Below are 120,804 nucleotides of genomic sequence, written 5' to 3'. Positions count from 1 at the left end.
AGCACGCTAGGGAATTCAGCTCTTCAATAGACGTACTTGGTGTCTGATATATATTTTTTAAAATGTTACCATGAAAGTAGGTCAAGTAAACATGGTTATGTGGATAGTACATTGACCCACTATCTGAGTTCTTTAGGCATTTCACCTATTGAAAAGCTGTTTTAAGATTTTCATACATTTAGACCTGTCTGAAGCTCTTTATTCCAGCATACTGCAAGGTTCTTTGTTATTGTCAAGAAGTTTACGTTTATGTTTGCCAATTTGGACCCTGTGGCCTTGAAAACAAAGGGAAAACGTTAAGGTCATTCATCTTGAAGAAACAGCATTGTAGCCCCTTTATTCAAGAATAGTAATACGTAAGGTCTAACATCATGTTCCGATGCCTTTCAGTTATTGAGAAATTCGTTTGGTCAAATGAAAAGTGTACCCGCATGACGGACGGGGGGTCAGAGCAAAGTACGATCAAGTATCTGTCACCCTGACCTATCGGGCAAGATGATTTAAGAACATTTGCCCTTCAGGTGTTGCAACATGCTACATGTTGGGAAGGTCTCTAGTCCTCTTAATTATTCACAGGAACTCGTTTAAAAAGATTTTAGTCTATTTGACCCATGTAACCATAATATAGGTCAAGGTCATTCATTTGATGACAAAACTTGGTAGTCCTTCATGCTAGCATTCTACATCTGTCCCAATATCAGATTCCAATGCCTCTTAGTTATTCACAATAAGTCGCTTAAAGTTCAGATTAGCCTATTTGACTATTTACTTGTGCAAAACTTTAAATGAACTTGGTAGCCTATCATGCCAGCATACTACAAATGCCTTATCAGGTATCTAGGGCATCTTAGTTATTCACAAGAAAATTGTTTAAAATGATTTAGCTTTTTTGACCCCCTGTGACCTTGAATGAATGGGTCGGGAATTCATTTCCAAAAACTTGGTAGTCAATTTGGCATTTTACATATAATATCAATTTTCTTTGGGCAGTACTAAGCTTTCGGATATTGCACCAAGAAGTCGTTTGGATGACATGACTTTTACGGGACGAAATGGGCGCATTCGAAAATGGATGAAAATGATGGTGACTATAAGTCATCCTGACCCTGGGGTTGTCAGATGACCTCAAAGGGACATTAAAATCAAAATGGGCGTTAGAATTGGCTATTTCCATATAAACTGTCTTATTGTATGAAATAAGGTGACCAAATTATCAAGTAAGAATCGTATCTTAGCATCTTTTCTTCCTAACGTTTAGGGTGGGATTCAAAATTGTCACCCGTGACACCCCCACGTTATGTCTTCGGTGAGGTAGGCTCTGGGGTCTGTGGCTCCTTGCCGAGGCACAAACGACTTAGCGTTCTCAGCAAACTAAGCAGTAGGACGAATAGCACCCCTAATGTCAATGTATAATTGTACTGGGTGGGATGATTTGCTTGGTGTCTTCGGGGCTGTTTCAGTGATATAGCACTATGAAAAGGACAAGAGTGCACTATAAAGAAGACACAAAAAAAAAGCGATATTTAGAGTCAAGAATGCAACGAATTCGTCTCCACGAAAGCAAACTGGTTGATTCGCTGATTTTTTACTGCAATGGTACAGCTATAGTCCTTTAGGGCATCCGGGGATTCCATAATTTTGATAATTCTACGGTGGCTGACCCCCCAAAGGACAGAACCAAGAGATTTTTCCCCAGAATTAATTTAGAACTAAAATATTTTTTATTTCCATATAAACAACATTACTTCTCTAAATACAATTTATTATATTTAAACTAATTGATATGCGTATTACGGTCTCCCTTTGTAGGCTATAGAAGTTTTAGAAAGTACAAAATCTCTAGCAAAATGAAGCTGCTAGAAAGCAATGGCCATTGAAGGATGCACTTTCATGAAGGATGTTGGATGAAAAAAGCTTACATTATGTAATATTACATACCTGGTAAACTTTTTTTAGTATTATTTTTGCGATACCTATAGGCTACTAAATGTAAACTAGATCCATAGAGCCTCGTCTGATGTCTGATTGACGCCAAAAAAAGGTACCAATTTTTGTCGCCTTTTACGATCATGGTCAAAAGTATTGTCAGCAGGTGCAATTACTAACCCCTGTAAGCATAAACGATGGCAAAAACAATTTGTTCCCTTTATTACCTTAATGCTTATACAGTTTCAGAATGCAATGTCATTGTGTATGGATGTTAATCACCATAGGGTATTTATGTCAAACTCTTTCAAATGATTAAAGATAAGTAGGTCTTTCCGAAAAAAAATATTAAAACATGAGTTTTTGATGATAAAGGGGTCAAGGTTTGGTCGAAATAGCACACCTCATCATCGACGTTTGCTTCTCTTACAGTAATTCAGTCTATCAATAAAGTATCTAATAAATCTGACTCTCATAATGATATTATGGAAATCCTAATAGGGTTGGGGTTACAAAACTTGAATCTAAAACAAAAATAGGGCCTGTACGCTTTTCACTCATTTTAATGCCAATGAAGCAATAGATATTTCTGAATATAAAGGTCATTGGCTACATAAGTTTCATATAAATTTGTTTTACCTCTAAAATGGGACCCTATTGGATAACTCTGATTTCATCCATGGTATCAAAATTTCTGCCAAGAAATTTATACGAATTGTTAACCAACGAATGTTTCTGGGAAAATTTGGGAGTCAATCCATGCTTATTTTTCTAAGACAAGTAGAATTTTTTAGGATTTACCACCATTCTGATTACCCTTTTGGGGGCCCCCCCCTTTTGTCAATCACATGTGGTTTACCCCTCTTTAAAGGTAATATTTTTGCCAAACATACATATAAAAGTCTGTTCCCCTAATACAAAGGAACAGTTTTGGCCAAATTTGATTAAATCTTGCAGAACTCTTAGGACAAGTAGCAATTTATAAGTTTTACCCTCTATTTCCCCAATTGGGCCCCATCCCTCCATATGCCTCTTACGGGGGATACAGAGCCAAAATTTATAAGTTCTGTTCCCCTTTCCCCCAAGCATTTTCTGTAAATTTGGTTACAATCCATGCAGTAATCTTCAAGTAGCATAAATTTTATTAAAATATTTTACTTGACTATTTCCCCTGTTTTGGCTCTTATTTTGACCACATTGGGAATTGTTCACATGTCCAAAATAGAGCAATTTCTATTGCCATGACATTCAGTTCATTAGGTCACATTTAATTAAACCTTATGTCATCCAAGAATTCATCAAATTGAGAACCCGAGTACCCCCAAAATTTTATCAATTCCAATGGATAATTTAAATAAAATTTCCCTATATGTCAGTCCCCGCCCCTTGCCCGATTATGATCATCAAACTCTTAAAATAAAAAACTTACAAAATCATTTACATTCTGTCCTTCTTATGAATACTGATGATTGAAATAGGGATGACAAGGAGACCATTTTTTATTCATCTAGGCCAAATTTGGTTACAATCCATGCAGAAGTACTACTTAGACAAGTAGCGATTTATAAAATTTTTAAAACTCTATTTACCCCTATTGGGCCCCCCCCTCTCTTACCAGTGTCTAAGCCAGAGGGGTCAGAGTTCAATGCATTTCATACAAGTAAAAATATTCCCTAAAAGGATGTATAGTTGGGTACCACAAATTTGGTCTAACAATTTATTGAATTAATCAGTTACTCTGGACCTAGTTTTAAGTATATATTTATAGGACACTCATTATTGGGTAATGGGGAACGAAGTTCCTCCTTATCAATAAGCCAAAATTTATACAAGTTTCTGTCCCCCTTCCAAACTAAGGATGAGTTTTCATACTGGCCAAATTTGGTTACACCCATGTCAGAAGTATTTCCTAGGACAAGTAACGATTTTATAGGATTTACCTCTATTTCCCCTATTGGGCCCCAGTGATCAGCAATCCTGCCCCACCCCCCTTCAGAGCAAAATTTGATTGTTTTATACAAGTTCTGTAATTTATATGTTTCTGGCCAAATTAGAATACAATTCATCATTAAGAGAATATACTCTATTCAAAACGACTAAGTAGCTTTGTTAAAATGAAATGTGACGATAAACAAGGTTAGGGACGAAAGGTCTAAATACACACCTGATCATACGGATCTTACATAAAGTCTTAAGACATTGTACACCTCATTACTGACTATTATTCACCCTAAAACAAGACATGGTCAAAACTATATACCCAGTGAAAAAAACGAGGGCAAATCCCGTGATTAATCAACTTGTAGCCTGTTTATGGTTGAAACGATGTATAATCTGAATTATAATTTTTAACACTATCAAAATTTTTGGGTACTACCGAGAGTAGTTCCTTACTTATACTGTCGCTCAAACGGAAAAATAAAAAAAACTTCAAATAGTCATATTTTCTGTCATATTTTGATATAAACGATCGACTTTAGAGATAGATTGTTTATTGGATATCAACCAGAAGTTGTAGAGAAATTATTGTCGTTAAAAAGGCCGTAAATATGTGGTATATCTTCAAATACACAACGAAATCGCTAGTCATATAATAGTCCAATCAGGTTTTAAGTATTATTAACCCAACGATGTTTCTGGCCAAATTTGGTTACAATCCATGCAGAACTCTAAGACAAGTAGAATTTTTAGGATTTACCACTATTTCCCCTATTGGGCCCCCCCCTTCCTGCCCCCGGGGTAGTCAATGCCAAAATTTATACAAGTTCTGTTCCCCTTCCCCCAAGGATGTTTCTGGCCAAATTTGGTTACAATCCATGCAGAACTCTAGGACAAGTAGCAATTTATAGGATTTACCTCTATTTCCCCAATTGGGCCCCATCCCTCCTGCCCACGGGGGATCAGAGCCAAAATTTATACAGTTCTGTTCCCCTTCCCCCAAGGATGTTTCTGGCCAAATTTGGTTACAATCCATGCAGAACTCTAGGACAAGTAGCAATTTATACGATTTACCTCTATTACCCCTATTGGGCCCCGCCCCTCCTGCCCCCGAGGGGTCAGAGCCAAAATTTATACAAGTTCTGTTCCCCTTCCCCCAAGGATGTTTCTGGCCAAATTTGGTTACAATCCATGCAGAACTCTAGGACAAGTAGCGATTTATAGGATTTACCTCTATTACCCCTATTGGGCCCCACCCCTCCTGCCCCCGAGGGGTCAGAGCCAAAATTTATACAAGTTCTGTTCCCCTTCCCCCAAGGATGTTTCTGGCCAAATTTGGTTACAATCCATGCAGAACTCTAGGACAAGTAGCGATTTATAGGATTTACCTCTATTACCCCTATTGGGCCCCGCTCCTCCTGCCCCCAGGGGGTCAGAGCCAAAATTTATACAAGTTCTGTTCCCCCTTCCCCCAAGGATGTTTCTGGCCAAATTTGGTTACAATCCATGCAGAACTCTAGGACAAGTAGCGATTTAAATTTACCTCTAAACCCCGCCCCTCCTGCCCCCTGGGGGTCATAGCCAAAATCAAGTTCTGTTCCCCTTCCCCCAAGGATGTTTCATTTGGTTACAATCCATTGAGAACTGTAGTTTTAAAGGAAATGTTGACGACGGACGAACGATGATAATCACCGGCCCTTCGGGCCAGGTGAATAACTAATTTTAAACAATCAAAATTTTAGGGTACTCGAGTAGTGCCTTACTTATTCTGTCGCTCAAACGAAAAATAAAAAACTTCAAAAAGTCATATTTTCTGTCATATTTGATATTTACGTTCGATTTGTGATAGAATGATATTGGATACAACCAAGTGTGATATGTCGTTAAAAAGGCATTTTTATGTGGTATTTTCAATCACAACGAAAACGCGATTTTAATTTTTTTACTATGACTTATGCCAGGTAAAAGGCCCAATAGGCTTTAAATTTACCAGTGTTAATGTAGGGGGCGCTGTAGTCATAATAATAGTCCAATCAGGTTTTAAGTATTATAGACATATGTGTATTAATGCAATTAACTAATTTAAATTCAAAAATCAAAAATTTATCGTGGGCGGATTTTCACCCTATATGCAACACCTCCTTTGGTTACAATCCATATAGAACTCTAGGACAGGTAGCCATTTATAGGATTTACCTCTATTTCCCCTATTGGGCCCTGCCCCTCCTGCCCCTGGGAGGTCAGAGCCAAAATTTATACAGTTCCGTTCCCCTTCCCCCAAGGATGTTTGTGGCCAAATTTGGTTACAATCCATGTAGAACTCTAGGACAAGTAGCCATTTATAGGATTTACCTCTATTACCCCTATTGGGCCCCGCGCCTCCTGCCCCCGGGGGGTCAGAGCCAAAATTTATACAAGGTCTGTTCCCCTTCCCCCAAGGATGTTTGTGGCCAAATTTGGTTACAATCCATGCAGAACTCTAGGACAAGTAGCCATTTATAGGGTTTACCTCAATTTCCCTCTATTGGGCCCCGCCCCTCCTGCCTCCGTGGGGTCAAAGCCGAAATCTATACAGTTCTGTTTCCCTTCCCCCAAGGATGTTTGTGGCCAAATTTGGTTACAATCCATGTAGAACTCTAGGACAAGTAGCCATTTATAGGATTTACCTCTATTACCCCTATTGGGCCCCGCCCCTCCTGCCCCTGGGGGGTCAGAGCCAAAATTTATACACGTTCTATTCCCCTTCCCCCAAGGATGTTTGTGGCCAAATTTGGTTACAATCCATATAGAACTCTAGGACAAGTAGCGATTTATAGGATTTACCTCTATTACCCCCATTGGGCCCTGCCCCTCCTGCCCCAGGGGGGTCAGAGCCAAAACTTATACAAGTTCTGTTCCCCTTCCCCCAAGGATGTTTGTGGCCAAATTTGGTTAAAATCCATGCAGAACTCTAGGACAAGTAGCGATTTATAGGATTTACCTCTATTTCCCCTATTGGGCCCCGCCCCTCCTGCCCCGGGGGGTCAGAGCCAAAATTTATACAAGTTCTGTTCCCCTTCCCCCAAGGATGTTTGTGGCCAAATTTGGTTACAATCCATGTAGAACTCTAGGACAAGTAGCGATTTATAGGATTTACCTCTATTACCCCTATTGGGCCCCGCCCCTCCTGCCCCTGGGTGGTCAGAGCCAAAATTTATACAAATTCTGTTCCCTTCTACCCAAGGATATTTGTGGCCAAATTTGGTCACAATCCATGCTGAACTCTATGACTAGTAGCAATTTAAATTAAATGCTGACGGACGAACGACGGACGCCGCACCATGACATAAGCTCACCGGCCCTTCGGGCCAGGTGAGCTAAACCAGAGGGCCTGTATCGCTCACCTGGTTTGTAATGCCAAGTAATGTTCTGAATATAAGTTCATTGTTCTTTTCTGAAGAAATTTGGATATTTACCTCTAATTCCCCTATTGGGCCCCACCTTTCTCCTCCAGGGGGGTCAAAGCCAAAATTTATACAAGTCTGTTCCCCCCCAAGGATGTTTCTGGCCAAATTTGGTTACATTCCATTCACAACTCTAAGACAAGTAGCATTTTTAGGATTTACCTCTATTACCCCTATTGGGCCCCTGCCCCTCCTGCCCCCGAGGGGTCAGAGCCAAAATTTATACAAGTTCTGTTCCCCTTCCCCCAAGGATGTTTGTGGCCAAATTTGGTTACAATCCATGCAGAACTCTAGGACAAGTAGCGATTTATAGGATTTACCTCTATTTCCCCTATTGGGCCCCGCCCCTCCTGCCCCTGGGGGGTCAGAGCCAAAATTTATACAAGTTCTGTTCCCCTTCCCCCAAGGATGTTTGTGGCCAAATTTGGTTACAATCCATGCAGAACTCTAGGACAAGTAGCGATTTATAGGATTTACCTCTATTTCCCCTATTGGGCCCCGCCCCTCCTGCCCCAGGGGGGTCAGAGCCAAAACTTATACAAGTTCTGTTCCCCTTCCCCCAAGGATGTTTGTGGCCAAATTTGGTTACAATCCATGCAGAACTCTAGGACAAGTAGCGATTTATAGGATTTACCTCTATTTCCCCTATTGGGCCCCGCCCCTCCTGCCCCCTGGGGGTCAGAGCCAAAATTTATACAAGTTCTGTTCCCCTTCCCCCAAGGATGTTTGTGGCCAAATTTGGTTACAATCCATGCAGAACTCTAGGACAAGTAGCGATTTATAGGATTTACCTCTATTACCCCTATTGGGCCCCGCCCCTCCTGCCCCCAGGGGGTCAGAGCCAAAATTTATACAAGTTCTGTTCCTCTTCCCCCAAGGATGTTTCTGGCCAAATTTGGTTACAATCCATCCAGAACTCTATGACTAGTAGCGATTTAAAGGAAATGTTGACGGACGGACGACGGACGGACGGACGGACGGACGGACGACGGACGCCGCGCCATGACATAAGCTCACCGGCCCTTTGGGCCAGGTGAGCTAAAAACTGAAACACACCAAGCAACAAATGTCATATAAGAGAAATCTGTGTGTATTGGTATCAATTTGGGTACAATGACGTTACACCTCGGTCAACATCTCAACATGAGGTCAGGCATAACTGTTAGGCATTGAGGCCAGGAAGCTTGATATCATGTGTTAATTTCAACAAATATTAATCTGACAGGTTTTTTTTATGAACATATTTATAATTCATATCTGTGTGGAATAAGTCACGTATGCCACATTTAGAAAGCATACTTGCCAACTTTACCCATGGGGGTAATTTCATGTGTTTAAACTTTTAACCTCAAGTTAGTCTACTTTGTAACCTATGAAGAAATTAAAGTTTGATTTTTGCATATTTTTACCTGTTCTTTCTGATGGTATAGTCAAATTTTTGACATTTTGAATATCAAAGAATTTAGACTTGCTAAAATGGCCTAAAATGGGGGTTCAAAGTCGGGAGTCTTCCTCCAAAATAGGGAGGGTTGGCAAGTATGTTGAAATCACAATATTGACTTAGATTTTACTCATAGATAATGTCATTTGTATATTTGGTGGAGTTTAAATATGGCGTTTTCATATGCTCTGTAAATTTTTGGCAGATAAATTGATATGAACAAAAGATAAAAATTCTGAAGAGTTACGTGTGCTGTAAAAAGCATGCAGCTGCCCTTTTGCGAGTTGACAGAACATACCTCAAATAAATAGTAAATAGCATGTAGATGCATTGATCTTCATATAATATACTAACAGATAAATACAAAATGTGGTGTTTCAAATTTTGGGTCTTTCTTGCCAATGTCAAATAATAAGCCAAAATATGACCATATCCAAAATATACCAAATTATGGTATTCTGTGATCTAACATGACCTTTGACGTGGAAACAAAGAGCTCTAAATATGGAGTTTGTCTGAAAACCAAAAAACGACCAAGAAGTCACAGGATTGTCGTGATCAATATTGGTGTTAATTGTTGAACAGTCTCATGACACAAGTTGTGAAAGGGAACATGATTTAACAGTTTGGTTCAAGCTAAGACTGATATTCAAACTGGCATTTCCTGTGTACTGCCTACACCAGGGTATTGCCCGCGGTTTCCAGGATTTTGTTAAATATTTTGTAGATAGACCACTTTATTTTTACGTATACTTATTTCACGTCTTTGTCAACATATTCGCAAATACATAAAGTCGATCAAAGACTTGCTGACAATCATACATTCATTCTTGTAACATTTTAATTCACATTAGAACTCTTGTGAATACAGCAGTTATTCAGTAACCAGCACTGACAGATAAGCTCATATTGATTTTAACCTTCCGAGCACAATGTAATATGGAATGGGGTTGCAAGGCATTATACGTTGTATAATTGAGTGTTCATTTGAAAATATATATATTTAGTACGTCACGTGACAGAATACTTGATTTTGATCATCATATAGCTGAATCCCGTTTTATAGAAACACAGTTTTCTGTGACAATTCATATGTTGTACTTTTAATTACGTGGTGTGGAAATGAAGCTAGCCGAGGTGTCGCTTGACGTTTTTCTGTTACAATGACATGAAAACAGGTCGCATGTGAGGGTGATGTACTTGTGATGGGATAGTGCCCGAGCCGAAGGCCTCGGGCACTATTCCATCCCTCAACAATAGTATGAGGTAATAATGTACTCTCAACCAGGCTATATTAATAATTATATAAACACTGTACATGCGTACACATGTCTTTAAAGACAAAAACCTACCAATGAGACATTTTGTTTCCAAGATACAAGACAAGTTCAAGAATATCTGTGTATCAAAAAACAAATTGAAACTGAATACGAATATTAAAAGTTTTTATCTACTATTACAAAGTACAACCTATATTTTTAGTTGGTTAAACCTTAGCATATTTGACCCCTGTGACCTTGAATGAAGGTCAATGTCATTCATATGAACAAACATGGCCTTTCATATCTGTATGTTACAACCCAAATATCATGTCCCTAGGCCTCTTATGTATTGACAAGAAGTCATTTAAAGGTTTAAGCCAATTTGACCGCTGTGACCTTGAATGAAGGTCCAAGTCATTCATTTGAACATCCTTCATCCCAGCATGCTACAGGCCAAATATCAGTAACCTGGTTTTTTTTCGATTATTAAGAAGTTGTTTGATTGAAATGTTTACGCATAATGGACGATGATGGACATCCACAAGATGAAGTCATCAACCATTTATTGATTTTACAGTCAGTTGAAAATGTTTGCAACTACCAAATTCTGGTTACCCGTCTTTAGTAGACTAAAATAGTACTTTAAAGTCCATAGAATTTTCAAGTTTTATTCAAGTTTGAATCAACAAATTTCGAATGTAAAAGGATTTCCCAGAATTTAATGCTTACTTGGAATGCATCAGTATCACAAATACTCTTCAAAGTGTTTAGTAATTGAATGTATAACAAACAAAACAAAATTAATTTCAATTTTTATTGGTCATTTTCGCCCCAAACAATTACTGCTTGGAGACAATCATATTGACATTATCAGTAATGTATGTACACCTCCTGTACACAATACACAAGACTAGACTTCTACAAAATCAACTATAAATAGAGCACTAAATTAAACAGGTCACATGACTCATGTACCATAAATAGCAAACAAAAACTGACTGAAAATCTCGCATGATCATGATTCCCTGCTCAAAATGGAAGTTGCTTTTTGGAAAAGCAGTATTGCATGAAAAACTCTTGACCATGGCAAGACGATATGAATAGATGTCTTCTAAAGTTTTTAAATACTTTGCATATTGTAATATTTTTGTGATTAAAGCAATTACCATGCTAGCAATTCATCAAATCCGAAGTACTAACAACTTCAATACTAACTGGTAATGAATTCATTAATGATAATCAAATTGTTCAATTATCTTGATACAATTCAAAATTTTGACAGGATATTTCTATGCTACTGTGATAACAATTATTGATGTGGTACGTTGATGAGACAATAAGAAAAAACACAAAGATCCTAGTAAAGATACGAAACAAGGAACCGAGGTGTACAACACGGAACACCTGAGGCAGCTACTATAGAACACCTGTAGACCAGATCAACTTCATCAGAACACTTCAGGATCAGACCAGATCAACTTCATCAGAACACTTCAGGATCAGATCAGATCACCAGAACACTTCAGGATCAGATCATTACCTTTGTTACACTGTGCTTCTAAATCTTCTGCAGTTCATTACTGGAGAATAATTAACCATAGTACATAAATTATCTGTAAAAATTTTAACATTTAAAGACAAAAATAATAGAGAAAACATTTAAATAAGCTCATAATAATTTCTATTCCCACCACACATTAAAGAAATGTCAATTATTACAACTTAATAGCAATTATGGTTTTACAGGAAAGCCATAACAGCAAATTGTTGTTTGCAAGAACTGTCCAACAAAACACACAGTAGATCGTAAGAATTACACGTGTTTGAGTTAATAAGGTTCACATGTACCTGGATTATAATATCATCATTGGAGACCCACAGTTGATAACATCATGCTACGCTGCATTGATAAAAAATGTAGCTTATTAGCGTTGTGTGATAAACCGTGGATCTCCGACAATAGCATTGGATATAATAAATGACTTAAGCTTGTAAGTTTATTTTTAGCTTTTTAGTACATAAAAAAATAAAGTGTTAACATTATAAGATCTGAAATATACTTATTTCCTTGCACAAAAATGATCAGGCTGATTGTTTTTAAGAATAAATTGACATTTGTTTAATAAGTGATATGCACATTAAGCCCTGTGTAAACTTGGGCTGCGTGTACACTAGATGGCAGTAGCTAGAATTGTTTGAGGAAAGTACAAAGAGAAGAAAGCCTCTGGCTTTTACATATCTAGAGCATATATAAGTTAGGTAATAAAATATACCATACAATAATCATTATTCAGTGTATATAATGCAGCGAGCTGCTGTCGTAACCGAGTACGATTGCCGTACAGTCAGACTTCCCATACACATTTAAATAGACATTTTGAAATTTTCTCTCATATAAAACGTTAAAAAAAATGTAAAAATTAATGAAATGAGGTAGTCTGTTTCAGCTGTGATACTTAAGCTGTCGTTTTAAGGCCAAACTCTTCAGTTATAGATAATTTCTAATGCTATTATATATGTATATGTACACATCAGTATTTGTAAGTGTATTTTCATTTAAACAAATTTCTACACTGGTGTTGGGCAATGTCTTATAAGGCAAAGTGTTATTGGTTTATAGTAGGGGAAAAGAAAGATAGGTGCTGTGTCGACCGATATTGAGTCTAACCATATAGCTACTTTACATAGAAAATTACTCACCCATTTACCCCTAATGACACATTTAAACTCTTCCAGCTCTCAGACTGGAACATTTCAATATGAAATTTCAAGGGTAAAAGAGTTAAAACCAGTTGGATAAGTATGGCTTATGGTTTCTATGACATTCAAGTACATTTTGTATAACACAAGAAATTAATTGTTTCCATTTCATGGACGAACATTGAAGACCGACAAATATAGTTACAACTCTTTGTCAGTTTGTCGTGTAATTTCAATACATAAATCATAAATATGGAAACCTATAGCTACAGTCCATTGTAAATGGAGTAGATTCCCTTTCTTATATAAACTTCTCATAAGAACGGCTAATAATTAAGTAAATATAAATAATATTCACAAAAGCCAGGGATAATAAGGTGGCTAATACACTCTATCATGATTGTATTCAATAAATAACTGTTTTACACTTTACAATTCAGTAAGGTGGCATATGTCGCAGGTTTGTGTGCAGTTCAGTTGGTTCTGTTAAATCTTTCTCATTATCAAACTGAGGACAAAAACCAAATACACTGAAAATAATACCTTTCTCCAGAAATTATTGCACAAAATCAACGTTGTTATTGCTACTTTGTCGTCAGACAAACAAGAGGTGTACCAAGGAAAAGAAATGAAAATTTTAAAGTTTACAACAAATGGAATGAACCAGTACATTTGAATGAACATGGTGACAACTGATTAAAAATGATGTGTGAAATAGAAATGTCAGCGAGGCTTAATGATGGCACCAGTATGATCAGTTTTAATTAACCATACATGATGATAACAGGAAAAAAATATACAAAACATCCGTCAACATGGTCAGGAAGAGAACTATATGTATATGACAATCATTTCTAACAAAAGCCCTGAATGACAAAATATTGCAAACAAACTTGATAAAGTTTTGAAGAAAAAACAAAGTATACCGGTATGTAGATTTCTCTATTGATCTCACAAACAAAACGGGCTGATTCAGATTTCCTGATCTCTTTCAAAACAACAGGTATACATTTTCATTTTTTCATTTTTTCTATATATATACCTATATATCTAATCTCAACCAGAAGTGGTCCATGTGTGCTAATATATAATTAGTTACCTTGGTAACACAACATGTACAGCAAAATGGTGATCATGAACTCAGCAATTTGACAACAAACACCAATTATAAAAGGTCAGGGGAGCATTCATGTATCAAAATATTTATATCTATTATAATTCTAATTTGATAAATTATTTCTCTAGTATACTCTTCCAACACAACAATTACGCCCTCACATATCCATTAACAGTGCATTCCTACCCGACATATAAAAACATTCAAACCTATATATCATACTCCCTTAAATCAAAATTTATCAATAACTATATACCATATCAACATATGGCAAAACTTTGATTTTCTCCCCAGTCGTATAATATACCTGCATTCACAAACACTTTTAAGACTTTTTACTGTAGGTATGAGAGAATAAGCTACTGTTCCACAGTTTTAGTAAAGTTTATAAGGATACAAACTGACATAAACCACACATAGCACCTCCTGATAAAGAACAACATCTTATAAAACAAGGCTACACCAAAACACATGCATAGTCACACAATTCACCTAAAGGAAAGTTGGGGGCAACTTTACTTCCATCATAATCTATTCAATATTTATAACTTGATAAATTAAAAGGAAAATACAAAAGAGAACATTTAAACTTTCTATCGCATGTTTATCAAAATGAGTTTAAACCAATGAAATAATGCTACTTCCACTGACTTCTGATTTCTCCTTACTGCTGAGGTCTTAACTCTTCAGCATACAAGGTAGAAATGTATTCACATAAGAACTCTTTAGTACGAGAAGGAAAAATATGTCCTTTATATGAAAGAGTCAAATAAAGAAGACATTTATAGGAAGAATAATCATAATAAATAAATTCTAATGTAAACGAACGAATTAACAAATTAGGAATAGGAGAAATCCTGGGCAAATTGATCACATACAATAAAGTTTCCTATGTGTCCACAAATTGATGCCAAGATAATAAACACCAAGATAACAAAACCAAGATTATTGGTGGAGTTTCATCTGAATAGTGATATTTTCAATAGTATACATGCAATGAATTTGGTCATGGTACATTTTGTAAGCTTTGTGTAAATTAAAGAGATTAGCAGGCAGACGACACTAAATTTTTGTCCACTCGCAGACGACACCAAATCATCCACTGGCAGATCTAGACGACACTGAATCTTCGTCTACAGGCAGACGACACTGAATCTTTGTAAAGTGGCAGACGACACTAAAGCTTCGTCCACTGCCAGACGACACTAAAGCTTCGCCCACAGGCAGATGACACCAAATCTTTGTCCAATCACAGACTGATGAGGTAATATAGGAAAAGAATGATTAGAAAGTCTTGGTCCCATGTAAACTTGGGATTGGCATTTTGCTGGTTGCCTTCCATTTCTACTTCTCCTCACCCTTCATTTCACATATGTGTACACACATATATTTCTCATCACATATGTGTACATGTAAATGACACTTATCACATGTGTACACATATGTGCTGCCCATCACCTGTGTGTGATATCCACACACCACTTCCCACTTAGTCTGGCGCCAATTTAATTTCCACAGACCTGGTCTTCTGTATGTTGCTAACACAGCTTTAGTAAATACAATGGAATCAAATTCACTTAGAGATCTCAACACATACTGGAATACAATGTGTCCCCTAAAGGTCATCTCCTTGTATGTGGATGTGACTAGCACCAAAGATAGGTATAACTTAATATGTTCTTAAAGCCAGCATGGGGACATCTCGGTATGTATGCGGGGACAAACCTCAGTGCATCCCAGGGCCATGCTCAGCACCAATTAGGCAGTGTAACACCGCCCACAGAACACTCGCGGAATGATCAGCTACGTACCGCAAACTTACATCATAATCCAAACCTTTCCTTAATCAGGTACATGAGTTTCTTTTTACCTTTGTAAACAAGTTTCATATTTTCGATTAACTGTGCAAACTTGATGAGTCCATCCTGAGACAATAGAAATGTCTCACGGGCCTTACTGAGAAACTCAATAAAGTCGCCGTAATGACGCGGGCTGATATGTGTAAGCTTTGAGTGTGTTGTACTGATGTAGGCATGTATCGTTGCATCCATGAGCTGGCGAAGTGGAAGCTTGTCGTACGACAAATGTTTGATTGCACGCCGCTTACCATCCTGACTGGCTAAGCCAGGAGCAGACAATGTACACCTGCGGAGAATGTCAGACAGAACAGTCGCACACTGTACGTTTTTTACCAGGACGGGTATAACAGTGGCTAGTTCATTCTTTCCGAGTGAATGACTCAACGCACACGCCCAGTGAATGTCATTAATGGCGGGATGGGTGTCCTGATTGTAGGCGAGATGAAGATTTTTCATGGCGAGAAGGGCAAGTTTGTAAGCACGATTAGGATAGCCGCGGTGCTCCATATACCGGGCTATCGTGAATAACTGGCTCGAGTTCATTATGTGTGAAGCAGCCTCTATGACTATTTGGTAGGCTGTTTCAAACGCTACCGGGTCTTTTTCACACAGGGTGAGAGCACACAGTGCACAGTTTTGCGGATCTTTGGTGGCACACTGGAGAGCTAACGTCCGTGCACAGTTAGCCAACTCCTCCTGATGGTGGTAGTTCACATTCAACTGCATCATCGTCGTATGAGACATTATCGTCGTGGCAACCATTCCTGTAGCCTCAATTGGCTGGAATAAAGCGTACCAGTTCTGCATGATTGACACTAAAGCTTGAACTCCGACCTCTGTAGCACAGGTCACTAACCAGCGAACCATCTCACGTCGACGCCAATTCATCGTCATCAACGTCATCTTCATAACCTGGAAAACACAACAACAGTCAGTATCAAATAGATAAGTACATCATTATTGTAGCCTCATTATATTTATACAAATGTCAACAAATACTTGTAACTAACATTTACCTTCAAAAAACAATAAACTCCAGAAATTAATATAAACCCGTTTAAGAATAAGTTAGATAACTTCAATGGAAAAATCAGGATTTTTTTTTCAATTACGAAGCAACAATATCATAGAAAACCAACTACCTGTACTTATTATGTTTGTCACAAAATCATCATAGAATTTTTAAATTTACTTTCCAGAAGCGACAACCCTTTTACAAACTAAACCCAGCTTAAGCATTGTCATAGTACAAAATCAACCCATCTTTCTTTAACTTTGTCAACTCTGGAGTTAATTTATAATGATATAGTGACCATACCTGTAGGCCTAGTTCAAATGCTGCGTTCAGCGCGCCCATATGTTTAGGCGAATCTGGTGGTGTAGCTATCTTAAACACATCCTGGGCGAGTTTGAAGAGCTGTGACGAGCTATGAATGTGTTTGTGAGCTACTTCCAACACTGTCCGTAGCCGTCTGATGTCTCCCTTGGCTGCTGCCAGCAGCGTACACGATAGCTCACACTGTTTGCTCTCAATATGTCCCAGGATAAACCAACGCGGGAAACGACTAAGCATGGCTGATCCAATGTTATTTAAACCATCGTCAATATCTTCTGTATCCTCTAAAACTGGTAACCTGTGGACAAAAACACTGTTGTTTATTGTAACAATTGATACTTCTGTTTATTTCATCCTGACATTTTGTTTATGATGCATACAATGTATTGAGATAATGTCAAATAAGTGTTCTCATTGTTGTACTTAATACCTTAAAGAAAATCTTATCCAAGAACATAAATGGTCAAAAAAGTTTCATTCAAAAAGATTCTAAAATGATATCAGTATGGTGTCTGTAGTATTCGGTTGAAGTAAAATTAATCATATTTATGCACAATAGCTCAAAAGTCCTAAACGAAGCTGTTTTAGATTGTATACATTTTTAAAAGACAATTTTTACCTCATGGCCCGAAGGCCGATCCTGTAAGCCAGATCCTGGTCGTGGGGTAGGAGGCTGTTGAAGAGAAACTTGGCAAATGTATGCATAGGATAGCTCTCTGAGTGTATTCCTATTCCTAGGCCACTGTGACTGCCTCCTGAAAAATCACCAAAATATCTTAATTGTACACACAAATAATCAAGGATATTCCTTCAAATTATCTTCCTAACCTCAAAACTCTTCACCTTACAAGTTTTATGAACTTCATTCATTGCATTATATGAGTGATGTCTTTGGACTTCATTTACTTGAAGACCCGATACATGTCAGATGCAAATTCAGAAGAGGAAATAGCAAGTCCCTTTTTTCAGATTACATTTTATATTAATATTTGGAGATATTAAGGTTTATTTTAGAATTATGAGACATTAAGGGGTAATGTACCTTCCAACATTAGGATTGCCTGTTTACTGAACACCGACACCAGTGTAGGGTCGAGCTCCACACTCTGTAGTTTGGCGATGAGCTTCTCCTCTTGTTTACAGGCCTTCTCCTGGGCGTAAAGACCTGTCGGCATCTGTCTCTGTTGACTCAGACCAATCAATGCCACTTCCAGGGCAAAGGTCAGGTACGATTCGTGGCGGTCATTGTTACCTGGAATGGCTACATGGTGGTATCGTGGCGGAAGACAACTCGGCGTCTCTCCAGCAAAGAGGCGACTACTCAGTGGATCTGTACAAAACATATAGATGATATTGGTAAAAACATGTTTTAAACAGGAGTTCTTCTGTCAACATTTTATTTATTGTCATTTCATTGCCTTCACAATTTAAATGTAGTAAAATAGCTAAAAATTTACAAAATTTAAGTTAGATTAATAGTGGGATAGTTTCAGAGGACTAAAGTAGCTTTGTGTTAAACATTTTATACAGATATCAAACATATCACAAATAACTGTACATCTCTAATATGATATCTGTCATGGTTATATTCGCAGATTAAAATTTTCAGAAATTTTGACATAAACGGGTAAAATTAAATCTAATAAATCAAAATTTCATGGTCAGGTTAAAATAACATCTATGACTAACCTAACACTTATTATTTTGCTGATAAAACTGATCTGACAACTTCAGTGTAAAGCAATTAAAATTAATGACTATACACTACAAACTCATTTGCCACTTATGACACATTGGAATATTTAGGATTCCAAGACTAGAACAGTTCATTATATAATTTGAGGGGTGAATGGGCAATGACAACCCAGATCAACCAATCACCTGTAGGGGTGGGGTCTTCTGTGTTGATTGATGCTTCCATTAGAGTATCAAAAAGGACGCCCAAGGGATCGAGGGCGTGGCCTATCCACCCCTCCGTGTTATTGGTCTGTGGAGGCTTCTTCCACGACCCCCGACTAGTACTAGGTGTGTCCTCACTGTGACTCTTGTACACCTGCTGATTGTGTTTCTGTTTCATCTTTAATGACCGTACTATACTGACAGCCAATCGTAAAGACTCTTTTATGTAACCATGGGAACGTAATGCATCTACTCTAGCACAGGCAGTCGGGAAATGTTCTGAAAAATATTGAAAATCTGGAAATTAGAAGGCAATCAGAGTGACTTTATTTTCAATGTTCATAAAGTAAGGTTCATAAAGTTTTCTATGTGAGTAAGCAAACTTGGTTTCATTTCAAAAATAATTTTTTTATATAAAAGTTTTCTATAAAATGTCTTACAAAGACTATAGGCCATAGAATACAAATAAATGTCAACTTTATGATGTTTGTCATGCATTTGAAAACAATCGAGAAACAAGTTGAATAAGGACCATGACAATGAGGCCTTGACCAACTTGGTTAGCGGTGAATGTGTCGCCACTGCTCTACTGTCAGGACACTTACCATTCCAGAGGGGGAACCCCTGCTGGTTAAAGAGATCAAACTGGTAGTTATGGAGACAGTGACAGACGTCCTCCCTCAGGACGAGTTGGAGATGTTTATCCTCCCATGTAAGCTTACTGGCCGTCAGGGCTCGGTGGAAAATCTTACGTGGCTTATTGGAGTACGGACCTAAGGAGAAATACAGAGAATGTGTAAGTCATGTATCATAATGACTATGTCAGTCATTCACAGATGTATATAGGAGTTAAAACTTGCTAATGCAAAAGATAAAATAACGCCAGTTATCTGGTTAGTTCACACGAGTGAACACAGAAGCTGGAGTCTACAACTATCTGTAGTGAAGACCTACCAGAGTTACCAAGTCCTATGTTGGTCTACAACTATCTGTAGTGAAGACCTACCAGAGTTACCAAGTCCTATGTTGGTCTACAACTATCTGTAGTGAAGACCTACCAGAGTTACCAAGTCCTATGCTGGTCTACAACTATCTGTAGTGAAGACCTACCAGAGTTACCAAGTCCTATGTTGGTCTACAACTATCTGTAGTGAAGACCTACCAGAGTTACCAAGTCCTATGCTGGTCTACAACTATCTGTAGTGAAGACCTACCAGAGTTACCAAGTCCTATGCTGGTCTACAACTATCTGTAGTGAAGACCTACCAGAGTTACCAAGTCCTATGTTGGTCTACAACTATCTGTAGTGAAGACCTACCAGAGTTACCAAGTCCTATGCTGGTCTACAACTATCTGTAGTGAAGACCTACCAGAGTTACCAAGTCCTATGTTGGTCTACAACTATCTGTAGTGAAGACCTACCAGAGTTACCAAGTCCTATGTTGGTCTACAACTATCTGTAGTGAAGACCTACCAGAGTTACCAAGTCCTATGCTGGTCTACAACTATCTGTAGTGAAGACCTACCAGAGTTACCAAGTCCTATGTTGGTCTACAACTATCTGTAGTGAAGACCTACCAGAGTTACCAAGTCCTATGTTGGTCTACAACTATCTGTAGTGAAGACCTACCAGAGTTACCAAGTCCTATGTTGGTCTACAACTATCTGTAGTGAAGACCTACCAGAGTTACCAAGTCCTATGTTGGTAAGTGTTAGATCCCCCGCATGACGGACATCTGCATCCTCCAGTGGACAGACTGGACATAATGACCACTCGTCCAGCAGCTTTTGCCAGTGTTCTTTGTCCTGCATGGTGGAGTTTGGGTTGAGGACGACACATACCCAGAGAGCACCTGTTGTGGAAACATTTTAACAGATTTGAATCAAGTTTACAGGAATTGAAAAAAACATGTTAGTTAATACCTGACAACAAGCACCATATGTTACATTGTTGTAGGAAACATGAACTGGACATATTGATTATAAATGCATTTTTCTTTCTATATATTAGTAATAATAAACATATTTTCTCCAAAAGTGTTATGATATGTCTTGAACATCAATATGTTGCTCACTGTTTAAACGTCGAGTAACATGCACAATTCCATTTTTTTTATATCACAGAGTTAACTCCCTTGCAAGTAGGTATCCATTGTGACTTCATTATTTTGTGAGAGAAATTCACGCCGATTTCTCTGAAAAGTATGACATTACACATGCAAATGCAGGACGCCATAATCAATACCTTTCCACAAGGTCAGATAACTCTGTAATGTGCAAAAGAATAGCTTTTGATGTTGTTGAAACCTTACCAAGTTCATCCCAGAGTTGTCTACACTTGTCGGTCATGGGTTGGCCCTGGGATTTCCAGACTAGGAGCCGGGGATCAGCCAGGAACTGTTCTGTTATTAGTGTCAACATTCTAGCACCATTGGAGTCTCTGGCTCGCAACATTTCTCGTACCTGTTACAAAAAGTGCATACAGTTAAAACTGGGCTCAAACTTGACACCCTCCCAACTCTAGATGGAGGCTCTAACCAATTGCCTAAATGTGTGGAACCAATTGCTCAAAAGTCAATTAAGGCTAATCATAGTTTAATGACAATTTTAAAATCAATATGAAATAATTTCTTGTAAAACTAACTTGATAAAATTGCTAAAATTTCTCAAGTACTCCATTTGTGACATACATGCCAAACTCAATGAAGATATAACCGCAGGTTTTAAGGCAAATCAAAAACGAAAATTTAACTAATCATGTGATTAAACTAATAATCTTTTGAACGAATGGGCTCTGATTTGATATATATATAGCCATGCACCTTGTCCGCACTTGCACAAATTCATATCAAAATATGATTTTTGAACATACATAGCATGAACAGTACAAAATGCAAATTCACATCCGATATGAGTAATATGGACAGGGGGCCCATCTAAACCTGGCCAGATGATCATATTTTACATTTCTATTCATTGAAATATGCAAGGAAAACCTCCCCGAACCAATGAGATGTATTCTGTATACAAACAGTAGAATATTTAGTAAACAGAAATAACATGACTTCTTTTATCAAACAGAATAAGATCTGTGTTTTGTGTTATGTATTTGTCGTTATTCAGTATATGGACCACAATATGCCAAATTTCCTGTTTTAGAAGTGTATTGCGTGCGGAACTAGAGCCAAAAAGTCATTTTTGCGACCAGGAAAACCAACACTCATTAAATTCTTTCCGCATTCTTAACTCAAAGAATTTCTGTTGCTTTATAGAGCCTCAATAACCCTTCCACACTAAGATCAAACTCGTCGACTTTCTCAACATCAAATATTTCTAATCATGATGACAGCCCATCATCACATGCGAGATCAATATCTGATCGAATCGTGTAACGAACCATCACGCTACTACAAATACTGTTCACTACACAAAATCAATAAATGATTAATTCAAAATCACAATTGAATCCATAACTATACTGCCAATTAAGTTCCAACATCAACTACAGCCTGTTCTCCTACAGCTGAGCTATGGAGTCTGTTCTATCACCAGGAGCATGTGCTGCTGGACTGCCATAGCCAACACAAAGGATACACACAATACCAGGGTAATTTTCACAATTAGGCTTTACTAATCACTCTAGTTTTTGCATGTGAGAATTTCCGCCTGACAGACAGTATTGATTAACAGTAGGACAGAATGATGGTGTATGTCCCAGGTATACAGGTGAATTATCTACCTGTCAGATGGTGGGGGCACATCAAAGTTTGTAGCCGACCACCAACTGGGGACAACGCTTCCCTTTACAAAATTAGCAGACGGTCATACATTTCTAAACGAGAATAGGCAGACTCAGAAACATACATATGGGAATTCAAGACTACCTTATTTCAAAGTTGCAACGGCAAAATTCATCAAAATTTATTTTCACAAGTCAGAGAAGGCAAGTTTAATATTCTGAACATATGAACGTTAGATAATTTTTTTGGCAATTGAAAAGTTTCACCTGAAAGGCTGCATGCTCTCTCTACATCATATTAAAAGGATTTTTAAGACCATGAAGCATCTAAGTTAAGATGTCTTACAAAGACCTAAGAGACTAAATAGGGTTTGATTAACAAATAAAGAACAAATATGCTAATTTTGCTATTTTAACCTCAACATAAATGTGTAACACTTTAATGGCATTACAAAGTACAAACAGACAATGTGTACTTTTACCAAATAAGGAGGTGGTACTATTACAAGTATGGTGTACCTTAGCAAACATAAACGTGAGTTGATTAGACACAGTAATGTAGCCATCTTGGGACAGGTAGGATCGCACTGTTTCCCGTACTTGTTCTTCGTCTAAATGCCAGCTATTGTCATCATCTACTGAAGCCCCGGCAGTCGGGTCAGGAGCACCTGTAAAATACAAACCAAAGGGGGGTAATTAGAATAGCCTACGGTGGTCTAACCTGAAACATTAACGATGCCATAGACTAATTAGGATCAATAATTAATCTCTATCACATCCAGGAGGTCTGAAATACCATGTGAGGTGTCCAAATATTCACTTCGAGACTCTTGCCATGAGTTCTCTTTAAGTTTCCTTATCCACGTGATTAGGGTCAAGAAAATAATGACCTATCTGTGTCCATAAAATACTTAAGTACAAATTAAAGCTAGCCTACCCATGTTAAGTTCTCATTACTAAAATAGCAGTATAGGTTTTTTGAAGCCTTACATCATTTTTTCCACTTTTCACCGAAACATTTGTTCATAGTTAAGTTCAAGTCAGCCATGTACCAGTAACAGTACTTTGAAATTATGATGTTTCTTCATTTTAAAACATTTCAAACCAGTCAGAGGTCTGTGGATAATTCTATCTGTCAACATACATGAGAACAGGTATAAATTGAAATGTACACATTATTGATTTTTGTTGTTATCAGGTCTAGGATTTTGTCTTGTTCTGACCAGCTACACATCTAAGGTGTTAAGAGTAGCTACGGGTCAAGGGGAAACCTCTGGTCACCTGGAGGCTACCTAGTAATGCTTTGTGCTGTTGACATTCTGAATTGGTGCCCAACTCATTTTCTACTCCATTACCCGACCAAATTACCTCCCCCTTTCATCGCCATCCATTCACTAACTTTATCTATGCTCCATCATGTTTTTTGCTGGGATTAAAAAAACCTAGAGAATGTGGAGTAAAATCACCTGTATATACTACTGGGTGTATAGGGACACTACTGGGTTTGTAGGGAGATCTAGATTTATAGTTCTTAATCAGTGAGGTGTTTACCATAATGACTCATCAAACAAGCACCGATTTCACTAAATATAAAAAATAAAATGTAGTCAATGATTTCATAGGATAATTGTATATCCGAGTTGAATGTGATGAACTTTTCCAGGAAATACCAACGCTCATCTTTCCCACACCTCATCATGTCTGTCAGTGTCTAACCATCACTTGACGAACAACCAAGGTCAAAGGTCAGTTAAAGGTCATCTCATGCTTGCAATTAAAGGTCATTTGAGGTTTGGAGTTACCATGGTCACAGAGTGAATTTGGTACAAGTCTCAGTCCCGTATTAGCATTCACACCACAGAGATAATCTATTTTAACAAACTGGAAAATTTAATTAGATGCTATTCAGTGAATTTGAATATTTTGCTCAAGTTTTACAAAATTGTACACAATAGCAATTCTGTTACTACTTTTTAGCTCAATGAAACACATTATTTGCTTTCAATACGTGTTCTGGCAGCTGAAACATCCAATTAACTGTTAACATTAAGATTTCACCTCGGTCTAGTTCGAACACTTTAATGAAATCCTGCATACCTCATGGACAAATTTTCAATGGCCTTGCCTAAAATAAACTAATGAATGTTGACGAAACATTCAACTCATGTGTACAAAGCGTGTGAGCCACCAAAAATCATGGTACAATACAAATCGCATTTCCAAACAATTCATAAATGTCTTCTTTGAAAGAAAAAGAATTTACAAAGACGGTCTAGCCCTGAATGTAAAGCTAATGCCAGAGTTGATAGCTTTGCACTCTGATAAAGCCAGATTTAGGTTGTAATCTGTATTACCATACTAAGCAGTTTTCTCCCCTAACAATAAACTGTGACTGTTTTTCTACTATTGTACAGTTGATGGAATCTAATACCCCTACAAGAACAAAGCATCAAATCTTGTTCAGTAAGACAAATCAATCAGCTAACCAACAGTGACCAGAACAGAAGTCTTGACAGAAATAGGATTTTATTCTGTTACACAAGATTTAACAGGCCAATGACCAAACCATATGCACAAGTTGAGTAATTCCTTCAGACATTTTAGCATGGTTTATCACAATGTATAGGCTCAATCAAATCCTACATTTAAAACAGATTTGCATTTTATCCTGAACAGGATTTGTTTTGTGTAACAAAATTAAATGTAAACAGGCCCATAATCTCTGTGTGAACCATATTTATTGTTTATCTCTAACAATTATGGGACATCTACCCCATGTTATAACCAGAATGGACCCTGGCATAGAAGTCTGTCTTATCTACAGGACACTACACAACTCCAGACATATACCAGTCTGTCTTATCTACAGGACACTACACAACTCCAGACATATACCACAACACTTATATCTCAGCTAACATATCAAAGCTGACTCAATCCAGAAACCTGCAAGTCATCCATCCTTAAATATCTACTGTTTGAACAAAATTTATTCTTATCCAATCAGTCTGATCATTTGTCTTTTCTTTATCGTGGTGAATAGCAAGAAACTTTATTATTTTCTCTTGGGGTTAGATTTTTATACATACGATTTTGAATACATATATAAAAAAATGTGAATATATACACAATTCTATAAATATTTTCCTCTATTTTTGATGTTTGTGTCTACAAAGAAATCTTATCCTGTCTTCAGCTACCTAATAAAGTCCTTGATAATGTTTTATTTACCAGCACTTATTTTAAATACTATAAGTACTGTTAACTATTTTATTTTCGCAAGATAGCTCCAACGTGAATTGTAAAGATTTGCAAGTAATTGTAAAAACGTAAAATTAATGCATGGTTGGCAGTAAATGCCCCTGTCACAAATTCATGTATTTGATAAATATGTTGAAAATAACGATGATGCAAAATATTCAATAAAGCAATGAGCTTTATGGAATTTGCCTCTGTCCAGTTGGCATTCTTATTGGCTATGAATGCCTACTGAAAGATGTTTAATGCTTATATCTATATTTGGTTAAAATTTTGAGATGAAATACCACGAGATTTTGCATCTATAATGATTTAATCATTTTTTACAGTCAAGGATGGAACAGCAATTTGAACGGCCATTTTCCGTGATCGCTGGCACGACAACTGTGACGTCACAATGATAATGATGTCAATAAAAAGCAAAGTTCATTGTCTATATGACTGCAAACTGCACTTGGTAAGGTTACAAAGTGGGACTGCAGTGAAAATGTAAATATTGTATACACGATAATCTGTATACATATACAATGATAATCTTTATACATATACAAAACTATTGTATACATGATAATCTGTATACATATACAATGATAATCTTTATACATATACAAAACTATTGTATACACGATAATCTGTATACATATACAAAACAATCATATCCATGATAATCTGTATACATATATACCATTGTATCAGTGACTGGTGTTATCAGTGAATTTGTAGAAAACAAAAGTTATTACTCACTCTAACATACATATACCTACCAGTAAAAATTCTGATGGTCTAACCCACATTCTATCTCGTTCTATTACCTCACAAACAAAAATCTTCAGTTTCAATACTATTTTTTTCTGAACCATACACATTTTTCCTATCATTAGGTGGATCATCTTCCAAAGTCCACTTGACCTCTGACCTTCAATTATCACCCTAATGCGGTGAACCATGCTGACGTCAATGAACCACGTCAATGCTGTCAAGTGTTTCTATACTTAAACTTTCTATTACAGATAAATAATCAGACAAAGGGTCCTAAAAGTGATAATTAATATCATAAACTTAGTAATTGTTGATAATAATTCTGTTCAAAGTCATGTGAACGTGTAAATTAGGTAACTCATGACATTATTATTACATAAACAAGACATTTAAATGTCTTTTTTGCAAAGTTTTTTTTTAGTTTTTTGAGGGTTTTGTTTTGTGTTTTACAACAAAATTGATATTTTTCACCTGTCCAAGCCTTATCATTGCTGAAGATAAAATAAAAATCAATATTAATTATAAGTTATGAAAAAATAATGCATTTTTTCGAGTTGTTTTTTATTATTTTTTTTATTTTTACAGTCATATGTGTTAATTCAATGGGATTATCAAATTCACAATTATAAAAAACAGTAGTAGCAAAATTTATCACAAATCCTTTCATTTATTCAATATCATTTTTAAAGCCAGAAATTGGATAGTTTGATTGAGTGAAATGAATTTGAACCCTAATGAATACAAGGGATCACATGGTCTGCATACTTCCTATATTAAAACTCTCCACTTTTCAAATAAGTTGTTCAGCACTCGTTTTACACAAGAACCGTGTATATCATACAGTGGCCAGGTTGTACTGTAAGCCTATAGCTTAATGTACTTATAACAGACAGAAAAAATATATCTCAAGCTCACTAGCAATCAAAATCAATGGTCACAAGAACCCTGTGGTTCAAGCCTGACTTGTTGGGGCTGTGTGGTACTGAATAGGTCTAGCAGCAGGCGGTGTGCATGGTGTGTGACACTTAGAGGAGGGAGAAACCAAATATAATCACTGGTATAGACCTACACATACATATGGCTGACTGAGGACATAAGCCACAATGCCATTGAGTACAGCCTCAAGTGCCCAGCACTTAAACCACATACAGATCCAAACCAACAGGACCCTTTACACAAACATATCGGAACACAGGACACCAGGCATTCGGGACCGGAAACATCAGTCGCCCTCAACAACCTGGCACCATGGGGCCAAAGTGATTGACCCGCCGTCAGGATGATAACAGGCCATGACGATGAGCTATGACCTCACCGGGCCACTTACCACAAGCTAAATTCTCCACTTATTCTATTTTAGTTTTTTTTTAAAGAAAGTTGTGGAGACTGGTGGTGCTCATGGTGGGAAATGGACTTGCCAGGGCTAGTAGATTTTGACGTAAACCCCCTCTGGGATTTCTGATGCAGTTACATTTCCATATGTCTGTCTAATGTAAACTAGGGAGAGTGTTTTAGGTCTGGAGTTTGGTGAAATCTGCAGGCTAGCACGTCTAATGCCATGGTTTAGGTATTGGAAGTTGCTGAGAACAGGACTTGACCTGGACTTGATGATACACAAAATTCTGCGGGCATTCGCCAATTAAAGACGAGGCATTAGGTACAGTTAGCTTATAACATAGGGATACACACTAATTCTGCTGTCTAGTGTTGTTGATATTAAAGTATTTCGAGTTAAAACGAACAAGATGTGTGGAGTTTGTACCAGCAGATCCAATCAACATTATAGACTATGTGCCTGCATGATCTTGAACCCGTTGATTTTTTCACAAAGTTCTGGGGATAGCCAGGCCCCTATAGATCTATTTGATGTGGTCTTCTAGCCTTGCCTGTACATGTGTTAGTGAGGCTATGGACTGATCAGAACTACCCTAGACTTGTGACCGGGATCAGTGCAGGCCTGTAAAGTACAGAGACATTAAAAGCTTCTGTGAACTGTCTACATAAACACTGTAATTACTAACCAATTACAGCTTTGTTACTTCAGTGTCTGCAGTCATCATACATATATATAGCAACTAACTAAATATAGCCAAATCTAACAAAATATACATCAGCAGTAAAATTATTTAAACTTCCCAATTCATTTGCTCAAATTTCTTACCCAATATCTAACCATAAATCAAATTTCTTACCCAGTTATCAATAAACTTGATGTTAGCTAGAACCACAAACTCAAAGCCCTTAACATCAACTCAAATATTTTTAATCAGTAATCAATATGTTATACATACAAGATATAAAAGCTCAAGTCTCCAAACAAAAATCCCAACGTCTTTTAAAGAACTTTGAATTTAAGCAATAACTCAAATATCTTGTCAAATATCAAGCTCATTGCTAAAATCCCTTACAAAGAACTCAAAACATTGAAAAAGAACTCAAATATCTGATCCAGTGGTCAAATCTCTTTAACAAGACCTTTACACCTAATCTATAACTCAAAAGAATTTGCTAAGAACTTGTACACTTAATATAACCTTTAACTCAAATCTCTTACGAAGAACTCTTACACATGAAACCTAGTGCTCAAATCTCTTATCAAGAAATCGTAGACTTACCTACAACTCAAATCTCTTAACAAGAGCTCTTGCACATGGAACCTAGTGCTTAAGTCTCTTATCAACTGCTTCAGTGCCTTTAAAAACTCCAATCTCTCACCGATCACTAAAATGTCTACCCAAGTACTTCATTCTGGTATCACAGTAATCTATCTCAAACAACTCAACTGATGTTTTCATTCTTTGTAATAAAATGTAAAGCCAAAATAAATGATCTCCATATACATTAGATGCAAAAATATAAAGAAATTTCTTAATTGATGATTAAGGTTCATATCAGATTACAATATTGGTGAAAACACTGTGCATCATTTAGATTTTCAATCTTAATTCTCACCTTTGTTTAATTACCCGTTCATATTTTTGATCTTTTTGTAAACTGTTCACTTATAACCAAATTTAACCTTTGGGACTAAGTATATCTAAATAAATTAGCATGACTAGTCACCTTTAAAGCTTGCCAATTGTTTTTCATTAATTACTACTCAAAGATTATTTTAAATTCAATTTCTCTAATAACATTTTAAACAGTTCAATGACTGTTAATTCTAACCCTTTTACTGTTCATTTTTTATTTTCATCATTGCTTCTTAAAGTCAATTATTGTATAATTCCTCCAAATTTCTTCTCAAAAAGTTCAACCACTTTACAAATTGTTATAATCTGCAGTTATCAAACAAACAAATTAACAACAGATTTAAGCAAATTGAACGTTTAATAAATCGCCTACTTCTGATCTCTTTTTCACATCAACATTTTCACTTCAAAGCAATGTGTTCCTGTACAATACACACAACAGAGCAATTGTAAACTATTACATTTTTAACCCTTAACCAAGAAAATTTCCTTTATCAATGACAAATGTGGCCTGTGTTAGGATTGAACATACCTCTATAACTTCCATCTGTTGCCGGCTAATGTAGTCTGTATATTATAACATTTTATAAAGAAGTTTATCTGCACGAATGACTATATTGTATACGTTTAACACAAATAAAAGTTAAAATGTATAGCAGTCGGTCTTTCTTTTATGATAAAGAATATTTTCATTACTTAGATTTTATCAAAGAGTCCGATATTCTTGACTAAGTTTATAGAAGTAGCCTGACTACAAGGCATTAGTACGCCCCAACTACCAGGCACCAAAGTCACCAATTTACGCACTCATTGTCGATTTTAATTTACCTCAAATGATTGCCTTTCTACTGTATTTGTTTGGCTGTTTTTGTTCGGTACAGGAGTAACTTTCATCGTCAGATTCTTAGATCTCCATCTAAAGGTGTTTGGTTTACCTTACACAATAAGTGACTTTGAAAAGCGTAAAATGAGTTAGGCAATTGGTGTGTTCAGATAAGGATTTTACCAAACAATCAAAGGTATACAATCCCACCACTCAGGAAAAAATTCACATTTAGATCTCAAAATATCACAAAATTGATGCATTTTCAACCTGATCACCTTCATTCAAGCACATCTTGGACCACAAATAAAAGAATAGTAACGTCCACTGTAATTTAAAGGTATAATTATCTATCAAGACTTAATGTGTAAAAAGCATGACTCTACTATTTAGGATTTGTCTTTAGAAAGTCTTGAGACCATTACGGGCATTTGGCAGACATTCTATAGAAGTTTGGAGACAGTGCCTAGACTGATTTTCTGTGCTTTATTTGTTGGGCCCATCAAGTATATATGATCACTCTACTGTAACACGGCCAACACCAAACGTTATGACCATATAGTCCGAACTTGTATACAATTTCTCTATAACCTGATCCTTCATATCAAATTCACAATGAATGAATAAACGTTTCTCATAAGGACTTTCGAGGCCACTGATTTGTTTGAAAATGGATACTACAAGAAAACTTAACTGGTCGAGACATAACAAGGTATAAGTGTAAAACGTATTCCATATCCGAGTTATTCACAATGATGCTATCACTTTCATACTCATGTCTGCAACATCTACTTTATATAGCCAACGCACAATGGCTTTCTGCCCTGAATTTTCTGGACTCAATAAGCAAAATATATCTGAATCCCTAGAAGAATTTAGGTACACCTTCCAACGTCAATGGTTTTCTTTTGTAAGTTTCAGTACAATTTTGTGTCTGAAATATCCTTTTCACATTATATATGTTATCTTTATATGGTTCTAGATCTAGACCAGCTTTCAAAACAATCAAATTCTATAAGTTCCAAAATTATATACATTGCAAAAAAAAATTTGTCTAGTCACTTTTTTTAAAAACTGATGCTAATAAGCATAAAAGCTTTTCATGTGATCGCCTTAGTTTAATGAAACTAAGGCTGGGAGACAGTAATCCAGTGACAGGTACATGTTGTGTGGGTAAAATTTCCCAAAAACTATACCTGGAAGGAGATTGATCTCTGATTTTGCACAAAGAATTTCGTCGGCTATTTTCTGTGCTGTTGGAAGGACCTCTGAGTGATGCTCTGCTATTAGGTACTGGGCAAACTTCTGTAGCTGTTCTCGACTCATTTGTAAAAGTGTTTCTGGAAAGGAAAAACCACACCATCAATATTTGGCACATTGGTTCATCGAATGTTTATTTTTGACAATTATTGGGTTGAATAAGGCTACTATTCCTGACCTCGGAGTCTAGCCTAAAACATTGTACTGATAACACATTCAATGAATTTTGAAATTTACAGCCAAAATTCAAATTCACTAATCTCAGATACTTTGAGATAAATTTCACCAGGGCCTATAAAAAGATCTGGTATACTACAAAATGCAAATTGACAATAAACGTTTTTAGACATGCACATACTGAATCATGAGCTGGTGATTTATTTATGATTGTTCCTTATACACAGATGATTATCATATTTTATAGCATGTCAATGGCTGCTGTACCTATTACCTGCCAGAACATTTCTGCGAAACTCATTAAAATCAATATCCGATTAGTAGAGTGTAAAGCCCGGGTCCCAATGGGCCTTTAATTTTTCTAAACAACAGCAATTAACAATCGAAACAAAACAACGATGTCCTAACGACTAATGCAGGGAATTTATTGCACACATATCAAAAAGACAAACTACTCAAGGGTCAAAACATTCTATCATTATCTTTCCTTTCAGCTAATTTTTCCTTTCAATTTTTCTATGGAGGGTCATTCGTGGCCTTTCATGAGTTGTATTGTATTGATCCGATTCAGTGAAGCGTGAACATGGACGTGGTTTACATCTCATATCGGAGAGACGGAATGTCAATGAGGCTGGATGGATCAATGCGTCCCTACATGACAAGACACCATTGGTTTACAAACGATATTAGAAGCTAAAGACGTGAAGAAAATATACAGAAATATTATCATATACTGAATACTAATTACTTTTGTTATGAATATCGTTCTACCTTAATTGTCACACCGTAAAATTGTTTTAGAAATTGTTAAATTGGACAACAATTCTTAACTTTTGTAATTTTTAGCATTATCAAGTCTTTTTATGTATCTTAAATCTATACCTAACTTGTTATGTTCATGCAAACATGAGCATCATCAGTGAATTGATAAAAGGGTGCTATCAAGTGTGATATGCCAGTGCATGTAATCTATATATAGTAAGGCATTCAATTTCTTCTTTGAAGATCTTAAATATTGATTTACCAATAAAAAAATGTATGTCTTCATAAATAATTAACCTTTAATGAGGACTCTATGGTATTATATTACCCTGGTAGAATCAAATATTGACCAAGGGCGAAGCTGATAGATTTACATGGGATATTTCAAAGTCACAAGTACAATATTGACTTGGCATGTCTGAAAATAGAAACATCAGGCAGATGAAAGGACAAAATGAGTGTGTTACTGTGTTTGAACAAAAGCATCCTCACAGGCTTTCGTATTCAATATTACGATAATGTTTATACCAATACCTACCTGATATAGGGACCCTGAGTTGTACACTTTCGGCCTTCCGTATCCGATATAACGACAATGCTACCACATGTTTGCACCAAAATATATCTTTGTCGCCACAGCCACATTTTACTGAGGTAATTTTACACCTACAAAGGAAAACAAAGATGGGTTTAATATCTTGATTCAATATTCATTAATAAGGAGTAACATAAAGATAAGAAACATAATGTTGTACGCTGTAAACCAACTTGTTTCTGTGAGAGATTCAATTTCCCATATTTTGATCAGAATTACAAAATGACGAAATCTCATTCAGTCATAGTGTCGAAAAATTTGTTTAGGCATATATAATTTAATTAAGTCATTGAAACAGTATGTAGGTTTGCAGTATACAAGACCATTGTTGTAAACACATTTGTTTCTGTTATGAATTTAGTTCAAATCTTTCTTATTACATGTACATGGAATTTCAGTCTAACAAAGTCTCCTCAATGTCCCTCCCTAAAGGGCACTTCGATCACTTTATATTTTAACTGAATGCATGCAACGAAAACAGCAGCATGTCATCTGTTCTAAAACCATAATTATTTCTGTTTGATTACAAATGGTGGTAATTAATCAAAGATCTAGAATACACCTTTCATAAACCTGTTGGTAAATTATCAAAAAATTGTGTCACTATTGTCAAAGGAAGTGATCAAGTTATAGTATCCTACATATGTTGTATGCAGGAAGGAACAATTTGCGCTCTTCTAAATGAATGAAAGTGTCAAAGACAGGGTGATAAATAAGATATCAAGTACACCGTCACTGGCATTTTTTGTATGTCAAATGAAAATAAATTATTCATTTCCGGAACAGAAGAGTTCTAAAAGAGTACATGACTCCGGCTCTGTGGAGTCGCTCTTTGAAAACATGACTTCAAAACGACAAGCAGACTCCAAGAATTAGTCCAAAATCCCCAAGCTATTCCTACACAACCTTTCTAGTGTATGGTGGTGTTTCTAGAGAGAGTCAACCCCAGACAACCCAATGATCCATAGTAGACTGAACTCCAGCTTTGATTTAGACAAGTCCAATAGTGTAATAGAGGGTTGAATGGTTTCGAGTACCTCCAGATGACAAGATGGCTATCAGAAAACAGCTGGTTATAAGGTCTGGATTTGAAGAGTGCATGTGGACTGCATGTTGTGCAATATGAACCCCTACCTACACTTCTATCACTTAGAACTAATGCTAGAACAAAATTTTAAAAGCTTCTGTTTACAATATGATCAGGAAACTTTACTTTCATCTGTCGATGCAACAATATAAACAAATCTTATACACATGTTATGACATCCTGGTAGTACAAGATAACCAATTTATCGTTTCAAATTTTCTTTCAGATATTTTCATTTTTCAAACTTTAACATGCAAATGCTATGCAGAACTGGTATATCAAATCTATCATTCTGTGTACAGTATCTAATATTTTCTGCCTATTCAGAGTGCATAATGGTTTTGGATTGATACATTAATTGATAGAACAAATTACTATCGCATTCAATTTAGGTACATTTTGTCATTCAAAACTACTAGCTAGGTTTTTATATATTTAAAACTTTATTTCCTACAAAAACTGAAATATGACTTTAGTCAGACTTCTGCTCGTTCATCAAATGAAAATAACTGAACATACGTCTGAATAACATGTGTATCTTTGATTAAACTGTAAAGATGTGATTTATAAGTTAGTACAGGTAGGTAAAGACCCACATATATATAGATTTAGGGACATCTGTGGTATATGCTGTTTTATCATTATGACTCGTTTGATGATAATTATTCCTTTTGTTCTCCTCGTTAATTTGTATGCTGCCCTATTACCATATTTGAACAAATGACAGGTGTGATATTCTCCTTGCCTTTCTAACTTTGTAATCTTTGGTGATATGTATAAATGATAGATGCCTTTGATATCACGTTGCTTACCATGTATAAAGCAATAGACATTAATCATAAGGCTAATACTTAATGTTATACAGTATATATTTTTTTTACGTTTATTTGACCTCTTCTGTAAAACAACCACCTGCTTATACTAGAAGGCCACTTGTTCATTTTAATTGAAGTTTAGCAAAGTCTCTTGTAATTGGTTAACAATTGGTTATTTTCTTACACCATGTAAATTCTGTCCTCAACAAAAATTAAATGTATGATGTAAATACTGTCCTTAACAAGCATTAATTGTGTGTGATGTTAATTCTGTCCTCATGGATCAACAAGTATTAATTGCATTATGTATACCTCGACTTCAGATGACACTTATCATATGTCCCAAGTGATTTTGCAAATTTCCATAATTTAATTCATTTTCAACTCATCAGTATATCAAAGGACTAGTATGACATTTGCCAAACCATCAAAGAAAATATGACACAGTGTCAAGTACACAACCTATATATAGTATATATATTGAAGCATTGGTTTAGCAGCTAATTGTCATATGCACCAAAGTTTTCTTTGGTTAATTCATTTTGTAATACATGTGATTAAATTTACAATCATTTAGGACTCCATGAGTCAGATTTTTGTGGCCGTATTTCCCAATCACCATGGTCATCATGCACCCTATCTTGACCTTGATCAGCCTAGCCAATATAAACTTGTGTACTGCCAACCAAAGAAATAACGATGATGGGTAGTTTGGACATCTTTTCCAATAAGCCTCCATGCCTTTAAATCACTGCAATGAATTAACGCAGTTCTTCACACTGTCTTTGATGAATGTCAAATGGAAAATTATATATGAACTTGTATATGAGAATTTATTTGTGGTTTTTCAAGAATAGTTCACAAGTTCATCTATACATAATTGATGTGTCATTGTGATCATGTAAGGATATATGGGTCTGCTCATCACAGTCCCATTAAAACATCCCTTTTTATGAAGTCGACATGGGTATGGTACAGTGTTGTAAGCCACAGGTATGTTTGGCTAGGTGATTGGGTGCTGTAGATCATAAGTTCTAAGTGCAGATTGGGCACAAGTCATAAAATTAATTTTCCTTCATTCATCAACTATGTTTCTGTTTTATTATATAATGCATCAAACATAAATTGATTCAAGTGAATTTTGACGTTTAGAGAATCTGTTACAGATGGCCCCTATCTGTGTTTAAGTGACTGTACCGTGACCTACAGCAGATGTACAAATGTCACACCTGGTCAAGTACATCTCGTGATGTATGGTATTAGTTCATATGTCCTATAAATAATTACCATTAACATGCTGGAGGGTGTGGAGTCGTAAAAAGCCGCGCGAGAAGTGCATGTGGATTACATGTCACATGCAGGCATGTCTGTGATAATGAACCACACAGATGTACCTTTCTTACAGGCGTACTTTGATACCGTCAATAAATCATCACTAATTGAATAAATCTTCTGATTTATTGATGATCTTTTTTTTAAAAAAGATGAATAGTAAGTATCATAGGGTGCATCAAATATTAAAATGTAATCAGCTTACATCATACACGTAATGCTATTGACGTAGAACTGCACTTGTTTCAGTCTTGACATATTGTATATTACAAAGTTCCTGGTCTCTGTACCTGATAATGGGAGTTACAGTGACAGCTAACTCACCAACATTTCAGAAATTACAAATACATCAAACTAAATGGTGAGTCACATTATAATTAATATATCTAATTCAGGTACATACAGGTGAAACTAAGCTCAGGTACGTACAGGCGAAACTATGTGATATGTGCATGTCTAGGTATTTTTAAGTTGTCATTATATTCTAGTCCTTTTGTCATGCATCCTGCTTCAGTCAGAGAGTAGCAAATATAGAGTTCTGAATGTAGTTATCTCCCTTGCAAAAGTACATTTTACTGCATAGTTATCTCCCTTTAACATAATCATATGATTTTGCAATTATTTCCCCTGAATATTATTTTCTTTAAGCCATTAGAAGCTCATTTTACTGTATAGTTACCTCCCTTGTGATACTGTTCAGGTTTTACAAAAATTCTATTTCAATAGCAAAGATAAAAGACTTGTTTCATTAATGAAAAGTCCGGTATTGATGAATACCAAATGAGTTTCCAAAGAAAAGTCAATTCTTGCATAAATAATCTGTTAGGTGGTTAGTGTGCTCAAATATTGTTTGTATGGACAGAATAACTGCAGGATTATAGACCACCTTTCATGTAGCAGTCTAAATAAAAGGACTGTGAGCCTAAATAAACCTGCAGTCTTATTTATTGGGGATTACAGAAAATTTGATATGAAGCTTTACATCACTCCAAATGCATCTGAGCACAAAGTTCACAATGGCCATACAATTGATTCTGCGGATCTTGTAGGCAAGCAATAGATTTCCAGCTCAGAAATGTCTCCGATTCACTGAACTCAGTTTACTTTAACTCTGTCATGTCAAGTCAGAAGCCAATTACAGAGCCAGTGCATTCCTCTGTTAATTCATCAAACAGCTTGGATTTAACGATCATTTCCAAGGACCCCAGATCAATAGGAAACACTAGATTTATATAATCTGTGTTCAGAGCCCATACATTTGGCTCCCACTCTTTTGTACTGCAAAGCATCTCAGTGGCCCAGTCAACTAAATAACAAGTGCCTGACCGACATTGATCAGATCCTGTTCTCCACCATGATTTATTATAAATCTTGACGACTGTAATGTGCTCCGATTCACATATTCATTATAGTGTATAAAAAAGAGGGCAACTGCGAGATCCTTTCAGACGCCAGCCTGAAAGAAATTCATTTCTTATACACACTGTAACTACATCCAAGTTGAAGAATCTGTAATGATAGTTCTCGTGATCAAAAGATGTCGTGTATCCTTGGATTTGTATTTTATGGTTTTCAAAAGGTCTTATGTTATCCAGTTTCATATGATTATCCTTTACCGAGACTTGCATAACGTCTTTCAAACTAAATGGACAGGACTTAATGGTACACGAAGGCCTCACAAAAAGCTTGCCTGACATTGCATACACAGTGCAGAAAATCTTCCACACCCATTCAGTTTTGCCAGATGCTATGAAATTCTGCCCTGATGGTAATCAAAGGTTTTTTAAGCTGCAGTGTTAAGCTGTATGGGATTGTTGTAGCAGGTATTCCAAGGTGTAATCTCCATACTGATTACGGTTTGTCGACCAATTACAGTGTAACCAACATTTTTCATTGAAATTTTTCCGTGTCAAAGAAACTACTGAGCTGTAAAGATGCGTTTCCTCGCATCATTAGACTACTAAAGAGTCTGGCCGCTGGACAATCATACCAAAATCCATGGTAACGTGTGGCCTAGCAGACTAACATGGGGGTCAGACGACCTACTGACATACGATAGCTATAATCATACATGTAAAGTGCACCGTTGCATCATGTCCCGCATATACGCAGCAAAATTGATACAGACCAAGGCAGACGGACAACATTGAAAGGCACTCTATCTTATGTGCATTTAATATACATGTTTTATACATTTGATATCACTGATTGGACTCGTTCCTGAATAAATTGATAGAATTGCCAGAAATTGGATCTACACACAACATAGAATAAAACACAGATCACCATTCATTGCCAGCCATGCCGCAGCACGGCCCCTCTCGTGTGCTTCTGATGCCATGAAACACAATATTAATTGGCTCAAATTCAGAAGCCATCAAGAAAATTATTAATATCTGCAATATTTACAGTGAATTGGAAGCAGCCAACATGAAATGCGTTTATACTGCAGACAATGTGCCATAGTAAAAGACTTGCCAAGGACGTGGCAAGGTCACAGGAGCTTACCTATCAAAGCTGATAGAGACTTGATATGTTGTATCTGGCTCTGTGGTGTACAAAGGATTGGCAGGCTCTGTTACTGTTCCACTAAGGTGAAATCCTGAAATTACAAAAAACTAAATATTTTAATTGCTTAGACAATACCAAGAGTAAATTCATTCAACATAACCATTCAATAAGGAATTCCCCCCTCACAACCACAACCTATCCCTAAATATGCTGCATATTGTATCATTTAACATTGCCCGACCTGTTTTATTATAACCTGACTGTGGAATTAATACATGATGCATTTGTACCAATTAGAAAATACATAATTAATATCTAGGTCACAGTGTACTTGGGTCACATACATGTATAGCACATGGATATATTTATAGAAATAAACACATATTTAGGTCACTCTATGTGGGTCACACATAGGTAGCACAATTGACATAAATCAATTTTTAGAAATAATAACCAGGTAGGATCATTGTTGATAACACTGTAAATAAGACATGTTTTGTCCCCATGGCTCACACATTTACACAAAACAGGTGTTTGATTGTAATGTATTAATTAAGGAAATGATCATCCCACCTGTCCAACATTTGTTGTGTGTTACCCTCAACTTACCTGTAGCACAGGTGTCTACTAATAAGGGTTATTCATCCAACATTAATAAAATATATGGAATAATTCTGTTAATTAACTCTATTTTCAATACAGGAAATAAATATATCTATGGCTGAATCTATGAGAGACAGATAACAAGCTGTAATTTGAACGTTGACACAACAATTTACATTACTTCAGGAGTAATTAAGCAAGTTTCCAAAAACAGCTTATACATATAATATCCCCAATACATTGGAATGTTTAACTCCTTAATCCCTGAAATTTCATAATGGACTTCTCAATCCTCTGAATAAGAAGAGTTCAAATGTGTATCCAGGGGTGAATAAGTTATAAGCTGTACCAGATGTCATCCATAGTTAGGTGACTTTCCAGTGATCAATCATAATCAAAACTTTATCAAATTTTACAATGTCTTTCCAACTAAATATAACCCCCGTTTTTATTTGGTAGTCAGGTTGACCCCAGTGTACCCTGTGACAAGAGACTGCCTCAAGAGACTGCCTCAGTATACTATCATATTAACCTATGTCTACTTGACTTGTGTTACTGTCATATAATGACATTTTTACAATTACTACAAAGTACATGTACTGACGCTTTAATGTTTACCTTCCGAGGGCGTTTGAGTGCATGTGGCTGAGAGACCTGCTTTACAAGTACAGTGCATGAACCGATATGTGTTTAGTGAGGTGTATCACATATAGATAAAGTACCAGTACGTGTGTTCATGAGAAACTCTTTATATATATAACTTATAGCACGTCACTTTTCAATGTGTCATACATCCGAAAACTAGAAAGACAGAACTGGAATCTGGTATCATCACCCTCATTTGATGTTTAAGGCTTACAAATTGAGTGTCCATCCATTGAACAGAGTTCAGTGGGTCTGGGTTCAAACCCAGCTCTAGCCACTCTCATGATCAGCTGTTCAGGCAAATATTCCAGATTCTATTTCACCCTATCTGGCAATCATATACCAGGGCTTACTCTCACTCAATTATGAAGGGGTCTTTTTAACCTAATTTGGGAAATAAATTGGAGAATTTAGAAGGAATACTTCATAAGTAAACTTTGTTTTTTGGGAATGTAACAGTAAGGCTAAAATTAGAAATAATATCTATCAGAAATAAAGCCAATTCAGGCCCCAGAAAGCCAGCCCTCCATAAAAACTGGAAGTCATTGATGTATAATTAAATGTATTCAAGTAATTATAATCCCTCTATACCTCCCAGCATGTTCTCGGCAGGTTGTGATGCAACAAAGTAGTACCACATATTTATACATCAACTTATTCTAAAATTCTTAACTGCAGACCCATTGCGCTCTAGCTGACAGTTCTTTGTCATAAAAGCCTAATTTTCCGGGTAATTCTGACATAAAGTGATCGACAGTTAGGAAGAGTCGGTGATTTGAGAAGCACCTTTACCTGGAAGTCAACCCACACAATAACACTGTAAAACAGAGAATGGAAGTCACCAAGAGCAATACAACTGGGCCTTGCACTACTCGGTACGTAAAACACAATGTTGGTCTGTGTGTGTGTACCTCCGGTTACCTGTTCAGCCAGGTATGTTATAATGACAGGTATGTGACAGGGGTCAGAGGTCAGAGGTTATACACTGATTGATGATGTAATTTACGGCTAGATACACTAATGGTGCATGACTCCCAATCAAGTTCACCCAAAATGTCACTCTTTTACATTTAACTATACATAACTTGATCAGGATCTTAGATATGTTTTACGGTCCAGATAGGCTAGCTAACCTAACCCTCACAATTCATAGTGTCCGTGACCACCTCTTAATTACTTTAATAACGGGTTACACATATGTCTAAGTCCCTGAATGGTCACTGACCCGTGAACAAGGATAGGATGTCCGATGTGTAATGAACCGTGAAAACGACTTCCCTGAATAAGCCCACACCTATACATATGTATCACTTGAATGACCATTTGATATAATTCATCACATACAGCCCACATACTCCTTGGTGGTTTCTCCAACACGGAACACTCATCAATGCCTGAAACGTTTGCTAAACTATGAAATTTCAGACAATGAATTGCCATGTTTGTACAATGATTTGAAAGAGATATTTTGTTATTTCCTACAGAACATTCACTGAATTCAATTAGGCAAACACTTTAATGGGCTCTCCTGTTCAGCGAGGAATGAACAAAATAGAAATATCACGTTTACTTCATAACAATCTCAGTGATGTCTTTCTTGAATGTAAATTTAAAAATCAGATCCGTATTGCACTCATGCATGTGTGAAATAGATGGAATTTCTGGAAAACAAATTCCTTATGAATGAAGACTTTAAAACTTAACATGACGTGAATAGGTTTTGTCATGAAATTAAAGTATATTACGTGTTTATACAAACAAGAAAAGCTAGTTCTCTATTCACCAGCTGATCACAATCTTAGATACTGTTATACTGTTACACAAATAATCTACATCCGTCAATTCTTGTACTTCTAGGGAAAGAAAAAGACCAACATTCCTGGGCCTCAATGCCTAATGTTTTGTTACTGTTTTTGGCCACAAATTATTAATAAGATTGACCGACTAGGGAAAAAAGGATAAATCTCCCTAGATAACCAACCTCAGTAATGTTGATTTTGTCCACCTCTGGTCAGTTGCTGTAGCCAGATTTCTGGCTCATCCATCATCACATGCACCAGTGTCTAATTGTTCTCAGGACAATAGGGTGAGAAAATACATTGTTGGTAATATCATCATTGATCATTGTTCGGGTCAGTCTGTGGGTCAGTCTGTCAGTCGGTGTGGTCACTGTGTAAGGGGTCAGTATATATGTTAGAGGTCAGTATGTAAGAGGACAGAATAATGAGCCACACAATGTAATATCGTATTGAACCTAATGACCACCCAGGGCAATTAAAAAATTTAAAAATGAAAGAGTAGCTACTAAAAGGACAAAATTTTTACCATTTCACAAAATTATTGCAGTGTGTAGGCCATTGTTTCAGTCTGCATTGAAGTCAACATAAGTGAAAATGAGGCCTGTAAGTGACAAGGGAATTAAGAAATGTTGACTTGTCTATAAACATTATAATTCCAATTATATACAGTAACAACAAATACTATAGTACTCAGGTAAATAAGATTTCAAAGCAGATCAATCATAAGACAAATGGTCGTAAATCGTAAAACGTAGTCCCCTCTCCAATATTTAGTGTACACATCTATGATATTATAACACATATATTTTGATGTTTCTGTATATATATACATGATATATGTATGTTGAACAAGCCTGATGCTATAAAAGTACACTCGCTCCACGATTGGTGGATATAATTTTACTAAAATGTTCAGGTCGTGCAAGTATCCTAGCTTATGATTGTTCTCTTAAACATCCAATAGTCTATATTTAAGCATTGATGTCACTATTTTCTAATTTTATCGGGGTATGAAAAAAATTTTTTTTGCAAACTGTGTGAATCCGTGCAGTGGATTCTCACAAAAGTTTGCAAACATTTTTTTTTCATAACCGATAAAATTAAAAAATAGTGACATCAATACTTATAATTAACTTTATACTCTATTTGATAAAATGAAGTATGTTTAAATATAACATTATAGTGGTTTTTCAAGGATTCTTTTTTCCGAATCGTGACGTACGATAACGTCGGGGTTTCGCGCCATTCACAGATTTTTTTTCATAGTAGCATGCAAAAAAAATATTGGCCAATCAGAAAGCCAGATTTGGTATGAAAACAAAGAAAAATTAATTATATAGCTATCAGATATTTTCCCAAAAGAACCTTTCCACGGCTTCTCAAGCCTTTTAAGCTTGATCATCTATAGTGAAATTGAAAAATAATGTATTGAAATTTTCTCTGAGCTTTATATCTATTTGCATAAGATAAAAGGAAAAATTATGAAAATGTTCTTTTGAGTATAGATATACATATTTCAATCACCAAAATGAATAAATTGAAAGTTTAATTGAATCTACTGGTAAAAGCCTCCATAATCACATCCTGAAATAAGTTATATCAATTTGAGGCAGTGCAATGTCAAATTCAAATAAGTAACAGGCCTGTAGAAATATATAGGTAGTGATTCACATTACACCAGGAGAGTTGGACAATACAGCAATTAATGCCTCGGGTCTAAATATAACAGTTATAAATGAGTCACGTTATAAACTCCTAATCGCTGGACAATTATCTTTTAAAACTATTTTCCATGATATATCACAGAATACAATTGAAAACAAAAGACCATGAATGTGAAGACTTAGGTGTCAGAATCAAGATTAAATAATTAATGGGCCTTTTTAAGTTTTGAAACTTATATACATGTACACATCAAAAGAAGAGAGAAGCTAGTGGCCCATGAATGTGATGTTAAAATAGCAAGTAAAGAATAAAGCAAATACCTTGAAGGTTCTGTTGAGAATTTTACCAACTAATTACAATAGTGTTTCAAAACTGTAAATGTGTTGCACATATTTTTCCTTCTCTCATTTATATGTTAACCCTAAATATATGATACTGCATATGGTATCTATTATGTGAATGATATTGTTTAAGAGAAGAATCATGTGTACAATACCACTAGTGTATGCACACCAAGGCACTCGTCTCTCACTGTTTCTGGGTCACTGTCTCCAAGAAATATTGTCACAATGCTTCGGAACAGAAACAAAGCTGGTCGCTTGCATTTCTTAGAGGTCATTGTCCCACCATTGTTCCCCGATTTTTTTTTTTTAATAATGGAGAAACATTATACTCCATAACGAAAAATGATAGCTTGACTTAGTTATGGGAATAGGCGATACACACAGCATGCAGTCAGCCTCTGTAACCTATAGCTCAATCCCAGAATGAACAGCAGGATTCTTGCTACTGGTCCATTCACAATGAATTATAGATAGTGCTCCACTAGAGTTGCTCTAGTCAACAGCCTTCATCAATTATACATCTAGTGCAAACATTGACATTTCACCTCACAACACCAACATTTTGTAACATTGAAATTTAATTCAATAATTTAATCAGATCCCATTATTCTCTTTGGTATATAGACAGTGAACAAGAGTTTGACATACACCCAGTACAAGAGGCCATTGTGACAAAATCAATAAGACTTGATTATCAGTGAAATTGTCCTGCCCATGACAGAATAAGATTAATGCGGACTTTGTTCTGAAATCCTCCAATCCCCTCCTCATACATCACATAATTATACACTCTCCGCATTCAACTTTGACCCCAATCCTTTATTGACACACTCTCTGCAGCGAACTTTGACCCCAAACCTATAGTTAAATTATCACAGCAACTAGATCTTTACACAGTCTCTGCATAGAAATATAATCTGAATACCAAACAGAAATATGATCCTAATACCAACAGAAATATCCCCCTTAAGGAGAGTTTATCTCTAAAGTCTTCTCCAGGTTTGTCTTGCCGATTGCCCTTGTCCACTAACAAAGTGTGAAATATCTGCCTTATAAAGATTCTCCACCAAGTGTCATAGATTAGTTAAAGTACATTATATACAGGATGTATCATTTCGTGTATGTAAATAATTTATAAATACAATATACTTCATGTCTGATGGGAGTGTCTTCATAGCTGATTTTATATGGATATAAACATTGTAATGAAATTAAAATAATGAGTCATTTTTATTTATTTACTCTTATTTTCTTCACCAATAGATCAAGATTTAATTTATATAGACATAATAGTTGCGATTATATAAATATTTCTTGTTAAACATAATTAATGATAATAAAATCAGGCTTATAACTAATATTTGAATAACTTTTTAAATTTTTAACACAATAAATTAATGACTCTGGATTTGAACTTGACCCTCTAACTCAGGATTCTTGAATCACAGACTTGAAATTTTGATGCTACCGGAAAATATACTTAAAATTCAAAGTTTGCTCTATTTAAGTGCTTACTTTAAATATGCACTTTTTTTCATAATTAAGCAATTGCATTGGATGCACATTAAATCATTACTACACTGACATTATACAATTATCATCAAAAAAAAATCTTTTAAACAATTTGAAAAAAAAATTTCATACCAATCTTTAAAGTACATTTTAAATTTTCTAAGGTACTTTAGGTACACGACCACTTAATTGTGTCATCAGGTATAGCATTTATCTGAAAAGGAAATTTAACTTCAGAGAGTGAAATGTTCATTTTAAGAATTTTACCTGTTCTAGGTTCTGGAGTCAACAAAATTTATATAATTAATAAACTGCAATATTTCACTGTCCCCACGAGGAAATTACAATACTTCCTTCTGACATACAAGCTTGTTACCTCAGTAATAATTAGAATCCTGATAAAAAAATTAAAACCAGGACCTAATCCAAAATGAGGCAGGATGTTAAACATTAGTGCAAATGTCATTGCATGTACAAGCACATTCTAAACTGATTAGCAGGACTGTAGGGCTTTTTGTACATAAGAATGTTTATCTAAAAGGAGACCCATTCATTCTGGAATTACAAGTACAGTACAAAGATATTAAAGTACACCAAAAAACTTATAAGGGCAGTATAAAGAGATTCCATGAGTTTATCCACTCTATACCTCTGGCAGATAAAAGGAATGGTTGACTGAAAAACACATCAACTCATTACATAAGAAGTATGTGTATTACTTATAGTACAGTAAATACTGAACAATGGACTGGATTTGTTTGTACCACCAGGTATGTATAGGTAAGGTTAGGACAATCCCAGGTCACTTATTTATAGCCCTGCCTTGTAGTGGGAAATACCTGACTGACCTAGATACAATATAGCTGGTCTCTCTGGGTCACAGGTAAGTTGGTAATGCCTAGTAGTGAATACCTGTAGATATTGTTTTCTAGTAAACAGGTCATCTTTTATTTACCTATCTCTACAATTGCCAAGGTATCCCCCAATACCTGTCTATATAACATAAGTCTCCCTTTAGTACACAAGGGAGTCTCCAGTATATATACCTTGTACAGTTGAATCTCATTAACTTGTTTCACTCCAAGACACTGTTAATTCCAAGATTTGTTTTTGTTTTAGTAATTATAGGGAACACTAAATTTGATTTTGTAAAAGTTAAGGCATACATAGTATATTAAGTATTTATGTGTAGATTTTGTATTTCATTTGTATAATGCATTATTGTACAAAACTGATAGGCTGTAAAGCTAAAAGTAATAAAAGAATTTGAATTTGAGTTAATCACATTTCCAAAACTTTTCCTTTTTATATTCCAGAAAACTTGAATACAGATATCTATATATTCATGATCAGATGACTTATATTGACCTTCCAAGGGAGATAGCAAAAAAGGTCACATATGACAGTGGGTCTCTTAATTGAATCATTACTCATCGGCGAAAAAAGGCAAATAAGACACATCATGTACATTTGGACTTTTTTATTGCACTATATATTGTTATTAAAATAGTACAAGATATAAGAAACATTTACATTTCAAAATAATAAAACACAAGTACATGAAATTATCTCTATTGATAAATTTAAATAATTTATTTAAAATAATTAAAAAAAAATATTTATCAAAATTTGGATACATGTGATTTAAAATTTGGATAAGTTCAAATGATACAAATGTACAACCCTTCAAATTATAAAAAATAATAATAATAATTAAAATACAATGTATGTTAGTAAAATCAATTTACTGACTAGAACAATATTAATTATTATTTACATGTACCCTATGATAGACACAGTCAAATATACAGAATCAATGTTCAGACATTGTGTAACTGGAAGTTGTAAAAGTTAAGCTTGATCCCTAGTTACACTTCCGAAATAGTCATCGATCTTCACTTGCTTACATTTTGTCACTGTTTCTAAAGTTAAAAACTCTTCCATTTTAACCAAATCTAGAAGCATGGCTGCATGTCCTTTGTTAGCACTAAACAGTTTCAATTTTTCAACCATGCTGAGTGCATCTTCCAGCGATATGGATGCATTTTCACAAAGGCCTTGTTCCTCAATGTCACTTTCACTGTCACTAGTGTCAGATCGATGGTCATCATGGCTGAAATCTTTCAGCAATTCTGAAGCAGGCTTTGACCAATCAGTTGTTTCGGTGTCACATGTACAAAGTTCATTATCGATATGAACAAGTTCACGAAACTCGCAGTCAAATAACTCTCGCGAAAGTTTCATGGCTGCCAATGGCACATCGTCGTCGGCATCATCATCATCATCACTGTGGTTTTCGATGTTTTCATTTTCACACGATTCCATAGAAGGTCTAATTTTGAACCCGGCCTTTGCAAAACACTTAACAATTGTCTGACTTTCTACTTCATTCCATGAATTGCTGAACCAGAGGATGGCGTCAAGGATGGTGATTTTTTTCAGAATGTCTGACCCACAGATTGTCGAACACTTATCAACTTCCTTCACCATATGGACCATCTGTAAAATATCCAAAAAAAATTATAAAGATGATTAGGCTATTATAATTTACATGATTTATAAAGGCTAAATGTGTGACAATATATTCCGTAGAATTCAATAATAAAAAAATATCAATGGATTACCTGGCGTTTCCTGAATTTCAATTTGGTCGCCTGAATGATTCCTTGGTCCATTGGCTGAGTTAAGGAAGTTGTATTCGGAGGCAGAAATTTTACTTCAACATTGCTCAAATCTATAGATGGGTGGGATGGTGCATTGTCTATAAATAACAGAATCTTCCTTTTCTGTGCTTTCATCTTTCTGTTCAATTTTTTAAGAAAGTCCTCAAAAATGGCACTGGTCATCCAAGCCTTTGAGTTGAAGTAATAGTCCACAGGTAATGACTCCGTTTTAATTTTGTTAAAACACCTAGGCTTCCTGGATTTCCCGATTACTAAAGGTCTTATCTTTTCACCAGTCATTGATGCACACAACGCCACGGTGATACGTTCCTTTGAACGTTTACCTCCCGCACAATCCTCACCTTTTGTGTAGAAAGTTTTCTTTGTGGTGTCTTTAAAAAAAAGGCCGGTTTCATCCATGTTAAAAATGTCACTTGGATTGTACGATTCACAGATTTCTGACAGTTTATTAGTCCATTCAGCTACAGTTTGTTTGTTTACATCACCCCTTTCTCCGCTCATGGATCCAAAAACGATGTTGAATCTCTTAGTAAAACTTTGTAGCCATCCTTGTGATGCCTTGAAATCCGTTTTCCCCAAATCCTCCGCAAAGTTAAGAGCCTTTGTTTTCAGTAGCGGACCTGAGATATTGATCCTTCTTGCCGAAGCGTCTTTGAACCACTCGTATGTTAGGCTGTTAATTTCTTCATTTCCAGTTAGATAACGCCGTCTCTTCGATTCTCCCGGAACATTGTTTTCAAAGTCATTTATCAATTCTAATTTTCGTTTACGTAGATTCTGAATCTGAGTTTTTTCCAACTCCAAAATCCTGTGCTACCTTGTAGGCCGGTTTCCCCGCATCTAGTAATTTGATTGCTTCGATCTTGTCGTTTAAAGTTAAAACTTTTCGTTTAGGCGAAGCCATACTACGTACGTACGTCTGAACTGTACGCTTAAAAAACAACAATAATGGCGCAGAAAGCGTCCCTAGTGAGCTGTGTTCATTTCATCTCGTACAGACGTGAATTCGCGAGAGGTCAAGAGTGTATCGACTATAACTTCCGGTTTAGGTAAGGTCGCTTAATACATAGCGAAATCGATGGTCGGGAGTACCTTGATCACGGTCGCTTGTCGCGTAAGACAGACAGTCGCTTAATTGGAGTGATTCATATAGGTAATTACGTCGGGAGGAAAAATTATGGTCGTTTAAAACAGGCGGTCGCTTAATTCAGAGGGTCGCTAAGGCAATTTTGACTGTATTCATGATCAGATGACTTATATATTATCATATTGATTTCAGTGGTCCAGCATAGTACAGGTTTCATATATAGCTTTCCGTGGCTTTTCTAAAGCTTTAATTAGGGCTATATAATAATGTATTATAGCTGAATTTTAATATTTCCGTGGTTTTTTTTTTATATCTTCCAATATCATATATATATATATATATATATACAAAAGAAATTGTCATGTATTACATAAACCGTATTACATAAACGTATTCAACCCAATAAGCACCCATGCCCCTATAAGCGCCCCTCCCACTTTTAAGGCCTCCTATAAGCGCCCCTCCCACTTTTAAGGCCTCCTATAAGCGCCCCTCCCACTTTTAAGGCCTCCTATAAGCGCCCCTCCCACTTTTAAGGCCTCCTATAAGCGCCCCTCCCACTTTTAAGGCCTCCTATAAGCGCCCCTCCCCCACTTTTAAGGCCTCCCTATAAGCGCCCCTCCCACTTTTAAGGCCTCCTATAAGCGCCCCTCCCACTTTTAAGGCCTCCTATAAGCGCCCCTCCCACTTTTAAGGCCTCCTATAAGCGCCCCTCCCACTTTTAAGGCCTCCTATAAGCGCCCCTCCCACTTTTAAGGCCTCCTATAAGCGCCCCTCCCACTTTTAAGGCCTCCTATAAGCGCCCCTCCCACTTTTAAGGCCTCACTTTCAATTGCCCATAGCTATAGGCATATAAAAATAAAGACCAAAACTATCAAAACTAATAAGCTTAAGGTTTGGAATAATTTTGTCTTGATAAGCATCTTTTCATTTTTCCAATTTTCTAAACGCCCTGGGCACTTATTTGGTAGAATATGATAATAATTAAATGTCAAATCATATGAATGGGATAAGATTTGGTGAATATTGTACTTGTATATCATGTATTAAAACTTCAAATCATTGATCTTATTACTGACGAAAATAAGAAATGAGATACATAGAGCTAGACTGATGTTATTATATATGAGTTCACTGAGGAAGTCTTGTAGTTTGTGGTCTAATCAGAAGTTACTATAATTACATATTATATCACTGCACATACATCAGGTAAATAGTGATTCGTATGACTCCAACAAGGAACCAATTATTCTAAACTTTAATTAAAAAATGTGGTTAAACTAAAAGCCACCAGTAATTATATTGACAAACGTAAAATTTACAATTTTTGTCATTCTCATAAATCCACAGAAGATTTATGATTCACGAGAAGATAAAAAAAAATCCAGTATAATCTCAGAGCTTGACGAGCCACTGAGAGGCTTGATCATAACAGTAATCGGACAGGTATGCAATAAATACAAGTATAGCCAATTGTCAATTTGAAATGAATTAATCACTCAGTCAGTGTCCAGCTTAAGTGTCCACAGCCCTCCTCTATATTTAAACATTTCTGATGGGTTGTCCACTCCTTGAATGCCAGTAATTATGGGGAACCATTGAATCAACAGGGCAGGGTACTGTTTCCTGTAGGGACTGACCAGTATAGACTCTGCTCTGACCACAGGTATTAAAGGCATAAAAAGAAAGTGACAAGTGGTCAGAAGAAAACATTTACACAGAGCTGACCATCGGTTGATCAGGCCTTAGATGGTATTAACTATTCATGCAATGTATGACCAATGTTCTCTGTTTGAGCCCTATTTTAAATGGCAATATAAATTGTTTTATCAATAGCCACAGACAACAGGCCTTCAAGCCTACTTTACACACAATGTCCACACCTGGCTGGGACAGTGCCATGGAAATACCCTCAGAACTGAAAATTCAAACCATACACAAATCACCTTTTCTAAACTACCAATTGTATCTGGTTCTTTTAAAAGATAAAACCTGGTTCATTTGGCCATTGAGCAGTCCAAGTGTTATACCTTTGGACTGATTCAGGCAGAGAGAATGTGACTATAAAAGTAACACTTGACTAAAGCAAACTTTCATTGAGCACACACACACACACACCTTTATCACAAACCTTGGAACAGCCAGCCATTGGCAACTCGAGGATATTCACAACAGATTATCTCACTTGATAGCTGGGTGCAGCCATTTCCCCCTGAAATGGCCTGTATGTAATATCCCACTTGGTTACCCGGTATTATGTGTACAAGAAGATCCAGACAGAATGTTTATCGACCATGATAAAAAAAGTTTTAAACTTGCTGGCCAATTTCACCTCACAATATATACATCACACTGTAGAAGGACAAATGGAGATAAAATGGGAGAGTTGTTACTAGGGCCTCTCGTTTCAGGCAGTACTGCTATCCTTAAAGACAAATTTGACCCAATAAGCATCCAGGGCTCTTAGAAATTGGATAAAAAATGAAGGGGTGCTTATAGGACCAATTTTGGACTAATTACCTTTCACAGAATTATTGCAAAAATAAAACAATAATCAATTTGTAAAAAAATAAAATTAGAGAAACTTAAATGTTTTTGTTTTGTTTTTGTTAGTTTCAGACTTTAATTAATTAGTTGTAAGTGAAATTAATTGTAGCCTCAAAAATGCCTTGGTAGGGGCACTATATAGCTAGCTTACAGGGACAGGGTCACTTTTTAGGTTGTATGGTAAATCGAAATATTTAAAGACCTATATCCTGTGCACAAACCTTTCAGATAAGTAATAAACAATGACCTTTCCTGAGAGTTTATCAATTAAATTATTCAGACATCTGTGATTAAACACTGAATTTAAAATGAATCAGCTGTTACCGATGGATATGTACCTGTTGGCTACAGACAGGCCCGTCATAAGGTGTCCATAAATATACACCATACATACCTTGTTATTTCTAATCAAACTTCAAATCTTACAATTTAATTCAACTTGTACACATACAATACCATTGGTACTTTAACTTGCTTACAGAACATGTACAATATACATGCTTGAAACCTGTTAGGATTTCATGGAGCTGTGTGTCAATTAATTATTCCTCAATAATCCCTTATTTGTAACATTTACAATCTGAAATATGATGTCATTTGAAAACAGAAAAACAAGAAATAATTCCTGCAAGACATAATATTCTCTAATTGTAAAGTACATGTCTTAAACTTGAATGTCAAGCCACCTCGCACTGACAGGAGAAGGAAGGAGGGAGAGAGCTCCAGAAAAGGAGCATAAAAATCAGTAAAGGTAATTATATATATATATATATAATACATGCTGCACATTTGCCTTACACCCTGGAGATTAACCATTATTTACAGGCTATTACACCAAAATCTCTATGTGCCTGCAGCAATCGGCTTTGTATAATGTGACTCCAAAATATTAATCTCCAGGAAAATGATCAGAAATCTATAAAAGCTGTCATTTGTATATAGTATATATAATAGCCTAGCAGCATTGTGCCCATGGCCTCCATATACAACACACTGGCTTCAAGTGAAACCAAATTAAGCTAAATGATAAACTCCACCAGTGGGCACAACAAGACCAGGAACTGGGTACAAGCGTCCAGCAATTACAACTTACATGGAATTTACCCTGCTAATTGAGGTACTTGTGTTGAAACAGCAACACTATTGTAGTTTTTTTATTGTCCATATTAAATATTTACATATATACCTAGCCGTTGGCTAGGCCTAAGGGAATCCTATAGAGCTCTCCATATATTAATAGCTAGAACATGATAAAATACCTTTGTTCATATACAGTATGACTATGTACTATATATCTCTGTGTATCACATCAAGAATACAAAGAATTTACATGGGAGATATATCCATCACACACTTAATGTTCCCATAAGGATTTATGGAAGATGGGAATAATTCCAGTACAACTACATTATATGTATTTGTATACAGCTATAATCATTCACTAGATGTGAATTGCTTGTACAATGCCTGGAAAGCCAATTCAACATGGGTTTAGCCTAAGTTTCCAACATATTGGTTATATCATTTGTCCATGGGTTTAGCCTCAAGTTTCCAACGTACTATACGTAGTGGTTATATTATTTATCCATGGTTTTAGCCTCGAGTTTCCAACGTAGTGTTTATATTATTTGTCCATGACAAACATTTCCTGGAGGTCCAGATCTCCAGGGTGACTATAAAATGTCGGAACCTGGACATCCATCAGTGTCAGTCCTCGCCAGCAACACATACCCTGGTAGGCATATGCTGTAACACAATGTGACATATGCATGTAGTCAACGCTGATCATTTATGCCCTAGACCAATTTGGAGCATAAACATCAGTCATAATTCCTTGATTTTATCACAGAACATGTCATAAAACCACCTATCTCACACAAGTCTATTCTCTTCTTAGCTTCTCATGGCAGTAGAAGGCTAGAAGCCACAACAAGGATTAATTCCACATAACCACATGCATGAAACAGTAGAGAAATATATAGTAGGGACTCCATATATATATGATGATCAAATATGGCCAACATATCATATAATGTTAATATATTGTAGGTCCTGACACAATCTGGTACAACTTGGTCAAGTTGTAATCACAATAATATCATGCATATATACATCCCAGCCTAACGATATTCATGTCCACTGATTTGCAAATTCAAATTCTACAGGCTGTATAGTGTGTAACTGTTTATATTTCGGTTACTTTGGCTTTCCATCTCAGCTTGGCACATCCTCAAATGCCCCTGGCTGTTAAAATCATAATCAAATGTTTCTAAAGCAAGTACCCCCAGACTCACAACATCTGACTGATATCCATGTTTTACTGGATGATCTACCCCAGATCCCAGTTATATTCCTTCAGGGCAGGGCTCAGGGCCTTAAGAGAAAATTATCAAAAAGTCAAATATAACATCAGTCAACTTGATTCTTTGTAATTATAGAAATGCGTTGACATTTGTGCAAAAGAATTTGTTTTCTTACCTTTATGAAATTCTTTGCTTTTTCTTTTGATTTTTTGTTTTACACAAAAGCAATTGTGAAAATTAACTTTATCAATTGTGAAAAAAAATCATAGTATAGGGAATGTGCCCAATTTCAGTCCCAAAAACAGCCTAGTGAGAGCCCTGCAGGGTCACATACATGTACATGCTCCTTTAACCCAACAGATAGTCCTGAAGCACTAGCTGTCACTAAAGGTAACTGACTATGCCACCGCCATATCCCACCAACAGGTAGTCATGAAGCACTGTTCTCCATCATGAAGCATTGTTCTCCATCAATCCCACCAACAGGTAATTAACTGACTATGCCACAGCCATATCCCACCAACAGGTAGTCCTGAAGCACTGTCCTCCATCAATCCCACCAACAGGTAATTAACTGACTATGCCACAGCCATATCCCACCAACAGGTAGTCCTGAAGCACTGTCCTCCATCAATCCCACCAACAGGTAATTAACTGACTATGCCACACATACACACAGCCATATCCCACCAAACAGGTATTAATGACTATGCATCCCACTGTCCTTCACTCACAATCCCACCAACAGGTAATTAACTGACTATGCCACAGCCATATCCCACCAACAGGTAGTCATGAAGCACTGTCCACCATCAATCCCACAAACAGGTAATTAACTGACTATGCCACAGCCATATCCTACCAACAGGTAGTCCTGAAGCACTTTCCTCCATCAATCCCACCAACAGGTAATTAACTGACTATGCCATGTCCATCCCACCAACAACAGTAGTCCTGAAGCACTGTCCTCCATCAATCCCACCAGCAGGTAATTAACTGACTATATCTATGCCACATCCATCCCCACCAACAGGTATCTGATCATGAATGCACTCTATATGCCAGAGTGTCAATCACTCCTTAGCTACATAAATTAAGGTGACTGTCATGACTCTAGATCTTATATGACATCCTCCCAAACTTATCCCCTCTGACCATAGCCACCACCCAAGCCCATCCTTTATATAATACATGACAAACCCAATCCTGATCTGCCCCTCCTTCCTACCCATTACAATAGGTACACAACAATTAAAAATAATTTTTATTAGCATTACACCCATGGTGAAGTGAATGTGTTTTGTACATTGTTTTTAAATGAATGATGTCTGAAGTACAAATTGTACCTAATGACTGAATACAAGGTTAATATATATATCTGCACCAACTGACTTATAACTTATACTTGAGCTCTACAAGGGACCTTGCATGACATCTTCTTTCCTTCTCTATTTCATAAACCACATGACGAAATACAGAGAAAATCAGTATAATTATTACCTTCTATTATTATGATCTAATGTAATCAATAGTCTATTGTATACTGTTACATCATAGAATAAATGGAAGATTTTATATGACATCATTCTACTATACATATAATTAAGTCATGAGCATGTCCATATGTCAAACTTAATTTGTTTGCCAAATATCTGTACCGTATTCGACCCAATAAGTGCCCAGGGCGCTTAAAAAATTGATAAAAATGAAAAGGTGCTAATAAGTTGAAATTATTGCAAATCTATACCGTTTTATGTAATTTTGGTCCTTATTCATGCATGGGCAATTGAAATTGAGGCCTCAAAAAGGGGGAGGGGGCTTATAGGGACATGGGCGCTTATTGGGTCGAATACGGTATATGTACCAATAAACATCAAAATAAGACAGATGATTGTTATGTACACAAGATCTTCTTGTTGATATTTTCACTAAATTCATACCTAATAATATATGATGTCATCATTGCACTATATACTGAAAATAATTTTGAAATTAATGAAGATAGAGACCAGATGAAGATATATATATGTTGATGGCTTTTTCCCAAAATAACAAGAAATCAAGTGTTGGAGAACATTTTATAAAATCATTAATTATATATAGTTATTGGGTTCAGTGTTAAATTTTTATCTCAAACATAATTAAAACAAAAGATAAATTATCAGATCAACCCTACACAATTACCTATCACTGTAATATCGGGTCCCCTGATAACAAGTTGGCTGGGACCTAGCTGAATTTAGGGTGATACAATGTTATCTGGATGCCTGACAGAGTTTGTAAATTGTATATTACATCGGTGGTGTATGTCTATATCATGTACACATGATCCTTGCAGCAATTATCAAGAACTGGAATGATATTGCAATCATTTCATCAGCTGTTTATAATTTAAGTAAAATATATCTTTTTATAAAACTATTATCCTTTTCAAAATGGATACAATGACAATGATAATACACAATATTGTTGATATCATTATTATTAATTGAAGCCTCTAATGACCGGCCTACTATATATCAATACATGTGTAAATAGGCCTGGGAGGCAGAGAAGGGTTTTATCCAGCCAAGTGGGGTATAAAAATGCACAAGTATCCACGGTATGCCTGCTTACTCCATTCACAATGAACAATCTACTGCCCCTGTTCTGTCCGTACTGGAAACTTTATCTCCCCTCCTCCATTTTATGTACATTGATTTTTACTAAGTTGGCCAGTAAACTGGTGGAATAAATTGACATACAGACCTAAGGCAATATTTAGTTTCATGTCGACAACACTGTGTGTACAGGAGAATTTATACCCAGGTTACAATGTGTATTCAAATGAGTCCCAGTCTGGTGTAGATTAAAATTGAGCCGAGCTGTGCCTTTATGTACAAACAGTTAGCATTACCCTACTTAAACTCTCTTGATAAGAACGACAATTCATTAATGTCTGCTTACGGACACTAAACACACCTAGCTTACTTAGAAGTAGGACTAACTTTAAGCAGGGTTAACGTTAGAAGGCGAAATATCTTTTGTGTCCCTAGAATGTTTGTAGAGGCCATGGGAATGTGTTTTAATCGTTAAAATATTATACCGATGAATGAAAATTTGTCAAAAGAAGCATAAATAATCTTAACAAAGTATCATATTTACGTTTGAATTGCAAAAATATCACTCTTTAAAACACACTGTTTTTTTCTATTTTTAAGCTCAGGGTAGGTTAAACAAATCCAAACATAATAATCACGTTTTGGCCTACTGTGTGTTTCACTATTGTTATTGTGGAATTTGGGGTATGTAAACGAGTGTTGGTATGAAAACCAACCTTTGTGCAGTATCAGGCAATGCTGAATTACACAGTCGATACATCACGGCCTGCTTCACACATAAAATAAAGACAAATGACAGAAAGGAAATCAAATATTCATTGAACAATGTATCGACCTGTTTCGCTCAGCTGTCATTTCTGAAGCAACGTCACAGTACCGATCGACCCCTTGTTTCTAACATCAAACTTTCATCGATACTTACCAATTTGTAAAACACTATCAACAGCACCATTTTCTAGAAGTCTTACTCCCTGATGAAAGGGTAATTTTTGATTTTCTGCGCCATCCTTCCCACAGTTTGCGAAGGATGAGTACATACAAATATCCTTTTCGTTTCGAGGGAAGGACCAGAACACGATTCGCCCCTGAACAGGCTCGGGGATCCGATCGAAACGTTGTTCTACGGTCTGAAATGGGATGTTTTCCGCCACAATTTTAGCACAAATATCCAATAGAGATTCCACTTTATCACCGTGTCCACTTTTACCATCCTTAAATCCCGAATTCCCAGCATTTTGGGATATCCAACTTGGAGCAAAATTCGTACACAGCCTTTTCGGAGCTGCCATGAGGAAACATCTGATGGATCGCACAAACCGGTGTGCGCATGTGCAGTAATTCTTGTGGGAGGTCTACGCTTGCGTATCGTTTACAAACATTAGCCTATGCTAGGTTGGGGCCGCTAACTTTACCTATGGGAAAATCCCTCGGAATGAATGAAAGGTCAATAAGCCCTACGTCAAGCATATGTGAGATAAAACACTTCAATGGATTTCCGTGATTAAGCGATTTGGTTTGTGTCAACAGAAAGCTTGGAATCATTTCCGTTTTCACTAGAAAGAAAAGAATTGACAATCTGTATCAGAAAAGACACCATTTACTTCCGTTTATGTATAAGTATAAATATATTTTGCTCACAACATATGCCACATGCTTCCACGACAAACAATCGATGGGCCCCGCCCACAAAAACATAAAATACTATCAAGAGCTCATTACTACGTTATCACGTCACAAGACTGGTAGAGTCAGCTAGGTACAGGGGAGTGTGGCCAAGTGGAACAAAGTACACTCTGTTGTACACGCGCGTACACGCAGCATAATGCACTAGCTTAACTTATTTAGTTTTCTATATATATTCTATAAATAGTTTGTGTATGATGAAATTAAATTACCATACGGACATTAATTAACGACGCGCTTCTTAGAATTTACAAAAGGCTTATGTGATCTAATGTTATTTGTATCTGATATGCGACTCTACAGTGTAAATAAAAATATTATATTATATTATGCATTCGATTTAACGGACATAATAATTATAATTGATAAACAAACCATACATATTGTACTATTAAAAAATATTGTCATAATTTTTCAGGAAATAGTCTACATTTTTCACATTTTTTTTTTTATAATTTAGAGTATCACTGACGGAATTTATCGATCATTCGATTTCCCAGTTTTACTTTTAAAATGTTGTTCTCGTTTTTAACTTGGATTATGATGCAAACACATTTACCATATTTAGCGATATAATTACAGATAATGATTATTTGATTTTAAGCTAAACTGACATTTGAAAAAAAAACCAATATTTATATGTATATATAATATGACACACAAAAATCCTATAAAGTATTACATGACCAAATTATTTGAAGTGAATCTTTTTTCGCTCATTTATGGTGCATTTGAAGAGGCGCAAATAATGGGAATGTATATCAATTTAGATTAATTATATAAATACAAAATGTTCATGTACCAGTATAATTTAATTTCTGATCAATATGCCAATTGGCTCAGCTTGGCGACATCTGCGTTACTTATTATTTAAACAGTGAGATATTTAGTCGAATTTATAATAAACCTCACCGTAAAATCTTCCGGATATTCTTAACTATACTAATTAACCATACTAATTTATTGTAGAATATTGAAAAATAACCAAAAAATACAAAAATATATATATATGTTGTAAGGGACTGCACCAGTATCAAAGATATTCGACGATCGTTTACACGTGTGCTTGATATGCTTGGGAAGAGGGGAAATGCACATAAACTATCGTACAAAATATGTTTAGATACTAAGAATACATATCGATGTATTGACACCGACATTACAAACCGATTTATCGATATTTATGTAGAGAATACGAATCAATGTATCGATACAGAAGTAGAGAGACGTATCAATGTATCGATACAGAAGTAGAGAATACGTATCGATATGTAGATACAGGTGTAAAGAATATGTATCGATGTATAGATACAGATGTAGAGAATACGTATCGATATGTAGATACAGGTGTAAAGAATATGTATCGATGTATAGATACAGATGTAGAGAATACGTATCGATATGTAGATACAGGTGTAAAGAATATGTATCGATGTATAGATACAGATGTAGAGAATACGTATCGATATGTAGATACAGGTGTAAAGAATATGTATCGATGTATAGATACAGATGTAGAGAATACGTATCGATATGTAGATACAGGTGTAAAGAATATGTATCGATGTATAGATACAGATGTAGAGAATACGTATCGATATGTAGATACAGGTGTAAAGAATATGTATCGATGTATAGATACAGATGTAGAGAATACGTATCGATATGTAGATACAGGTGTAAAGAATATGTATCGATGTATAGATACAGATGTAGAGAATACGTATCGATATGTAGATACAGGTGTAAAGAATATGTATCGATGTATAGATACAGATGTAGAGAATACGTATCGATATGTAGATACAGGTGTAAAGAATATGTATCGATGTATAGATACAGATGTAGAGAATACGTATCGATATGTAGATACAGGTGTAAAGAATATGTATCGATGTATAGATACAGATGTAGAGAATACGTATCGATATGTAGATACAGGTGTAAAGAATATGTATCAATGTATAGATACAGATGTAAAAATACGTTATGTATAGATACAGATGTAAAAATACGTAATGTATAGATACAGATGTAAAAATACGTAATGTATAGATACAGATGTAGAGAATACGTAATGTATAGATACAGATGTAGAAATACGTAATGTATAGATACAGATGTAAAAATACGTAATGTATAGATACAGATGTAGAAATACGTAATGTATAGATACAGATGTAGAAATACGTAATGTATAGATACAGATGTAGAAATACGTAATGTATAGATACAGATGTAGAAATACGTAATGTATAGATACAGATGTAGAAATACGTAATGTATAGATACAGATGTAGAAATACTTAATGTATAGATACAGATGTAGAGAATACGTAATGTATAGATACAGATGTAGAGAATACGTAATGTATAGATACAGATGTAGAGAATACGTAATGTATAGATACAGATGTAGAGAATACGTAATGTATAGATACAGATGTAGAGAATACGTTTCGATGTATCGATACAGATATAGAAAATAAGTATGTATTGACGAATTCGTGACGATATTTCTCCACATCGATCTGTAATTTCGATCACTGAAGTGCGTAATAAAAAGTGGGAAGTCGATATCGACAGATTCGCTGGCGTGAACACGTGTACAACTCTGTCGGGAAATGAACGTGCATTTTAGAATAGCGTCATATTTAATCACCCTTACACGACAAGATGTCGGTTTGAGTGACGTGTCTCCAGCCGGGACGGATATATATATAAACCAGACCCGGAGTGTTTCCTTGTGGGACACACCCGAGAACTCTATACATGGCGCCATCTGATGGCGGCGGAGAAATATGCGAATTTAATGCTATACACGGACCTTCTTAATTATGTACATGAAAGGTATAGCACCCTAAAGGGATTTGGCGTGGAAGCAAACATCGATATCAAATCCATATCCTCACAGGAAAATGGAGATGGCCTATTTAACTGACTTTTTTCAATGTAATAAAATTGGGATCCTGATTAAGGAAAGATCCAAGCAAATAATAATAGCAAAGACAAGTATTAAATATCTCATTTACATTGTATAAATTAACATTTTTATCGATAACAGGGAGAACATGGTATATGAAAGGAGAGGCAGGAATTCGATATCCGTGTTATTCGAACCACATGTCACGAGATGGCATCAACGACATCGGTACGTATACAATGAGATACCACATATGGTGGGTCTATACATAATATATTAAATACATAAGCTTATAGGGGAATGGAGCAAAAGGATTGACGCATTAGTAACTTTACGTGCGGATCCGATAAGACATTTTGTGTCAAGTTCAAGTTCTGCATGGAGATCATTAGATGAAATTGGCCTCTTGATTTTAAGCAGACAAATCCTTTGGAATAGCTGACTAAGAGTGTTTCTGGTAAAATCAATGGCTCCAGTGGACTACGGCTACTTCAGGCCAGTCTATCGATTCATGCGACATCTAAAAGGTATATATATTCCCTTAAACCGCACTCGTGCCAAAATCGAATCTGAAATAGTTAAAATATCGTAAGTTGACATCCAGAGTTGAGAAACTTGGTTACAATACCATCCATAGACCGCTTGTCTCGCCGTGGAGTCGCTGCTTGCACTAATGTATTGAATTTAAGTCACAATGCTGCAATTAATACAAAATGAGTCCTCACTTTCCGCCCAAGCTGAATAAAAGCTCTGCAATAATTCAGTCAAAATCATATTTTGTAATAGAGGAAAAATTATTTTTGTAGCAGTTCCTGGCTGTGTTCGCTGATCAATAAGCACGCGCGCCGCTCGCGCGTCTCCAGGGAAACAACATCGGCGATTAATTAACAAATTTACAGATCGGTATCTGTTCTCTATCCCGACGGATGCTTTCTGTTAAAAAAAATGTTCTCTATCCCGACGGATGCTTTCTGTTAAAAAAAATGACGGATATTTTTTGACGTCAAGTCTGGAGGGAGGTAATTATCCCCCCTACCCGGCAAAACACTCCCCTAAAAGGACGGCGCATGCGAACTTGCGACAAGATAGGATTGGCCTAAATGACAACACACGCGCCCTTTGACAACACATACGTTTGCACGTCAGGCTCCTGGGAGCAGAAGGCTGCAGAATATATTTAATGGAAGTAAGTTTAATATTCACCAAAGGAATTTGAGAGACACATATATCCAAAAATAAATAATGAACACAGGGATGACAATTTTGTCAGGGTCTTTTGGTATTGATCTTTGTCTACATGTAAATGATTGCAGAAGAAACTTGCTATGGCATGCGTGTCCATGCAAAATAAACCTACTTGTAGTGATAATCGTGAAAATAGAGACCAAAAATTAGCATATTTCTCCGGGCTGTTAAGTGTGGAACAGAAACCGCCCAAAAACTATGGTAAACAAAACTTTTCAAGAGAAGCGATTGTTGAATTAGTATTCCCAACAAAACATACAGAAACCGATTATTCACATGTTAATTAATTCTGTTAAGCTCAGAGTCATGTACGTGACAGAGGTGTATGGAAAACTGAACTTCATGTATTTCTAACCACAAAAGTACAAGTCTTATTGAAATGTCTCATTCTGTAGACCCATAGGTCGTCCTGTTGTTCGGAAAGTGTGCATTGTTATTTGTTGTTTACGTGTAAAGAAAGACAAACATCCTCTAGTGAGGCTTCTGCTCCGTTTAAGAAAGCTACACGAGCTAGTTTGTGACATATATACAATGAACAGGGAATTATTATTTTGTGACATATACAAATTCGCGGATTACATTGTTCTGATATGCACTTTGAAATGGTTGACCCTCAAGAACCGATAATTCCGAAATAAATCGGGATTACTTAAACTTGAGATGCCAAATGTGGAAATTTCACAACACGTACAAGACAGTTCTATGGAAAGTCTCTAATATTGCGAGATATTTTTACAACAAACAAATAATAAACATGTTTTCCTGTGAAAAGAGACACCTAAAATCACGAGTCTTCCGCCAAAAGTCGTGAGTCTCCCCTCCCACCGAAAACGTGAGTCTCCCACCAAAAGTCGTGAGTCTCCCCTCTCACCAAAATGGCGAGTCTCCCACCAAAAGCCGTGAGTCTCCAACCAAACACGTGAGTCCCTACCTAAAACGTGAGTCGTCCACCAAAAGTCCTGAGACTTCCACTAAAAGTCGCGAGTCTCCTACCAATTCGTGAGTCTTCTACCAAAAGTCGCGCGTCTTCCACTAGAAGTCGTGAGTTTCCCATCAAAAGTCGTGAGTCTCCCAATAAAAACGTGATTTTCCACCAAAAACTAAGATCGAACTATCAAAACCCGATATTGCGCCGCATTTTGTTAAAATGTATTGCGATTTAATATACTGGTACACGTTTTTAGTGACTATTTATGTTATAACAGAAACAAACATATTGGCAGGATTAAAACCTTTTAAGTAACATTTATATAAGAAACATATATACATGACCTCTTAATTAAATTTGTAACTTCATACTCTCTTGTACATATATATTATTCTATTCATATATACAAAGCCATTAATTATGAATAGTTTTACTTTCAAAGTCGAGGGTATTTTAAAACCACTAGTTTTGACAAAACCTTATTCATAAGCATGTGGTTTTTGTTTTTGCATACCTATGATAGTGTCAAAAGATAACGTAAAAATGGTATCATTAACTAATTATACCGAATCCTCATCTTGCTGAGTTAGCACATCAGCTGTTTCGGTTACGTCACGCGTGTGAATATTATGTTGTATTTTTCGTATATCACCGTAACTTTTGGACACATACGAATGACGGGTCAGTAGTACCATCAAGGGCAGATAACTATGTTATATGCACACACAAAACCCCCAGTTTATTCATTATATAAATGATACTGTATTTAACCAATGGCCCTGCGTTCTACTCTTTCTTCATTTGAACCAAAAATTCCGAAGAGGGACGTTTCCAGATACCCAGCACCATTTGTAAATGGAGCACAGATGTCGCACCAAACGACAGATACAATATGGTCAAACATATTGACCAACATCTCATCAAAATATACTAATATGAATGTGACACCGAGTACTGGACCGGATTGTACCATCATTATACATGGCGTAACCGATCATAGCTTTATCACGGCGATAAGTTGATAACACAACAAAGAATTAGTTAGATGTTATATAACCAAATCAATAACCACCTGGTCTATCATGTGGTGTCTGTAAAATGACATCTTAGTAATTCGGATTGGGGAAAAATAGTATATTTAACAACAGCATCAACTTAAAACAGTCAAAACGGAAGAAGGAAAAAGTAAATTGACATTTGTATGCATATGATAGTGTCAATATCCACATGGCACCATAGAGATCATCAATATTATATTACTTCATGGCATAACCTTATTTCACCCACATGAACCCGAGAATAAGGTATATAATATACATGCATTATACTCGCATGTTGATAAATCATTTTCATCTATCAAGGTTCATAAAAAACGTTTGCAAACTTTTGATACAGTAACCTTTTTGCACTTCTTCTACGGGTTAATGGGAACACCGTTGTATAAAACGGTTCGTTATTTACACCTGTACCTATGGAGACAATACATGCGTTTCTATGGGGACATTTTATGTGTGAGAACATATAAAGAGAACAGTACCCAGAGTATGTTACCATCACGATCTAAACGATCGACTGGTGATAGTTTGTGTCTGCTTCGTTTTTATCTCTGTAATTTTCTGTGTTCATGTCTTTTGGTTAGGGTGTAGACGTGACTTGATGCATGGTATCTAACAGAGAACCCATGTTCATTGACGCGGACTTTGACTAAGCAATGTTTTCCCTGGTAGATACAATGTCACTGTGTGGTCCAAAGCCCCCAGGTTTTTACCAGGTTTGTCCTTTTCAAAGAACCATATTCTCAACTATAATGACAGCTATCTTGTACGGAAATAATTTCAAATTGTAAGCAGTGTCATAATTCTGTCCAATTTCTAATTTGAGATTGAACATGCTGTAGTTAATGATTTGTCGACATCCATATACCATTTTGCCTCAGTGTCTCCTTTTATCGCCCGACATGAACACAGTTTCACTTGCGTGGTTCGCTCAGCCTCCATGCCACGGGAGATATTCAGAGACTGGAATCGTAATAAGATTTTCCAAATGAAATTCGCACATAACATGGCCACTTAACATTTTGTATGAAATCCTGTGTACGCCCAGACGCCTGCTCAACTCGACATGGAGCGCATGGCCTTGCAGTTCCCGCCACTTATCCGATAGACAAGTCTCCGTAATAACATTCGAAAGGCCGATATTTCCCACTACGCACGTGCTTGGTACCAGCATGCAATCTTTCCAAGGCCCAGTCGGCTCAGAGACCATTAAGAGGTTGGCAGGTCTGTCAGCTCCGACAGCAGGAAGAGCTTATCCTTTGGCTATCGGGCGCTAAGATCTACATCCTGCGGCTAAAGCTATCGATTGGAAGAAAAAAAACTGTCGTCAAAATTGGCACTGGACAAAAATGTCCGTAAGGCTACCAGCTATCGTCTGCGTAAATATTTCACTTCCGAGCCGTCTTTATCGGACCGCTGGGTCTAAGCGGATTCGAACAAAATAATTGCCATGGTATTGTGCGCGTGACGTCACTAATTTATATGTACGGGTAATACTAAAGCTATTACGAACTGATTTTCTCATAAAACAGCAGTGGTGCACAAAATGGCCATACGAATGTTAGTAGAACACCTTCCAGCATTCACCGGTGCACCAAGCCACTAAAGAGAAGGTAATATTACCAAAAGAACATCTCGCGGGAATTTTCTTGGGGATGCCAAACTATTTTAACGATTGAATGAATAGATCACAAAAGGAAGGATATTGTCTGTAGAGGGCATTTGTTCTTCATTATAGACGTACAGACAGCCGGTAGAGGACTCCCCACACCTATAACGTTATACAAGAACATCGATAATGTCCTAAACTAACGCTGTAGGAATTCCGGGGGGTCTTTGGTCGAGTCCGGACCGAGTGTTAATGACGACACATTCGAATGTCTTCTAGAAAGATACGACTCTTTCGTCTGGAGAGAAATCGATTTCTACAGAAGACAAATATATGACAATACCACGGTGGTGACAAAGCAAACTGAAATATTTTTTCTCGGTAACACGCAGTAACGCCATTCACGCATTCATTTATAGCGTGACATTTCTTACTTGTGTGACTCATGGCTTTATATGACATATTTTGTAGTTCAACATGATCCAAAAGGACGATGAAAAGTTTGACCATTGGAGTAATAAGAAGAGTTTAATTAAAACTCGTAAGGACCTCCAAATCCGTCTTTATATAATCTTGTCCGTTGTCTCACACGAAAATCACTCGCGTCCACTTTGGTGACACAAATGACCAATATATTTGATTGAGAAAAGACGTAATATTTCCGGTCGGTTGTTTAAACTGTCTGGTTTGCGAGAATTTCAAAGCCAAAACACGAGAATTTCAAAACCAAAACACGAGAATTTCAAAGCCAACACAATCGAAACATAAATGCTATATGTTGACGCAGGTGTGTTTTACTTCATGGAACTGGCATCCTCCAGTTGCTATTGGATTAGGGTGCAGGTATTGTGTTGTCTATTGGATCTTGGTTCGCCGCATTATTCCCTACATCCAGGTAAACGTGAGGCCAAGGGGATGTGAATATATTCGGTGGGAACGGCCATTAAACTCCCTCTTGTGACAGGACCTTGAACCCGTGAAAACATTGGGTTTTTTTCTTTTAAGGTATCTGCCGTTCTCTCTAAAACGTGACGTTTCGCTCACAATTTTAAATACCTATACATTTATTACGTGGTTTTCTCGTAAACTATGACGTTACGCTCACTGACAAATGACGTCACACTACCTAATACTTTGTAGTATATAGAGTGTATGTCGACTAGTCTTTGTAACTAAGGTCGATTTTTTTTCTGTTATGTCGGGTATACACCTGTGGGACGACAACAGAGCACCAGAAAACATTTCTAAATTATCAAATGTACTTTGGTCGACAAGGCCACGGAAACAACACCAAGTCATTCAGAAACCGAAAATTATTCTTAAACCCCACAGGTGTGCGACAGGTATATGCAAATTTCCAATTGACAGGATTCCAGTAGAGCAAGGCAAATCGGTTCACAGACGCGAGTGTTTTAAACAAAATGTCTTAGAGTCTGACGTACCGAGTCAGTGTCCAGTGCACTTCCGGGCCCAGGTGAATGTAATATAATTCGTCGTGCATTGGAGTCTGTGTCATGTTACATGAGACTTCTTTTCTTTTTATTCAACAGAGAAAGCACGACTATACGATCCATGGACTGATCTCATATGAATTGTGTGGCCATCGATTGTTGTGTTAAGTTTCTTGAATAAATACAGAATTTTCATTGTACAAGTTTTTCCCTTGGCGGTTCTTTGACGGAACATGTTTGACTATAAAAATAAATGTGCACTAATTTGCACCCAGTTTCACTAATTTGCACCCAGTTTCACTAATTTGCACACAGTTTCACTAATTTGCACACAGTTTCACTAATTTGCACACAGTTTCACTAATTTGCACACTGGACTGTATTAATACACTAATAAATATCAAGAACGCAAATGTGAGATTTCATTGAAATGATTTTGATTGTAACCTTATTAGAACCGTTTGGGGCTATTGCTATAGAAACATCGTTTTACCATGGTAACCTACATCATATTTGTAACCATGGTAATTTCTATCACAATTGTTACCATGGCTACGTTATATACCGCAATCGTTTTTAGTTGTTACCATGGTCACCTTACGTACTTACATCGTTTTGAATTGTTGAAGTACGGTTACTGTAACGAGCAATCGTAACCATGGTAATCTCAATCACAATCGTTTTGGGTTAGGTACATGGTAACCTTACCTGTTGCAATTATTTTAACTGTTACTATAGAAACATTATCTATGCCATGATTATCAACACCAACATTCGTTTTGAGTTGTTACCATGGTTACCTACACCACCATTCGTTTTGAGTTGTTGCCATGGTTACCTACACCACCAGTTGTTTTCAGCTGTTACCATGTTTTCAGCTGTTGCCATGGTTACCTACACCACCAGTTGTTTTCAGCTGTTACCATGGTTACCTACATGCACCAATTGTTTTCAGCTGTTACCATGGCTACCTTCTCAATGACAGCTGTTTCAATCTACCATGGATAACTATAATATCAGTTTTTCTTTACCATAGGTCTCTATTTAGATTTAGATTCAATGATGAACTATTTGAATTTTTTCTTTTGTTCCATTTACCTGATACTTTGGTTAAGGGAAATGACAAATCTATTCTGGAAATGTCCATCCACAGATTAGATATACAATGTACACCAGGCATAGGCTCTGCAATGTTTTTGTTGTAAAATCTTGATATGAATAGCATGAGATGACAATCTAGGATGATAACAGGGATCTACATACCCTGATAAACTCACACTAAGTCTCTCGAGTCATTGAAATGTCAAACTCAGAAGATCAATAAAAACTTGTAATTCTTACTTATAACCAGGGCTTTGTTTACATGTAAAAACACAGGGTGGTTATTCCAGGTAATCAATTGTTGTGTGTCGTTTTCTGATTACGCTCCTCCCATAGATTACACAGCGATTTGTTAAAGTAACAAGATAACAAATAAAGCCAGTATGACCTTCACACCCTATTCTCCCCACAAATTTACACCTGTCTTCACCAGGATCAAAGGATTAGACAGACTAATCAGGGAACTGACCTCTGTAATTAACAGGTATTCACTCAGGTGAGCTGGTGAAATGTGGCGTAACAATGGACTATTAGATACAGGTAATGTTCCACTGTCAGGTGTCAAACACAGGTGTAGCACAGGTACATATTGTAGTAACAGATAGATGTATAGAACGATTTCTTTATATACTGAAGTAACTTATCATTCCAAACTTCAGTAAGGTTTTGCTGGCTCCTTGAAGCCCTCCAACATCAGTCTTTTGTACAAAATATAGGGCATTGACCATAAAGCTGAAAATTCAAATGAAAAGAACTGAAACATTTCTCTGTGTTTTGTTTTTATTGTTCAGAGCAAAAAGTATAACATTGTAACAACGGACCAATCATCATCAATTTAAATACATATTTCTAAGGACATTAAAATGTGATAAAGACGACAGATGAACTATCGTATTGACCCTTACGCTATACTGTAAATTAATAGAATCTTACAAATGGAACTTTTAAACAAATCAATCCTAGATCAATATCTGACATACAAGTAACCTGACCTTATCTGTTCAGATAAACCAAATAGACTGATTTCCGCTGGTCAAACATTCCTGATTTTGACTGTATTTAGTCAAAAAAAAAATCACGAATCAAAATATATTTTCTCAACCTCAACAATATCCTATGAAATATTGAAAATATTATTCTTGCAGAAATTTCTGGTTGTAAGGTATTTGCTATTACAAAATTTTGACGGTATAATAATACACATTTTCTGGAAATGATGATGTTTACAAGCCTAAAAAGGTTGCTCAGGGCTTTATCAAAATACTACATGTAAATTCGTTGGTCATTTTTGTGACGTCACTCTAGCGTAAAACTGATTTCAAATTAGAGCGTTCACAATATTTATATTGTTAATGATACAAAATGTACAATAACATTTTAGCACAAATTTTCTGACACAAAACCCACTAAAATAAGATACCTGCTAAATGTGTTTAAAGTTTAACAAGAAGCTGGTAATGAAATGGGTATCTGAATTTGCAATGAAAACAATACATGTAAAAGTACAATGAAAAATGGGATAATTTTCCAGTAGTTCTTTCAGTTAACCGCACCAGATTTAGCTGTGCAGTCATGTAACTTATCTGATGGATAAAATAAATGAACAAATGGAGTTACTGGGGTGATACCATAGTCACACAAGTCATGATTACAATGGTCAACAACTTCTTTGCAATGCAATGAATAATACATTTTTACATGTTTTGACAATGTATGATTAAAATGACCAATTCTTTCTCTCACATACTCACATGCACAAATCAATTCTCACACATCCATCAACACAATACAAGCTCTCATCTCTTCTCATGTCCATGTTCCTCACATACATGTACGCCCTCTTCCTTGTGTCCTGTCCCGCCTCCTTGCCTAAGTCCTTGTCCTCTACATCACACCACTAGTCGGTAGCTCACATATCTTCCTGCAGTTTCTGAGTTCCTGATGATCTTTACAACCTGAAAACCCAATCAAAAAGTCAAAAGTCATAAACCCCAATCAAAAAGTCAAAAGACTTATTTCTACATAATTAGGTATAACATGTGTATAACAAACCATATTCAAAGAAATGTTTGTACAAATATTTTTTCAATTTCGAGAGCCTTAGAAGTTGTCATGAAAATTGAATCAAGAGTAGGAAAATTTTGACCTACAAAAATGAGCACATGTTTGAGATCTTATATATAACCCATCCTCAGTTCTATATAGCTTCCAGCAGTGGCTCTATAACGAGTACAGCAGGCTCCATGAATTTAAATCGTTGTTAAATACAGAATTAATATAGGAATACGTACCATAGGTTTATTTTTATTGAATTCAATTTTAAATATTTGAAGATTCTGTGGTAGAATTTGTGCAATGATTCTGCAAAATGTTTGTTTAACATGGTTTCATTAAATGTTCTCAATTTTAAGCACTTATTGTGTTGAATACATTATCATACATATCAATGAATTGTATAACTTTCAATTCTGGGCTGTTCCACGCCCTTTGGACCATAGTAAAATCTTTATGAAATAAACACAGACTTAGTGAATTTGGGTAATGTTGATTTTGAATAGTTTTTTTTTTAATATCTATAGTCTGTCTTTTTACAAGAAAATCTCCAGGGGTTAGAGATATCCATACTGCTTGGATGGGTTTGAGATTTGCCTTTAATACGTCCTGAACAGAGATGGTTCATCTCAAGACAAATAAGATTTGGAAAGTGCAGGAAGGCCTATCAACGGACAGGGTTCATTTCAGATCAAACCAAATTTGGAAAGTGCAGGAAAGCCAGATCACCAGGAGAAAATCCATAGACCAATGGTCAGTACCCTATTTGGTAACTGCACCACATTGACAGGTCCTCATGACACACGACCTATAGGTGAGTATAACCAGAAACCACTTAAGCAAAACATGTCCACCTACGCAGAAAGGTCCATCACTTTTACGCCACATCTATCCATCAACAAAAAGCTCTTTTTTTTTTCACCGATCAAAATCTCACAAATACGATACAGATGGACTGTTTAACAAAGGGAGGTAACTACTGGAGGAAATCCTTAACCCAGAAAGAAAAAGCCTTGACCCAGAAAGAAATAAAAAAGCCATTTTTTATAGAGGAGACCAGATGTTATCCATGAGGGTAGCGCCCTTATCACAGAGAGTTATCCTCAAGTTTTGCTTTCTTTAAATATACCTGTATATTAATACAAAACTGGCCGTGATGTCTATGGTAACATAGAGCACTTATCAACACATACTAAAGGAAATATTGTGTAGGTATGGCTGTATACAAAATCACATTCTAAAGAATTCCTACTCTCATCTAAAGCTGAAAATGTCGATTCATGGCAACGCCATTTAGAATATTTTTCTTTTTATAAAATGCGGCCATAAAATTATCACTACATGTAAAACATTTTCTCTATGGTATCATTATAATAGTACATTTTATCAGCTATCCCAGAAACCTACATTAAACCTTCATACCACATAAAGAGATCTTACTCCATTTTATTTTCTATCATCTTCTTGACTCTATGTTTTCTGTCTAGTATTGAGTCACAGAATTGGTAAAATCTTTGATGTGTACCGAATTAATTCTCAATCTTCTGGCATAAGTCTTTGCTCTATGGATAACAATGCATTCAAGATGAAATAACTTTTTGAAAGCATTTGAGAACAATAATTCTCAATCTCCTATCATAAGCTCCACAGCCAATAATTGATCCAGAATGAAATAATGTTTTGAAAGCGTTTGAGAATAAGAATGTTAAAACTATTTGCCAATCACCTGAATAAGTGTCGAGTGCAATGGGATAACTAGTGGTCATTATTAGTACAATGGCTGAATGGCCCGAGGAGCGTGGGCAGATCAATGTGGGTTAAAGAATAACTGACCATTCCTTTCTCTATTATACAGATCTGGTAGAGCATACACAGCTCTTGTCTACTGCAAACCAGAGGACTTTATGTGGATACAATACCACAGATTTAGACTTAGTAGTACAATGTCTGTCGGTCCATACAGGGCCTGAGGAATATTTCCAACATTGTCAAGTACCACACACCTTTTACATTTTTATTGGGTGTGCTGGTTGTTGGGATCATTGTCGAGAGGCGGTCTTTCTACATCGCCAGATCACCACCAGCTTTGTCCTGTGTCATGACTTTATCACAGCAGGATCAATCAGCTGTGTTCAAATAGACCTATTTAAAATCTTGTTCAATATTTATGCACTGACTTTACATTCCAGTTGGGTATAACAGACGCTAAAGTTACAAAGCCATGGATGTTGATTTTGTCGTCGGTATAAAGACGGTCTGCACTCGGTTTACTATGGCCATGGAGTGCATGTATACCTGATCTGTTTCATTACGCCGGGCAACAAACATTTTTTATAGGAAATAATGATTTCTGAATTAAAGACCAGCTCAATTAGTCTGCCTATGAACAGACAGAAGCATTTTTATACCAGAGAAAAATACACCCATATGCTTTGTTACAGACATAAAGCTATTGAAATCTGTGGCTGTATATATGCATATAGAGTTGTCCAACTTGAAAGGCAACATAGCTATCCATCTCATATAGATTGTAAGCTTAGTTTACTGATGGATATACAAGAACTTTAAGCCAGAGATAGAAACATGCTCTGTGACTTGGATTAGTTCAGGTTTTATTGTATACCCTATTTACAGACTAGGTTAATTTAGGGGCCCTATATATAACCAAAAGTCCTCCACCTCTGAGTCATCAGTTTGAATCCCATGTGGGGCAGCTGCCAGGTACTGATCACTGGTCGCTGGTTTTTCTCTGCGTACACCAGTTTTCCTCCCCATCAAACCTGGCATATCGTTACATGACCCTGGCTCTTAACGGAATGTAAAACTAAACAAACCAAATATTTAAGGACTTTCCAGGTTTTGTTGGTGGAGATAGAATGGAGTACTCTGAGTAAAACCAACGGGCTATGGCCAGTACCTATGCAACCATCTGGTACCCTACATTGAGTTAGAACTCACAACACCAAGGCTGAGGGCTGTCACTTCCATACAACTTTACCCCTAGGCCAAAGAATACTGTAAACCAACTTTCACGTTTGAGATTTGCCTTTAATACGTCCTGAACAGAGATGGTTCATCTCAAGACAAATAAGATTTGGAAAGTGCAGGAAGGCCTATCAAACAGGGTTCATTTCAGATCAAACCAAATTTGGAAAGTGCAGGAAAGCCAGATCACCAGGAGAAAATCCATAGACCAATGGTCAGTACCCTATTTGGTAACTGCACCACATTGACAGGTCCTCATGACACACGACCTATAGGTGAGTATAACCAGAAACCACTTAAGCAAAACATGTCCACCTACGCAGAAAGGTCCATCACTTTTACGCCACATCTATCCATCAACAAAAAGCTCATTTTTTTTTCACCGATCAAAATCTCACAAATACGATACAGATGGACTGTTTAACAAAGGGAGGTAACTACTGGAGGAAATCCTTAACCCAGAAAGAGAAAAGCCTTGACCCAGAAAGAAATAAAAAAGCCATTTTTTATAGAGGAGACCAGATGTTATCCATGAGGGTAGCGCCCTTATCACAGAGAGTTATCCTCAAGTTTTGCTTTCTTTAAATATACCTGTATATTAATACAAAACTGGCCGTGATGTCTATGGTAACACAGAGCACTTATCAACACATACTAAAGGAAATATTGTGTAGGTATGGCTGTATACAAAATCACATTCTAAAGAATTCCTACTCTCATCTAAAGCTGAAAATGTCGATTCATGGCAACGCCATTTAGAATATTTTTCTTTTTATAAAATGCGGCCATAAAATTATCACTACATGTAAAACATTTTCTCTATGGTATCATTATAATAGTACATTTTATCAGCTATCCCAGAAACCTACATTAAACCTTCATACCACATAAAGAGATCTTACTCCATTTTATTTTCTATCATCTTCTTGACTCTATGTTTTCTGTCTAGTATTGAGTCACAGAATTGGTAAAATCTTTGATGTGTACCGAATTAATTCTCAATCTTCTGGCATAAGTCTTTGCTCTATGGATAACAATGCATTCAAGATGAAATAACTTTTTGAAAGCATTTGAGAACAATAATTCTCAATCTCCTATCATAAGCTCCACAGCCAATAATTGATCCAGAATGAAATAATGTTTTGAAAGCGTTTGAGAATAAGAATGTTAAAACTATTTGCCAATCACCTGAATAAGTGTCGAGTGCAATGGGATAACTAGTGGTCATTATTAGTACAATGGCTGAATGGCCCGAGGAGCGTGGGCAGATCAATGTGGGTTAAAGAATAACTGACCATTCCTTTCTCTATTATACAGATCTGGTAGAGCATACACAGCTCTTGTCTACTGCAAACCAGAGGACTTTATGTGGATACAATACCACAGATTTAGACTTAGTAGTACAATGTCTGTCGGTCCATACAGGGCCTGAGGAATATTTCCAACATTGTCAAGTACCACACACCTTTTACATTTTTATTGGGTGTGCTGGTTGTTGGGATCATTGTCGAGAGGCGGTCTTTCTACATCGCCAGATCACCACCAGCTTTGTCCTGTGTCATGACTTTATCACAGCCGGATCAATCAGCTGTGTTCAAATAGACCTATTTAAAATCTTGTTCAATATTTATGCACTGACTTTACATTCCAGTTGGGTATAACAGACGCTAAAGTTACAAAGCCATGGATGTTGATTTTGTCGTCGGTATAAAGACGGTCTGCACTCGGTTTACTATGGCCATGGAGTGCATGTATACCTGATCTGTTTCATTACGCCGGGCAACAAACATTTTTTATAGGAAATAATGATTTCTGAATTAAAGACCAGCTCAATTAGTCTGCCTGTGAACAGACAGAAGCATTTTTATACCAGAGAAAAATACACCCATATGCTTTGTTACAGACATAAAGCTATTGAAATCTGTGGCTGTATATATGCATATAGAGTTGTCCAACTTGAAAGGCAACATAGCTATCCATCTCATATAGATTGTAAGCTTAGTTTACTGATGGATATACAAGAACTTTAAGCCAGAGATAGAAACATGCTCTGTGACTTGGATTAGTTCAGGTTTTATTGTATACCCTATTTACAGACTAGGTTAATTTAGGGGCCCTATATATAACCAAAAGTCCTCCACCTCTGAGTCATCAGTTTGAATCCCATGTGGGGCAGCTGCCAGGTACTGATCACTGGTCGCTGGTTTTTCTCTGCGTACACCAGTTTTCCTCCCCATCAAACCTGGCATATCGTTACATGACCCTGGCTCTTAACGGAATGTAAAACTAAACAAACCAAATATTTAAGGACTTTCCAGGTTTTGTTGGTGGAGATAGAATGGAGTACTCTGAGTAAAACCAACAGGCTATGGCCAGTACCTATGCAACCATCTGGTACCCTACATTGAGTTAGAACTCACAACACCAAGGCTGAGGGCTGTCACTTCCATACAACTTTACCCCTAGGCCAAAGAATACTGTAAACCAACTTTCGTTCACGACTACTAAATTTCCCGGTGTCCTTTTCAAACCATTTTCACACAGATTAAGTTTCGCAGATTTAAAATTGAATTCAGATATCTTTGAATTTAATTATGAAAGAATGGTCTAAGATAATATTTATAGGAGGTCAACTTTTGCGAATTTAACTTGATCATGAAATTCATGAAAATAAATCGCAAGCGAGGGAAGTTGGTTTATAATATATATTGTTTTACATCCTATTAACACCAGGGTCATGTAAGAAGATGAAGCCAGAGACATACACATCGACCTTCACTGAGTACCTGGCAACAGCCCCGTGAAGGTTTTGAACTCGTGACCCAGAGGTAGGGGACAAGTGGACTATAATGTCACAACACCTTACAGATGCTCCACCGCAGACAGAGCATAAACGATTCTTATCATTTGAACAATAATTGGTCTTAAATCCTGTATATGTATGTCTTATTGACAAAGAAAATATATATATCAAATTATATGTTTTGCTTTTAGTTCATACGCAATCAGTACTTCATTCCATATGCGACATAGTGCCACGGAATAATTTAACGGACACTATTAACTATTTTTTGATATTTTTATCTTGAAGTAAAATCAGAAGCTCAAACTTTTCAATGCTGGTAATGGTGTAAACTAAGTAACTTTTGTAACTGAAGAAAAATACTTATTTGTTTGCTCCTGTTTTTTATTGAGAAAAAATACTATTTGTCAGAGGTGGAGCATCTTTAACCACTTGACAGCATATTAAACCTACCCCAGTATATGACTTAAATAAGTACAATATCATTGGATAAAAGCTGATACTGCCTGAATAATAGATATTGTAGAAAATTAACCTAGACTTATTTTGATGTGCAGTTAATTTTGGTATTTTCTACTAACAAGATCTCAGATCTTAGTGGAATAATTTTACATACTAGTTAGTACCTTAAATGAAAGTTACAGGCTATATGTTATCACATTTCATATCAAAGTTGTTGGTTGGGGTCAAAATTGGAAATTTCAATGAGTTGTGCCACATTACACTCAAACAAGACCACAATCTCAATATTAAAGGTCCGTATTGTTGGAAATATTTACCATCTCCCTTGTATCCTGTGTAACTAACATCAAATAATTGAGAAATTCTTTAATGTTCACAAAATATCTTGACTTGCACCATTTGATCTTGAAAGTGCACTGTATTTAAAGCCAGTACAGCCATTGATCTGTGCAAAAGATAATTACCTTATCCAACCCAATTAAAAAGTAAGACAAGAATTCCACGGAAGTCGATGTGTCACCTGCACAGCATCACAAAAAATAATTATTTACAGTTGAAAAAATTGGTAATATTTATTAGGTAATGTTTTCAAATCCCGCAAATATTGATGGATTTTGACCAGTATCAAACCACTCCGAGATCTCATTTATATAAAGCAACCACTCCGAGCAATTTACCAAATTTGGTTGAAATTGGACAATAAATACTAAAGTTATCGAGCGGAAACCATGGATATTCTGTTTTGACAATTTCAAAGTCCCATACCTCTTGCATATATATTGACAGATTTTGACCATTATCGAACTCATCAGAGATCTCATTGATATAAAACTATATACAAAATTTGGTTGAAATCGGACAATAAATAGTTCAGTTATCGAGCGGAAACCATGGATTTATCTGTTTTGACAATTTTTAAGTCCCATATCTCTTTCAAATATCGAAGGGTTTTGACCATTATCGAACTCATCAGAGATCTCATTGATATAAAACTATAAACCAAATTTGGTTGAAATCGGACAATAAATAGTTCAGTTATCGAGCGCAAACCATGGATTTATCTGTTTTGATGATTTTAAAGTCCTGTAACTCTTGCAAGTATTGACCGATTTTGACCATTGTCGAATCCATCCCAGATCACATGAATATAAAGCAATATACCAAATTTGGTTGAAATCGGACAATAAATGCTTAAGTTATCAAGCCGAAACCATGGATTTATCTGTTTTAACAATTTTAAAGTCCCTTAACTCTTGCAAATATCAAAGGGTTTTGACCATTATCATACTCATAAGAGATCTCATTAATATAAAATCATATACCAAATTTGATTGAAATCAGACAAAAAAAATTTCAGTTATCACACGAAAACCATTTCCCAGACCCGGATGCTGACATAGTGATACCGAAGTGTTGCCCTTGTGTTGCAGGTGAAACAAAAATTGAGAGGGCATTAAGTGGTTCCACATTTTTACCATTACTAAATTTTAAATTATTTGCACAAACAAAGACACAAATCAATTGGCAAAAGAAACGAAATAATGAACCTACATGTACTGGTATATAATATATGTATTTTTAGTCTGCTTTTAATTGTAATAAAGAAATAAATTCAAGCTAATTATAAACTTGAGGCCTCGAAAGGAGAAGGGGCTCTAATACACAGTAGATTAGATTAACTTTATGTTGGGCAATATATTCTATACATTTAAATAGCTGAAATTGAATAGTACTGACTATATGATTATATCTGATATATGTAATAAATATTCATGGATTAAACAGAATAACAGTACTAATATTTTCAGTCTCCGTAAAAAACCATGAATGGCAATTATTCCCCTATTCAAGAAGGATTTTTCATTCTAGGATCACTATATTCTACAAAGACTATAATTCTTGTAAAGCTACTGCAGTACTTCATACATTTGTCTTGTCACATGATTCGATCCTATTCTCCTTTCATATCAGGAACTTCAGAAAATATTTTACAATGAACGTTTGTTGTGAATCAGATAATATCATTTAAGCTGAAGTCAGCGTGATTACATGTAAAACGACATCCTCATAATCAGATTCCTTCGGCCAGTAAATTAAGTCATCCCATCCAAGCATCATTAATATTCATGTGGAAATTCCAATATCATACGTTCACAGAGAAATCATGTGCATTAATTCTGACAAGCCTTTGTGCTGGTGAGCCATGATGGAATACATGGGTCGCAGACCCCTTGTTGTCGTAGCAATTATTCCTCAGAATATAGTTCGCCTTGGCCAAATGGGAGCCATTTTGTGTTATTATTTTGTCACAATTCATCTCAGCCTGTACAGATATTACCAAACATCATTACAACACAAACTTATAATCTCAATGAATGACAGATAACATGAATTCAATTCTGTATAAACCATTTTCCCTTGAGTTTATCCAGACATATTCAGGCCTTATTCTCCAGGGTGCATCCAGACATGTCCAGGCCTTATTCTCCAGAGTACATCCAGACATGTCCAGACCTTATTCACCAGGGTGCATCCGGAAATGTCTATGCCTAATTCTCCAGGGTGCATCCAGACATGTCTAGGCCTTATTCTCCAGGGTACATCCAGACATGTCTAGACCTTATTCCCCAGGGTACATCCAGACATGTCTAGACCTTATTCCCCAGGGTACATCCAGACATGTCTAGGCCTTATTCTCCAGGGTACATCAAGACATGTCTAGACCTTATTCCCCAGGGTACATCCAGACATGTCTAGGCCTTATTCCCCAGGGTACATCCAGACATGTCTAGGCCTTATTTTCCAGGGTACATCCAGACATGTCTAGGCCTTATTCTCCAGGGTACATACGGACATGTCTATGCCTTATTCTCCAGGGTGCATCCAGACATGTCTAGGCCTTATTCTCCAGGGTACATCCAGACATGTCTAGGCCTTATTCTCCAGGGTACATCCAGACATGTCTAGACCTTATTCCCCAGGGTACATCCAGACATGTCCAGGCCTTATTCCCCAGGGTACATCCAGACATGTCTAGGCCTTATTCTCCAGGGTACATCCAGACATGTCTAGGCCTTATTCCCCAGGGTACATCCAGACATGTCTAGGCCTTATTCTCCAGGGTACATCCAGACATGTCTAGGCCTTATTCCCCAGGGTACATCCAGACATATCTAGGCCTTATTCCCCAGGGTACATCCAGACATGTCTAAGTCTTATCTCCCAGGGTACATCCAGACATGTCTAAGTCTTATCTCCCAGGGTACATCCAGACATGTCTAGGCCTTATTTCCCAGGGTACATCCAGACATGTTCAGGCCTTATTCCCCAGGGTATATCCATGTCAGTGTAATGTGAGTGGGTGGAGTGTCCTGTTCGGTATCTTTGCTTATTGAGATAACACTAACACAAGGAGACAATATACAAACACAACACACAGCACATGGCATACAGGGATGGCCATATATAAATCTTAACTGTAGATAAGACATTAAGTGAAGCATATCAACCTAAACCCAGTCAGCATTAAAGTGTTATACCTCATCAATGGTCTTCATCTACTTATTCTGTACACATTTCTCTTTTAATTATTTTCAACATTCAATCAAATCCATGATCATCTAAAGATATACCAGAATTTAGCAAAGGAAAGGCTGAGTTCTCAAAGAAAAATCATTGTGTGGTCTGTGTAGTAGCTAGAAAACTACCCAAAGTACACTTCAAACTTCCAGAGGTGGGGAGTTACTATCTATAGAATTCCAGACACCTTAACCATTGAGCAGCTCTGACCCGTCTCACACTATAAGCAGATTTGAGAATTTGTTAAGAAATTAAACCACTTAGGTCTGTAGTGTTCTAAGAACTTATAAAACAACGAGAGGGGTCAACTTGGCAGATTCTCTAGGCATATGTAGTAATAGCATTAGCAGCCACACTCCACAGAGCCTATTATCACGTATTTAGATCCTTGAACAAGAGGCCCATGGGCGTTAACAGTCACCTGGTATATGACATAAATTAATGTGCCATGCCTTTTAGAGTGACTTTAACACTTTCCAACTCCTCTGAGACCTTACTGATGTTAGGCTGTATACAAAGTATTATTCTGTTTGTTGAATAATCTAGTTGTCGTGTTATAAATGAGGTCCAGTAATAATATTATTACAAAGGGCAATAACTCCATACCTCAACATCCAATACTTCAGATTTTCAAATTTGTTCAAGATGTTACGGATGGTAATCTTTTATATAGAGGTATTCACTTCAGTGAATATTTAATAAAGTTATCCAATAAGGATATTGTTGCAAAGGGCAATAACTCTGTCTGTTACTGTCAGATAAATCCACTTTTTGAATGCATCTAACATCTTACTAAGGTTATACTGTGTGCAAAATTTTATTACGTTCAATGATGTTTACTCAAGTTATCATGTTTAAAAAAGTCCAATAATAGTATTACTGCAAAGGTTGATAACTCCATGCAAAGTTTCATAAAGGGAAGCTACAGAACTTACTGGTAAAAGTTAACCATTCAACCAGATGTTAAATCCCTGTAGCAATGATCATCAATTTTATTGATCAACGGAAACTTCAAACACATGTATTATGACATTCCATGGTCAAATATGAAAATCATCCCAAAACATTACCATCTTATCACCTCAGTATCTGTTCAGTGTATAAACCAAAATACACACTTTAATATCAATAGATTGCCATTTGCATGCCTCTCAGTCCCATCAATCAAGGACGAATTCAAGTCAATAACAATTGTTGATGGTATGCCAAGTTTCAGATAATTTCAAAAGTAGCATAATTCTATTGATTGGACTGAATTGAAAAAAAAAATAAAGTTCATTCTAGAGGCCACACAAGGTAACAGTAATAGTCCCATGATTTTCGCCCCGAGTATCTTTCTAACCAAAGCTAGTTAAAATCCATACAGAACGAAAAATTGATAGAGGAAAAAAACATGAAGCAGATTGACTGTGTAACCAAAGTAAAACACAGTTATAGCAAACCTCTGGAGACCAACAAAATCACTTTTTAAAAAACATAGTTTGTTATACACAAATTACAAATGTATGTTATAGGAATTGTGACGGGGAAAGAAAATGTTGATGTTATCACCACAAATTTGTTGTAATGTTATCACCACAAATTTGTTGTAATGTTATAACCACATATTTGTTGTAATGTTATAACCACAAATTTGTTGTAATGTTATAACCACAAATTTGTTGTAATGTTATAACCACAAATTTGTTGTAATGTTATAACCACAAATTTGTTGTAATGTTATAACCACAAATTTGTTGTAATGTTATAACCACATATTTGTTGTAATGTTATAACCACAAATTTGTTGTAATGTTATAACCACAAATTCATTGTAATGTTATAACCACAAATTTGTTGTAATGTTATAACCACAAATTTGTTGTAATGTTATAACCACAAATTTGTTGTAATGTTATAACCACAAATTTGTTGTAATGTTATAACCACAAATTTGTTGTAATGTTATAACCACAAATTTGTTGTAATGTTATCACCACAAATTTGTTGTAATGTTATAACCACAAATTTGTTGTAATGTTATAACCACAAATTTGTTGTAATGTTATAACCACAAATTTGTTGTAATGTTATAACCACAAATTTGTTGTAATGTTATCACCACAAATTTGTTGTAATGTTATCACCACAAATTTGTTGTAATGTTATAACCACAAATTTGTTGTAATGTTATAACCACAAATTTGTTGTAATGTTATAACCACAAATCATTGTAATGTTATACCACATATATGTTGTAATGTTATAACCACAAATTCATTGTAATGTTATAACCACATATTTGTTGTAATGTTATAACCACAAATTCATTGTAATGTTATCACCACATTTTTGTTGTAATGTTATATACCACAAATTTGTTGTAATGTTATATATTTGTAATGTTATAACCACAAATTTGTTGTAATGTTATAACACACAATATTTGTTGTAATGTTATAACCACAAACTTTGTTGTAATGTTATCACCACATATATGTTATGTAATGTTGTTGTATAACCACAAATTTGTTGTAATGTTATAACCACAAATGTTATCATTGTAATGTTATAACCACAAATGTTGTAATGTTATAACCAAATTCTTGTAATGTTATAACCACAAATTTGTTGTAATGTTATAACCAATTTGTTGTAATGTTATAACCACAAATTTTGTTGTAATGTTATAACCACAAATTTGTTGTAATGTTATAACCACAAATTTTTAATGTTATACACATTTGTTGTAATGTTATAACCACAAATTTGTTGTAATGTTATAACCACAAATTTGTTGTAATGTTATAACCACAAATATTCTTGTTGTAATGTTATAACCACAATTTGTTGTAATGTTATATAACCACAATTTGTTGTAATGTTATAACCACAAATTTGTTGTAATGTTATAACCACAAATTTGTTGTTAATGTTATAACCACATATTTGTTGTAATGTTATAACCACAAATTTGTTGTAATGTTATAACCACATATTTGTTGTAATGTTATAACCACATTTGTTGTAATGTTATAACCAATTTTTTTGTTGTAATGTTATAACCACAAATTTGTTGTAATGTTATAACCACAAATTTGTTGTAATGTTATAACCACAAATTTGTTGTAATGTTATAACCACAAATTTGTTGTAATGTTATAACCACAAATTTGTTGTTTAATGTTATAACCACAAATTTGTTGTAATGTTATAACCACAAATTTGTTGTAATGTTATAAACCACAAATTTGTTGTAATGTTATAACCACAAATTTGTTGTAATGTTATAACCACAAATTTGTTGTAATGTTATAACCACAAGTTTGTTGTAATGTTATAACCACAAATTTGTTGTAATGTTATAACCACAAATTTGTTGTAATGTTATAACCACAAATTTGTTGTAATGTTATAACCACAAATTTGTTGTAATGTTATAACCACAAATTTGTTGTAATGTTATAACCACAAATTTGTTGTAATGTTATAACCACAAATTTGTTGTAATGTTATAACCACAAATTTGTTGTAATGTTATAACCACAAATTTGTTGTAATGTTATAACCACAAATTTGTTGTAATGTTATAACCACAAATTTGTTGTAATGTTATAACCACAAATTTGTTGTAAGTGTGTTTTTATGAACGTGTTTTACTGTAAAAATATCAATCTTCAATAGTCAAACCTCTCTAACTTGAAGTTGGTGGGGCCATTACTAAATTAAACTTACACAGAGTACACAAGTCTATAAGCTTACTTGAATATATATAAGAACAGTTTGGTTGAGACCAACAAAATACTTCAATTAAAAAATTAAAGATATACAATTTCTAGTTTAAGAGGTTCAACTGTACAATAAGCAGTAAAACTCACCTGGCCACGTTTGAGTCCGAAATATCGAGATACGGGATCACCCTGCTGTATCCTAGGCAACTGGGATTCTTTTAATTTACTTGGCACAAGTAAAGGAATAATTGTAAAATTTGGGTAGATTTGTATCTCAAATATCAATTGTGCCTACATCTGAAGGATAGATACATACAAAATGCTATGCTGTACTCTTTCCATCATCTGTGTAATAAGATTCTTTCACATCTTGATACATCTAACACAACTGAGAGTGATTTATACCATGGCAGCATAATTTCTGTTTTTGAGTATTACTTCAAGCATCAATCGATAAAGAAGAGATGTTTTTTCAAGTTTTATTATTTACAGCACAGAATTAATGTGCTAACAGTTAAGGATACTATCTGCTCAATAGTTCAGTCTTCTCGTCTGGGATCATCACCACGTGTTCTGGTACCAACTGTCAACAAAGCAAAATTAGTCAAGGGAGGTAACTCCATCATTTCTATAGCTTCTTATTTCACTGTACCTTTTAAAGTCCATAGGAGGTAACTTAAACATAATAAGTTCAACACATTCAACACACCATCTTTGATACATTGGAGTAAAAAGTTAAACAACTACCTTAACAGGTATCTTTAGAATAGAAATACTAACAGCATACTGAAAGTGATAATATAGGGATATCTGAGTAAATCTGGCGAGTGTAAACTGCCTCTCAATTTCAATACAAAATCTCAAACATTGTAGCTCCAGTACATACCATGTGTTCTGTGATGTTGACCAGAAGTTCTGATTCCAAAAACTGCTCCAGAATGTACTTTGGGGCCATGTCAGTTAGTGACTATAAATAAACAGGAAGATGTGTAAGATGCATCCTTTACAAGTTGTATTTGCTATCACTGTTACACCTTTTACACAATTGTATTTGCTATAACTGTTACACCTTTCACAAGTTGTATTTGCTATTACTGTTACACCTTTTAGAAGTTGTATTTGCTATCCCTGTTACACCTTTTACAAGTTGTATTTGCTATCACTGTTACACCTTTTACAAGTTGTATTTGCTATTACTGTTACACCTTTTACAAGTTGTATTTGCTATTACTGTTACACCTTTTACAAGTTGTATTTGCTATTACTGTTACACCTTTTACAAGTTGTATTTGCTATTACTGTTACACCTTTTACAAGTTGTATTTGCTATAACTGTTACACCTTTTACAAGTTGTATTTGCTATAACTGTTACACATTTTACAAGTTGAATTTGCTATTACTGGGCAAAAATGTATGTTGAAGTAACTCTATTGAAATTTGATATATTTAGCTTGATAGTCATTCAAAAGCTTTAGACAAGTATGTGTTTGCTCTATAACACTACTTTTGCACTTGTTGTTCAGGATCAAATTATATCTGCACACCTTTTACAAAGTTGTGTTTTCGCTTCATATCACTGTTACACCTTTTACAAGTTTGTTTTTGCCTATCTTTTACTGTTACACACTATTTACAAGTTGATACCCATTTGCTATCACTGTTACACCTATTCACAAGATTTAGATTTCCCAATCACTTACAAGATTGTATTTTCATATTCTTATTACTGTTACACCTTTTACAAGTAGGTAGATGCTATTACTGTTACACCTTTTACAATTAGATTTGCTATATACTGTTTTCACCTATTAGCACAAGTTGGTAATTTGTTATACTGATCAAAATATGTTAGATTACTTTTTACAGTAATCTATTGAGAAGCTGGTATTACCACATGCTCCTTTTCATAACAGAAGTTACAGATTTTACAAGTTTTCATAGTGTTATCACTGTTATAAACCTTTTACACTTTTTACTTAACATGAAAAGCTGTATTTGCTATTACTGTACACCCTTTTCACAGAGAAAGTATTTGCTAAGATGTACACCTTTTCACAGAGTTGTATTTGCTATAACTGGGTAAAAAATGTTTGCCTGTATTTTAGATATCATGTAATCTTTTCATTGAAAATCAGAGAAGTACAAGTGAATTTGATATGATAAGTAGATAGATACCATGTACTCCTTTTCATAGAGAAGTAGGTAGATACCCATGTACTCCTTTTCATAGAGAAGTAGGTAGATACCCATGTACTCCTTTTCATAGAGAAGTAGGTAGATACCCATGTACTCCTTTTCATAGAGAAGTAGGTAGATACCCATGTACTCCTTTTCATAGAGAAGTAGGTAGATACCCATGTACTCCTTTTCATAGAGAAGTAGGTAGATACCCATGTACTCCTTTTCATAGAGAAGTAGGTAGATACCCATGTACTCCTTTTCATAGAGAAGTAGGTAGATACCCATGTACTCCTTTTCATAGAGAAGTAGGTAGATACCCATGTACTCCTTTTCATAGAGAAGTAGGTAGATACCCATGTACTCCTTTTCATAGAGAAGTAGGTAGATACCTCCGCACAATCAATCTACCCATGTACTCCTTTTCATAGAGAAGTAGATAGATACCCATGTACTCCTTTTCATAGAGAAGTAGGTAGATACCCATGTACTCCTTTTCATAGAGAAGTAGGTAGATACCCATGTACTCCTTTTCATAGAGAAGTAGATAGATACCCATGTACTCCTTTTCATAGAGAAGTAGGTAGATACCCATGTACTCCTTTTCATAGAGAAGTAGGTAGATACCCATGTACTCCTTTTCATAGAGAAGTAGGTAGATACCCATGTACTCCTTTTCATAGAGAAGTAGGTAGATACCCATGTACTCCTTTTCATAGAGAAGTAGGTAGATACCCATGTACTCCTTTTCATAGAGAAGTAGGTAGATACCCATGTACTCCTTTTCATAGAGAAGTAGGTAGATACCCATGTACTCCTTTTCATAGAGAAGTAGGTAGATACCCATGTACTCCTTTTCATAGAGAAGTAGGTAGATACCCATGTACTCCTTTTCATAGAGAAGTAGGTAGATACCCATGTACTCCTTTTCATAGAGAAGTAGGTAGATACCCATGTACTCCTTTTCATAGAGAAGTAGGTAGATACCCATGTACTCCTTTTCATAGAGAAGTAGGTAGATACCCATGTACTCCTTTTCATAGAGAAGTAGAGATACCCATGTACTCCTTTTCATAGAGAAGTAGGTAGATACCCATGTACTCCTTTTCATAGAGAAGTAGGTAGATACCCATGTACTCCTTTTCATAGAGAAGATACCATTACTCTTTCATAGAGTAGATACCCATGTACTCCTTTTCATAGAGAAGTAGGTAGATACCCATGTACTCCTTTTCATAGAGAAGTAGGTAGATACCCATGTACTCCTTTTCATAGAGAAGTAGGTAGATACCCATGTACTCCTTTTCATAGAGAAGTAGATAGATACCCATGTACTCCTTTTCATAGAGAAGTAGGTAGATACCCATGTACTCCTTTTCATAGAGAAGTAGGTAGATACCCATGTACTCCTTTTCATAGAGAAGTAGGTAGATACCCATGTACTCCTTTTTTATAGAGAAGTAGGTAGATACCCATGTACTCCTTTTCATAGAGAAGTAGGTAGATACCCATGTACTCCTTTTCATAGAGAAGTAGGTAGATACCCATGTACTCCTTTTCATAGAGAAGTAGGTAGATACCCATGTACTCCTTTTCATAGAGAAGTAGTAGGTAGATACCCATGTACTCCTTTTCATAGAGAAGTAGGTAGATACCCATGTACTCCTTTTCATAGAGAAGTAGGTAGATACCCATGTACTCCTTTTCATAGAGAAGTAGGTAGATACCCATGTACTCCTTTTCATAGAGAAGTAGGTAGATACCCATGTACCCTTTTCATAGAGAAGTAGGTAGATACCCATGTACTCCTTTTCATAGAGAAGTAGGTAGATACCCATGTACTCCTTTTCATAGAGAAGTAGGTAGATACCCATGTACTCCTTTTCATAGAGAAGTAGGTAGATACCCATGTACTCCTTTTCATAGAGAAGTAGGTAGATACCCATGTACTCCTTTTCATAGAGAAGTAGGTAGATACCCATGTACTCCTTTTCATAGAGAAGTAGGTAGATACCCATGTACTCCTTTTCATAGAGAAGTAGGTAGATACCCATGTACTCCTTTTCATAGAGAAGTAGATAGATACCCATGTACTCCTTTTCATAGAGAAGTAGGTAGATACCCATGTACTCCTTTTCATAGAGAAGTAGGTAGATACCCATGTACTCCTTTTCATAGAGAAGTAGGTAGATACCCATGTACTCCTTTTCATAGAGAAGTAGGTAGATACCCATGTACTCCTTTTCATAGAGAAGTAGGTAGATACCCATGTACTCCTTTTCATAGAGAAGTAGGTAGATACCCATGTACTCCTTTTCATAGAGAAGTAGGTAGATACCCATGTACTCCTTTTCATAGAGAAGTAGGTAGTATACCCATGTACTCCTTTTCATAGAGAAGTAGGTAGATACCCATGTAGATACCCATTTCCTTTTCATAGAGAAGTAGGTAGATACCCATGTACTCCTTTTCATAGAGAAGTAGGTAGATACCCATGTACTCCTTTTCATAGAGAAGTAGGTAGATACCCATGTACTCCTTTTCATAGAGAAGTAGGTAGACCTTATGAAGTAGTAGATACCCATGTACTCCTTTTCATAGAGAAGTAGGTAGATACCCATGTACTCCTTTTCATAGAGAAGTAGGTAGATACCCATGTACTCCTTTTCATAGAGAAGTAGGTAGATACCCATGTACTCCTTTTCATAGAGAAGTAGGTAGATACCCATGTACTCCTTTTCATAGAGAAGTAGGTAGATACCCATGTACTCCTTTTCATAGAGAAGTAGGTAGATACCCATGTACTCCTTTTCATAGAGAAGTAGGTAGATACCCATGTACTCCTTTTCATAGAGAAGTAGGTAGATACCCATGTACTCCTTTTCATAGAGAAGTAGGTAGATACCCATGTACTCCTTTTCATAGAGAAGTAGGTAGATACCCATGTACTCCTTTTCATAGAGAAGTAGGTAGATACCCATGTACTCCTTTTCATAGAGAAGTAGGTAGATACCCATGTACTCCTTTTCATAGAGAAGTAGGTAGATACCCATGTACTCCTTTTCATAGAGAAGTAGGTAGATACCCATGTACTCCTTTTCATAGAGAAGTAGGTAGATACCCATGTACTCCTTTTCATAGAGAAGTAGTAGGTAGATACCCATGTACTCCTTTTCATAGAGAAGTAGGTAGATACCCATGTACTCCTTTTCATAGAGAAGTAGGTAGATACCCATGTACTCCTTTTCATAGAGAAGTATATAGATACCCATGTACTCCTTTTCATAGAGAAGTAGGTAGATACCCATGTACTCCTTTTCATAGAGAAGTAGGTAGATACCCATGTACTCCTTTTCATAGAGAAGTAGGTAGATACCCATGTACTCCTTTTCATAGAGAAGTAGGTAGATACCCATGTACTCCTTTTCATAGAGAAGTAGGTAGATACCCATGTACTCCTTTTCATAGAGAAGTAGGTAGATACCCATGTACTCCTTTTCATAGAGAAGTAGGTAGATACCCATGTACTCCTTTTCATAGAGAAGTAGGTAGATACCCATGTACTCCTTTTCATAGAGAAGTAGGTAGATACCCATGTACTCCTTTTCATAGAGAAGTAGGTAGATACCCATGTACTACTTTTTCATAGAGAAGTAGGTAGATACCCATGTACTCCTTTTCATAGAGAAGTAGGTAGATACCCATGTACTCCTTTTCATAGAGAAGTAGGTAGATACCCATGTACTCCTTTTCATAGAGAAGTAGGTAGATACCCATGTACTCCTTTTCATAGAGAAGTAGGTAGATACCCATGTACTCCTTTTCATAGAGAAGTAGGTAGATACCCATGTACTCCTTTTCATAGAGAAGTAGGTAGATACCCATGTACTCCTTTTCATAGAGAAGTAGGTAGATACCCATGTACTCCTTTTCATAGAGAAGTAGGTAGATACCCATGTACTCCTTTTCATAGAGAAGTAGGTAGTAGATAGTAGATACCCATGTACTCCTTTTCATAGAGAAGTAGGTAGATACCCATGTACTCCTTTTCATAGAGAAGTAGGTAGATACCCATGTACTCCTTTTCATAGAGAAGTAGGTAGATACCCATGTACTCCTTTTCATAGAGAAGTAGGTAGATACCCATGTACTCCTTTTCATAGAGAAGTAGGTAGATACCCATGTACTCCTTTTCATAGAGAAGTAGGTAGATACCCATGTACTCCTTTTCATAGAGAAGTAGGTAGTAGATACCCATGTACTCCTTTTCATAGAGAAGTAGGTAGATACCCATGTACTCCTTTTCATAGAGAAGTAGGTAGATACCCATGTACTCCTTTTCATAGAGAAGTAGGTAGATACCCCATGTACTCCTTTTCATAGAGAAGTAGGTAGATACCCATGTACTCCTTTTCATAGAGAAGTAGGTAGATACCCATGTACTCCTTTTCATAGAGAAGTAGGTAGTAGATACCCATGTACTCCTTTTCATAGAGAAGTAGGTAGATACCCATGTACTCCTTTTCATAGAGAAGTAGGTAGATACCCATGTACTCCTTTTCATAGAGAAGTAGGTAGATACCCATGTACTCCTTTTCATAGAGAAGTAGGTAGATACCCATGTACTCCTTTTCATAGAGAAGTAGGTAGATACCCATGTACTCCTTTTTGATAGAGAAGTAGGTAGATACCCATGTACTCCTTTTCATAGAGAAGTAGGTAGATACCCATGTACTCCTTTTCATAGAGAAGTAGGTAGATACCCATGTACTCCTTTTCATAGAGAAGTAGGTAGATACCCATGTACTCCTTTTCATAGAGAAGTAGGTAGATACCCATGTACTCCTTTTCATAGAGAAGTAGGTAGATACCCATGTACTCCTTTTCATAGAGAAGTAGATAGATACCCATGTACTCCTTTTCATAGAGAAGTAGGTAGATACCCATGTACTCCTTTTCATAGAGAAGTAGGTAGATACCCATGTACTCCTTTTCATAGAGAAGTAGGTAGATACCCATGTACTCCTTTTCATAGAGAAGTAGGTAGATACCCATGTACTCCTTTTCATAGAGAAGTAGGTAGATACCCATGTACTCCTTTTCATAGAGAAGTAGGTAGATACCCATGTACTCCTTTTCATAGAGAAGTAGGTAGATACCCATGTACTCCTTTTCATAGAGAAGTAGGTAGATACCCATGTACTCCTTTTCATAGAGAAGTAGGTAGATACCCATGTACTCCTTTTCATAGAGAAGTAGGTAGATACCCATGTACTCCTTTTCATAGAGAAGTAGGTAGATACCCATGTACTCCTTTTCATAGAGAAGTAGGTAGATACCCATGTACTCCTTTTCATAGAGAAGTAGGTAGATACCCATGTACTCCTTTTCATAGAGAAGTAGGTAGATACCCATGTACTCCTTTTCATAGAGAAGTAGTAGATACCCATGTACTCCTTTTCATAGAGAAGTAGGTAGATACCCATGTACTCCTTTTCATAGAGAAGTAGTAGATACCCATGTACTCCTTTTCATAGAGAAGTAGGTAGATACCCATGTACTCCTTTTCATAGAGAGTAGGTAGATACCCATGTACTCCTTTTCATAGAGAAGTAGGTAGATACCCATGTACTCCTTTTCATAGAGAAGTAGGTAGATACCCATGTACTCCTTTTCATAGAGAAGTAGGTAGATACCCATGTACTCCTTTTCATAGAGAAGTAGTAGTAGATACCCATGTACTCCTTTTCATAGAGAAGTAGGTAGATACCCATGTACTCCTTTTCATAGTAGATACCCATGTACCCTTTTCATAGAGAAGTAGGTAGATACCCATGTACTCCTTTTCATAGAGAAGTAGGTAGATACCCATGTACTCCTTTTCATAGAGAAGTAGGTAGATACCCATGTACTCCTTTTCATAGAGAAGTAGGTAGATACCCATGTACTCCTTTTCATAGAGAAGTAGGTAGATACCCATGTACTCCTTTTCATAGAGAAGTAGGTAGATACCCATGTACTCCTTTTCATAGAGAAGTAGGTAGATACCCATGTACTCCTTTTCATAGAGAAGTAGGTAGATACCCATGTACTCCTTTTCATAGAGAAGTAGGTAGATACCCATGTACTCCTTTTCATAGAGAAGTAGGTAGATACCCATGTACTCCTTTTCATAGAGAAGTAGGTAGATACCCATGTACTCCTTTTCATAGAGAAGTAGGTAGATACCCATGTACTCCTTTTCATAGAGAAGTAGGTAGATACCCATGTACTCCTTTTCATAGAGAAGTAGGTAGATACCCATGTACTCCTTTTCATAGAGAAGTAGGTAGATACCCATGTACTCCTTTTCATAGAGAAGTAGGTAGATACCCATGTACTCCTTTTCATAGAGAAGTAGGTAGATACCCATGTACTCCTTTTCATAGAGAAGTAGGTAGATACCCATGTACTCCTTTTCATAGAGAAGTAGGTAGATACCCATGTACTCCTTTTCATAGAGAAGTAGATAGATACCCATGTACTCCTTTTCATAGAGAAGTAGGTAGATACCCATGTACTCCTTTTCATAGAGAAGTAGATAGATACCCATGTACTCCTTTTCATAGAGAAGTAGATAGATACCCATGTACTCCTTTTCATAGAGAAGTAGGTAGATACCCATGTACTCCTTTTCATAGAGAAGTAGGTAGATACCCATGTACTCCTTTTCATAGAGAAGTAGGTAGTAGATACCCATGTACTCCTTTTCATAGAGAAGTAGGTAGATACCCATGTACTCCTTTTCATAGAGAAGTAGGTAGATACCCATGTACTCCTTTTCATAGAGAAGTAGGTAGATACCATGTACTCCTTTTCATAGAGAAGTAGGTAGATACCCATGTACTCCTTTTCATAGAGAAGTAGGTAGATATCGAGTAATCAAAATTATGGCATAGTGAAGATATTCATGAGTATCAAAATTATGGCATATAGGAAGATAACAATACTGAAAATCAGAAGAAACTACAGGTATAGAAATTAACTGTCGGGAATGTTACAAATGGCCTTGACCTTACCGACTTTGCTGAGGGTGTCATTCCAGTCTGTACAATGATAATGGCGCGGGTGATGTTCTCCTCCTGCATTCTGTGACAGTAGGTCTTAATCGTCTTGATTCCCACTTTGGGTTCCTCAGGGAAAAAATACAAACATCTGATCTGTAACAAAAAAGAAGCTTACTTACTGACATTCAAAATTTGTGCGAGGGGTTAAACACTCAACCTCCGTAGCACCCATTTTACATGGATTTAAATGTATTATGGTGAATGACTTCTAAATTTATTAAGTATTGTAAAAAAGATAATTCTTTATTTCTGTTAGAAACACAAAATGAGCATAGATTTTGCTTCAAAAGTTGATCAGTAGTAAGAAGTTTATTTTCAGTCATGATAAATATCTGTTTATTTTGCAACAGAAACACTGTACCAGTGGGGTCATCGTTATGGGCAACAAGCACAATGAGATCACTTCTGCTTGGCTTCCTCTCACTGTAAAACAATAAACATATAGAATAGTAATAACTTTAGTTCAAGGGTTTACTCAATAGCACTTATAAACTATGAAATATTCCTCTTGAAAAAATTGAATACATAAGATAATATCGTAAGTTGGGATATTTTGGCATTGGCAAATTTTGGCCTTTTTGTGTTTAAATATTGTTGTGTAAATTTCATGTTTTCGTGTACATGTGCCTATTGTACCTATATATATATATATAATAAGGTAATATACACGTTTTCACACATTTCATTGATACAAGCAAGAGGCCCAATGCAAGAGGCCCAATGGGTCTTAATGGCCATCTGACTCTAGGCCTCTCAGTTATTCACAAGAAGTCATTTAAAGATTTTCGCCTATTTGACTCCTGTAACCTTGAATGGATATCAAGGTCATTCATTTGAACAAACTTTGTAGCCCTTCATCCCAGCATGTCACAGGCCCAATATGAGTATGCTAGGCCTTTTGGTTACTGAGACGTCATTCAAGATTTTAGACTTTTTGTCTCCTGTGACCTAAAATGAAAGATCAAGGTCATTCATTTGAACAAACTTGATAGCCCTTCATCCCAGCATGCTGCAGGCCAAATATCAGTCCCCTGGACCTTTCGCTTAATGAGAAGAAGTCATTTGAATGGAAAGCTTACGTACGTCGGGCGGTGCACGACGACGGACTATGCATGATGACAATAGGTCAGCCTGACCCTATGGGTCAGATGACCTAATAATTAGCTTTGTTTTGCTCTTTAGGCAAGATGACTATGTACATGAAAATAATTCTGACAGTTTTTTTAAACATCCCCAGACAATATTCTAGCAGCAACAATTTGATTGGATATTTCAAAAGCTCACCAGAATGTGACCCCTAACTGGATTTTGTCAGATCCTCTTATCAAACGTATTGATGATAAGGATCTGTATTAATCAAATTGTGGTACCTAAATATAGAAAAAAAGATATACCAGCTTTTGGTACTGACATAGTCAAATTTTGGTTTTAAGGTCGAGGCTTTTATGTAAGATGCCAAATAAATTAGCCAAAATATGACCATATCCAAAATATCCCAATTTACAGTACTGAAGACTATATGTACCGGATATCCTTAAATGATGGTGATAAGTAAAAAAAGAATCAATACAATCTTATACAATTCAAATGTATCAGTCAAAGTGTAAACACCATATAGAATATCAGGAAAACCAAATTTAAACATTATGTTATACACGTATATTTAAAAGAATTATAGAAAATAATTAAAAGAATTATAGAAAATAATTAAGAGAATTATAGAAAATAATAATGAGAGTAACCTTGGTTTATCTCCATATTGTTCTTTAAATTCGTCCAATGTTTGATCCAATTCATCCTGAGTCACCAGGTATCCTCTGTCATGACAAAGCTAGAAAAGATTAAATCCAATTGTCAGTTTAGTCATGTGATTATCAAGTTAATCTAGTGACATTATAAAAATAAGAGATTTCAATATTACTGTCTTTATCTGACTCAAAGTGCCATAGAAATGCATCATAATTTAGCACCTTTGACTCGATAATGCTATAATAACGCTGAGCAGTAGGACACAAGAAAGTATTTATTTTTTCTTTGTTATTGCATTTGGTAACACAAACAAGTTACAAGCTGAAATTAAAGAGAAACACATATCAATTTCCAATTTAAATTTGATATGAAATACTGAAAAGTAAAAAAATATATATGTATATCATACACAACCCACTTACCAACATGTTTGATGAAGATATATATGCTCCAAAAGAAACAACACCAGATTTAATATTGGGGTCTGTACATGCAGTAAACAATATGAAGATACATGAAGGAATACAGTATAATATGTATGCAACTTATTCAGGGGAGGGGGGGCTGTTTTTCTTATCACGAAAATTTAGGTCATTCCAAATAAATGATGAGCAGTAGCTAGGCACTTATGAAATTGTGTTTAAGGTAAAAATTTCTTGTTGTTACATCGATTTTAAGTCTTTAAACCTAGCTATTGGTCATGGAAATTGGCAAACACCTCTGTTTACATAGATAGAATAATGTTACGTTTTCAACATTACTGCACCAAATATTTCAGGTAAGTTGAATCGCCAAAATAATTTCTAATTACCCAAAATCTGGGCTATGAATCACATGATCTGACACATGACTTCTGGTACTGTTGACATACTGTTGATCAGTGCACATGGACAATCAAACGCTGATGATAGGGTGTTAAAGTTTCATTTAAAACTTAAGAAAATATCTTCGTTTGGGGTATACTGCTACATCGTTTTTTATAAAATCACTTGGTTATAGCATATACTCCCTTTTAAGCAAGAAAAATCTCCTTGATCAAATCTGCTTTGGCTGACGACACTTTTTATGAAATCATGTGATAGTTCATGAGATATAAGCAAAATTGTAAACATGACGAAAACAGGTCCCTGACAAATTTAGGGCATTGACCATATGTGTTACTCAAATGGATAACTGTTAGCCATATGCAGGGTTGTGCCCAACCTGGTTAAAGCGGACCAGTAAGTCCAGGGGTTACAGGTTCGAGTCCATCTATCGCCACACTACTCTGACCCTGTTAGGCTGTTACATAAGTATTCAGTTACATTAATTATGAACATTTTTTAAATGCAAAAATGAAAACATGTCATGATATACAATAGGAGTGTAGCAGTTAACCGAAATTAGGTTAACAGAAATATTTCACCATACGGTTCGTTTCGGCACAATGATTCTTACTTCGTTTGAATTGTTTCATTAGAAAATTAAATGTCCTGTATTACCTGTAATTTACATGTTTAAACTGTATTGCTGATTATTTCATTGATAATACAGCAACATAGGTAATATCTAAATGATATGTTTCACTTATTGTTTGATATGTTATAATTGTTAATGTTTTTATTATAATTTTTACGATAACACTCCTGCAGAATATCGGCAGCTAAATAAGGCCGCCATTGTGTTCAGTTGTGATTGTGAACAATCCCGTTTCCGCCGGCCAATATTCCGTGAATTAACCCATTTTACTATTGAACATGTACCTGGTACGTAATAATGTTCATCTTTATTACAATTCCAATGCATATTACTTTTTTTAAAAACTTTTTCCGAAATGATACTGATGAATTAATTTGCGATAAAACTTATAATTTTCACATATATATCAATCATGACATAATAATGTGTCATGAAGGAAATGGTAGGTAAAAATGTTTCAGTGATGGAATAATGTATCATAAATTAAAGTATACGAGGACATATGTCTCTGTGACTGATCAATGTGTCACGAGTACTGAAAGAGTTACCAAAAAGATAAGTAAATGTTCAATTATGTTTATTTAAAGAAGTTCCACTGCCGACATATCATAAATGATACTCAACATTTTAACAAAAATTGGTATTTAATCGTGTTATATGTCTAATTAAGACACAAAATGATATGAAATAATTTATTTAATTTTTTTTGTTGCAAGCACAATTAGTACTTCATTCCATATAGGATATAGTGTCATGGATTTTTTTTAGGACGCATGCGCAATTAATTATTTTTATTGTTTTTATTTTGAAATAAAATTTTGTTTGAGAAAAAAACATGTGTTTGACAGGCTGGGCACAACCCTGCATATGTGTAATATAGTCCTGCATATGAGTAACAGTTACCCATTTGAGTAATCAATAAGTTACCCAAATGCAGGATTCTGTGAAAGAAACATGCATGAAGTTGTTTTAATCATTTTTATCAAACAAGAGGCCCAAGGGCCTTAACGGTCATCTGACTATCTTGGCAATAGCTGTATAGGAAAATAATTAGATATGGTGTCATGGTAGCCATCTTCAATCTGGGATCAACCAGAGATATAACAACACTTTGATCATATCAGTCGCATTTCATGTTTCAAGTTTCAGTTAAATTGCACTGGTAGAACTTGAGAAGAAGTTCAAATGTGTTTTCAAGATGGCATCTGTGGCAGCCATCTTGGATCATCTGTGGCAGCCATCTTGGATTTTGGATCGACATAAAATATAACAACACTTGGTCGGGACCATGTCAGGATCATTTCATGCAGGTTTCAGCTTAATCACACTGGTAGAACTTGAGAAGAAGATCAAAATTCAAGATTTTGGAATATTTGACTCTCGTGACCTTGAAAGTAGGTCAAGGTCATTCATTTCCACAACTTTGATAGCCCTTTATCTCAGCATGCTATTGACTAAATATGAATACCCTGGACCTTTCGGCTAATTAAAAGGTGTAGTTAAAAGATTTTAGCTTAATTGACCTCTGTGACCTTGAAAGAAGGTCAAGGTCATTCATTTTTATAACTATGGTAACCCTTCATCCAAGCATGCTACAGGCCAAATATGAGTACCCTGGACCTTTTGGTTAGTTAGAAGAAGTCGTTCAAAGAATTTAGCCTATTTGACCCCTGTGACCTTGAAAGTAGGTCAAGGTCATTTATTTTCACAACTTTGGTAGCCCTTCATCCCAGCATGCTACAGGCCAAATATGAGTACCCTGGACCTTTTGGTTAATTAGAAGAAGTCGTTCAAAGATTTTAGCCTATTTGACCCCCGGTGACCTTGACAGTACGTCAAGGTCATTAATTTTTCACAACTTTTGTAGCCCTTCATCCCAGCATGCTACAGGCCAAATATGAGTACTTTGAGCCTTACGGTTATTGAGAAGAAGTTGTTTGAATGAAAAGTTTACGCACGGCGCACGACGACGGACGGTGCATGATGACTATAGGTCATCCTGACCCTTTGGGTCAGATGACCTAAAAAGGGCATCATAATTTTTACATGGCACCATTACTTACATAACTTAGTACATTATTAATCAAAATAGGACAAAACATCATTGTCTCAATTTTGGTAAAAGTGACAAACTAACTCAACTCCATTGCTTACTATGGGGCTAAAAATAGAACACCGGTAAAACTAATTCAACCATGACACGACTTAACACTGTAGTCAATCACAGGCGTCTGCTTCTGGTTTTGGAAAAATAAAATATCCTACCCCTACTATATGAACAAGTGAGATACGCCATGAACAGGAAGTTGAGGGTACGGTCCAATTCACTTTGAAATTAGACCAAATTTGACGAAAATATTGAGTGTCTGCTCGTTTAATCAACGTACCTTAATTAAGAATCCTCTTTTTGCAATGTATGCCAGGTTTTTGTCGTGAAGTTACGGTTTTCTAATAAGAAACAGGACACCAAGTATCCAAGTAGCGGACAATGCATCAACTATGGAACGGAAGTTGATCATTCAAGCAAGCAGTTTTGCAAGTAGCAATCTGATTGGTTAATTAAATTAATTGACCAATCTGACTGCTTCTTGCAACTGCTCGTTTGAAGAGTTCCACTTCCATTCCACAGTTGAAGTATCGGAGTGTCTCACCTTGTTCATATAGTAGGGGTTGTTATTATATTTTTTCAAACCAGAAGCAGACGCCTGTGAGTCAATGGAGAACACCTGAATTGTCATCTTACAACAAAGCGAGACTACAGAATTTAATAGTTCATTTGCAGAAATATAGAGTCTTAGATCAGTTTTAACGCACTCTAAAAATGATGACGCCCTTTTTAAATATTTTTTTTTAAACAATATTATGTGTTTACATTTCACAGAATCCTGCATTTGGGTAACTAAATTATTACTCAAATGGGTAACTGTTACTAAAATGGGAAACTGTTACCCATATGCAGGGTTGTGCCCAACCTGTTTTGCTTTAGATTAAAAAAGATGTACCATCTTTTTTAATCTAAAGCAAAACTTGTTTTTGATAGTGAATAGACTTAAATGGTGTTTAAGCACAGGCGTCTGCATCTAGTTTTGGAAAAATACAATGTCCTACCCCTACTATACGAACTTCCGTTCCACAGTTGAAGTATCGGAGTGTCTCACCTTGTTTATATAGTGGGGTAGGTTATTATATTTTTTACAAAACAAGAAGCAGACGCCTGTGGTTTAAGTAAAATTTGTATGAACCGAACCGGTAAAACGTAAACCGACCAAAAAATTGAAACCAAACCGAACTGAAAAAACATGAACCGTGACATCTCTAAATTGTACAAAAACCAGATAAGTGTTACTGTGCAGCTCACTCTTACGGTTCAAAATGTTAATTAAGCTTACCTGCATAATCGTTTTTCTAATCCTCCATAGCTTGTACAGCTCCTGTTCATCATCCATTGTTTCAAAAACCCTTTTTGGTGGCTTATGTGACTATATTTCACTGTATATTGCACAACTTTACAAGTTAAGCGTGTTTTTTCACCGGAAGTTGTTATTTAAAACAAAGTCAATAAAACGTTTCACATTTCATAGAAAGTTCCAAGCATATCACACACGTGGATTACAGAAGTAGTTTCGTAAATGAATAAAAATGCCGAAAGTTATTCAATTAAAAAATTACTGTGGTCACAATATCTTATATGAAATGCATCTTTCGTCAAATTTAATTTTAATACTTGTATTAACCATTCCATTAATGATACGAAACTATCTTTCGTCACGCCTAATCGAGCAAAAGCACTATCTGGGTCTATGTTGTTTACAACGTTGAGTAGAGCATTCTGCACTCGAGTGTGGGAGCGATCAAAGGTCTTCCTGGTGTCCGGGCTCCCCTACGCAACCATGGTGAGTTTTACTAAGTCATACTTGACTGATTTAACATAGGATTAGGACACATGTAAAAGGCATTACACAGAAAGAATGACCTTGGCACAAAAGATACAGCAGTGTCGTCTGTTTTATATTCATCATAAGCTAAGACAGTTATGTAAAAATGTTGTGTAACTAACAACATCAGGTTTCCGCACTATATATTACCCCGTCTATCTTGTCTCTAAGTACACTAGTACTTGTCCAACTTCTCCCGTTTTTGGACACCACTTGTCTTTACACTGCTTATCTCTAATTAACTGAACAGCTCAATCATTTTAAAATGTGATTCTAGAAATTCTATATAAATACCTCATTTATTGCAATAAATACATAGTATCATTCATAATTATGTACTACCAGTATCACTATGACAGTATGTTATGACTGTATTTGTAGTTTTGTACCTAATCTGTTAATACACCAATATGTATCCTGTTGTGGATATTTAGCCTGTTACACTGCCTTTAAAAACAGAGGATCAATTTTTCATTGTCCATAGAAAAGATGCAGTTAATACTAGAAACCTATACGTTGTAACAGATATTAACATGGTGACAATTAGTTTTTTATACGCAATTACTACTAGAATGTGACATTGAAAAAAGTGTGAGTAAAGGTGTTTATTGATTAAATAAAGCTAATTAAGGAAGATACAAGATATAAAAGAATTTATTTTTGTAGAATATAATATAAATAGCCTAATAAGATCCGTACAGTGCAACATATAAAGTATTATTAGCATGGCTTTTTCGTCTACACTGTAATATACCAGAACATTTAAAAATAAAATCAAATACTGGGTATTCAATCCAAGGATTTTTAAATGAGAAGGATTTGTCACTGTCTCTTTACACTTCTAAACGTTAACACCATGCAAGACACCTATGAACTGTGATGAAAAGCCATTTTTCTCAATAATTAGTTGTCTTATCGAGTCACATTTGCAATGTAAAGCTAAATAAATTTAAGATCTAATCCTTGCTTTAAGGATGGAAGAAATATCATAATTTTCATTTAAAAAAAAAAGACATCTCATGAAATGACGTCCCACTTCAGAAAGTAAGACGGTAAACCCCGCACCTGCAAGCTACATTAAAGGTTGCGCCAGCGGATATCACAGGAAAATCATGATCAGTAGTTACAGTCAGAGTATAATCACAAATGTGTTTCCGACATATTCGCCCAAAACCCAGAGTGACTTCAACAATTTATGTAGGATTTTTTAAGGCGAGTCCAGAAGACTAATTTTCAAATTTTTGATGAGTCCCAATACAAAGAAATATATATGGTTCTCAAAATTTTGGTGAGTCCCACATGAAAATCATGAGTCCAGGATTCATCAAGATGAATAATGTAAATCACTTATCCTCCTATACATCCTTGTTCAACCTAATATTATAACAACCTTATAATTACTCTTTTTCAGGCATTAATCTCACTCACCTTGAAGTGATATATAAATATGTATTAAATGCACGGAGAGAAATTTTCGTGCAAATGTTGAAAAATTGTTATCCATAACAATAAACTGACATTAATTTCTTAATTAGTTTTGGATTATAAGAGTTGTGAATAGGTATGAACTATCATTTGAGGAAGGAAATGTGGGATTTTGAGAATTTCAAGAGACACATGCATGGTTAACATGCATGGCTATCAACTGTCCTTAGTCTTAAATATTTAGTTTTGTATGTTTAGCCATGGAGGTGTTGTGGCGGAAGAGTACACACTGACTCGGTAAGTGGGTCACTGTAGGTTGAAGTACTTCCTGCCACAAACATTCTGAGTATTACCCATAGACAATGGTATTTCAGCACATTATTCATTAGTCAAACAGGAGCAACTTATAGACTCTGACTGTACACGTACAGATGTACTACCATAATATGATTAAATTAATGTAGTCTTTTAATTTCTGCAGTCAATATACGGTACATCTGTAATACCCTTAGTTTAACCTAATGTAAAACATTAGAATAATAAGATGTTACATGTATAGAGTTGGCTTACTGACTTAAATGACAATAACAGAAATTTACAATTCTCAAAGGAGAGAAGCACAAAATATGATTGCCAATAAGTACAATGGTTGTCCAATATATATGGCCAGCTAGGCCTGTCAAAATGATTGATTTGATTACCATACAGCTATCTTTAGCTATAGTGATTGATATGATTTGGATCATAAATATGATATCATTTCTACAACTTCGCTAGCCAAGGGTACGGTAGTCTACGATATTGAACCCTTAGCAAATGTCACTTCAAAAGTTATGTTTCCGCACAAATGTAGGTCAATACTATCACTTGGTTCAGTTTTATTGACATATACAAATTACGTTTTCATTGGTCGCCTGAACCTAGACACATCCAATCAGAATTTTAAAGCGGCAAATTCAATTTTGACACGACGCCTACCAAGGGTAGAATTGCCACCAGTCTCTAGAATATTGGGAAAAAAATCACTTAAATTCGGCTTGATTACCGGTTATTTTTGTCTCTACTACATGGCTGATTCTAAGTTTTAAACTAGGGGGAGATAATCTAGTAAAGAACTTTCCTGAGAAAGTCTTATCAGCAACTTAGGGTCAGCAGCTGGTGGCCAGTCTACTGCCAAGGGTTGCAGGTAGAGTACTTATGGTATCGGACTGAATACCCTTGGGTAGCGTAGTTAGGGAAATGAATGCTTTTATTATAACTAACTCACTTAGAAAGGGGATTCTTTAAATAGACAAAGGGTGTTAGTTTGTACAATTACATTGCCTTATATATATCTACATATCACTATATATAACTAATGCTTATATATCACACATGTATATGTTAATTTGTAATACCTGTCAAAACTAATTGCTTTCTTAATTGTTGTACTTTGTCAGTTGTAAATATACATGTACATATATAGCGTGAGGTACCGTATACAGATTTTGAAGGGCTTTACTCATACACATATATTATATGCAAGCAATTATATTATAGTCATTTCTACACAAGGGATTATATTACTATGGCTTGATTTTAAAAATTACTACAACATACTTGACATCTGAGATAGTATATACATTATGCATTCATAATTGGTCTTTAAAAAGCTAACAAGTCTTTTTTGTACCAGTAAGGACTAAAGGGTACTCTTAAGGGAGATAATTAATCTGAACTTTTAGTTTATTTAGGATATAAACAAGGGCAGACAATCCTTTTATTGGCGAGATGATCATTAATTTGCAAAACAATTATAAAGGTGGTCTGTTTGGTCACTGAAGTGTAAGTGAAGATAATATATTAATTACAGACAGGGGAAGAATTTGATTTCTTTGTAAATTTATATCTTTCAACTTTAAATTTTTAGGTTACCTGAGTAAAAACTGATACATATAGTATACATATAGTACTAGCCTATTTAACCTTTTATAGGCCAGAGCAAATCTGGAATTGAATTACCATATTTGACCCAATAAATCCCCATCCCTATAAGTGCCCTTTCCCCCTTTTTAGGCTTCAATTTCATTTACTTCGAATTAAATGCAGATTGAAAATATTAAAACTGTACTGATAACTTTTGCAAATTGATTGATGGCTTACTTTGTAGAACGATTTTATGAAAGGCTAGTCCAAATTTGTCTCCATTTAAGTGTCCCCTTATTTGCTTCAATTCTTTAAACACCCTGGCATGGGTGCTTATCGGGTGGAATATGGTAATCTTTAAAGTATCATCCCCATGAGTGAATTGAAGTGAAAGCTGTAGTATTATACGGTTCGAGGCCACTCGATTGAAATGGCTGGATCCATACAGGGTATACAGAAAATGTGTTCTATCCTTTGTGTTTATAAATTATAGGAAGATCGATCATAGTTTGGATAAATATGGTAAGGAGGCGAGGCAGGAGTCGGAATAAATTTGAATATAACACCCAACAACCTGTTTGGGCATTTAAAACTTTTCATCTTTTCAAGAGCAACAAATTCAGTATTCTGGCTTAGATATAGCAAAGTTTCATAGCATATATATATTATATTGCAGAATATTTCAATCACCTTTTATACAGTAATTTTAAGTATATCTATTAGGTTTATAGTAAAAACTCATGTCTCTGAAATGAAATAAAGGAGAACTTTGTGTATTACCTACCAGTATATTTAAAGTTTTTAATTTTTCAGATGATAAATATATATATGTCATGAGTTTTTCCCCTGAAAATAGTGAGTGCACTAGCTTATAATCCAGTGCTGCTAATATGGTAGTCTTTGAGATCTATATGTACCATATATAAAACATTTCTTTACTCAACTTAAATAATTTAGACCCTATACATATTACTTTTCAGTAATCAGTCACAAACAAAGTAACCCTGTTATAAATAATGTTACTAAATATAAGAAATGTTAACCCTTGTGGTTTGTCTCCTTGATGGAAAATTTGTTGGATTTGATATATTTTCCCTTTACCACATGTTACGTTGATAATTGATTATTTTTTTTACCACATGTTACGTGCAGGGTAACGGGGTACGTATGTATAGTGTGTGTAACACCAATAAAGATCTATGTTCACTTTGTTAAATGGCTAAATACTAGTGTGGTCTATAGCTGTTTTCTCTCTCTTTCTCTCTGTCCTCCAATTATCCTAAAAGAAATCAAAATTATTTTGATTCTCATACTGCTGTACTACTTAATGTTTTGTCCTGATTTACTAATGTTGCACAGCCTACCTAGTGTGCTTTCTTCCTTATCCTTAGGTTGGTATAATAAACACTGATTTCAGGGTATTTTGGGGGGGAAAAGTTTTTGTAACAAATTTGGAATTTTTAATCGCAAAAAGAGAAGTTTTGGGAAAAAGTAACCCATTACTGAACATGGTATTATTGGTGATTAGATATTGTAAAACAGTAAACTGTGTCAATTTATCAAAAGGGGACGACAATCACAACAGTTTCAGAGTATTTTGTTTTTAGATTAAACGAGGGGAGAGATTTCCGAGTTTTATTTGTTTTCCAGCAATTTGATTTGGGAATTTTTCTTTGTAATTGGGGGAAAAAAAAGGGGGTTGGCATTGGGAATGGGGTCGTTTACTGACCCCAATTATATAAGGAGAAAAATCACTGGTAAAAATGGATTTAAGGTTTTTCTTAGTGTCGTAAAGACAATAACATTATTTTGTTATTTTCTTAAACGGGGCTAGGGTTCAATTTGTCACGGTTATCTACCTCTTGGTTGGTGGTACACAATCTTTGGGCAGTCATCTGACCATAGGTCAGTGGGTTTGGGGGGTACTTTTATTTTCCTCCTTATCCTAAACCTGGCACATCCTTGGCTTCATGATCACCAGTCTGTTTACAGGACATACACAAAATAAACCATAATGGCAGGCAAACACAAAATAAACCATAATGGCAGGCAACATTCTAGCCTAGTACACGTTTTTGTCATCACATGTGCAATTGTATGATTACATGCAAGCTATCTTCTGGTAGAAGACACTACCTGCAGTTTTCCATAAAGAAATGCAAATAAATGTTAGCATACAAAAACACATGTGATGGCGAGAATGATTAACTAACCAGTAACCTTTAGTTATATCTTGAAAATAGCCATTACATACATATATATTAATATACCTCTACTTTATTTACACTATATAAAAGATACTTTGTTAAATTTACTAGCTCCCTGCCTTTTCCAAAAACCTCTCTCAGCTGTGTGTTAGTCATCGAACTAGCACACCCCTGGAAGCTAGCACACCCTTGCACTCGGGTATTTCCGTTTAACCAATCAGATTTGAGGTGGGTTGGACTTGTTTCCGATCAAGCCATCAGTTGCTAGTTGACTTAACAATTGGACGGAGCTAGTTTCCGATCACGCCATCTCTGTTGACGTACTCAGACGACGTTAGTATCGATCGGAAACTGTTACCGAACACGTCGTAATGTTTATCTTGTAAGTGAGAGGCTTGTGAAAAAATGTAATGGGGTCAGAGGACAATACCTTTTACATGTATGTACAGTTGTTATGTATATATTTAGGCTACCTGTAAGTGGTTAACGTCTTGGAATTTCAACAATATTTATATACAAATCTAGTTTTATGCCTAGTGGTTGTAAATGTTGAAATATCGAGAAATCATAGCGGAATCAAATTTTAACCTGCGGTTTGAATAGAAGCAAAACAAAACGGACATAGAATCACAGTTATCATCTCAGAATAATTTGTATGTTTGAAGATAAAATTACGTAGATCGTTTACAATATAAAATTATCTCAATCTCCAATGGCCATTGCCGTACGCGACTGGAATAGAGAGAACGTTAGTGATGAAAGAAATATATTTGTAGTCTTATCATAGCTTTTGTATGTGTTGGTATATTAAAACAGTTAAAGTATGGGATTGAGTGATATATCAAGTTTCCGGTTTCCCTCGAACTTGCCTATTTCCCTCGGCTCCGCCTCGGGAAATAGACAAGTCTCGGGAAACCAGAAACTTAGATCCCTCAACCCCATACTTTTACTGTATACTTATACAACTACATCAAAATAACATTGCTTTGTCAACTTTAGGAAGACTTGTACATGTAACATCATTCTTGTAGAATGCAAGCCTTGAATAGATCAGGATGGTCAAATTTTATATGAGTAAAGCAAATCTCATCATCCTTTAGTAATCCACATTTTTTGGTTATGTTTATATATATATATCCTTTTTATTATGACTTTATTTTGAATGCTGTGAAACAGCAATCATAGGTACTCTAAACAAGCCTGAGCACATCAAAACAATAATAAGAATCCGCGATGAAAATTAAATGCTCTTTTGTTACTTTCCTACCCTAATTAAAGGTATAAAATATTAAAACACACCTGTACAGTAATTTTCACAACGATAATCGATGTTTACAATTACGCAATCAGTGATGTTTTCCTATGTTTCCTTAGAACTATGTCGTTTTGATCTTGATTCAGATCAAAAATCACACACAACGCCTTCTTAATTTATTCCTCCGTAGTAGATTTTCTTAGTTTATCTATCTAGTTGAATGGTACGAAATTGATGCTATAAATGATGATTTATTATATTTGTTTTAATGATTTATACGAAAATTAAGATTTAAATGTGTTTGCAAAAGTCTTTTATTTGGTCGACGTTGGGAACTATATCTGTTGAAATTACTACGCTCTCTCCCATCTAGAGATGTAAAATCTCGAGTTGCCTGCCTTTAAACGTCATTGCAATTAGACCTTTCATTGCAGGAATTTATTATTTATAGCTACCTTTTAATTCTTTAACTAAGATCAAATCAAACAAATATAGAAATTATACATGAGGTGTCAATCTCTAGGCAACATTAATTCCATCTTTCTTTTTTTCTGAAAACATGTACGGCCGTAACACTGCTTTATTACTGTAGTAAATCGAATTATATCTGATGAAATTACTACGCTCTCCCTTTGCCTCCCTTTAAAGGTCATTGCTATATTACCATAGTGAAAGTGCACTGCATATATAGCACTTGCTGTTCGACTTGTTCAAGCCGTGTTTAAACGAACATACACAACATATTTGCAACAATGTTTCATAACATCAAAGATTGTTGTAAAAGGTAACTAAATTATGACTTTTTTATATGACAAAAGTATCTGGCCATGATTTATAAGTTGGCAAAGCAAAGTGATACACATGCAAGCAGCCATGTTCGTCTTTGTAACAAGGAAATCACTACATAATCCGGAAATCGCAATATTTCTGTTGTTATTTAAAGATGCTCCACTGCTGACAAATGGTATTTTTTCACAATCAAAAACAGAAGCAGATTTAGTATTTAGTATTTTTCTTCAGTTACAAAAGTTACTTACTTTACACTTTTACCTCTATTGAAAAGTTTGAGCTTCTAATTTTAATTCAAGTTAAAAATATGAAAAATAATTAATTGCATCCCGAAAAAATTCCGTGGCACTATATCCTATATGGAATGAAGTACTGATTACGCATGCACCAAATGCAAAACAAATTATTTTGTATTATTTTTTATGTTAACTAGACATATATATACACGATTAAATGCCAACTATTGTTCAAATGATAAATACCATTTATACTCTGTCGGCGGTGGAGCATCTTTAATGGATATTAATTATTTTCTTTTTTTTAAAGAGACATTGATGAAATTGATAATTTCAGTAATTTATATGTGTCTATAGATTACTTACACGTATTAAACGAAAATGGCACTCAGATTTTTACCCGATTTATTGGTTAAAGTGAATAGCCGGGCAAAGAAAACCAGTCTAAATGCATTCATTGGCCTTCCAAAAGTTCTCACATATTAATACGACGGTCAAGTTCTGCTTAGTTTCCCAGTTCGGACCATAAAAGTAAAGAAACGTTGAAAGCATTGAAAGCGAGGCTGCGTGGAAATGTAACCACGGACATAGTGAGCCGGGAGGACGTTTTAAAAATTTCCATACTTTAAATTAATTTCTTCGTACGCAGACGGATTTTGACAAGAGATTTTATTTTTCCATTTCATAAGAAATTATACTGGATACATTCACGCCATTTTTACCGACTTTAGCCATCCTTGCCCGACTGTTCACTTTAAATAAATCATCCGATTTATTAGTTAAATAAATCAACTTCTTTCAGAAATAAGAAATTTTAATATAAAAAATATATTTCAATCATTTCAAAAAAACCTATTTAACTTATGGTGGTTGAATCAACTTTAATGATAATAAGATAACAAATATCTTTTGTTTAACTCCAAAATTCAACATTTTACATTACATAAATACAATGTTCTACAACATGTTAACTAAATTTAATATAAATGAAAAACCAATTATTTTATTCCTTTGTTTGAGTCCTTCATTCACAGCATCTATGCGTGGCCTTGGCACTTTGATTCTAGTTATCACATGTACATTCAAACTTTGTTAACTCAGTGTTGACAGAATCATCACCATGGTAACACTTTATCTTATCCAAGTAACTGAGGTATCATTTAGACAAGATTGAGTTAACAAGGTTTGGGTTTATATATCTTTCTCTTTGGAATTAAACTTAAAAAACACTGTTTGATTTGTATTGACTATACAAAATTGTTATGAGAAAAAGTAATAAGCTTTCCTTATAATATATAATTATAATGTATGTGACAATCTCACCAATTACTCTATGTACCTTACAAATACAAAAGCCTCTATATCTAATTTTGTTAATCTAAAACTGTTATGGAGCAATATATCATGCTTGTCTAAAATAAGGTGCTCTCAAGTTTGATCATATGAATTACCTTAAGTAACCCATATCCAACATCATAGAGCGAATATATATGTATGCAATGTTTTCTTCTGAGTTAAATGGTAATAATGCTAGACAATCATAGATATAATGTAAATAAGGCACCAAATGATTTATTTACAGGCAGATAAATATTGGCCTCTTTATTGAACAAAAATGAAATATTGTCAAATTATGCCGTCAAAATTACAAAATTTAACTTACAATTGTAGGCAATGTAATAGATGAGATACCTTCTAAAGCAGAATAAAAGGAAGGAGTTTGATACTTTCAGCATGTGAGAAGCATTTATTAAACAACACTGTTTCAGTATTATGAACAGTATACTAAGCTTCTAAACTTCAGCTCTCGGTAATGTCGATCCTAAATAATGTTCTTAAATGTGTATCATACATACCAACCAGTATGTCAGAAATAGTAAATTTACAGTATGTACATGTATTCAGTATATAATATATACACTGCCAATACAATAATCAACTCATATCATACATTATATATACAGAAGTTATGTGTTCAGCACATACAAGCATATACCATAGATACTGCTAAATGTAATTTTAAAACTGATTAACATACATGTACATGTCATATACAGAAATTATGTACAGTGGAACTTGGTTGATACGATCTCAGATAATTCGAAAACCCAGATTAATACGAAGTTCTTTGCCTGTCCCGGCCGAATTCCCTCTTTATCTTTGTTTAAAGAACTCGGATAATTCGAATTCGGAAAACTCGAAGAACTGGGATAATACAAAGTAAATTTTGGGTCCGAATAACAAATATCATATATAAAAATGTTCTTATAACTCGAAGTAAGATTTTCGGGACAACGAGATCGCCGAAAATGCTAATTTCTTTTTCATAAATCTTACTGTAGAGTGGCATTTCAAAATATATATCTCGGTTTTATTGTTATAATTTTGCCACAACCATGGGCGATTTTGACATCTCTCTTGTTCACATCGTTTTACGACATGGAACTAGTCTATATATACCAAGTAAAGAGATCGTCAGTAGACACAAGAACTCGCTTAATTCGAAAACTCGGATAACTCTTAAGTCTTATCTCGGTCCCTTCGAGTTCGTATTAACCGAGTTCCACTGTATTCAGCACATACAAGCATATACCATAGATACTGCTAAATGTAATTTTAAACTGTTTAACAAACATGTACATGTTATATATACAGAAATGTGTAATCAGCACATACAAGCATACCATAGATATGCTAAATGTAATTTTAAACTGTTTAACAAACATGTACATGTTATTTACAGAAATTTTTTACATACAGAAATTCGTAACCATCAATTCTTATGTCAGACATATTAAATCTTTGTAATATGTTTATGCACTACTTTGATAATGTATATCTATGTGTAACATTAACATATGAATGTACTCCACAGGCGAGCAGTGCTGAATCCTGGAAATCTGCTAAAACTATATATGAGTTTACCTGTAAGGATATAGACGGCAATGACGTGTCTCTAGAAAAGTACAGGTATGGACCAGGGATGAAAGGTTAATTGTAATTGTCTGGTGTGTGATATTACAAGAAACTAGAGAGAAAAAGCCGCCGCCTTCTCCATTGTTCTCAGTATTGTCACTCTGTCTTCATCGTCAGAAACCCACAAGTCACTGCTCTATGATTTGTCACAACTTGTGATTCGTGGATTTCCGACAATGCTCCATCTTATGAATTTCACTTTGTATCCATTTATTACTGTTAGTAAACTTCCTCCAATTTTCTTTGATCACAGGAAATGTTGGCTATTATATCTGGTACATGTGTACCTGGTAGACATCCAGAATCAGAATCAATAGCATTGTAATACTTGAAATGGTTTTCTATTTTTAAACTAGAGTTATTTTGAGAATGATGATAATTGTTATTTACATTGACAGAGGCCACGTTGTTCTCATTGTCAATGTGGCCACCAACTGAGGGTTCACAGACAAGAACTACACTCAGCTACAACAACTGCACGCTATGTATGCTGAGAGTAAGGGCTTGAGGATCCTGGCTTTTCCTTGTAACCAATTCGGTGGACAGGTTAGTATAAGCTTGCTTCATCTTTTTTTCTTCAGCTGATATGAGAATATTTGTTTGAAAGATGTTATATTGATACTGGAATTTGTGTAGGTATGGCCCTTATATGTCTAGGTTACCTTATTGGTTACTGATGGGCAGGCCTGGAGAGATGTTTAATTTGATAATTTAGCCCTGATGCTTTGGATTTTGACCAATACTACAAATTGCTATACAAACTCTGGATAAGGTTGACTAACTGATATATAGAAATATAAGGACGACTTGAGGAGAATTTACAATCTTGAGTTGACAGACATGCAGTTAGTGAATTAAGATAATGAGCTAGCGTCATTTCATTGTAGGAACCAGGAACAAATGAGGAAATTAAAGCTTTTGCAACAGAGAAATATGGTGTTCAGTTTGACATGTTCGCCAAGATCGATGTCAACGGCAAGAAGGCTGATCCTTTATACAACTTCCTAAAGAAGAAGCAGGGGGGAACATTGGGGGAGTAAGTATTATTGGACCTAATAAACTTCCCTGGCCATCCAACTTTCGAGCATAAACTTATCCTAACTAACTTTGAATAAAAATACCATATGAAATCATCATTTTACCTCTTTTGCAAATTGATTTTTGGCTTATCTTGTGGAATAATTTTATGAGAGGTTTAAATTACGATAAGTGTTTGGTCCTATTTATTTATATCTCCGTCAATTTACCGGTAATAGATTTAAGTGCTTTCAACTTAGTAGTTCAATTACAGGATGTAAATCTAACAGTTTATAGGTTTAAGGGAAAGCTTTGGACCTCTGGAAAGCAATTTTGACCAGATCAATGTATTAAATAACGGTTGTTTAATTTAATGTTAGTACATGTTTGTATCCTTTAAAAGCCAGCATTCTGCCTGAAGTCAAATAATACTTCTGTTGCACAGACATTTCAAACATTGTTTTTCCTTCCAGTTTTATCAAGTGGAACTTTTCCAAGTTCCTGGTCAATAAAGAAGGAGTACCAGTAAAGAGATACGCCCCCAATGATGAACCAAATGTAAGTTCTATAAACAGGACCGCTATTGTCTCTAATACACAAAGTGATTTGGTGGCATTTGTTCTCCGGAGTACCCAGAGAAAACCCATGGCTAGTGTGTGACAAAATAACCCACATGGGCCTTGAAATTTTGAGCCAAAGTTTGAAAGATTATAGTTTAATGAAGAGCCCTATATAACCATCCATGCATTGGTGTGTAACATACATTTGGTATGTAACATACATTTGGTGTTCTAGCATATGTAATGCTGCCCATTTGCGCACCATGATAGATATGCTACAACACCCAATGTATGTTACACACCAAAGCATGTCAAAAATATGACTTTAATATATTTTATACATTCAATCTAGACATTCCATTTTTAAGAGAAAATAATAATAAAACTTATATGTCTGTATATAGAAAAATATCATTGGATGGAACACCGTATGATTTGATGGGAAATAGTTGGTGCCAGTGTCATCCGGTGTGTTGATATGGTTAACCAACTTGATGTAGTCCTATTGATAAAGGGGATGTATAAAGATAAATCAATCCTTCAATCCATTTAAAATATTTTAATTATAATACATATATTCATATCGATCAATTTTAAGAATAGTTCAATATTTTTTCGGTGAATTCTCACACAGATTTAAACCCAGCCTTTTCGTGACCTCTTGACCTCTGATGATGTATATGTGCGCCAGAGCCTAACTGACATGATAATATTGGAAATTTTTATACATTGGGATTAGTAGCAACATATAGGTACGGTGCAGTGGCAATGTAAATATATACCTTTTTTTTTTAAAGTCTTGTACAAAATGTATGTATTTTAGATATCTAGATATAGTGCATACATACAACACTTGATTTTTACAAAAATATGATGATATATATATATTGTTTTCTTTTTTTACCATTTTCAGAAAGTTGCAAAGGATTTTGACAAGTACTGGTAGAAACAATATCTGGAGAATGGAAAAGAAATGTTCACTTAGGAAGCCCAGTTATTTGATCTTGTACAAACACTGGGAGAGAATGAATTATTGTGAGGGCATTGGACAAATTTTTAGATAATGAAATTGCCAAATCATGAAAATGAAAAAGCAAATTAAAGGACTCTGTTATTCTTTGAAGAAGAATGATGTCTCGTCATAGTTGTGATAAAGGCAGACAGAATTTGTTTGTTACATTATCATCACTTCTGACCTTGACCTTTGTTTTGTTTAGGTCATCACCATGGTAAAACAGACTGTATGACGACTCCTCCTGAAACTGCTCGCCCAGTGGGAGGGGTCCGAGCTTAACAAGCGTGCACCCCTGTCTGGTGTTGTCGTGGAGATTTCCATTGCAATGAAAGGTCAAGGTCACTAGTTTAAGTTGTAGGTCACCTGTTAAATGTGCATTACATATTTTTCATTGCTTAGTTTTTGTATTTTGTTTCACTGGTTTTGTCATTTTTTTGGGGTTGGATATATACTCCCTAGTCAAGTATATTCTATCTATACAATCCCAGGAAATCGGTGCTTTTGTGGTGATACAGGATTGTATGTAAACTTGTAGATCCACAGTTTCTATTAGTATATGTTTTGCATTCCTCTCCTGTTTTGATATGATTTTTTTTGTGAAACTTGGTCCTTCATCAAATATAAATATATATTTACTTGCTGTATTTATATATGATAAATATACATATCAGAGGAATTTGGATACTTTTAATGTTCAGAAGTAACTTGCCAAATTATGTCTGATGGAAAAAACTTGAGTTCTTTAATAACACTACATGTAGTTTTCTGTCTTTGCTATTCATTTTGTTTCTTTACATTTAACATAAAAATACTTTGATAACATGGAATACTCAGATGACTCTAAACAAACATTCAATAGAAACTTTTAACAGTTTTATCGTCTGTGTGATTAAAAAAAGGATGTTTAGGACTTTGAACGTTTGTTTAAACACCTTTTTTTATTGATCCCTTTTAGTTATGTCTGCTTGTTTTAATTTCAAATGTATATGTATTTGGTGTGCATATCTAGTAGGAAACTATAAAGTCATTAGCATTAAATTCATCAAATGAGAAAATGTAGCAGAAATTTTAAAACAAATTTTGGTGTTCATTGATTTTTAAATTGTTACACTTTCTTTTTGAGATTCCAATCTCACTCTTAAAATACAATGAACATTTGTATCATGTACCTCTCTGTGTTCTTCTACACGATCAAATGAATAAATATTTTTGAAGATTTACAAAACAAATTATTTTGGTCTAGTGTGAATGAAGTACCTTGATTTCAGTGTCTTAGTGAACAAGAACAATTATACAAGTTGTGCAATCTTATAGGATGAAGAAAAAAAGTGACAGTTGTTAAAATTAAAACAAAGGACAATGTTATTGTCTGATGTATAAAATTTGATTTTTTCTCTCAATCATGTCACCAATTTCTGTTCATGTTTACCTTGTATGTGTTGAACCTCAAAACAGCTCAGCAGGACACTTGTGGTTGTGAATATCAAACAACAACATTCATAATTGTAAACAAACTTTTGTTCCAGTTGTGAAAATGTTCAAGACTAACTTTCTGTTCACCTTACTACTTATGCTCTGATTTCAGGTTTACTTAGATAATGTTTTTGGATCGGTTATTTTGCATTAATTTTGTAGTCCAAAATATCTATCTACACTAGCTTTGATACAGACCTGGGTATAGTTTATCAGATCATATTTGACTATAATTTATTTATATAATCAGTGATCAGTTTTATCCAGATGACCAGTATTAAGTAGGTTACCCCGGTTGTACTATCAATCACAATCAGTTCTGAGGGTTATAATATGATTATTGTTTTAATGGGTTAAAGTTGTGTGTATCTTGGTTTTATTTTTGTAACAATAGGAAAACATTAAGTACATTTAATTTGTTAAAAGACACTTTTTTTAACAAAGTGTATTTTCAGTTTATATATTTCTTATTTGTCACTGACAACTAAAATAATGATTAAAATAAAAAAAAACTGCAGACAAAATGTTCTGAATGCAATCATTGGTGTACATCTCAGGTACATGGTAGGGCTATATATAGTATGTATTATAGTATTATAATATATAAAGACTGGAGTAGGAAATCCATGCCAAGTCCCTGTGGTTTACATGCAGTAGGTTATGGTTATGGGAGATTACTCTGGTTGACATTATATGTCCGTCCTTTATTAACCAGGTTTGACCTTTGACCTAGATTAAGTAATGTGAGAAGGTGAGCACGATGATAATCATACTGTAGTCTAAAGGTATTTAGTCATTTGTTCGATAGTTACATGTATTATTTTTAGGTACAAATAAAACCAATGTTAAAGAAAGATAAAAATATTTGTTATCATTTTCGGAATAACCTTAACTTGCATACTACATATTACATCTCCCTTTCGAATGAAGATGTTTTTATGCAAAACTGATCTCAATTTATTCTGAATGGCCTAGAGCATTCTCTGACAGAGTGAAACCAAAGGTATTAACTCTTTTAGATCTGATTGGGCCTAGAGCTGGGGTGTAGTGAAGTGCCATTACCCGATAGGTCCCCATGACATTGACCTCAAGGTCAAATGTCAAAAAGTACAAAACATACATGAATTGGTTGTACAGACTGTTATTTACTGGGCATTTCAATATCTGGTGATGGAACTTAGAGGATACTTGTGGTGCATACCATGATATCACTTGCCATTGTCCCAAGGTCAAAGGTTAAATAAGTGCATATTCTTCAGTACTTTGTTGTTATGTCCACCTCCTACACTGGCTTCCAGAACATAAGTTGTTGATAAGACTCTCAAAACAGAGTTCTGATACTAGATTATCTCGTCCTAGTTTTAAACCTAAAATCAGACTTGAAGGAGAGACAAAAGTATTCAAGCCAAACTGAAGTGATGGTTTTTTTAGCTCACCTGGCCCGAAGGGCCGGTGAGCTTATGTCATGGCGCAGCGTCCGTCGTCCGTCGTCGTCCGTCCGTCCCTCCGTCCTCCGTCCGTCCGTCGTCCGTCTGTCCGTCAACATTTCCTTTAAATCGCTACTAGTCATAGAGTTCTACATGGATTGTAACCAAATTTGGCCACAAACATCCTTGGGGGAGGGGGAACAGAACTTGTATAAATTTTGGCTCTGACCCCCCGGGGGCAGGAGGGGCGGGGCCCAATAGGGGAAATAGAGGTAAATCCTTTAAATCGCTACTAGTCATAGAGTTTTGAATGGAATGTAACCAAATTTGGCCACAAACATCCTTGGGGGAAGGGAAACAGAACTTGTATAAATTTTGGCTCTGACCCCCCCGGGGGCAGGAGGGGCGGGGCCAAATAGGGGAAATAGAGGTAAATCCTTTAAATCGCTACTAGTCGTAGAGTTCTGAATGGAATGTAACCAAATTTGGCCACAAACACATCCTCGGGGGAAGGGGAACAGAACTTGTATAACTTTTGGCTCTGGTCCCCGGGGGGCAGGAGGGGCGGGGCCCAATAGGGGAAATAGAGGTAAATCCTTTAAATCGCTACTAGTCGTAGAGTTCTGAATGGAATGTAACCAAATTTGGCCACAAACATCCTCGGGGGAAGGGGAACAGAACTTGTATAAATTTTGGCTCTGACTCCCCGGGGGCAGGAGGGGCGGGGCCCAATAGGGTAAATAGAGGTAAATCCTTTAAATCGCTACTAGTCATAGAGTTTTGAATGGAATGTAACCAAATTTGGCCACAAACATCCTTGGGGGAAGGGGAACAGAACTTGTATAAATTTTGGCTCTGACCCCCGGGGGCAGGAGGGGCGGGGCCCAAAAGGGGAAATAGAGGTAAATCCTTTAAATCGCTACTAGTCATAGAGTTCTGCATGGAATGTAACCAAATTTGGCCACAAACATCCTTGGGGGAGGGGGAACAGAACTTGTATAAATTTTGGATCTGACCCTCCGGGGGCAGGAGGAGGGGGGCCCAATAGGGGAAATAGAGGCAAATTCTATAAATCGCTACTTGTCCTAGAGTTCTGCATGGATTGTAACCAAATTTGGCCACAACCATCCTTGGGGAAAACAGAACTTGTATAAATTTTGGCTCTGGCCCCCTGGGCGCAGGAGGGGTGGGGCCCAATAGGGGATTTAGAGGTTAATATTAAAATTCCTTCAGAAAAGAAACAATGAACCTGTATTCAGAACATTACTTGGCATTACAAACCAGGTGAGCGATACAGGCCCTCTGGGCCTCTTGTTTTATATTCTAGAGAATGGTGACCAGTCTAGCCATAACTGAACTGTCTAGGTTTAGTGATGAAAGACGTGGTGACAATTATCACTTACACCAACTTATACCAATGTGCATTGGTCTACTGATACCTACATGATGTAGTGATCATAAGTATCCCCTGGAAATGGAGGACGCCAGGATCAAAATCAGGATCAAATGAGAAGATAATGCATAAGTCATCAACTCAATAATTATAATCTAGATAGCATATTAAGGATGTCAATAATTAAATTAATATTTACATATACTGATAATATGTAGGTACTTCAGATATAGACAAAGTTTGTGCGTTCTTTGGTTTCTAAACAAAACAAAAATAATTTTAAAAAAAATGTGACCATATCAACTACAGCTGAAAGGATACGCACTATAATACTTTTAGTATAAAGATGTACTCTGTATTATATTTGGAATTCAGCAATTTAATCGCTAAAGTAAGGTTTGAAAATTTGAAGGGTCTGAGGGCCAAAGAGGACACAAAACCGAACATACAATGAAGTAATTTTCAAGGCAATTCACCCCTTTGTCAAAACACAAAGAACAAAACACTTTCACATAAAAACCAATACGTAAAACACAAGTAAACACAAACAGATTACATATTCATAAATGTTAAGTCTGATATACTCTGACGAGTGGGGTCGAAAACAATGATCAAGTCTATTATTATCAGCATAAACGGACGGCATTGAATGTGTTTGAAAAAAGTTCCGCGCATAACTTTCCCTCATGTGACCCATGGTCACAGTTGATCGCACTACGCCACCATGCTAAAGTTATGCGCGGAACTTACAAAATCATTATCTACATATTGCCGTTTTAGTGGAAAGCTCCCAAAGACAAAACATATCCCGTCTAGTTTTAGTGGCTAATAAAATCCTTTCAATCATCATAAACACAACTATTCAAACTGTAGTCACTAAAACGATAAACAAAAATGACCCAAAAATGTCCGAAATCAGCTTTTGGAAATGCATTGTGCCACTTTCTCATGCTTTATGTATGCAATTTTTCAATCGATAAAGGGTAAAATTCGATACTATAATTAACCATTAACTTTGAACCTTTTCGAGGGTACCTTATGATAACATTATTCTCACATAGCTAGCCATATAAGATAGAGTTGTCCCATGAAAGACAGCTATGTAAGATAAATCTATCTTACATAGCTGTGACGTCACAATTGCCGAACAATCAGATGACGTATTATCAGCCATAGTTGACGTCATTTTTCTTCTATTTCGATTGATTTGCCGGATTTATTTACCATTTCATTTGTTTAATTTGCATTTCAAACCGTTTCACCTAAGATTTCTTGTTTATATTTATTAATATAAACCAAACTTTGATGAGCTCTTTCGAATGGCGTTCTTATTTTTAAAATCGATCAATTATTTAAGAAGTTAAGATTTTGTCACAAAATGGCTGATTCACCTTTCGTGCAAGTAACTCGACAAGCAATGTGAGAAAATAACTCTTTCATATGTAAATTATGTAGGATAGAACTATTCCACCCTCGGGTACAGAATTTTGGGTCAGAAACCTCGGCAAGCCTCGGTTCTGACCCAAAATTCTGTACCCGAGGGTGGAATAGTTCTATCCTACATATGTACATATGAAAGAGTCATATAAACTTTTAAGATCATTCTAGCAGTTTAACAATAAATTCAACACAACTTCTGTTGTGAGAAGAACGTATAAACAAAGTACATTTGTAAAATGAGATAAGTAGCCTATGGCCCTATACAGAATATTGTATCCTGGATGCCCTTGGACCGCGTTTTTAACGTTACGAATTTCCCGTAAGAATTGAGGTATTATGACGTCACAATGTAAATGACGTTATTTCCGCTTTCACAATCAGCTGAGCATTGTTTACATTTGACTTGAATCACGTGCTTAGGTAGCAAAACATCTTCACAGAGAAAACGGAAATCAACATTGCCTATGTCCCAAACGCTTCAATTTTGCTTAGAGAGGCGGTGCATTCATCTAAAGAATGTACATCTTGTTGGATAGTGGTCATGGTGAAAAAACAACACACGACTGTGCTCTACAGATGTTAAAAACAGTTTGATAAACAAGAGAATTGAAGGGTAAGTACACGTTTCAGTTGGGCCTGTTGGTAGGTATAGTCGCCCCATAGCACTGTAACCATACCTGAAGGTCAAGAATTGTTTTGCTTAAACACATTTCACAAGTATTTACGTTGGTGAAATACATTATCATTGTAAAATGGACAAGAGGTTTTATTATAACAAGGAGGCTTCTACAGATATGTACTTGTTTGTTCCTCTCAACAGATTTCTTTCCGGATTTCCAGCAGAAAGTATTCATCGTATTGCCTATCCTGGTA

At 35.7% G+C, this 120,804-nt stretch overlaps 4 protein-coding genes across 4 annotated transcripts; 1 reads left to right on the top strand and 3 right to left on the bottom strand.

Annotated features, from left to right (window-relative positions):
• Nucleotides 1-10,810: 10,810 nt before the first annotated feature.
• LOC138325880 (zinc finger SWIM domain-containing protein 5-like) lies at nucleotides 10,811-58,114 on the bottom strand. The gene is made up of 13 exons (XM_069271857.1): nucleotides 57,723-58,114; nucleotides 39,009-39,102; nucleotides 33,210-33,337; nucleotides 31,669-31,812; nucleotides 23,180-23,328; nucleotides 21,234-21,384; nucleotides 20,604-20,774; nucleotides 19,527-19,694; nucleotides 18,904-19,200; nucleotides 18,065-18,352; nucleotides 17,642-17,777; nucleotides 17,005-17,320; nucleotides 10,811-16,598 (listed from the first exon to the last, which is right to left on the bottom strand). The coding sequence occupies exons 1-13, from the start codon at nucleotides 58,087-58,089 to the stop codon at nucleotides 15,651-15,653; spliced, it is 3,357 nt and encodes a 1,118-aa protein (XP_069127958.1). The 5' UTR covers nucleotides 58,090-58,114; the 3' UTR covers nucleotides 10,811-15,650.
• On the bottom strand, nucleotides 47,051-49,189 carry LOC138325879 (tigger transposable element-derived protein 4-like). The gene is made up of 2 exons (XM_069271856.1): nucleotides 48,204-49,189; nucleotides 47,051-48,078 (listed from the first exon to the last, which is right to left on the bottom strand). The coding sequence occupies exons 1-2, from the start codon at nucleotides 48,762-48,764 to the stop codon at nucleotides 47,431-47,433; spliced, it is 1,209 nt and encodes a 402-aa protein (XP_069127957.1). The 5' UTR covers nucleotides 48,765-49,189; the 3' UTR covers nucleotides 47,051-47,430.
• An 11,443-nt stretch (nucleotides 58,115-69,557) lies between the features above and the next one.
• On the bottom strand, nucleotides 69,558-100,409 carry LOC138325877 (DNA-directed RNA polymerases I, II, and III subunit RPABC1-like). Its single transcript, XM_069271855.1, is given in 9 exon segments — nucleotides 69,558-70,750; nucleotides 84,534-84,612; nucleotides 84,911-84,969; nucleotides 85,273-85,353; nucleotides 93,624-93,749; nucleotides 93,751-93,764; nucleotides 94,033-94,094; nucleotides 95,414-95,502; nucleotides 100,268-100,409. Coding segments are annotated over 9 exon segments (633 nt in total). The 5' UTR covers nucleotides 100,325-100,409; the 3' UTR covers nucleotides 69,558-70,684.
• A 226-nt stretch (nucleotides 100,410-100,635) lies between these two features.
• LOC138325876 (glutathione peroxidase-like) lies at nucleotides 100,636-116,533 on the top strand. The gene is made up of 6 exons (XM_069271854.1): nucleotides 100,636-100,771; nucleotides 111,506-111,600; nucleotides 112,005-112,152; nucleotides 112,494-112,642; nucleotides 113,097-113,181; nucleotides 114,097-116,533. Exons 1-6 carry the CDS (start codon nucleotides 100,679-100,681, stop codon nucleotides 114,127-114,129), a joined length of 603 nt encoding a protein of 200 aa, XP_069127955.1. The 5' UTR covers nucleotides 100,636-100,678; the 3' UTR covers nucleotides 114,130-116,533.
• The last annotated feature ends 4,271 nt before the right edge of the window (nucleotides 116,534-120,804 follow it).

The sequence above is a fragment of the Argopecten irradians genome, chromosome 6 (genome assembly GCF_041381155.1).
Source record: "Argopecten irradians isolate NY chromosome 6, Ai_NY, whole genome shotgun sequence".
Lineage (NCBI taxonomy): Eukaryota > Metazoa > Mollusca > Bivalvia > Pectinida > Pectinidae > Argopecten > Argopecten irradians.
Note: the sequence above shows the minus strand (reverse complement) of the source record. Positions and strands in the feature narration are given on the sequence as shown.

Excerpts from the sequence above, each read along its gene's own strand:
- LOC138325879 (XM_069271856.1), bottom strand. The coding sequence starts at position 48,764 with ATGAGCGGAGAAAGGGGTGATGTAAACAAACAAACTGTAGCTGAATGG. Across the intron at positions 48,079-48,203 it reads TGAAATTCAGGAAACGCCAG|ATGGTCCATATGGTGAAGGA; the intron begins GTAATCCATTGA and ends GATATTTTACAG.
- LOC138325880 (XM_069271857.1), bottom strand. The coding sequence starts at position 58,089 with ATGGCAGCTCCGAAAAGGCTGTGTACGAATTTTGCTCCAAGTTGGATA. Across the intron at positions 33,338-39,008 it reads GTCTCTATCAGCTTTGATAG|GTGTAAAATTACCTCAGTAA; the intron begins GTAAGCTCCTGT and ends TTTCCTTTGTAG. Across the intron at positions 19,201-19,526 it reads GGGGTTCCCCCTCTGGAATG|AACATTTCCCGACTGCCTGT; the intron begins GTAAGTGTCCTG and ends AATATTTTTCAG.